This window comes from Ricinus communis, chromosome 6 (genome assembly GCF_019578655.1).
Source record: "Ricinus communis isolate WT05 ecotype wild-type chromosome 6, ASM1957865v1, whole genome shotgun sequence".
NCBI lineage: Eukaryota > Viridiplantae > Streptophyta > Magnoliopsida > Malpighiales > Euphorbiaceae > Ricinus > Ricinus communis.
The window spans coordinates 15,405,539-15,549,717 of NC_063261.1; the positions used below are offsets into that span (position 1 = coordinate 15,405,539).

Below are 144,179 nucleotides of genomic sequence, written 5' to 3' on the forward strand. Positions count from 1 at the left end.
TTCTCATAAGATTATGGTTGGTTGTGTGCGTATGGGGATCCATGAAAATAAATAAATAAATAAATATATATATATATTATGGAATTAAATATAATTCACAAGTTCATTGCTGTCCTAAAAAAAATACTATGACAAGGTTTATGTACACACTATAAAGTCATAATTAAATATCGAACGGTTTGATGTTTGATAATACTACATGTTTGATTGTGTTATTTTTCATAGGAAATTATGTTATTCTTTTGTTGAGTTGCAGGCTCACTCCTCTGCATTATTTCTTTTTCAGGATTAGAAGAATTATAATTGGTTTTGACGAAACATTTACATATGTCGCATTAGCATGTGTCAAGTAGGTCAGCAGGAGGTCGCCCTCAGTTTTTTTTTTCTTGGACGTGACATGTTTAGTGAATTTCATTATCATATATAAAACTGGAGCATTTTATGTGTATATATAAAAAAAAAGTTTACCATTTGATGTTGTGAGATTTTTGGTGTGTGATATGTATGACTCATATAAATAGTTTTTATTATACATATTAATTTGTGAGTTAAAAGTTAGTAGTTAAAAAATATGTTATGTATCAGTCTTTGCATACAATGTATGTTTGACATCATTTACAAGTGCCACATTATTCATCTTTAATAATATTTTTAAAAAAATATAACATTTGTATACAGTCTTCTGCTTTAAATTATTTTTTCCGTATTAAAAATATAAGTTATTATTTATTTTAAATTATAATTCATTTTCTTTTTTATATTGTTAATTAGGGGTAAACAATATCAGTTTGATTCAGTTTTAATAAAAATTAAATAATTGAATTTCTTAACTTTTTATTTACGGTAGAACTATCTTGAATAACCAAACAAAACCAGAAAAAATTAAGTTTGATCTGGTTTATCGTTTTGGACCTTTTAGCTTTTCTTGTTTATATTTGAACTACTACAATATTTATATGTAATAAATATATAAAGGAACTTTTGTTCAACAATGATAAAATAAATTTAATATATGAATAAATATTTTAATATTTTAGAATTAAGTAAAATGTTTTCTATACAATAAATATTTAAATATTTATGAACATTTTGATCGGTTGGGCTATAACTAAAATTCTTTAAGCACAAATTCAAATGAAAATGATATCCGTTTTGTCCTTTGTAAAACGGAATCAAACCAAAGTCTAAAAATAGTTGGAACTGAACCACTCTGTCTTTCAGTTTTGCTACTCTAGTAATTGTGAAAAACACTATATATTAATTAACACATAAATATATATATATATATATATATATATATATATATATATATATTTTTTTTTTTTTTTTTCATACATAATTAATTTTTTTATATTTTATACTTGAAATTTTGTAGCTTATTAGATTTGATTTTCACATTTTATACTTGAAGTGAAAGTCTAATAAGGTTATTTTAAAAAAATAGTAAATTAATAAAATTAACTAATTAAAAAAATCTATATTTTTGTAATCCAAGTGAATTATTTTTCTGGATGGAGGAGTATATAAATTAGTTTAAATAAAGTAGGAAGGTAATGTTTATTACAAACAGATTAAATCAAAGTTATTGAAGTACAACAAAATCAGCACACCACAAGCTATTTAACTAATTAAAATAGCAGATACACTTAGCCCACAGATCCTATATTCATAAACGTAGCCAGATATGATACAGTCGCAGGATCGCACTGCAAGCAGCATGCTATGCCATTTTACTGACCTAACGGCTGTTTATTGACTCCTCAGATGACACAACCTTTCACAAACTCAGAATGACAAATACATATGTATATATATTCTCAAGTGCAAATTATCACACCTCTTCCCAAATTATCCGACCCCAAAATTGCTGGTGATTTTTCCTTAGGCCTCTGACCTGTAACTGATTAGGGCTGTCGTTCTTTACAAAGAAGATCACCCCATACTCTTGTCCATCACTGTTAGAGAGACCATGTGCCTCCACGAACTCATGCCATTTTGGTGGCCGAAGAAATGGCTTACTGTACTCACCAGTCTGACGTGCGGCTAGCACAAATGCCCATTCCGGTTATTTTTGTCAAATGCAGTAAACTCCCTCTCATATCCTCCCTCAATTGGGTATCGCTGGAGGACACTGGTGGGTACAATCAATTGATGCTCTTTATCAGTCTTCTTCAGTGGCTTGCTGAAAATAATTGTTGCGTTTGGGATATCGAAGGGGATCCTCTCAATTCTTTTATGAACTTCAGGGCAGCTTTTTTCCATAGCTTAGCTATAGTGCCCACACAATTTGGAAAATAAATGAATGTTTGGAAATTGTTCATTAATTCTTCAGGTGAGCTTCTTGCTTTATAGAAGGGATTATTGTCAAAGGGTTGAACTTTCACTGACCGTCTTTGTCATGTACTTGTTCGCAAGAAGTCAGATTGGTTGTTGATATTGTACGACGACATATCCAGAAAACAAATTGGAATGTTTCAAACGACCAGACCTGTAAATCTCGAGTGTTTCTTTCAATCACGAAGCAGATGCATGGGAAGTGAAGACCCCTGAGTGTGACAGCCACGGCCCACTAGCTGGCTGTTGCCCAAAATTCTCCCACTAACAGAAAAATATGGCTTCTATTTACAGTTGATTTTGATAATATATACAGTACAGTACCATACATAATGTTCTAACTCTACACTCTCCTTTTCTCTTGTTGCCCTTCCAGAAACTCAAGGCTCTATGTTGATCTTCTTTTATGATTAATTTCAACCTAACTGAGTTCAAAATTTATAACCTCATAATTTGAGAATATCTCTGGAACCAATAAGTTTAAAAAAATTTATGAAGCTTATCCGGAATTCTTGCCTAATACCGTAACAAACAGAGATTAGAGACTAGTAGAGTGTATATGTACATGTGATTTATATTTATATTTAATTATTTAAAATTAATTAATATGCATATCTGTCTATTAATTTAGTGTACCTACGAAGACATATTTTTAATTAAAATTTCTTAAATATTGTTTGATCTATGTCTTTCTCATGACTAATGAATTTTTATTTAGTTCTAGGTTAACATTATTCATGTCATGGATAGCTTTATACTTAAATTTGTCTCTTAAAGATATTTTAATTTAAATTTTTTGTTTTTCTGAAAGTCCTTATTTTAACTTAGATTAAGATTTATCAAAAATTTATATGAAAGAAATAATATTATCTCAAAATGATTTATATTGTCTTTAACAATATTGTATCTTAATGATTTCTATTTTTCTTTAACATCGCATAAATCACATATATACTTTGTTATTATTTAAAAATTAATAACATATATTAATAATTTATTAATTTAAAATATAAGTAAAAATATAAAAATAGACTAATATTATTTTTCGTTGTCAAAGTACTTAAACTTAAGTGTGGATTCGATTATTAATCTCGCAAATGCTCTTAAGAATTTATCGCCTCTTAACTCTCTCGTGTCTTAGCGGAGGGTTGGCCTCACGCAGACAAATATGGACGCAAGACCTCTCACGTGCCTGCATGGGGTCAGTAGGATGTGGCGCAGACCCACATGTCGTTTAACATTTTCTTTCGCAAAAACCCTAATCACTTCCAATCAAGAGAAGATTTGGAAGTGAATTTATGTACTTTTATCAGAGCCTTTTCTATAAAAGAAAGTTCATGTTCTCATTTGTAGTAGGACCATGCATGAGTAGCCTATTTCTCAATGTCCATGCTTCTATTTTTCTGCTGGTCCATTTAATTAGCTTTTATTTATTTATTTTTTTGCAGAAAGAAAAAAGCCCATTTAATTATCTTGATTATATATATATATGGTAGGCCATACATCTCGTACGGAATAACTTGCTCTAGTTATATTGTCTTTTATAATTATATAATTCAGGAGTGAAAGGATATTCCTGAATTTTGAGGTTTGTAAAACTAAAGTTTTTAATTTGTAATTTGTAATACTAAATCATTTTTATTTTTATTTTAATATCACAAAAAAATTTTGTACTATTTTCCAATAAAAAAACCATATAACTTGTTATATATAAAAGATTTAACTTTTAATTTTATTAGATTTATGCGCATCATCAAATTGGTTAGAAATCAATAAAATAAAAATCGACCATTAAACTATTTATTTATTTCAAACGATTAACAAAACGTTGAAATTCGAAAAATCCTCTCTCCTTGCCAAAATTTATTTTCAGCCGAACAGAAGGCAACACTACCATGAAAATGAAGCTCATGCCGCTGTCAATCTATCCATAACAAATCTTGAAGATTACCGACGCTGGAGGAGAGAGACATCGGCGTTGACTACCGCTGCTTTCCTTTTCGAATGCCGTTGTCGTCGTCGATCAACCAGATTCTGAACATAAATGGTGACCAGTGTGGTACTTTCATTTTCATAAATTATGACATGAATTTTGGAAGACAACACTGTCAACCTGAGTTGAAACTTCTTATTATAACGTATCCTAGAGTACATCAATATTCTTTGATGAGTTAAACATATATATGATCTCCGTCCTTTCAAAATATCCAGGCTGCTATCATATACACACAACGTGATCTCCGTTACTTTTTTAAACTCACCTTTGGCTAAGATCATGTATTTATGTTATATAATTCCAGTCATTATCATCTGATGAGTCATATTATGCTCAAAGAAAATTTAAAATTATATATATATGTTACAAGTAGATGCTAAAAGAATATTGGTGGGAGCCTATCCTAATATATTACTCCCATATGGTATATAATTGCGATCCTTATTTTTTTTCATTGATTATTTTCTTTGAAATAATCTATCAAATTCTTCAGACCGCAAAAAAGAGAAGATGAAAGTTAAATCTAAGAGCACCATTTTAGGAATTACTGCTAATTAATATAAATGGTGGCTGTTATTACAATTGTAAAGACAGCAAAAAGTTGGAAGGTGAAAGACTAATTCTAGCTAATGCTCCAATACAGGAAGATCTCACTTCTGAAAAGCGATTTCATTAAGGTTAAGTCCTATTGGCCAGGTGTCATTCCAACTTGACTACAATGCTTGGGATAATCATATCAAATGTTGACAATATAATTAATTAATTAGATTTTGTTATGAGAGTTAACCCATGTTTTTGGCCTCACGTAAGGCAGATTACACCACCACCACCCCTTCAATCACGACAGTTTTCTATATAAAAAGAAGGGTTTCTCTCAAAAATCTCAGCCTATAGTTAGATAGGGGGCCATTATTCTGTACCTAACCTTGGTTGTTAATGAGATCTCCTTTTATCCACAGAGAAAAAAAGAATAAGAGAACCTTGGTTGTTCTGCAATTAGTGTTTTTGTATTTATAGATAATTATTAGTTATTTATTTATTTAAGGATAATTAAGAGTTATGATAAAGATAACTCTTAGAAATCTTATGCTAAGAGAATGACTCTATAAAAGGAATTCTACAGTTTTAGATAAAATGGAACTAGAGGCAGATGTCAACAACAACACACAAGAGACATATTCATTCCGCATATGTTCATTATTTTTCCCTCTGTAGTTTTCTCTCTCTAGTGTTCTTCATCAAACATTTAGTTTTAGATTTTTATTATTCTTTCAAAATCAAGAAAATTTTTGGAAAGTGAAGAGTGAGGATTAATCATTTTTCTATTTTAAAGAAATTCTAGATCTAAAAGGAGTTTTTATTTTTAATTTTACTTTTATGTCTAACTATTAATTATTATGATCATATGTGATTTAATATATTAGGCTAGTTTCCATTAAACATTTAATTTAGCTTATTTACTTAGTATGGACTTGGTTATCTTTTTTAATGAATGATTTCTTTATCAACATATTTTATTAGTTTCAGTTATTTTTTTTAGTTACCATCATATTAATTATGTAATAATAATTGTTACTTAAATATTTAAGTTGAATGTATTAGAGACACCGTCTTTGTTTCAATCTATGTTGATATAAGGAACTTTAATTGCATTATTAGTTTGAGTAATAAAAGAAAATAGAATATCACTATCTCATTTATTAGATCTTTGCTTAAAGTTAAAATATGGAGATTACTAAGTCATTGATTAGGTTAAATACTACTCTTATCATATAGTTTTTTATAATCATATCATTGCATATTTACTTTATTAGTTTATTTATTTATTTTATGAACTTTATTATTATCTCAAAATATAAATTTAGAATGTTTAGATTTAATTTTAGTATATTATAGTATAATTAGTTTTTATAATAAATAGTCTCATAATTTTTAGAGATTGATCTCAAAATATTTTACGGTTTTACTATAGAAGCGATTCATGGGGTTGTGATATCTAATTCATCGGTTATGCTAAAGTTAACACTTTTAAGACAGAGATTGGGATGGCCAATTCTTGACGTGTCTCAAAAATTGACAAGTACATATTACAAGACTTGTCAAGAGGTCTTCTGCCGCGCATAATGACTAAGATAGATCCATTTTCTTGGAGACTTTTTTAAAATTCAAGTAGAATGGCAAGAGGCCCCTTTTCTAGAATTAGTCACGTGCAACATTTGGGGTTAGGGTTGTACTTCTTCGTTAGGTTTTGACTTTAATTGTACAAAGGAGAATTATATTTAGGTAAGACTTAATTAAGTTATTGGGTTGTAGCAGTCATTAATTAAATTGATTTATATTTTTTTTTCTAAATTTGGTAAATTTGCTACTTAATTTTTTTTTTTTTCAAGAGGGATGAATTAGATTTTATGAACTCTATTCTTTTTTTAAGTTCTTTATAATCAATGACACTTTTAATTCCCCACTATATAGTCTAATGTATGTGAAATGTAATTCAGAAAACAAGTAAAAAACACATAATAATATCCAAGAAAAAAAAAATAAAACAACTAAACTGCCTTTTTTTTTTTGAATTTAGAGTTAATAAGTAATTAGTTGAAACTAGTTGTTTACTTGCGTTGTACGAATATTATTTAGTATTTATTTATAATATTTTAAAAATTAACAGCAAATTAAATATTCATATTTACTTTTTTATTCTTTAATATTTTAATATTTTATTAGTGAGATAATATAAAAATTATTTTAAAATTATTTATTAATTAATTTTTAGTATTACATAATATAAGATATTACTGTTTTTTAGGATTAGAAATTATTATATAATTAAAAATTAAATTATTAACAAATATAATATTAAAATTTTAGTTAAAATATTTTTTTCTAGAATTTCTTTGACAAAATATATTTTTTAGAATTAAAATTATTATCTAATTAGAAAATTAATCTATTAGTTAGTATAATATTAAATATAATTAGCATGCTATTTTTTAGGATTAAAATTATTATTTAATTAGAAATATAATTTATTCGTCAATAAATTTAAGAAAATTATAAAATTAATATATAAATTTGAATCTCTTTTATAAAAGAATAAATATAAATATTGAAATAAAAATTTCATATGTCAAGATATACTCAAACATATCAAAAAGAATTATATCTTATAACTTAATATATCAAGATATAGATTTTAACCTTATTTGCTTAGCAACTTACCAAAATTACTAATCCAACCCAACCAAAGGATTTAACTTATAAAAAATTGGCAAACCCAGTGGCCTAGATATTGGCCTTGTTCATAATTTAAATTGAAAATAATTTAGATTCTGTTCTTCTATTTTAAATATTTAATACATTCAATTAATAGTTATCAAAAATATAATTTATCTTATTTATAAAATTAATTAGCATTATACATATTATACAAATAATAATTTTAAAAATTAATTAAATTAACTAATTTTATAAATATTAAGTCATAGGTATATGTGACTCGTTAGTTGAATCGCTAACCCACAATTGACTCTTTGACCCAAGTGCTCTTACCAAATTAAAGATCCAAATGGTGTCCGATAAAACTGAAAAGTTTAAGTAATTATTTTTTATTAGAAATAAAATTATTTATTGCTAAGACTTAAAATTTTAGTCTAATTTTGTAAAAGCAGAATTTTATCTGAGTTGGCTAAGATGATTTAATTTAAATCTTTTAAATGGGATAAGGTACATGCAAGCCCCCAAACTATTATTCATAGTTCACTTAGGCCCTTGATGATTTTTTTTTCCATTAGAAGCTATATTTTTTAAAAAATTAATCATTTAGGCCTCCGGTTAGTGTGACATCTAATAGACATATAATTTTAGTGAGTTGGACATGTGGGCCTCGGTTTTAGTAAAAGAGTAAGATGACATGACACCTCTCATAACTATTGAGAATGTTGCCGTTGGAGATTTTCCCCAAATTAATAAGTAACAGAAGTCCCTAATTTACTAAAATCAACCCTCATTCAATTCTATGATATATAGTGTTTGGTTCTTCAATTGCAAACCATAAACAGACCGAAAAGGTGAAGGTTCTTTACTAACTTGTCAATTTCAAAGTTAATTTAAAAATTGGAGATGTAAACTACATCGTCATTGAGAGCATCTAGCAATATAAGGAGACGCGATTTAGTATTGAAGAAGGGAGGAGAAGCTGTAAGTATGGTGTTAAAAGAGGTATTGTGGACATTATGGATTGATCTCAATCGAGGCAGGAGGTTCTATGAATGTAGAAATTATATTATAAGTTAGTGAAAATTGATTTATTTATATCATTATTTCTTTCTTTTTTTGTTAGAGTGAGAGATATTGATATGAGATGTTAATTATAACCGCCCAAAGGAAGAATAATGAAGATCAAGCGTGACCGGTTTATTTGATTCAATGAAAAAATGTCAAATAGGCAAAAGAGGTCACTAATGAATTAAAGATGGACAAGAAACTATTGCTGAAGCAGAATAAAGATTAGTTAAAAAGAGTTGAGGAAGTTTGGCACAATAATATGACTAATGTGTTTGAGGAGACTAATGAAAGTGTAATTGGAAAACATAATGTAAATTTGGAATTAAGTAATGTGAGGATTCAATTGAGAAGATTGGGTTTTGCTATTGTATTTTCTTGGATGCTGATGTTCTTTATTGTTTTAGCAATCTTGCACTAGCAGTGGGTATAGAGTAGCTTATCCAGTGAACTTGTTAGGGTTATGTACTGAAATCTCTATTTTAATAATAAGGTCATTTGTGTTAATATTTGCAATTGTATGTGTTCTTTTTTACTGCTTGCAACATTGATATACACAAATGACAATAATATGAAATGGTATTGGAATTTAATAATATACTACATGAATGAAGAGTGAGATACACTTGCTCATTAAACATTGAGATGACCAAAAGATTGAAAATAATTTGCTCATTAAACATTAAGATGACTAAGAGATTGAGAATAACTTGCTCATTATACATTAAGATGACCAAAAGATAAATGCCAAAATAACTTGTCTTGATTTACAAATACCAAATAATAAATTAATTTTAGGCATGTAGTTCTTTAGAAACTTGAGTCATAGCAAAAAAAGTTCAAGTTCCTATAGGAACTATTTATTGTTAAAATTAAAGTATTTTAGTTGAAAATAAGAACAAAAGAATTAAAAGTTGTTATAGTTTAAATATCAGACTTGGATCTTTGTGTCTATCTACCAATCATTTGTGCCTTTGTTCTTCAAGTTGTCATGCATGGATTACCTTGCCATTGTAATCCTGGGGCTTTGAATGGCATATCAGTAGCAAAACTCACTTTAGTACCATCTCCAATAAAAACAATCTTTCTTGATCCTGTGATGTTAGATATCTTTGATGCTTGTTTCTCTTTTCTCAATTCTCGCTCATCAGGAATTGCATATCTCACTTCAAGATCAGGTTTAGTTGGAAGTGGCTGATTAGAAATCACATCAACTTGAGATATTACTCTCTCAGTATTAGTTTCAGGTTGCAAAAATAAAAGTGATTCAATTAAGAACCACAAACACATTTATGCATAAAAAATGAATTGAAGTTAAAAGGGAACTCACATTTAATGTCATATTCCTTCTCAATAGGTTCATATTCATCATAGTGCATGAATTGTTTTCCAGGCATTGGTTGCATTGGATACTCATATGCTGCAATATGGGTAGACTTGTGATATTAGTTAGAAATCTATGACATAATATCTATTTTGGCATGGTTAAGCGCATATATGGCTTAAGGGCAGGAGATTCCAATTAAATCCTATGCCCTATAGGTATAAAGCTGCCTATCTAAGAAAACTGTTTGTCCATCATCTCCATTGCCTATCTTATATCCCACAATCCCATTAAAGATAACATAACAATCAAAAGCATCTTCCTTATTCTCTTAAAATATTGTCATACATGTTGGACTCCATTCTCATTTTCATTTTTCCATAAGGACCTTATTTGTTGCCAACCTGTTCATTACACCTACTATGATTTCATCCAATATTGGAACAATGGGTTTCTGCCTTGCCTCCAATATGCTCGAATTGAAGATCTCACTCAAATTGTTATCCGCTATGTTAGATTTGCTCCACTCTATAGATTTTTTCTTTAACTCCCCATCACTCCATTTCTTGGACAAGTTTGCATAGATGTGCCATGCACACCATTTGTATTCAGCTTGTGGCAGAACTTCACACACAACTTGTAAGAGTCCCTAATACATCAATAGAACAACATTAATAGTTGATACTAAATGCCAATCAAATTAAATAATAGAGATCCATATGAGACTAATATTTTGCATATATGAGATTAGAGTAAGTCTTCTACCATCTTTAAGATCAACCTCCTTAACAAGCTATGGTAAAAACCACTTCCAATTGACTTTATTTTCTTTATCTACCACAGCTCAACAGATTGGATAAATTTGCTAAGCTCCATCTCTCCCTACAGCAACTAGGACTTGTCCTTTCACAAAACCCTTTAGAAAACTACCATCTAGACCTATAATTGGTCTAGATCCAGCCTTCCATCTCCTCTTTAGAGTATCAAAGCAAATAAAAATCCTATTAAATACCTTTTTCCATATTTCAGTGACTCATTGCATAGTTCAACTTCAGTTGTGCTACATGGATTAGTTCTTTTTATAGCAGCAACATATTGATTTAAATAATTGAACTCAGTTGTGTAGCTACACTTAACATGAGACACATTCAACCTCATTTCATCCTCTGCAAGTTTCACTAACTCTTTCACTTTTGGATTAGGATTTTTGTATAACTTATTTTTGAACTATTTTGCTAAAAAGCTAGTAGTAGCTAATGAGTTTTTATAAATTCTGTAGCAATTATGTTCAAGCTGTAGTTTTTTAATCATTAATCCCTTATTTTTACCCTATTTTGAAATGAATAACAGAAAAGGACAACCTTCAGACTTGCACTTTGCTCTAATTCTATATGGCTCATTCGAGTTCAATTTCAAATCACATCCTTTAGTTATAGAATACTTAGTAATAATATCTCTAGCCTTTATTGCATTACTAAATGTCATTCTTAATATGAAATATGGATTGTTGTCCTCTACATCATATCTAACCCTCTTCTTTGATTGCTTAATCAACACCTCTTCTTCATTAGATTAATCCTCTTTTCCACTGGATTCATACTCTTCATCATTATTATCATCATCATCTTCCTCTTTTGTTCTTTTTCTCCTCAGACTCATTTTTATTTTCATCCACTTCGCCAACACTATCTATATTACTCACTCCCTCTACTACATTCACAGCAGGTCCATCTATATCATTATCAACCTGGACAGTACTTTGTTTAGGCCCAACAATATCAATAGAATTCTCTCATTCACCTACACTTTTACTAAAACCTTCTGCCTCTTGTACACTAAATCTTATGCTCTCTGCCTCACTTGCATTACCCTTACCAGTATTATCCACTTTATATACTTCCTTAACCATAATTATTCATTTTTTCTACACCTTCACCCTCACTAAATAACTCACTCAAATGTGGCTCATGCACACTTTCTTCAAAACGCCCCCTCCACTTTTTAAATTGGATTGACTATGTTTACTAAGCCCCTTATCAACTTGGTTTACTAGTTTCACATAACTATATTGTACCTACATGGCTATTCTCATTAAGGTCCACATCTATTAACAAATGGGGCACATCAACATCATGATATGCATAAGTATGCAATTGAGGTTTCCCTTTTGATTTTATAACAAATTCTATCATTTTTCTAATTCTACCATCATCCTCAATTAAAAAGAGGCCAATATCTAGTGTTTTCCGAGGTTTAAGAACATATATCTTACTCACATTAGGCAAATCTAGTGGTATATGAAACTTTTTTATAATGTAAGGATATGATAGATAATCCATATCGAGTCATCAATTATGTCACACTCCCCATCCACATATGCTAATTTAGGTAAAAACACCCATTTACCCATATAATGAAACACCAACTCAACTGTAGCCATGCTACACATAATCCATAATCACAAAATAAAAAACAAAAAAACTATAAATGAGTCCTAACACTATAAAATGATATCAATTTAGCATTGTACAAGACACACACACGACAACATACCCAATACTATTTTTAAAACCCATATCGATAAATATTATCCTTGTTTAATAAAGGATGAATCTACCATAATACCACTTGCATTAAAGAAAGGAAAGAAACCCAAAGTGCATGTCAAGCAATAGAGTGACCACTTGCTCCCCACTTTTACATCTTGTATTATCGGTTCTTTTTATTGTAAAAGGTCAAAGAAAACTATTGTTTATGTTAGACATAGAAGAAGAGTTAACCACTTCAATCTAACCCCAAAAAACCCTAGATATTAGCGCACATTTTACCGCCAGTTCTCATTTATTAATAATGTGTTAAGTAGCTAATAGAGACCTTCAACCACGCAAATTATTTATTTATAGTTTGGGGCCCACATGTCCAACTCACCAAAAGTAAACATCTGTTAGATGCCACACTAACCTGAGGGCCTAAATGATTGATTTTTTAATAATAAAGCATCTAATTGGAATAAATAAATCATTAGGGGCCTAAGTGAACCACAGATAATAGTTTGGGGGCCTGTTTGTACCTTATCCCTTTTTAAATTAAAAAAAATATTATTTTAATTAGTTTTATTAGCTATTAGAATTAAATTATGTCTAATGTGAAATTTAAAGATTATAGTGATTTTTTTTATTACTAAGCCCTTTGACTGGACTTAATTTGTCATCTTTAATGAAATGCTAGAAAAATTTACTAAGAAATGATAACTCTTTTTGGGATGCGGTTGATGACTCTTTTTGGATTAACAAATATTGGCATAATAAAACTTTTCATATAGAGCGGGTGTATTCAGAACTGTTATTGAGTGCTGAAAAAAAATGTTAAATATTTATCTCAATTTTTTAACAAAGTTTCAAGTTCACATTGTTATCATTCATTTAATTAAAAAAATATAAGAACTAAAACTTTTTTAAATCTTAATGATGAAAAATTATTCTAGTACCAAATAAATTAATTTATTAACTTATGATGATATAGTGCTAATATGATATTGATCATGTTTATAAATAATTTTCATTAATAATATACCTTTTAATAAAATAACAATATATTGTATTAGATGGGTCATATGAAATGTATTTATCAGTTGGACAATAAAATATTGCAGATATTCAACTCGGTGGATTTGAACTATTTAAATATATATTTATTTAATATGCAATTTTTCCATTAGCTTGGTGAAGTGAAAATAAACTTTTCTATTATATAATTGTTGAATACGAGTATAATGTAATTGTAGTAATTTTATTTTTATTATATAATATTAGATTAAATTGAATCCAATTGAATTAAGTCAAAAAATATTTATAAATAATAAAATTTTTAAATTTTAATTGCACCGTACTGAACTGTACCGTCCCATTAGACCTGAATCTTCTTATGAACCGTTCTAAAAATTTAGTACGATTCGGGACGAAGAATTTTAAGCTCTAGCACGGTTCTGGAGATCCAATTTTAAAATCTTTGATATTTGGTATGATTTTAGAAATTCTTAAATTTTCGTATTCCCTTTGTTTATTATCTTTTAGCTCCTTGTAAGTTGTTCTTTGGGATTTTTTTAACTTACTTCGGGGAGGTAAGATCTCAACAGATGTATTAAGGAAGCCTATTAGCTTGGGTAAAGTTTTTCTCCTTTTATTAAAAATAATAAAGTTCATCCTATTATCCAAAAAAAGTTGAAGTCAAAAATAATTTATATGACATTTAGAAAGTTAGCATGGCGTGTGTCATCTGTTTAAATGGTGTAAATAATTTCTACCTCTATTAATTAAGGGCATAAATCACACTATATTTATTTATTATGAAAGAAAGAAAAGATATATGCTTAAGTGAAATAATATTAAAGAAAAAGAGTTCAAGAGTAAATTAGTTTCAAGGTTCAATATATTTTTATTACGGTAACATGTATGGATGACCATTTAAACTTTTGGCCAAATCTCAATTAAGCCCTTGAACCTTAAGTTGGAACAATTAAACCTTTAAACTAAATAAAAAAGAACAATTAAGTCCTTCTATTTCGGCAAAAGGTACGGTTAACCCTTAAATTTTGGCCAAACCTCAATTAAGTCATTAAACTTTAAATTAGAATAATTAAGCCCTTAAACTAAATAATACTAAGCAGTTAAGCCCCTCCATGCAACTTCTTTACTACTACCATTAACTATTTTTATTGATAATGATCCACATAAAATGATAACCAATAGCATAAAGACACCTAGATTATAAATTCTATTTCTTATATTTCTCAAAAATAACACAAAATAAAAAGAAAATACAAAAAATTAAAATAGTTATTTCAATAAAAAAAATAAAACCTAAATTTTCACACTTAGGTTTTATCTTAACCCTTCACACTTAGAGTCTATCTTTTTTTTTGTTCAAATAATTATTTTAGTTTTTGTATTATTTTTTTATTTTGTATTAGTTTTTAGAAATATAAAAAATATAATTTATAATATACGTGTCTTTATGCTATTGGTTGTCATTTTACGTGGGTCATTATCAATAAAAATAATTAACAGTAGTAGTATGGAGAGGGATTTAATTGTTCCATATTATTTAGTTTAAGGGTCTAATTGTTCTAACTTAAAGTTTAATCACTTAATTGAGATTTGGCCAAAATCTAGGGTTTATCCATACCTTTTGCAAAATAGTTAACGGTACTAGTAATAGAGTTGCATAAAGGAACTTAATTGTTCCGTATTATTTAGTTTAAGGGCTTAATTATTCCAACTTAAAATTTAAGGACTTAATTGAGATTCAATAAAAAGTTTAAGGGGTTATCCGTACCTTTTGTCTTTTATTACAAAGTATAAAATTCAATAATTGTCTGACCTATTGAAACTTCGAGCTGCAGTTGGTCGCACTTGAAAATTTTAAATTTAGGCTCGAGTTTAACCCGATCCAGCTATGCAGGTCTAAATTTTTGAAGAACGGGCCGGACAAATACCCAAGCCCATAAATTGATCTAGTGATCTCACATGTAATTTACTAAAAATTGGTAAAACTCAAGATAAGTTTATTGTAATTAATAAGGTCAATAATCATGTATCAATTACTTAGAGTAATATTTATTTTCAAAAACTTGTGATAGTAGTGCTGATCAGACTTCTTATGCAAATGTAATCTAAACAGCATAGGCATTGCTGATAGGTGACTCAATAATCCTGATACCAGTCAATTGAATTAGCAATCGTTTTTCAACCACAAAGTTACCTTCTTCCTTAATGCTACATAGTCAGCTGCAAGTGGATTTCCATTCATCTGCCAAAACTAAGAAACCAAAGTTGAGAATGTAAAATAATTATGTCAATTTATTTTTAATCTATCATCACGGATATTGGAATTGAAATACTGATATTCAATCTTATACCAGATAAATAATAGGGAGAAAATAACCCAAGGAGTAGAATAACAATAATTTAAAGAACAGATTATAGAAGATAATAAATTAAAACTTAAGAGGGACAATAATGTTAAATATCCATATACTAGTTCTGCCAATTGTAGATTAATTTACCTTGTTAATTTATAGCGTTGATTATTGTAATCTAGATTTTTATACGAATACGAATTAAGGTATTGATATATGGAATTTCAAAGTACCAATTGGCAACTATCAAGAGGGAGTGAATTAGCAATTTAAAAGATTAATCAACGAATCTAAATTTAACTGAATATTTTTCTTGAAAAAGAAAAGAAGAAAGGGCAAGTAAAAAAAAAAAAAAACACATAAGTTTACAGGAGCTCAACATTCAACTGTTTATAATTCATTTTCAAATTTAAATTTTATGTGTTTTGATTGAAATGAAAGTTAATCTAGAATTTAAATAAAATTTATAGAATTAATTATAGCTAAACTAAATTCTAATGAAATAATTGGTAAAATTTTTAAATGAATTTTGTATTAATGAGTCCATATATTTTTATTGGTGTATATATATAGAGTTAATCTAGAGAATATCGGGCAAAACCCTTATGGGTGGTAAAATACTACCTTGAGAGTTTTAATGCAGCTATATACTTAAGACTCGAACTCGAAACCTTAATTAAGTTAAAAAGACTTTTACTATCTCATTTACAAGTTCTTGAATACTAAAATATCTCTTTTAATTTTACTATTTTTATTTTATTTTTTTATCTCAAATAAAATAAATTTTTTAATAAATTTTAACTAAACACAGCGTAAGTCTCATATGAAATTTTCATTATCTATTGTTAGAGTTTAATATAAGAGATGTGTTTTTTTACTTAAAAGAGAAAAGTACAAAAAGTATCATGTAGTTTCTTTTTTAACAACATTAAATATATGTTTTCTTCTCACACAAACAAAACTTGTGATTACATAATATCGTTGCAGAAATAAGTATTCCATCATAAAAAATTCTAATTCACGGTAATTTAATTATCTTTACTGCAATCAACCACCAACCACCATTATCATATTGTTCGTATCTGTAATGTAGGTTTAGAGCTTAACAGTTTTGTTATTTGACCGTCAGACCATGATGGAAGAAGTCATTTATATGATAAGATCGATTTGACAATTAAACAATAATGTCATGAATTGTTAAGTTTTAAACTCATATTATTAAACACGAGAAATATAAGAATGATGATTGATTAGAGGGATGATGGTTGAATCTTTATAAATTAAAAATTTTTAATAGTGAGAAATTTATTTTTATTATAATTTGTAATCAAATACTTTTATGTGTCTGAGAAAAACGCATATATTTAAATTATTAAAAAGTATAAAATAATTTTTTTTTTTGTACTTACCTCTAAAATTTAATCAAAATATTTTTTTTTTTTCAAGGAACCAAGTCCTGTTTTTTAATGTCCTACATTATGGCCCTTTTACATGCAAACCCTAAGATTACAATATGAGCAGAAAACACCCCAAAACAATTTTCAAATTTACTAACCCCAATAAAGTGGTTAGCAAAAAATATGATGAATTCCCAACAACCCAATTTATGATCCCAAGAAAGTTCTGAATAAGATTGGAGTTGAAAATTTGATTAACAACCAGGGAAGCTTAATAGTTAGTAATGGTCCTCTTAATCTTATAAATATCTCAAAGGCCATTACATTTATATAAATTTAAGGGAAAATAGCAAATACTATTCTTTTTTATAACTACTCAACTAAATAATCTCTTCTATAGAAACAACCGCATATAAACTTGAACTCTGTCAAAACTTATAGTCTCTATCAGAAGAGGTTTTCAAAAAGAATGAAATGAAATGCACTACCATATTTCTGTACTTTTTTTATTTTAACTTGTGCAAGTTGGTTTTTGCATTTTCACATACACAATTGAATTGAGTTAGAATTAGTGAAGTGTTTGTAAATTGAGTTTCTGGGAGCTCATATACTTCTTATTTATCAAGTTGATGTCCAGGTTTTTTTTATAGCTTTGTTGATGATTTTCAATGCCAAGTAAATAGAATCTGTCATTTCTTTTTGGGATTTTATGGGAGTTGAGTGTTGAGTTGTGAAATTTGCTCATATCATAAGCCCGACGACTAGGGTTTTTGATTCATATTACTATTTGATCTATTAAATTCCACAAAACATATGTTCATTTTCTTATATATTTGAGCCTACCGATTAACTATAATCTAAAGCCTCGTAATTAAAACAAGCTAGATATTTATCCGTACATTTAGTGAGCTATTTTGTTACTTTAAATATAAATAACTTTTTAGTCTAAACAACAAAATTATACTTCTTTATTTGATTATAGATATTTTTCAGTCTGAAAAAATAGAATTGCAATTCTTTATATGTTTAAATATAAAATTACTTCCTTTTACTCGCATGTAAATATTAATTATTTAACTCGTTATAACTTAAAAAATAAAATGATATATATTTTTCTAAATTTATCATCACAATATTTTTAGTATTAAAATAATGGTAAAATCCCTTTTATATGGTAAATTCATTTTTAAATGAATCTATTTATAAAATTTATACTGATTATTTAATTAATTGTTAAGGAAAAATCAAGATTTTCATGTAAATATATATTAATATAATTAAATAATTATATTTAGTAAATATTTTATAGTATGAATTATTATTTTCTTTTTATACTTTAAAAATTATAAATTAAATCTTTTAATTCTAATATTATAAATATTTAACTAGTAATACATTACAAACTTAATTAATATTTGTCATTTTTGTGTTGAGCATTCAAAAAGATAACTTTTTAAGAGTATGAGGTAAACTCTTAAATAGATTAAACATAGGTGGTGGGTTATTATTTTGATTATAAAATTAATTTTATAGATATAAATTAATTAAATTTTAATAGTTACAAAATTATTTATAATATTTTAAAAAGTAACACCAAATTAAATATTTTAAATGTCCTTCTTAAATTTTTAATATTTCAAAATTTTTATTAGTGCAATAATACAAGATAATGTTAAAAATATTTATTAATTGATTTTAATATTATATAAATTAATACTATCAACATAATTGATATTACTATTTTTTAGGATTAAAAGTTATTATATAATTAGAAAATAATTCATTAGTAAATATAATATTCCAAATCTTATTTCTAGGATTAAAGTTATTATATAATTAAAAAATTAATTTATTAGTAAAAAATATTAAAAATACTATTTCAAGAACTAGAATCATTATCTAATTAAAAAAAATAACTTATTAGTTAATTTAATACTAAAATATAATTAATATGCTATTCATAGGATAAAGTTAGAAATTATTATCTAATTAGAACACTGATTCATTTCGTTAGTATAATATTAAAATATAATAAAAATATTTTTTTTAAGATTAGAATCAGTGTTTAATTGGAAACATAATTAATTAATTATTAAATTAATATAATAATCATAAACATTATACATAAATTTAAATTCATGTATCAAAAAATAAATATATATATCAAAATATAAACAAACATGTCAAAATAAATTTAGATCTCAAAAAATTAATATTATATATTCAACAATATAATAATTAGATAATAATTAGATAATTGACAACATCAAAATCAAGATATCACTTAATTTTAATACACCAAAATTATTACTAAATACTTTTAGTGCTGATCTTTATATATACTTTCAATTTCCGTATATATCAAGAAAATTAATTTTCTTTTATAATTGACATCATTAATTTTTACTATTTCTTACAAAAGTATCATTATTACACATTTTATATATAAACTATTCACATTAATTTTATTAGACTTGCCAACTCATTGATCATTATTATATGAATTTAACTATTAAAAATTCAAATAAAAAAAATCTAGCATTACATTGGAATTCAAAAAATATATTCAAAAATATTTAAAAGTTAAGTCTAACAGTGAGTGCATATTTCAATTTGAGTAAGGTTTCAACTTCCATCTCCTCATTTATAACTCAAAAACATTATAATCAATAAAAATTTAAAATTTAGGATAAGAAAATTGAAATTTAATTTTAAGTGATAATACTTATTTTAATAATGAATAAATTTTTTTATTATTAATTATTTAACTAGAAATTATATATATATAAAGCACGAGAAAAGAAGGGAGAATTTTTAAACTGAGTAAATACCCTTACTAAATTTATCATAATTCTATATATAATTAATTTAATTTTCTAATCCTAATATAATTAATTAGTGATTAATCTTTTTCTAGTCCTAAAAGAATTAATTAGTAATTAATCTAATCCAATCATTATTCTATCATAATTTTATATACATTCCTAATCTTATAAAACATTGATAAATTACTCACAGTGTATATATATTATCATGATAGAGTTCAAATAACTCAATATACATTTTCGCAAAAATTAAAGATAATAAGTTAAAAATAAAAAAGTATGATACTTTTGATTTTATTTTATCGATATATTAATTTATGTGTTCATTGTTATTGTAATATTTTATTAGTTTATTTGAAATCTAAGTATCTATTAAATTTATAAAGTATATAATAGCACATGAGTTCCTATTATATGACAAAAAAACTCATAAAATAGTTAAATATTTTTAATAAATATTAGTAATTTATCAAATATTTTTATATTGTGACTTTTATAATAATGATTTACGCATGTAACATGCGTGACAAGAAATATTGTTATGTGTATATATATTTATATAATCCTAATTTTGGTACTTTATAAAAAAGGCCTATATATATTTATATAATCCTAATTTTGGAAATTTATAAAAAAGGCTTATGGGTATGAAAAGAATTCAAATCTTATAGCATTTTGATTATTATGTCCAATTCTTCTAATTTTAATAAATTTATCTAAGAACACAAATATTTGGCAATTTTGCCAATTGACTCCCAGTGTAATGTGAGATAAAACACCCATTGATATTAACACTTAAATGTGTAGGCATACATCACATCTCATATATCATTTAATAAAGCCAAACCAAGTGGGGTTATTTTTTTAATATAAATTAAATGGTTGTATTGATATAATAAATTATTAAATCTAAAATCATTTTTTCCAAATAAATTAGGAATAGGTAATGTATATATTTTTATTGGTTATGGTTATAGATAATAATTATAGTTGTTAATGCGACAAATAAGATAGAATGTGGATCTCTCGCATTTTAAATACTAAGCGCACATTTTATATCATATTATATCAAATATCAATTTGAGTCGGCCTTCTTAATTGGATAAAATTGTCAAACCATTTACTTTTTCAGAATAAATTTTTCAAAATTATAAGAATTGAACATAATATTCAAAATACAGTAAGGTTGGAAATTTTCTTTGTACCAATAGCCCAAAAAATCCTAACTCTAATTCTCATTTAATGCTCAAAGTTGACTATCTTTTCTAATTCCTACTTGAATTGTTTTCACCAAGAATCTTGTATGTACTGGTAATTACTAATTACTCTATAGTTTTGTTGTATGACCCATCACGTTTAGAAAGTTAAAATAATCTCAGTGATTGATTTTTGACTACCTATTATATACTCACTACTTCACAAATAGACAGAAAAAGCGGGTATGATGAAACATTGAAGAAGGAGATCAGTATAGCATACCTGTATATGTACATGATAGCAGATTCTTTCATCACAAACCCCAATAGATGAAGCACTTGAAATAACCATGCCTTCTGCTTCTAAATTCTGCATCAGAATTGACAAGCCCTTGTCTTGATTTGTCTGCATGCATACTTGTATGATTAACTCTCCATGTTTAATTTCGTGTACCGAAACTGTGGGAGCTTGAAGTTCTACAGATGCATTATGTTGAATTGCTTGTCCGTTCTTAATCTTTGATACTATTGAATTCTTCTTGAGAATTAACTCCTCTATTTCACTTTGTACCTCTGGAATGTATTCAAGAACTTTGTCAATTATAACTGGCGCTGTCCATCTCTTCTGCAAGATGAGCCACAAATTGCACTTGAAAAATGCCTCAAAAGAAGAAGCTGCATAGTATAATATATTAGCGTATGTCCACCAGTCCATTCTCATTTGATTCCGAAGGGTAATCATATGTTAATAACTATTCCATAAGTTAAAAGCAGCATTTGCATGCAAGAAAAGAGATCATAATACCTTCCAATCTACAAAAGAAAAGGCTGTAACAATAAAGAAAAATGTCCATCCGTATATATATATATATAGACACACACACAGAGCTAACCTTTGATCTTCTAGAATTTGGGAGCAGTGAGCCAAGAGCCAAGTATGATGCATTGAGTTTCATCCTTCTTACTTTTTCCTTAGCATTATGCTCTTGTTTCTTTGATGTTGAACCTTCTTCTGCATTGGTTTGCACCTTCAATTTTTCAGTCAGTATACGTCTGAACCTATGCTTTATCTCCTTTTTCTTGATGACCCTTTTGCCTCTCAGTCCTTTTTCTTTGTTGGACTTATCCAATGAAGTATTTTCTTGCTCAACAGTAGCATTGGTATTTATCCCAGAAGCTCTTAGATTATTCTTATCAGAGGGTAGTGAAGTACTGTTATCATGGCAGGCATTCAGTACTGTGCTTCCAAATAGTTCTTCATCACTTCTGGTCTTGGCTAGTGAAAAACTTTCTTGCTCAAGAGGCATGTTTGGATCCAAATCACCCGTATTTCCTTCTCCGTAAGAAGGCCAGGGATCATTGGAAACTTGAACGTTTTTTAAGAAAGTTCTATCTTTATGATAGTGGAGTATGTTCTCTGGAATTCCTTCATTGATACTGGACATGGCCGATGCTGAAAATTCTTCCGCAAGAAGAAGATCAGGATCCCACTCACTGACATTTTTAGTAAATTCAGCAGCATGTGACGATATGCTGCTTTCTTGGACAAATGGCCACTGACAATTGAAGCTGCCAATTGAGTTATGATCCTCAATAGGTAATGATAACATGTTACTCTCTTGTTGGCATTGCCATAAAGTATCTGAAGTTTCAAGAGGGCTGAAGAAATTGTGATCTACAAGGTGGACAGGATTTTCAAAAGGTGGAGAAGACATGAATATAAATTTACTGCTTGTGGACTATTATCTCCTTAAAATTGTAAGAAGTGTATGACTTGTTCAATTGCATGATAATTAAGGAACCAACACAATGAATTCAATGCATTTATTTTACAGCAGAAGAAACCCTAAATGAACTTTTAGCACTTCTCACCAATTTGGATGAAACAGAAGGCACCCAAACTAATAGTTGAAATATGATCACTCTTCTCGATCGAGCAAAGACGAAAAATATTGCTTGTGGGAATCATCATGTGTGCTTGCTCAGCATGCATGAAGACATATTTTCACCAAATAAGCCTAATTCCAGGCATATTTTCACAGTATTTCAGGCTGAAAAATATATGTATAAACGCTAATTCCAGATATAGAAAACTCTGGCAAGTGAAGCTGCACCATATGTAGCTCATGCACTCAATTAAAAGTGGCTAGCCTCAAAAGAAAGGGGCTAAATGCTTGTAAATTACTGCAGAGATTAGAATCTGAAGGCTTCTATTAACCCAAAAGAGAATCTTAATATTCTTAGTGAGGCTAGCTGCACCAAATTGAATACACCATAACCATATCCATCCAATATCAAAGAAACAGGAAGAGAGCGAGAGAGAGACAGAGAGAGAGAGAGAGATGGGTCAAAGGAAAGAGAAAAGAAACAAGGCATCAATCATCTTCAAACTCTAATCTGTACAAAGTCAATGTTTAAATGTTGAAGTGAAGAGCTGAGTGACATACACATGATGCAATGGCTTTTCTCATTAAGGATACATAACTTGAAATATAAAACATATATATATAGGTAATTGCTAGTACATTCCTAAACAAGCACTAGTACACATTGCCTCCTAATTACCAACTTTCAAGCACATATTTTCTGGAGATCCATGCACATGGCAACATACTAACCGCATGATCATGTATTAAATAAATAACGTTTAATTAATAAATGCAAATATCAATAATAATGTACTCAGAAAAGATTTATACTTTGTTTTTCTAATGTTCTTTATCTTCCCATTTTTTTTTATCAAACCAATTGGAAAACATATGACTACCAGTAATCTGAAATCAAATTTCATGCATAACATCATACAGATTAGCTTTTTCTCAGAAAACTAAAGAATTTTTAGGAAGAGAAAACTGAAGGTCTTGCCCAACTAGACAAAGCTAGGGAGGTCTTGCCCAACTTGAAAGATTTATAGACTAAATAAAGGAGTTAATGATTTCTTGAAGGCTACAAACTCTTACCATGAAATTGAATCAATCCCATTGAGAAAACAATGATAGTATTTTCCAGTCCAAAAGAAAATCCAATATTTATTTTGCCATGAGAGTGCACACAAGAGAAAGCCTTGACAAGTATATCCAAGTAAATAACAAACAAAAATATATTCAATTACTTCAATAAAAAAAAAAAGAACATAAATCCAAGGAATTACATAAACAAAATTTTAGAATTTGAAAAATTAATTAACAGAAATTCATACGGAACGAAAAATCATAGGAAATCGAATAGGAAAGGAAAGCTTTATAGCCATGCCCTAAGGCATGAAGGTATGAAGGAGATTCAAATGTATGTTATTTTTAGATGGAGATTTAAATAGATCATAAAATGAAAAACCATGGAACTTACTAGACACATTCTTACTAGACCTGCAACTTCAACACAAAATGCTATTTGCTCGATCATTGAGAGAGAGAGATGAAAAGGAAAAGTGAGAAGAGATAAATGAATTTGCTTGAATAAGCTCTCTCCGAATCTCCATGTCATGATGAATAAAGAATGAAAAGGCTTAAAAAATGTTTGAATTAGGTATTTATAGTCATATTGAACAATACATGGAACAATGAATTCACTCACAGCTTAGCCAGTACTATTGTAGTACATATTCACAGTACATATTCACAGAGATACTGATGCATGTAATAGAAAGTTATATATATACTATTTTTTTTCTAAGTTGCGTATGAATTATAATAATTTTACTCATTATTATTTACATACTAATAAATTAAATTAATTTTAAATAAAAATTAATATGATAATTTATTTAATAAATTCATAAATCCATTTACATGGGCATGTCCCAAAATAAGAATCACTATCTTTTTGCCTTTTATAATAATGGCTACTGCCATTGAATGAAAATCGGTCATCAGGCCTTTTTTTTTTTTTTATATGCAACAGAAACTCAATCTTTCATAAATAAAGAAAAAAAAAAAGAAAAAAAATCGATCGTGCCATTAACAAAAATAATTCACTATTTTTTAAACCAAATTAATAGCAAACGGCACATATACACGTATTATAGCTATTAATTATCAATTCATATACAAATCTGAAAAATGTTATCATATCCACATAATATTAAAATAAAAAGTAATAGATTCAAGAACAATCAAACAATTATATATCCAAATTTAAATTGATTTTGAATGATTAACATGAAGATTGACTCTGATACCACTTGTTAGTTTGAAATTTTAGGGTGAGAAACATCACTAATAAATTCAAAGCCAATAATGTATAATTACTAAAAATTAATAAATAAATAAATAAATATATATATATATATTGCAGAAGCATACCTGAACCCATAGCGATTAATTGCTCTCTGGAGGTATGTGGTTAGCCTTCTAAATCAATATATATTCAGCAAGAGCCTTTTAATTTTATCTATATTTTTTAATTTTATCTATATTTTTTAATTGATGATGGGATGCCAGTTTAAAATAAAAACTCTACTTGTAACCTAAGGACTATAAGCACTATATATAGAGAGATAATAAAACTCTAATGTTATCTTTAGATATTTCTATTTTTAGCCTATCATAAAAATAGATATTGCTCTTAGGTCTTTACACATTAAAAGCCCACATCCTATCAGACACGTTAGAAACTAAATTACCTAAATCTTATTAAATCACTTTTAATTAGGTTTAACATCATATGATAACATACAATACATAATTAACGCCATTGTTAGATTAAGAATCTAACAATAATAACTTATTATCAATTAACAATTATATACCATCCATTGTATATTGTCAAATTTTAATCATAACCCATTCATTTACTTTTATTAGATTTAATACTCAACTAATTTGATTTTTATATGAATAATCAAATACTCTAGATAATTAATTTATCATATATATTTGTAAGCTACAAATTATATACTTAACCAAATCTTATCATAATATTAGTAATTTTCATAACACTCCAAAAGTCATTTAAATTCTTTCAAATAAGTTTAAAAATCAATGATTAAAATATCAACTTGTAATTACTGAAAAAGTGAAAAGATCAAATTATCCCTGCCATATTAATATCATAACAAAAAAGCCTTTACTAACATAACTAATTATAATTATACTTAAAATAGCATTTTACATATAAATCCCTATTTTAAATTACTGCATTTATTAGTTCTTTTTAAAATCTTATATAATAATTATAACACCCGACCCTACACTGATAGACAGGGGCTACAAAGACTGACACTGTAGCTTTATACTATAATTAGTTGGTCAACATATCTCTAAAACTTTTATCATGAATGTAAACTAGTGCATTAGGACTCTAATCTTCAATATTAAATTTGTAACGCTGAATAACCCTCAAAAATATTTCAGCCTAGTTATAAAATAAAGTAATAAAATAATTTGAAAAGCCAATCGGCTAACAACAAGATAATACATAGTTCCAGATTAATATAAATAATAACTAATAATATACAATGCTATAAATTTATCCATTCTCCTGGTATGTAGGATCCGAACCGACTATCCCTTTCACGTAATTGCTAACTTTTCTCTCCAAACAACTTTCAAGCACTTAATCTTATAAATCACGTATAAATGAAATCGAAAATTAATTTAATCCTATTTCCCGATAATTCTTATTGAATATCTAATATTTTTAAATTTATTTATTTTTATATAATTCTATTAATTCTCTAATTATTTAAATTAACTAATACTACTGAAATTACAACAACATTTTCAGATTAATTCCTCCTGTAAAACAGATTCAAGACCTGCAAAAAGAAATCATACAGTGCACAAAATGCCCATCCAAACTTCCTAACAATTCAGTTCAATTTCAATCTAACCAGTCCAACTAAATATCTAATACAATAATCTAAACAATTATCTCTATATCACTCTGAATTTTATCTTCTTGAGATAATTACTTTTAATCCTTAAACACTCATGTAACTTCAAAGTATTAATTGGTAACATTAATAGTAATAATAACTGATTGTCAATTAACAATTATTTGGTTAGATTTAATATTCTATGAATTTGATTTCTATATGAATAACCAAATACTCTAGATAACCATTATTAATTTACCATATATATTTGTAATCTACATATTGTATACCTAAGTAAATTTTTATTTTGTTATTGGTAATTATCATAACTCTTCAAAAGTAATTTAAATTCTTTCAAATAAGTCTAAAAATCAATGAGTGAAATATCAATTTGTAATTATTGAAAAAGTAAAATATCAAATTACCCCTACTATAATAGTATCATCACAAAAATGCACTTACTAACATAAATAATTACAATTATACTTAAAATAGTATTTTACATATAAATCCCTATTTTAAACTACTTCATTTATTATTTCTTTTAATATCTTACCCAATAATGTAAGTTCAATACTTGATTAACAATAATTAATTAAATTCTATGAGATTAGTTAGTCAATTTTTTTTTAATTTTTTATTTAATATTAAGAATACTCAAAATAAATCTGTAGTTGTACCATAATTATGAGTTCTTTTACTAAAATAATTAACTTTGTATAGATTACTTAAATTAATAATAAAAATAAATATTTTTTAATCAAAAGTATTATCATTTTGTTATATTACACTTTTAATATACATTGATAATCATATATGAAATAAATTGTCGAGGAAAGCAATAAATGTCGGTTTTGATGTATTTTCATATAAAAACGTCTAAATTTTTTTCACCATAAGAAAGTATTATATGAATTATTTCATTAGTAATTGAAGACAAAAGAAAAATTATATGACATTTAAATAGTTAGCAATGCATGGTACCTTCTGTAATATTGCAGGGACTTTTCTATTTTATCTAGGTCATATCATCTTTTTAAATGGTGTAAATAATTTTTACGTCTATTAGTTAAGGGTATAAATCAAACTATATTTATTTATTATTAAAAGACCATATCCGCTTAAGTGAAAATATATTAAAGCAAGAGTGAGTATTTTAAATTTTTCCTAAATTGCTTGTCCTTGTTATACTATATTTGTAGAAAATAAATTTATATATCCATATAATAGCCAGAAAATTTACAAATATTATTAAAATTAAAGTTAAATAGTTGCTTAGTTACAAATCTCAAGTTTAACATTTTTTTATTACAAAATATAAAATTCGGTAACCGCTTCAAGATAAAACTACTGTAACTAATAAGGTCAATAGTGAGGCACACCGATCTTCCTGTTATTAAAAAGTGATCATGCACCAAAACATCAGAGCTCCAAACTAAGCCAAAATTATAATGTGTTTTAACTTGTGATAGTAGTGCTGATCAGACTTCATATGCAAATGTAATCTAGACACCAAAGGCCATTGCTGATAGGTGATTTAATAATCCTGATACCAGTCGATTGGATTAGGAATCGTTTTTCAACCACGAAATTAGTTTCTTCCTTAATGCTACATAGTCAGCCGCAAGAGGATTTCCATTCATCTGCCAAAACTAAGAAATCAAAGTCAAGAATGTAAAATAATTATGTCAGTTTATTTTTACATTGAGTTTGGTAGAAACTTATAAAATTTATGAAATTCATTTACAAATTCAAAGTTTACATGCTTTGAATAAAGTGGAAATTAATTTAAAATTCTACATAATTAAATTTGCGTGGAATTAGTTATAATTAAACTAAATTCTAATAATGTATAACACTATAATATATACTTCATCTCTCATATCCTCTCTTTCCAAATAAAATAGATTTTTAATAGATTTCACCTAAACATAAACTTAATCTATCACATATATGGCATTTACATACTGATATTCAATCTTATAATAGATAAATAATGGTTGACATAGAAAATAACCCAAGGAGTAGAATAACAATAATGTAAAGAAAAAATTACAAAAGATAATAAATTAAAAATTAGAGGGAAATATTATAAAATATCCATATACTAGTTTTGCCATTGTAGATTAATACAGATTATCGTAAACTACATTTTTATCTACAACGAAAATGCAAGCACATATACGAATTAAGGTATTAACATATGTAATTTCATAGTAACAATTGGCAACTATCAAGAGGGAGTGAATTAACAATTTAAAAGACTAATCAACGAATCTATATCCAACTGAATTTTTTCTTAAAAAGACAAGAAAAAAGGGCCAGTAAAAAATCAAGAGCATATAAGATTTTACTGGAGCTCAACATTGAGCTATTTATAGAATTCATTTGCAAATTTAAAGTTTACGTGTTTTGATTGAAATGAAAGTTAATTTAGAATTCTACATAATTAAATTTGAAAATTTGGTTATAGTTAGATTAAATTCTAATAAAATAATAGATAAAATTTTTAAATGGATTCCGTATTAATAAGTCAATATATTTCATAACATTAAAATATCTCTTTCAACTTTATTATTTCCATCTTACTTTTTCTTTTATGTCTTTTCTCTTAAATGAAATTAATTTCTTAATGAATTTAAAACAAATATAACATAAGTCTAATATGAGATTTTCATTATCCATTGTTAGAGTTAAATATAATAGATATGTTTTTTAAGGCTTAAAATTTAGAGAAAAATACAAAAAGTACCATATGAATTTCCTCTTTAACGACAGTATGTATTTCTTTTTCTCACAGAAAGAAAAAGATACGTGATTACAAGTCATGGCAAAAATAAATATCTTATCATTAAAAGTTTCAATTCATAATGATTAAGCCATTTTCATTCCAATCAAGTATTGTTATCATGTTGTCTGTGTCTGATAATATGGGTTTAGAGCTTAATAACTTTATTATTTGATCATAAGACCGTGACTTAAGAAGTCACTCATCTGATGATATCAATTTAACGGTCAAACAATAATGTTATGAGTTGTTAAATTCTATACCCACATTACTAGACACGAGAAATATGTACAATACTGATGGTTTATTAGAGGTACGATGGTTGAATCCTTATGAATCATAAACTTTTAATGGTAAGATACTTATTTTTATCACGATTTGTAACCAAATATTTTTTGTGTCTAAAGAAAAAACATATATCTAAAATTGGCAAAGAATGACAACATTTTCCCTAAAATATAATCTAGGTGTTTTACTTTTCCAGGAACCAAGTACTGTTTTTAATATCCTACATTCTCACCCTTTTACATACAAACCCTAAGATTACAATACTAGTACAAAACACCCCAAAACCATTTTTCAAATTTACTAACCCTAACAAAATGTCTACCAAGAAATATGATGAACTTCTAACAACACAATTTATGATGCCAAAGAAAGTACTAAAGAGGATTGGAGTTGTAAAACTGATTAGCAGCCAAGGAAGCTTAATAGTTAATAATGGTTCTCTTAATCTTATAAATATCTCAAAGGGTATTACGTCTATATAAATTTAAGGGAAAATTTCATGTGCATCTAATACTATTTATTCTATTACTACTCAACTAAATAAATCTCTTCTATAGAAACAACCGTGTAAAAACTTGAACTCTGTCAAAACTTGTAGCCTCTATCAGAAGAGGTTTTCAAAAGAATGAAACGCACTATGAAATTATTTAGACACACAACTTTATCGTATCTTGCTTTAATGAAATGCAATATTTTAAAATTTTATTAGTGATATAATATAAAAAAATTATTTTAAAAATATTTATTAATTGATTAGTATTATATAAATGAATACTATCAATATAATTGATACTACTATTTTTAGGATTTGAAATTATTACATAATAAAGACACTAATTTTAAATATATTAAAAATATATATAGTCTAAAATGTCATTTTCTAGAATTAGCATTGTTATCTAATTAGAAAACTAATTTATTAGTTAATATAATATTAAAATATAATTAATATGCTATTTCTTAGAATTAGAATCATTTTTTAATTAGGAACGTAACTTATTAATCAATAAATTAATAAAAGAACTATAAAATTATACATAATCTTGAATTTCATGTGCCAAAAATAAAAATATATGTTAAAATAAAAATTATATTTATCAAAATATAAGTACATTTGTCAAAAAAAATTTATGTCTCATATATATATATATATATATATATATATATTAGTCATTTATCCCGCATTTCGTGAGCTAATTTTATTACTTTAGATATAAAGCTTTTTATGGTTGAAAATAATTAATTCGCACTTCTTTATTTGATTATAAGTATGGAATTGTGATTCTCTATGTATTTTTAAAAAATTTATGTATATTGTTATTAGTAATATATTGAATACATAAAATATATAATTTAACAATTAGATAATTGTCAATAACAGAATCAAGATATAATTTAATTTTAATATCCTCTTCTTAACGTAATAGAAATGTTTAACATCTTAAAATTCTTTTCCATGTTTTATAGGAAATAAAAAAAATTTAAGATATTAAAAGAATAATATTTTTAGCCCAATAGAATTTCAATACTTTTATTATTCGGATAAAATAAAATTAGTTTGCATACGAAAAGAGATTAATTTTTATGGCACACCAACTAAATTACTATATATAAATAAAATAAGTATACTTTAGTGCTTATCTTTTATATATATACTCCCTCGATCGTGGAAAATAGTTTATTTTCAACTTGTATATATATTAAGAAAATTAGTTTTTTTAAAAAAAATTAGTTGACACAATTAAATTTTACTATTTTTTTATAAGAATATCATTATTAGAAATTTTAAGTGTCAACTATTAACATTAATTTTGTTGGACTTGCTAACTCATCTATTGCTACTATATGATTTTTATCTACTAAAATTTAAATGAAAAATCTAGTATTACATTGGAATTTCAAAACCCTATAATTGATGAATATCTCAATTTAATTTGAGTTTCTCATTTATAACTTGAAAAATATATATTATCAATAAAAAATAATTATTTCAAAATAAGAAGATTTAATTTGATTTTAGGTGATAATACTTGTATTAATAAATACGAAACATTTTTGACCATTAGTTATTTAAGTAATAATTAAAATGAAATTTGATTATAATATGAGATAGATGAAAAGAAAAAAAGCTATCTGTTCACACGCAGTGATACACACACACACACACACACACACACATATATATATATATATATATATATATATATATATATATATTATTAATATTTCTAATTTTGAATTTTTTATTTATTTTTCAAATGAAAAGTTTCATAAAGTGCTATATTTTTATAGGAGATAATGATATAAGTAGTCACTCAACTTTGCATCCAGTTTTATTTTAGTACTAACATTTTAATTTATTTCGTCTCAGTCATGCAATTTTAGTTTTGTTTCAATTTAGTCATTTTAGAAATAAAAAATTGACACGTGTCAAGAACAACTAATTTGAAAAGTATGATTAAGTAAGAAAAATGTGACATGTCAATTTTTTATTAGCAAGATGACTAAATTGGAACTGAAACTAAAATTGAATGATTGAAATTAAACAAATTAATATCTTATGACCAAAATAAAACTAAAAGCAAAGTTTAGTGACCATTTATATTATTATTTCCATTTCTATAGCATGTTTCTTTCAAGTGAAAATAGAATTTATTCTTTACTTTTTTTCTTTTCATTCATTTCAATCTCTTCCATTTGGTCGATTTTGTTAACTTATTTTCTTTCGGAAAAAGAGAACTTACGTTCATTGCTAGAATTCACAATTGAAGGTATTGAAGCATTTGAGGCTGTATTAATCGATGGTATCCAATAGAAGATATTTTTTAGTTATAAACTTATAAACTTCATCTTCAATAACTGTAGAGTTATATATATATAACCCTTAAATTATTATATAAACTTGATTCGCCATATTATTAAAAAGCTTATTCAATAAAATAATAATAGTTTATTTTATTTTTTCTATGTTAGTTTTATCTTTAAGAATTAGTTGTATGGTTGATTTTTAAATATTTTTATTAATTTTAAATATAAGATTGATATGTAAAAATGAAATTAAATATTATTAATTTGTTGGATAAGTCTTTTAATGACTCAATGGATCTAGGTAATAACTTTTTCAATTTTGAAACTTCATTAGAAACATCCTAACCCTAATTCTTATTTAAAGCTCAATGCCGAGTATCTTTTGCAATTTCCTACTTGAATAATTTTCAACAAGAATCTTGTATGTATTAGTTACGAATTAATTACTTTAGAATTTTCTTTATAAGTGGTAGTGGCAGGCCCATCAGTCAGTAGCATACCTGTATATGTACATGATAGCAGATCCTGTCATCACAAACCCCAATAGATGAAGCACTTGAAATAACCATGCTTTCTGCTTCTAAATTCTGCATTAGAATTGACAAACCCTTGTCCTGATCAGTTTGCATGCATATTTGTATGATTAATTCTCCGTGTTTAACTTCATGTACTGAAACTGTGGGAGCTTGAAGTTCTACAGATGCATTGTGTTGAATAGCTTGCTCGTTCTTAATCTTTGATACCATTGAATTCTTCTTCAGAATTAACTCCTCTATTTCACTCTGTAGCTCTGGAATGTATTCAAGAACTTTGTCAACGATAACTGGAGCTGTCCATCTCTTCTGCAGGGATTTTCAAAACAAAGCTGCATAAGCCATACATTACACTTAAAAAAATGCCTCAGAAGAATAAGCTGCATAGTATAGTATATCAGCGTATGTCCACCTGCATTCCCAAGGGCAATCATTTTTCATTTTTCTTTATTTATTTTGGTTAATTATGTCTGGAATGTGGTTCCAACTCATAATATTTCATCTAAATTGACTCCAGTATCGTCGAGCCAAAATTCATTATCTTGTGAAATTCCTTAAATTTTAGAAGCTTGTGAGTCCTCTTGCTAATTGCAGAGTGAGAATCATAGGATCAAAATCCATAACTTTTGGAAGAAAAAGGCATGTGATAATAACTACTGCATAAGTTAAAAGCAGTATTTGCATGCATGAAAAGAGATCATGACACCTTCCAATCTACAAAAGGAAAGACTGTAACAATAAAGAAAAATGTCCGGTCCGTATATATATATGCATTGGTTACCTTTGATCTTCTAGAATTTGAGAGCAGTGAGCCAAGAGCCAAGTATGATGCATTTAGTTTCATCCTTCTTACTTTTTCCTTAGCATTATGCTGTTGCTTCTTTGATGTTGAACCTTCTTCTGCATTGGGTTGTACCATCAACTTCTCAGTCAGTATACGTCTGAATCTATGCTTTATCTCCTTTTTCTTGATGACCCTTTTGCCTCGTAGTCCTTTTTCTTTGTTGGATTTATCCAATGAAGTATTTTCTTGGTCACCAATAGCACTAGTATCCATCACAGTACCTCTTAGATTATCCTTATCCAAGGGTAGTGAAGTATTGTTATCTTGGCAGTCATTGAGTACTGTGCTTTCAATTAGTTCTTCATCACTTCTAGCCTTGGCTAGTGAAAACTTTTCTTGCTCAAGAGGCATGTTTGGATCCAAATCACCCACAGTTCCTTCTCCGAGAGAAGGCCAGGGATCATTGGGAACTTGAAGGTTGTTGAAGAAATTTCTATCTTTTTGATAGTGGAGTATGTTTCCTGGAATCCCTTCATTGATACTCGACATGGCCGAACCTGAAAATTCTTCCCCAAGTAGAAGATCAGTATCCCACTCACTAACATTTCTAGTAAATTCAGCAGCATGTGATGATATGCTGCTTTCCTGGGAAAATGGCCACCGACAATTGAAGCTGCCAATTGAGTTATGATCCTCAATAGGTAATGATAACATGTTATTCTCTTGTAGGCATTGCCATAAAGTATCTGAAGTTTCAAGAGGGTTGGAGAAATTGTGATTTACAAGGTGAAGATTGTCAGAAGGTGGAGACGACATGAACATATAAATTAATTGCTTGTGGACTATTGCCTCAAATAATTTGCAAAAAGTGTCTGGCCTATGAATTGAATTCCAAGTAATTATAAAATCAACACAAAGAATTCAGTGCACTTATATTTTACAGCACCAGGATGGTTATCCTATAAAAACCCTAATTGAACTTTCTAAGCACTTCTTACAAATTTGTGGTGAAAGAGAAGGCAAAGAAGTGAGGCTACCTGAATCATTTAAATTATTTGGGAGATTTAGAATTGTGAAGGGTTCTGTACAGCCAAGAAAAGAGAACATTATTATTCTGTAGTGAGGCTAGCAGCACTGCACCTAATACATTAATACACCATAGCCATATCCATCCATTATCAAAGAAACAAGAAAAAACAAGAAGGAGAAGCAGAGATGGGTCAAAGGAAAGAAAAAAAAAAAACATAGTACCTCACATCAATCATCTTCAAACTCTAATCTGCACAAAGTCAATGTCTGAATATTGAAGTGGGAAGAGTTGAGTGGCATACACATGATGTAATGGCTTTCCTCATTAATTTGAAAATAAAAAAAATATATATATTTATACGTTTATCCCTTTAAATTATTAAATTATGTATTTTAATTTAACTTAATTTGGATAAAATAAAATATGCATAATTAGTTTTCTAGGTTATCGCTTGTAGTACAGTGGCTAATTGCTAGTACATTGGCTAAACAAGCACCAGTACACATATTTTTGTGGAGACGCATGCACATGGCCACACATTAGCAGCACGATTGTGCATTAAATAAAATATTTTTCAACTATTAAAATGCAAATGTCGATAGTAATAAAAATAATTTATGTGTTATGAATTTCAGTGGAATGTAAATTTGGAATATATTAAATAATTGTTTTAAAATTTAATATGTATAAATGAAAATTAAGGAGAGGGGCAAAATTGTAAAAAAAAGAAATCATTTGTATTCAAATTAGCTTTTTTCTCAGAGAATTAAAGAAAATCTGGAAGGAGAAAGCTGAAGGTATAGTTAGGTTTATATCCATTTCCTTGGCCTAGCTAAGGTTGGTGGTGCCCAACTTTTTTGGAAAAGAAAAACAAACAAATTATCACTAAATTAAGGTGTGAATGGTTTCTGGAAGACTATAGACTTTTACCCTTGAAAATGAATTAATCCCAATTGATAAAATAGTAAAACAATAATTCCCAGTCTAAAACAAAAAACCAAGATCTATTTTTACTGAAAGAAGAAAGAAAGCCATGAAATTGCATACAAAATAAAGCCCAGGCCAATAATTCCAAGTACTTGACAAACAAAAATATTGCCAAGTACTTATGTAGGCCAACCAAGTTTTAGAAATTGAGAAATTAATTGATATAAATTCATACACAGAGAAAAAACCAAAAAGAAAAAGAGGAAAAGAAAGCTTTAGCCATGCCCTAAGGCAAGAAGTTCCAAAGAAGATTCAGATGTATCTTACTTTGAGATGGAGATTTAAAAATAGATCATAAAGATGCAAGTGATGTAAAGGTTATTTTCTTTCTTTTTCTTTTTTTCTCCATCAAATAGGAGCAAATGGAGGAGACTAAAAAGACCTTGAAACTTACAGTGGTAAGAGTAAATAAAGAGAGGCAAGAAGACAGAAGAAAGCATCACATATAAATATTGGCCAAGACAAAAACAAGAAACATTCTTACTAGGACTGCAACTTCAAACACAATATGCACTTTGTTCATTGAGAGAGTGAGAGGAGGAGGAAGAAGAAGAAGAAGAGAAAAAAAAAAAGAATTTGCTTCAATAAGCTCTCTCCAAGTCTCCATGGCATGAATAATAAAGAATGTAAAAAGGCTTGAAAAATTGTTTGAATTAGGTATTTATAGTCATATTAAACAATACATACACATAATGAATTCAGTAAGAGCTAGCCAGTACTATTGTTAGTACATTTTCACTCAGATGCTAATGATGTAGTACAATGTTATTTCCTCTATACATATTCATATATACACACATAAACATATACCCAATGTTTATATATTTAAAATTCTTCTGGGCTCAATATTAAATTTAGTATATTCTTAATAATAATTTAGTTATAAGCTTAAATATAGATAAGAATAAATTCATTTTTTTGTAATAATTATTCTTATAAGTAATTAATATAAAACTATTTATGCTTTATTTAAACAAACTACAAAGGACATGAGAAAATAACTACAATGCAGAAAGTCCTCTAGAGTTTAGATGCATTTTACCAAAAGGCTCCTCCATAATTTCTGAAAATCTCCAAAAAGGTCCTTTTATTATTTCAGAAATCAGTAAAATAAATTTATTTCTCTTTTGGTTATACATTTCTGAAGAGGAAGCAGAAAAGGCTGTAGGAAAAACAAAACTACTTTTAAGAACTTTAGAATAAAAATATAATTTCTACATTAAAAATTTGTTCTTTTATAATTCTAATTGTTACTATCTCTATGAATTATTTAAATTTAATCTAATAATATATTTGTATACATCAAAGTCTTTCTAAAACTCTATGTAAGTAGTAATATTGTTTTAAAACAATGATTTTATATCTATTTAGTATGTGAAATATTATTATTATCTAATAATTGTAAGAGCATCTATATATATATATATATTACCCTCAAAAGAAAAATGTTGATTTAACTATTTAATTTTTGCTTTTATTACTTATTCCTTTCTTTGCTAATGTTTTTTTTTTTCCTAGGTTTTTGTTTTATAGTTGTTCAATTTTATTTCAATCATAGATTCAATTAGATTAGTTTCATGGCAATCAAGGTAAATTTTGTTATGGCTACTAAAATAAATTCAAAATTTTTGAATTTGTGTTTATCTTAGGATTTTAATATTTATAAAGTAAGTTTTATGTTTATGTTTATGTATTATTCTTTTAATTTTAATTTATAATTTGATGTTCATTTTATTCACTATTACATTAAACGATGTTAAAGTATTATGAGAAAAATCAAAAGCTAAAATTATTTTAAAAAACAAATATAATTTTTATATTACAAAGGGTCTCCTTTTAAAATTTAAGTTACTCTATTGTCTCTAAGTAATATATAATTTAATTTAAAAGTTTATATGTTTAAACAATAATATTTTAGTAATGAGATTGTTACTTTTATAATCTTAATATATTTAAAAAAAATCATATTTTTAATTATTTTAGATAGACATGCCAATATTTTATTTATCTAATTAAATATTTAATTAAAGTAATATATTTGATATTAATACTTACCAAATTTACTCATTTCGAGTTCTATGATTTTACTTATTTTTTACTATAATACCGTTTCAACTAACATTAATATTTTCTATGTTATGATATTAATTAGTAAATATTAACTTTCGATAATAGAGTTATTTCCTAAGTAATTTATTATCAAATAGATAGATAAAGTATTTCTAAATATAAATTTATCTTAACAATTTTTTTTGTCTTGTTTCTCATATAATTATAAATATATATTAATTTTATTAATCACGTGATCACTATAATTAGTCCCAAAATGAATTACTTAATAAATAATTTTATATTAATTTTTGTATATTAATATAAATTTTATGGATATTTATTGAGAGATACTAAAATAAGAAGAAATTTTTTATATAAATTTAATTACTAAAAAATTATAGCATATAATTTTTTAATTTTAAAAAATAATAATATTAAATTTAAAAACAAATAAAAAATATAAAATTATAGTCAGATTACCAATTAAGCAAATTTAAAATGATAAAACAAATTATGACCTACCTTTAATTGAAAAAATGGATAACTATAAGTCACTTTCTTTTATATTTTATCTATTCAGAAATATCATACTATTATTGTATCTCACCTAATCCCTTGGTTTTACGTCAAACCAAATTTATTTGGTTTACTTTTGATATTCATAAAAGTAGTTTCTTATATTTGACTCACATTGAACCAAGGATATGAGCATAGATTGATATATTGAAAACAATTAATATTTTAATATTTATTAATCTTTTTAGCCTAATATGAGTTTAGTATATTTTAAAAATAATAAAAAAGTTTCTATTTTAATGTTAAATGTGAAAAGAGCTCAAATATAATATATTATAATTTTTATAAAATTTTTTACATAAAAATATATCTCAAAAAATTAAAAATAAAAATATTTTATTCTAAAAATAAAATTCTATCCAAAATTTAATTTTTTTTTCTTTTAGTATTTTTGAAAAGAAAAAGAAAAAGAAAGGAAGAAGAGAAGGTCAAAGTTGTTAATCGAGAATACGATTAATCATATCTGCACCTCGGATAAAACATCACGAATCTTGTACCCAAACACGACCCAACAGCAAACACTTTCCTCTTCAACAACAAGAACAAGAACAACAACAGCAACGACAGCGTCTTCTCTTCCATTGAGAAAATAACAAAAGATGAAACTAAAAGAAAATGCTCAAACTTTTGTATCTTCAAATGCACCTTTTCTTTTAAATAATTACAATTCCTGTAGCTATTTTAACAAACAAACCTAATATTTAATAGAACATCATATATATAAATATATATATAGAAATAGAATTACTGAAAGAGAATGGATCCGGAGCAGACGTTTATAAGGGTACAAGAAAGATTTTCTCAGATGTTAACTCCTAAAGTGAGAGCTGCTTTGGAGTATGTTTATTTGTTTATAGCAATCACTCTTTTTTGCATTCTTGTTGTTATGCACGCCAATTATGTTCAACAGGTGATTCTTCAATCTCAAGTCTTTTATCTTTCAAATGGGTTTTCGTGGATTTTTTTTTTATTGCAGTTCTTACTGTTTTCTTTTTTTAGTGATTCAATATAGTTTCTATTGAATTTAGTTTCAAACGAATAATTGCAAGATTGTTTGGAGTTAAAGGTGATGGGTTTTGTTTGTTGAAGTAAATTCTGTTCAGTTCTTTACATCTTCTAGCTTGAAATTTGTTTTCTTTTAGCTGGAAAAATGAAGTGAGAAGTGAGATGGAGAAAAATTATTAGATTGTTTGCAGTTGTAGAATTTGCAGATTTTTAAGGATGCCCAGTTTAAAATTTATCTAATTTAAATGTTAATTGGGCCATTTTTTGAGGGAATAAAACGTTGATATGTTTCTGATTCTGGGATTTCTTTTCTTTCTTCTTCTTGTTTGCTGATCTTGGAATTTATGACCCTTTAACTGAGAGACTGATTTATTTGCAACTGAAGCCTGGATGTTCAAGTGAGCTCTCTGGTGTTGAAACAAAGGAAGCTCAGCTTATTCAAATCAAGGTACATGGTCTTCAAGCTGCTGCATAATTTTAGTTGGTTAGAATATCTTATACTGTGAATGATTTTGTCAGCTTGTTTCTAGTTAATCAATTCAGAATTGGAGTAATTTCTTTTTGCTTAATCTATGGTATCATTCACATAATATTTCAGTTCACCTGCTTATTATTAACTTTAGACATTAATAATTTGTTACATAAAAAATTTACTTTACTCATTGGATAGTCTCCCCTGATTTAGTCTTGAAATTTTATTCTGCTTTTTATGTAGATAACTAGTGCTGGCTTGTGGTCAAACAGTGAAGTGGAATCTAGTGTAGCATATGTTCCTAGTGTGGAGACAGTATCAAATAATTTAGAATTGGAAAATGTGGATGGAGACTTATTGGAGATTTTGGCTCCAAAGTTTTGGTGGAATTGGATTGGATCAAGTGCTAGGAAAGGGAAACTTGCATTGAAATTCTGGAAGACTGATTCTGAATACATTGAACATCAGCCTGAAAGCTCTGCCAACAGCGAAAGCTCTAAGCCAATAGCTGATGATGTTGTTAAAACTGATAAAGTGGAGACGCGCAGTAGTTTCCCTGCATCAGCCAAGGAAACCTTTAAAGCAGCCATTATTCATTTTGGCAAAAAGTGGCACAGGCGTCTTTCCTTCATTTGGAGACATTTAATGCAAATAATTCGAAGTTTCCAGAAGTTATGGGTGAGTAAATGAAAAAAAAGAAAACTATTTTAATAAACAATATGTTTATAATTTACTACTAATGGAACACTATTGTAAAATCTTTTTCCTCCCGTTTCCGTCCTCCAATCAGAATAGTAGGGAATAAAGGATTACACCTCCATTATTTTTTTCCTCATTTTCCTTCTGTCGCTTTGGGAGAATTTAGCAAATTTAAGTTTAAAATTTTATAATCGGTCATGACGCATGCACATTAATTCTGTTCCTCCAACTTGCTACACTCTTCTTTACACTTCTCTAGCTTTGCACTTAGAAAAATTTCTAAGCTATTTGATATATTATTAGAAATATGCATAATGCTTACATTACCGATCTTAACTTGATCGTCATGGAGCAAAGGTATATTTGCTAAATTGGATGCTTTAAGTGCAGAATATCACAGGTTTACATTTAAATCTCGATGTTCCCAAGTGGATGAGAATACTTTACTTGGACAGCCTTAGTTCATACGCAGGTAAACTAGCTCCTTGTTTATTTTCTACCCATTAACATAATTTGACATGGAATAAGTATTTTGAGTTTATCTAAGACTGTAGCACAACTTGCAAATGAATTATGTTAGGTGTTTAGTGCTTTGAGGGAGTAATCCAAAAGTGCATCATTTTCAATTTTGTTTTTCATCAGGTTGGATATGGTGATTACATTTATTTATACATACAGGCTTATTAACATGGAGTAAAATTCTTCAAGAGACTGTCTTAGTTTCTTCAGGGATATTGATCCTATTTTATATATGGTGGTAAATTTATCAATGCTTCCATGTTTAGAAAGGCTCTGATAAAGTCGTTTGCATACAAAAATGCATGAGACTGGAGAGAATTTCTTTAAATTATTTTTCTTGCAATTGTTGTTCTGTCTGGAGAAAGAGGAAGAGTAGAACCTTTGAGCCAGAGGCGTTGCCTCTTTTCATGCTTGGAGATGAATGGCTATTGTAAGTCTTGCACTTCAGCATGGGTCATTACGCCATAACACCATAGAGAGACAGACTTTAAGATTTCTTTAGACTGTTTTATCCTGCATATTGTCAATCTTGGTTTATCTGCTTTTCCTGATAATTCTGTCAAATATGGATTGGTGCCTCCTTGTTCCCTCCCTTTTTCCTTTTGTTGTTTCTGTCTTGCTTTATAAATTACACAAATGCAAGTATTTGTAAAGTTTTTATTGGTTTTCTCTATTTAGTTTCCTTTTGTAATATGCTTGATACAATCAGTAAGGAGTTATTCTGTCTATTTCAGTCCAGTGGCTAGAGAACAAGAGTAAGGCATTTGAACCAACTTATCTATACACTATGGAAAAGGTACATTTTCATATTTTGTTATTTAATTTTTTATTTTGCAACTTCCATTATATCAGTTTTGTTGCGTTAAATGCACCATGTTTGATTTTGGACAGCTTTTATCCATAGATACTAGTTTTGAAGCTTATTTAGTTTTTGTGTATATAACAAATATTCTTTTTTCGTCACAGGGTTTTTTCTTGCTTCCCGAAGAAGCTAAGTCTCGGCATAATATAATTACTGTTAACATTAGCATATCAGCTCGGCATCCTTGCTTTGGAAACAGGTCAGATCTTGTGATGATTCTATATCATCTCACAGCACAGGCATGTATAAGATTGATAAAAATCTTGCTTAGGACTAATGTAATCTTCTTCATTAAATCTAGGTTATTGAACATTTGAGTCAGATGGAATTAGTAGTTGGCCAGCTATTCCAGGATTTGATAAATATTCGGGATTTTGTATTTGAAATCATAGAATCCTTTGAGGGTTTACAGTTGGTTAAAAATATTAAATGTGAAGCGACAAAGTTCAGATGCTTTTGTTTTTTTTTTTTTTTTTTTAATAAAACAAAGCAGATACTTAATTAGATAAAGTTGCTGGATTTTCGAGAGACGAACAAGAACCTGTAGGGGCAAATCCACCATGTATCAGCATTAATCAGCATAATAGATATAACTAATACTTTCTAAGCATCTAACAATCTGTCATCAAAACATTGTTTGTTTCATTTTGTTCCAGTTAATGCATAAAATAAAGTTAAGAGCTTCTTGCAAGTTGGGCATGAGACACTACTTAGTGAATACTTTCTTATTTCCAGGTGGCAGCAGCTTCTCATTAATAGAATTGTTGGATATGATACCATACTGATGAACAGTTTATTGAGTGCTCCTGGACAGGGTAATATGCTTTGTATGTAATTGTAGTTAATTTATGTTCCATTGCTTATAAATATGCTTTTTGGACTTTTTGCAGGCTATTTGTATAATTTTCAAACAAAGGAGTTCTACAATCTTAGCTATCCACAAGAACCACCTGAAGGTCCTGCAAAATTTGGAGGTCTGTCAATTTATCTTCCATCTACATTTATTTGGTACACTACATATGTAGGGGTTGCCGTAGCTTGCAGCTATGGATGGCTTCTATATTACTTCTATATAATCACAGATATCCTTGTGCTGATATTGCTACTTTTCTAATTTATCTGGATAACATTTTTTACTTCAATTGATGGATACAGTCAGTGCTATTATGAGTTATGTTTTTTGTTGCTTCCATGTAGACTATCTTGTGACCAAGTGTGGCGTTCTTATGATGTCACTGTTTGTTTTCTTCACTACCACAATGTCAGTGTCCTTCACATTGAGAGAGACGCAGACTCGGATGCTGAAATTCACAGGTGTGTTTTATTTCAGTTAGCTGTTAAAGGATGTTTAGAACTATTATCACAATTCAGTAAATGCTTCCTTGTAAAGTTGTAATCTTCCTAATTGATTAGTTTGGTTTTCTAGGAATTACGGCCTTTTTATTGATGTTTAACGCCAAGAGATCTCTATCCCTTGAATTGTCTCATTTAATGTACTAGTTGCTGCCATAGAGACCTGGTTTTGGATACCATGAGGTGTCATGCTTCTGTCTCCTTTCTTTAATTGGATATGATCTGCATCTTTACTCTTCTGAATTTTGCAGTGCAGCTTCAACACCATGCTCGACATCGATTGCCAACGTTTCAGTTGATCTTCGTGCATGTGATTGAGTCACTGGTCTTTGTTCCTGTAAGAGCAAATCTTTGAGTTACTATTACTGAGATATTTTTTTTTCAAATCAATTTTCCTTCTTATTTTTTGTAGTTTTGGTGCCACTAGTCCTCCGGGCTGGCGACTGATGAAGTTCTACATTGGCTTTGCAGATAATGATTGGAATCTTATTTTTTCTATTTGAGTTCTATGATGATCAGCTTTTGGCGTTCATGGTCTTAATTCTTGTTTGGTTGTGTGAACTATTCACACTGATCAGGTCTCTTTCTCTTTCAAATATTTTATGCATGAATAGCAATAATGTTGGGTCTGCTTATGTGTGTTGTCTTCGGTGTGTTTAGGTGGCCATCATTTGGGTTAAGCTAGCCTATGCAATTACTGTGGTTACAGCTAAATTCATTTCGCCCTGTTGTCATTTGGGCTCTTGGATTTAATTTGTATCCTCACATAATAGTGTTCATCAGGCTATAGCTAGTGTACTTGCAGGCATGCAAAGTACATGTGGGGTTTGTGTTATTGATTTCCATTCCTAACAGTGATATCGTGCTTACCATTGATTTGCAGTGTGCGCACGCCAATATCAATGAAGTTCTTTCCACGCTTCTTTTTGCTGTATTTTCTGGTTTTCCACATCTACTTCTTTTCCTATGCATATGGTACGAACCTACTCTTCTTTTTAAGTTATTTTTCTTATAGCTTGAGAATCAATTTTTATCTTGAGAATATTGCTCAAATTATTTTCCAGGTTTTTCATATTTGGCGCTTTCCACAACTGCAGCATTTATGCAGCACCTCATTTTGTACTTCTGGAACCGATTTGAGGTAAAAATTATAATCTTCTTTCTCATTATTGGAATTGTATAGTGAGTGGTTCATCAGTTTGTGCATACACCAGCCATATCTTAAGCTCGAAATTCCACATTGATGAATGTTGAGCATTCGTCCTTTATTGATTGTGCAAATTTGATTATGGGTCACAGTTTCACCTCCATTTAAGATTTCCATATCTTTTCCTGTGTTACATGGGTCTCAGGTACCAGCTCTACAGAGGTTTATGCAAAACCGACGGTCACAGCTTCAGCAACACCCTGACTTCCATATCACATCCTCTACGATCCTTGCTTCCACTGTACACATCACAAGATTGAACACTAGGAATGAGGGTCCAGTTAATACAGATGCAGCCTCTGGACTTGCATTTAGACCAGGATCTGACCAAGCAATGCCTGCAAATGGAATTGAACCTCCCGGTCCTCAACAACAACTGGGAAATGACAATCTGGGAAGAGTAAGCAACCCTATGCAGATTCCGGGTGAAGCTGATCTTCGGCAAACAGAAACTGGCCCCAGCCCTGGGTCGATGAACTCATTCAGTTCGCTGTTGTTATGGATCTTGGGAGGGGCATCTTCTGAAGGCCTCAACTCATTTTTTTCAATGTTTAGAGATGTGAGAGACCAAGGACAAGGTTTCGATGAATCCCCTAGACCTGAAAACGCCGCGGATCAGGATATGCAATGACAATGAGCATCAAGTCTAAATGGCATCCAGCGCGGTATCCATTACTTTAAGCTGAATCATCATGTATATAGCACAGTTTACACTCGGATGTATAGAAAATGCATGATGTATCATATATTAAAAGATTAACCCACTTTCATTCACCTGGAGAACTCCAAAGGGCTATTGAGTTGTGGAAAACTTGTAATTGTACAGAAAATGCACCATGTATCACATATTAAAGGCTAACACACTTTCATCCGCCCGGAGTCGGAGGAACTCTGTAAGGGGCTGTTCAGTTGTGGAGAACTTATCGTTGTCGATGTTTAATCTTAACAGGGGCAATTGGGAGTTGTCATTTTACTATTTTTGTTGAGCATGATCATAATCCTCTCCATTGGAGGTTAATTAAGAGGGACTTGGATGAACATGGAAGCTAACTGTTAGTCTCTTTGGTTGAATTGAGCACCTACCTTACACTCTGAAGATATAATATATCAATGGAAGTGTGCATTTCCCCAACATCTTGCAATCTGGGTCTCTTAAGAGTCATTTGCTGTCTGATTATGAATTATGGCAAGGGTTGCCTCAGGTTTAGTTTAAAACATTCTGTCCGTAGAGTTTAATTATTCTTGTTTTTAGAACACTCAATTTCTCTATATAATCATATAATGGGGTGTTCCATTTATCATTATATTCATTCAAGTTTAATGGACTGTATGTTCAATTATATGGGGTACTCATCTTTTCAACTATTAGTCGTTCCAACCAAACTAACTGGTAAATCGATTTTTTCAGTTGGTTATAATTTTTCTTTCTAATTATAAAAACCTGTTGATTCGATTAATCGGTTGACATTATCATCTTTTAATTTTTCAATTATATGTGTTATAATTTTTAAGAGGCTAACTGGTTAACCTTTCACTAATTCTGAATTCTATACCTACTTAGCACTTAAACACTTTAAAGACCTTAACCATTAGGCTAACGGCTGCCATTGGTATTAACATAATTATTTTATTCATATAATATTATTATTACTATTTTTTCTTTTGTTGATTTTCAGTTAAAATTACAATAAATTGATCAATTTTTTAATTGGCAAAATCAATAATTCCTTTATAACTAATTTAACTCTTAATTAAAATATCCGATTTTGATTAACAGAACCATTATTACAAGTTCCTGAGCTATGAAATCTTCCTCCTTTTCTTCCTGTTCTGGGAAAATAACAAAGTGAAAATCTAACGATTAAAACTTTGCTTTTCTGATATATATTTCAAATATGGATCAAAATGCGACACAGATTATTAATTCTGTTTTGGTTGGAATTGATAACCCAGTTCTCCTATTACATATACTATAAGAATTAATAATTATGTGAATCAACTTAGAATTATGACAACTTAAATTAAATTTCAGATTAGAGATTTTCTTTTTCTTAAAACAAACTCTTTTAAATTCAATAGAAATTAGACAATACAATTCCTTTAAATTGTAAAATTGTTAAAACTGTTTCACTTTCACTAGTAGGAGCCACATGTGTGCGGATATAATTTCTCATTTCCTGGCCAAGTCCCTGCCCATACCCTTCTTGGCATCAAGGTTGCTGTCCAAAGAAATGGCAGCAACATCATCATCAACCTTTATAGTTGGCTCTGCAACTGCCCAACTTCAACACCTCTTCAAGACCAGAACCATCCCCTTCAGTTCTCTCCCCTGCTTAAACAGTGTATTTTGCACTGAGAACAAGAACAAGAAACTCACTTTTACTTCTATCTCATTCAATTCTGTTGCTTGCACTCGAATTTCTGCCTCTTCCCCTTTTGACCTCTCTCCTCCACCTATTGATCATGACTTTCTTGTAAGCCTTCCCTTTCTGTTTCTATATATAACCACAAGATCTTTACCTGGGATTATCTAAATTTATATATGTATATTGATTGAAATTGGGAAGTTTAATACTTGCAGGAAACTGTGGCAGCAGATGGGGCAAAGGTTTCAGAAGATGGGATTATCGAAACATTTGATAATGATGATGAGGCTTTACTTGCTTTTCATAATTCGGTTGTGGTGGGTATTCATGTGCCAAAAGAAAAAGATATATATAAGAAAGTGGCTGCCTTTATCCTTTTTGATGCAACCCATGATTGTTTAGAATGGCAAAAGTTTGTTCTCATGTGTTTTAAACATCAAATGATACTCATTTGATCTAATTTCTTTTGTTTTTTCTTTTCCTTCTTAAATAAGTTAAACTGTGACTTGTATGTTTGTACAGTTGTGAACTTATTTAACTTCAGAGCAATTTGTTGTCAAATGATAATATTTAGGTGTTTTAGACGACTTCTGCACTATTGCAGTCTAAATTTTGAGTCTTTAGATGGCACCTTCTCAGTTTTTATTAGTGGTTAGCGTATGCATATAGACCTGTTATTTTCTATGGAATTACATTATAAGCATTGGATCCAGAAGCTTTGTTCTCTGATAATATTACCAACTGCAGAATGAATGCTATAATTTAAGAGCTGTCTTTTGTAGTTGAATTTAAACATTACTCCAATAGAAAGACAATAAGGGACTGCATGTTAACTAGGTATAATGAATTGTATAATTTACTTTGGTCTTGTAGCTATGGGTTGTTTAGCTAATTCATTTCTTTCTGTGGTTTCTGATCGCTTAGATTTTGGACCTTTCACATTTTGGACGGATAAGAGGTATTTCTTTTGGGTCCTTTTGCTTTTTCATTCACTCTGCAGTCTCGTTTGATCTCTATCTTTTAAATATATTGCCTAGAATGTCCTTAAACCAATTATTTAAATCTTTTATCTTTTTGTAAATTTTTTTTTAAGTTCTCTCCAAAATTGCAGCATAGATTACTTTTTCCAGTTTGTCAGAAATGCACACAATCCACTCCTTTTAGCTTTTAGTATCTACTCGCAGACTGTAGGGAAGTGTTCTAGATCCTTTCAACAGTTTCTGATAATAGAAAAGAAGCACCTCCATATAGAAGAAATAGCTCAGACATTAATTACATGACATCCAGATTAAAAGTGGGAAAGACAAAAGAAATAACATAAAGGGTGTTTAGAATTAGTACAAAAGGTATTAGGTCAGATCTGCAAAAATTTGGTGGTGCAAATATATAGTTACTATAATGTTCTTCTACTTGATGAAAATAATGGCATTTGTTTCTTGAAGTCAGCGGAGATGATCGTATTCAGTTTCTTCACAACCAAAGCACTGCAAATTTTCAATGTCTTCATGAAGGACAGGTGAATTCAAGAAGGAGATGCCACTGTTATATTCTATTCATCAAGTTAATATAGACTTGTTTCTCAACATATTCTTCCTTGATGTAATCGGATGGGGTAATTGATAGGTTTTGTTCGATTGAAATCCATAGGGATGCCATACTGTTTTTGTTACACCAACAGCTCGGACATTAGATATTGCACATGCATGGATAATGGTAGTCTCTTTTACCATGTTTATTGTCTTTTGGTTGACTTTCCAAAATGCAATGTAATTATCCTTTGATGACATATTAGGCTTATGTGCAATTTGCAGAAAAATTCAGTTATGTTGGTGGTCTCACCAGTAACCTGTGGAAGCATCACTCAAATGCTGAATAAGTATGTATTCCATGTTTTCTTGTTGTAAATTTGATTTTCTTCATTGCTGTTGTGTAATCTCTTATCAAAAGTACATGTTACTTAGCCTGATGATATATCTGCTATTAACTTGCTTGCACGTTATGCATGGCTGTACAGCTTTCCTAAAGTTCCTTTTATTGATCCATGTACTGAGGTATTGTTGTCTGTCTCCTTTCATCATTGCCATCCTCCAATTCTACAAAATGCCTTAAACTTTGATATCTTTAGGCTTTTGAAGACTTTGATATTTTTAGGCCTTTTATTATCCAGCATTTTCAAAAGAACTATAAACACAATAATCCTTGGAATTTTGGCCATGGACAATTATAAAGTACTTGTATAATGAAGATTATATAGTTGATGATAACATAGGTTTTCTATTACTTTGTCCTGGGTGTTAGATGCAGATTGGACTGCTTCCCTACTTTCACTTGGAACAGAATGCCCTTTTTGGCTTGTGCTCTAGTTATGTTTGCTCTAATGTTCAATCACCTGATTAGCAATTAATTCAAGGTCAGAAAATAGCAAACATGTAGCTGTTTAGGCTAAGCTAGAACCTTAAATTATTTAAGGAGTTTACAGAATCAGCCATGGGAAACTTCTTCTTTTTAATGTGATCCAAGAATGGCTTCTTTGAGGCTCTTATTTAGCAAATTCTTAAAAAATGTTTTACGAGATGGTAGTGTTATTGGGCAGTCAAGAAACAATTGTATCTGAGATAAGAATGCAGAGGGAGATGGGTATGGGTAGCCAGGGATACGAAAACAAATGAGAAGCAAGAAAGCAATATCATTGATGGGAGATGGAATTATTAGTGAAAGTGGTTTCAATAGATTGGCTATAATCATTAATCAAGCAGTTGCAAAGTTAAATGAGAAAGTGAGATAAATTGATTTAGTGACATGTAACAATGATTAATCTTTACATCATAAGGATGAGTTTCATTATGTTAAAGTTGATAAAAGGACAAGAGGAGCACTAAGAGAATATGGGTTATGGTTGTGGGCAAAAAAGTAACCACGGATAACTAGATATGATAGGATAGCTGAAAATTAGATTCTCTTCCAGTTGAATTTTCTTGTTCAGTTAGATTGAGTTGCTTAAGAGAAGCTGCAAAACTTGATTTTGACAATTGTATGTCAGCTAAAAGAATTAGCAATAATCATAGAGGTAGAAAGAAGGAATGAAATATCTCTTACATGTACTTGTATTTTCTAGGTATATATTCTTTGCTGATAATGTAGAGATTCAAGATATCACCAAGAAAACTTCCTTCTTCATTTTAGCAGGACCACAAAGTGACCAAGTAAGTTCCTTATAAATGTGAAAGTTTTCTTATTGTGTAGACATTCCTTGATTGGTTTTGGCATGGAAACAGGTAATGGCCAACTTGAATCTTGGTGACGTTGTTGGACAACCATATGGCACTCATCTTCATTATAGTGTAAGATTAAGCAAAGTTCTGGATAATTTTGGTTTTATCAGTTGCAGAAGGAATTTTTAGTTTATCCTTACAAAATATGTCTGCATGCTTGTCTAACACTGTAACAGCTCGTCAATATGGGAATGTTGCTTATGATGATTCCTGCCGTGGAAATGCATCTACAATTCCATCTTATTACTTAATCTTTTAGAACTACTGTAGAGCATGTATTCCATGCAACTTTTTTGACCTTTATCCATCAGGTGCCATGCTATTCTTTTATTGTGATAAATTGATAATTTTCATATCTCTTTATTCTGTTTGTCATAATCTAAAGATCTGACCATGCAAATCATGCCTGCGGTAAAGTCTTAATACTTCACTTTGATTCCTCTTTTTCCTTTAAAAACATTAAAAAAGAATTAAATCTGATAGCATATCTTTTAAAATAACAAGGGGACTTTAATTCATTAAATTTTATCATCTGCAAGCATTATATGAAACTTCATTCTACTTGTGTCATGGTGTCATGCTAAAATTTGGATGACTGACTTATTGAAATGGGTGATGGATAGGTTGGTTGCCTACATATAAAAGGCATTAAATGTAGGATGTTGTTCCCCTATAATAAAATAGAGAAGCTTCATGTTCGTTAATAATTCTCTTTCTTCTTCTCAGTCTTGCCATCTCTTTTTCTTGGTCTGTTATATGCTTATTTGCAATAAGATGAAACTTGGATCCGATTTCAGGTAAATGGAATGCCCATAACTGTGGGGGCGGGAAATATCATTTCTGAATATGGCTATTCCCTATTGATGTCATCAGCTGCTGCAGAATCTGTGTGGAAAACTCTTCTATCTCAGGGTGCAGTTCCAATGGGTTCTAATGCCTGGGAAAAACTAAGGATCATTCAAGGTGGCAAAATCTGAGTAATTGGTTTGTCTTTAAATTATTGCATCTCAATTTACTCTGTAGTAATACTAAAACATTACAAATATTGATAGTTCTTAATTTTGAATGAATTAGTACTTTAAAAACTACTATAACTAAAATAGTCAAAGTAGGACCTGACCTCAGCATAATTTTAGGTTGGAAATAGGCAAAGCATTAAAATCTCTGGATTCTTCAAGATTGCAGAAGCAGCAATAAGCAGCAATGAATTTAGAAAGGAAGGAAAATGAAGAAGTTGAACGATATCATTTTTGTTTTTGTTTGGGAATCTAGAATAGTGGTAGGAGAATGGCATGGGCATTTTACCTGGTGACATCATTGGTGGACATTTGTCATTTTCATTGCATTTTGCTTTGGCCTTTTTTTCTCCTGGTTCTATCTATGTCTTGAATGAGTGCCACTTATATAAACCTCAAACTTAATTCTCACAGGAATACCGGCACCTGGGAAGGAGCTTACTAATGAATTCAATGTTCTGGAGGCTGGTCTATGGAACTCTATTTCTTTGAACAAGGGTACCTTAATTCTTCACTGAAGTGCACCTAGATCTGTCTTAAAATGAAATTTTATCTGATCCAACTTCTACGTTCTCAGGATGTTATAAGGGACAAGAGACTATAGCTAGACTAATAACATATGATGGAGTGAAGCAAAGATTATGGGGAATTCATTTGTCAGCACCAGCAGAACCTGGCAGCCTGATTACAGTTGATGGGATAAAAGTACGAGTTATTTACTTGTTTAATATGCATCTAAATGACAATAATAATAAAAAAATTTATATCAAAAAGCAATTTCTAAGTTGTGGCATGTCTTAATGAACTCTTACAATTCATGAAGGTGGGAAAACTAACAAGCTATACATCTGGAAGAAACAAACCAGAACATTATGGCTTAGGCTATATCAAGAGGCAAACTGTTTCAGAAGGGAGCACTGTGATTGTTGGAGACAAAATTGTTGGAACAGTGGTGGATCCTCCTTTCCTTGCTCGACAGCGTCCGCCATCAAATAGCCCTAATTCTTGACCTCTCGTAAGAATTAAGCAAAGGCCAACACAAACTTTCGTTATTTGTGATTGTTCTTCACCCGTTCAAACGCAGACCTGCTTGTCCTTGCAGTAGTCAGTTCTCTGTTAGAGACAACCTGTAAATTCAACATGCATAGGGAGTAGAGGAAGTTCGTTTTTGGAGCTGGGTCATGTCTTACTGAGAAAGACTAGTCTCTCTTCTCTCTTTATCTTTCTTGATACCAACTTAAATGGCTTGCTTGTTTGCCCTTTTCTCTTTAATTTTTATATTTTTAATCTTTATAAATGGAGTGCATGACAGGCTCGCTTGATTCCTATCTCCTGTTTCTTCCTTGGGTTTTCTATAATTATTTCCTTCATTTTTGTTTATCTTGAAAATATGTAATGCCAAGGATCTGTCTGAACTTAACTGACAGTAATCCCCCTTTCCACTTCGTACTACCAAAAAGGAACAGGTTATTTGTTTCTCTTCTTTTCTCTTACCAGCTTCATATGCATCTTCAAACTTTAGAGTGCATTTGCTTTTAACACCATGCTCTTTCTATGCTGCTTGATGTCTGCTTGTTGCTCTTTCTAAAATGAAACTAAGAAAAGTTCTTGAAGGCATAAAACAGAGTCTTATCTTTTGGACCTTGCATCAGCCTGGCTTCTCTCTGCCTCCGTATCTCTGTTATGAGATGCAGAGAGGAATATAACTAGCTTATGAGATGCAAAATACATTCAATGAAGAAGATTTAGAACGAGGAACAGCCTTCACATAAATAATTTGATAAAGAAATGCACATCTTTGCATATTCAGCAGTTTTTATAAAAGATTTAAAACCAGTAAAATGAATTACAATGGAGGACAAAAACTATAAAAATGGCATCATTAACATGAACGGTGAAATGGCATCCAAAAGAGAAGAGGCTTAAACTTAGATATTAGTATCCAGAAAACAATAGCAGCAAGCTTATCATCGTATATCTGGAGCTGCAAATGAATCATGTCGCGCATGAGTAGCTCAAAGATTTGTTCAACTCAATTAGTGGAACAAAATATTTGAGTTATAACTATTTTTCTTACTAAAACTTGAGTATTATAAGAATTATAATCACATTTCACATTTTTATATTAGTATTTATGTATTTTATAAATATTTTATAAAGTATTGATAGAATAATAGTCATAATTTGTATTTTTATACTAGTAATTTAGAAGGAACTTAATAAAAAATTTGGCTTGGCAAGATTTTAATTTAACACTTTGAAACTCAATTCAAACTTTGTACATTTGTGAACCTATGTATATCTAATCAAGAAACATCACTTGGTACTTGTATATTTATTATATGTCATAATAGTCCAATTTTATTATATGTCATAATAGTCCAATTTTATACTGACCATGAGAATAATTGTCTCTATGGATTCCAACATAGCACAAGAATATAAAGCATTTACAAAAACTTGCAGTTTCATGATGAGCATAAGCTATTCAATATGACTTTTGTTTGCTCTTGGATCAATTGAGCTCGCATAAGTTTGACTTTAGTTTCAGCCACCTGCAACTTTCTCCATCTTTCTCCATTTCTCCTCTAATTCCTTTGCTTTTGAATTTCCAATACAACTCAAACTTTGCTTCATAGAACTTAACAGGGTATACTCAGAGAAATGTTCCAGCTTCAACGACTCATCAAGTCGCGGATACATAGACCAAAAGTCCTTTCCTTCAGCCTTCTTTTCCCCTATAGAATTAGAACTAATGTCATAGTCATTCTGTTAGGAATTTAGCTTATTAAAGCGGAAACCAATAATAGAGAATTGGGAATTACAGAGAAGTAAAAAACTAATACAAGGCATTAAAATGCAGAGCCTATTTATACAAGCAAACAAGGAGATAAAAATGAAATTACATGGCAAAGCAAAGAAATAGCAGTAATGGGTAGAGGCCATTACGGAAGTGCAGGTGAGTGGAGTTGAAAAAGTCCTAACTACTTTTGGGCCACTTATTATTTTAACAATCTCCACCTTGGACCAAAAACCACCATAAGATTAATAACTGGAACAACCAACTAAACTCAAGCATTGTTTGAACTTAGCAATAGGAATAGGCTTGGTGAGCATGTCTGCAGGATTCTCCAGTGTGTGAATCTTCTGAACAACTATATCTCCTGCAGCTACAATGTCACGAATGAAATGGTATTTGACATCGATGTGTTTGGTTTTGGCATGGTATGTATCATTCTTGGTGAGGTGGATAGCACTTTGACTATCTGAAAACATAATGGTCTGACCTTGTGTAGCACCAAGCTCCGTAGCCAAACCTCGTAGCCATGTAGCTTCTTTGACACCCTCTGTTGCTGCAATATATTCCGCCTCAGTCGTTGATAATGCAGCGATAGACTGGAGCGTAGCTTTCCAACTGATAGCACAGTTATAGAGAGTGAAAATATAACTGGATAGTGATCGACGTCTGTCAAGATCACCACCATAGTCAGAATCTACAAAGCCCACGATGTCAGTAGACACAGAAGAATTTCGATCAAAGACCAAGCCCAAAGAAGAAGTACCCTTTAAGTACCGTAGAATCCATTTTACCGCGTTCCAGTGTTCCTTGCCAGGGTTGTGCATATATCGGCTTACAACACTCACTGCATAAGCCAAATCAGGTCTAGTGCATACCATAGCATACATAAGACTTCCGACAGCATTAGAGTAAGGAACATTTTTCATATAAATCACATCAGCATTTGATTTAGGACATGAATTAGAGGACAGCTTGAAATGTGCGCCAAGTGGGGTAGAAACAGACTTACAGTTTGACATATTGAATCGATCAAGCATCTTTTCAATATACTTTTTCTGGGACAGATAAAGTTTACCGGCTTGATGATCCCTGTGTATCTCCATACCAAGAATCTTCTTGGCTGCACCTAGATCTTTCATCTCAAACTCATTGCTTAGTTGAGACTTCAACTTATTCACAAGAGACATGTCAGAAGAAGCAATGAGCATATCATCAACATAAAGCAATAAATAGATAAAAGACCCATTAGAATTTCTTTTGAAATAGACACAGCTGTCATATTTGCTTATTGAGAAGCCTTGTCTAGTCATAAAAGCATCAAAACGCTTGTACCATTGCCTAGGTGCCTGTTTCAACCCATATAGAGATTTTTTCAGACGGCAAACACGGTGCTCTTTCCCAGGAACTTCAAACCCCTCGGGTTGATACATGTAAAGCTCCTCTTCAAGATCTCCATATAGAAATGCAGTCTTTACATCAAGTTTCTCTAATTCCAGGTCATATAAAGCAACCAAAGCAAGCAACATACGTATAGAGGTATGATGTACTACTGGAGAGAAAATCTCATTAAAGTCAGTACCTTCGCATTGATCAAATCCTCGAACAACCAGTCTTGCCTTCCACCGTGCTTTCTCAACACCTGGGATGCCATCTTTCCTTTTATAGATCCACTTACAACTCAATGGGCGTTTACCTTTCGGTAAATCTACCAGTTCCCAAGTCTCATTTTTATGAAGGCTTTCCATTTCCTCTTGCATAGCAACCAGCCACTTGGATGAGTTAGTACAGGAAATAGCTTCTGAAAAACTAGATGGATCACTTTCAACTTCCTGTGCAACAAAGAGAGCATAAGCAACTAAATGAGATTCATCATTATCATCATACCTAGAAGGTTTCCTGATTATCCTCCTAGGACGATCCTGGGCAATAGAATACTCTTGTTGTGGCTGAGTAGGAGGTGCAATTGTAGTAGATGCATCATCAGTAACATCATCATTGATGTGAGTAGTATTCTCATTGGTCTCTAATACAAACTCCACCTTTTGCCCAATATTCTGCTCATCACCTGTACTGGAAGCAACAGTAGAATTTTTTTCCAGAAGAGAATAATATTTGCTCATCAAAAGTGATATCTCGACTCAGAATGATTTTTCTAGAATCAGAAGACCAAAGACGATACCCTTTTGACTCAGAAGCATAACCGAGAAAAATGCATTTAATAGCTCTAGGGTTTAATTTACCCGTACTAGAATGAGTATAAGCAGGACATCCAAAAACTCTCAAGATAGAGTAATCAACAGGATTACCTGACCAAACTTCTTCTGGAATTTTAAAATCAAGAGATGAATGCGGAGATCTATTCACCAAATAGCATGCAGTGGAAACAGCCTCGGCCCAGAAGTCACGCCGCTTCCACAACCCAGCATTAGAGAGCATACAACGTGCTCTCTCCAATAGAGTCCTGTTCATACATTCTGCGACACCATTTTGCTGAGGTTTTCCTGGCAAAGTCCTGTGTCTGGCAATTCCATTTGTTTCACAGAACTCGTTGAAGTCTGAATTGCAAAACTCCAAACCATTATCTGTTCTGAGCTTCTTGACCTTTTTTCCTGTCTGTGTTTCAACAAGAATTTTCCACCTTTTGAAAGTAGAAAATGCTTGATTTTTGTGCTTCAAGAAATAAACCCAGACTTTACGTGAAAAATCATCAATAATTGACATGAAGTATCTACAACCTCCCAGAGATTCAACCTTAGTTGGTCCCCATAAATCTGAATGTATATATTCCAATACATCTTTGGTACGATGTGTAGCAGTAGAGAAACTAACTCTCTTCTGTTTCCCAAAAACACAATGCTCACAGAAAGGTAATTTACCTGTACCTGAATCTCCTAGGAGGCCTTTCTTGCTCAGGATATGCATGCCTTTCTCACTCATATGCCCCAGACGCATATGCCATAGTTGAGTGAGATCAGTATCAACCACTGATGAGGATATTGCTACTGAACCTGTCACAGTACTGCCTTGCAACACGTACAAGCTTCCGGAGCGATAGGCTTTCATGAGAACAAGAGAAGCTTTGATGACTTTCAGAACTCCATCTTCAGCTGTGTATTTGCACCCTAGGGATTCCAGAGTGCCCAAGGATATCAAGTTTCGTTTCAAATCAGGAATGTATCGAACATTGGTAAGCGTCCTGATTACATTATCATGAGTTCTGATCTGCACACTTCCAATTCCATTAACCTTGCATTGAGTGTCATTACCCATCAAGACTGTTCCACCATCAACTGGTTCCAGAGAGATGAACCAATCTTTGTGAGGACACATATGGAATGTACAACCAAAGTCCAGGATCCACTCAGTTTTGCTCTGTTTATCATTGCAGCTAACAGATAACAAAACGTCATCCTGTGAATCACTTGCAACAACACTAGCTTCAGCGGATTTCTTTTCTCTCTCTTGTTTGTTCTTCAATTTGAAGCATTCTGACACTTCATGCCCGTGCTTCTTGCAGTACTTGCAGGTTTTGTTGGACTTGCGTCCTTTGGACTTAGACCTTGATTTTCTACCGGTATTCTCCGTTTCAAGTGGACGCCCCCGAACAGCCAAACCTTCACCTTTGTCTTCGGACTTAATTTCTAAGTCAAATTTCTCCTTGGACAAAAGATTAGACTTCACGTCTTCAAAGGTAAGGGTATCCACATTACCATATAACATTATTTCTTTGAAATGCTTATATGATACAGGAAGAGATACCAACAGAACAGCTCGGTTCTCATCATCAATTTTGATATCAATATTCTCCAAGTCCAAAAGAATCGCATTGAATTTATCTAAGTGAGACTTAATGGGAGTACCTTCTGCCATACGAATGGTGTAAAGTTGCTCCTTTAAGCGTAGCTTGTTTGCTAGAGATTTGGTCATATAAAGTGATTCCAGCTTTGACCACAACCCCGACGCCGTCGTCTCACCAACCACCTCGCATAGAACCTCACTAGATAAGCACAATTGAATGGTTGAGAGTGCTTTTTCATCCAAATCATCCCACTGCTCATCGGTCATTGTAGCAGGTTTCTTTGATTTCCCAGCCAATGCTTTGTTTGAACCATTCTGGGTGAGAACGGCTTTCATCTGGACCCTCCAGATAGAAAAGCTAATTTTCCCGTCAAACCTCTCGATGTCGAACTTGCTGAACGTCGACATATCTGGAAGTAATTCTCAATTAAGACAGCTCTGATACCAATTGTTAGGAATTTAGCTTATTAAAGCGGAAACCAATAACAGAGAATTGAGAATTACAGAGAAGTAAAAAACTAATACAAGGCATTAAAATGCAGAGCCTATTTATACAAGCAAACAAGGAGATAAAAATGAAATTACATGGAAAAGCAAAGAAATAGCAGTAATAGGTAGAGACCATTACGGAAGTGCAGGTGAGTGGAGTTGAAAAAGTCCTAACTACTTTTGGGCCACTTATTATTTTAACACATTCAAAGCTTCATCTTCATCTTCTTCTTTTCCAGCCTTCTCTTCCACTACAGGATCAAAACTAATGTTATAGTCATCCAAAGCTTCATCTTCATCTTCATTTTCTTTTTCAATCTTCTCTTCAACTATAGAATCAGAACTAATGTCATAGTCATCCAAAACTTCATCATCTCCGTCTCCATCCTCTTCTTCTTCTTCTTTGACACTCCATATCTTATCATCTTCATTCCATAGTCTCTTAATCCTTCTTTTCTGTCCACCTCTACGAACCATTCTAGATTTTACAAAAAAATGATTCTTCTCATTCTGCATCCCAACAGGCATGGATCGGACAACCATTGAAAACCGATTCTTCTTAATCTCCATCTCGACAGGCATGGTTCGGTCCGCTGTTTGCATCATGAGTGTGGAATAGATTTGTTTGGGTATTGAAATCATACTGTTACACTTTTTATCACTTACGTCAACTTGTTCTTTTTCTTCAGGATCCTCTTCGTGATCCTTGGTCATGGACTGATCAAGTAATTCATCAGGTTCCTTGTCCGTTACAGACTGATCAGGTGCTACTTCTTCTTCTTCAGGGTACTCATCGGTTATAGACTGACTGGATGCTACTTCTTCTTCAGGGTCCTCGTCCAGGTTTTCTTCTTCTTCTTCTTCTTCTTCTTCTTCTTCTTCTTCTTCTTCTTCTTCTTCTTCTTCTTCAGTATTGTATTCTCGATCTTCACATATGGATTTAAATACATATGATGAGTATCCTTGATCTTCATCGTCATAGTATTCGTCTTCCATGTTTTTTGCTCTCTTAACTCTTTCATCTAACGAGTCTTTAGAGACTGACACTCGCTTTAGAGCCATTCTGATGCTTGGAGAGGTTTTAGGATTTTGGAAATACACAATTGTAACTTGTACGCAATAATAATGTTGTTCTCTATGTGCATATATATATATATGGAATCCTTTTTCTCTTTGGATTTGAATTACAAAATCAGTGTTTTCTTCAGATTGGGCACAAAACACGTACGTTTCTAGGAATCCATTAAAGTCCTATATAAATTAGACAACTCTTCTACCAATATTTAAATAAAATTAAATGTACACGCAACTATTTATATATTTTAAAGGTCAAATAGTATATGAAAATTCTACTTATATATTTTAATGTTCTTCTCCTACTTATATACTTTTACAGGTCAAATAGTATATGAAAATTCTAGCTTCTTTGGTATATTACACCAGGCCAATACGTATGAGTGACAAAGATTTATTTAAATTATAGACTCATTTAAATCATTAAATGAACTAAGTGACTGAAACTCAATTCAAACTTTGTAAATTTGTGAATCTGTGTGTATGTAGTCAAGAAACATCACTTGGTACTTGTCAATTTATAACACTAGAATGCCAAAATATACTTGTATATTTATTATATGTCATAATAGTCCAATTTTATACTGACCATCAAAATAATTGTCTCTATGGATTCCCATATAGCACAAGAATATAAAGCATTTAAAAAAACTTGCAGTTTCATGATGAGCATAAGCTATTCAATATGATTTTTTTTTGCTCTTGGATCAATTGAGCTCGCATAAGTTTGACTTTAGTTTCAGCTGCCTGCAACTTTCTCCATTTCTCCTCTAATTCCTCTGCTTTTGAATTTCCAATACAACTCAAACTTTGCTTCACAGAACTTAACAGAGTATACGCAGAGAAATGTTCCAGTTTCAACGACTCATCAAGTCGTGGATACATAGACCAAAAGTCCTTTTCTTCAGTCTTCTTTTCCCCTACAGAATTAGAACTAATGTAATAGTCATTCAAAGCTTCATCTTCATCTTCTTCTTTTCCATCCTTCTCTTCCACTACAGGATTAGAACTAATGTCATAGTCGTCTAAAGCTTCATCTTCATCTTCATCATCTTCTTTTTCAGCCTTCTCTTCCACTATAGGATTAGAACTAATGTTATAGTCATCCAAAACTTCATCATATCCTTCTCCCTCCTCCTCTTCTTCTTCTTCTTCTTCTTCTTCTCCTTCTTCTTCTTCTTCTGCTTCTTCTTTTACACTCCATATCTTATCATCCTCATTCCACAGTCTCTTAATCTCTCTTTTTTATCCACCTCTACGAACCATTCTAGATTTTACAAAAAAATGATTCTTCTCATTCTCCGTCCCAACAGCCATTGAAAACAGATTCTTCTTAATCTCCATCCCGACAAGCATGGTTCAGACAGCTGTTCGCATCATGAGTGTGGAATGGATTCTTTTAGGTATTGAAATCATACTGTTACACCTTTTATTACTTACCTCAACATGTTCTTCTTCTTCAGGATCCTCTTCGTGATCTTTGGTTATGGACTGATCAAGGAATTCATCAAGTTCTTCATTCGTTACAGACTGATCAGGTGCTACTTCTTCTTCTTCAGGGTACTAGTCGGTTATAGACTGACTGGATGCTACTTTTTCTTCAGGGTCCTCGTCCAGGTCTTCTTCTTCTTCTTCAGCTTCAGTATTATATTCTCGATCTTCACGTACGGATTCAAATACATATGATGAGTATCCTTGATCTTCATCGTCATAGTATTCGTCTTTCATGTTTTTTGCTCTCTTGACTCTTTCATGTGATGAATCTTCAGAGACTGACACTCGCTTTAAAGCCATTTTGATGCTTGGAGAGGTTCTTAGGGTTTTGGAAATACACAATTATAACTTATACACAATTATAACTTATACACAATAACAATGTTGTTCTATATGTGCATATATATATATGCAATTTCTGGAATCCTTTTTTTTTTTTTTTTGGATTTGAATTACAAAATCAGTATTTTCTTCGGATTAGGCACAAAACATGTACGTTTCTAGAAATCATTTAAAGTCCTATATAAATTAGACAACTCTTCTAACAACATTTAAATAAAATTAAGTGTATACGCAACTAATGTTCTTCTCCTACTTGTATATTTTTTAGGAATCTTTCACCAGGTCAACTAGTATATGAAAATTCTAGCTTCTTTGTTATATTAAGGCCAATATAAATGAGTGATAAAGATTTATTTTATTTATTTTTGAAATGAGTGACAAAGATAAATAATTGTGAGTTACATTTGGTATTGGATGTTAAAGAAATGGATCTATGATTTCTTTGATTTAATATATTAAAAGAGTTGTAAGAAAAAAAAATATAATTAACAATTTTTTTAAATGCAAATTTAAATTTGTGACGCTATTTGAATATGTGAGGGAAAATTCATTAACTAAAACTGAAGGAAAAAAAAAGAATCAAATCCCCAGTAGGGGTTTCAGCCCCCACTCCCACTGATCCTCACATGGGTCCGCCCATGGCTGCACTTCAACTTCATCATAACTTACTGGCATTTTGGCGTAAAGCTGTTTTAATTATATATGAATCTTGTTTTCCTGATGACTTCTTGGGTTTCAGTTTTGGCTCTCTGGTGTTAACTTAAACTCAAACATATATTGTAGTTTGAAACGGGTTATGTAGGAACTTTTTTCATAAGTTATTCTTTTTGTTTTTGGTCAAAAGGAAAAGAGTTGATATTAATAGGGCCAAGGGGCCAAAATCAGTACAAGGATAAAACATCACATAATCAAGCCAAGCCTATAACAACAACACGTAACAGGGTCTAAGCCATAAGGTTACAAATCCCTAAAGGGTTAAAGGAAATAAGAAGTGATATATGAAATTTGGGTTTAAAAGCCCAACAATAACTGGCTTTTAGGCCTACACAGCAGCTAAAATTTAAAAAAAGCCTCTAGCAAATATCAAATTTTGCATAAGAGCCATTCATAGGTGGCACCATAACCAACCACATCTCCAGTCGGGGGGCGATCGAACCAGACTTGGATTTAGAGAATTTTTGTACTAATAAATTCACCTCATTTTCACCTGAAAAACACTAATATAACCATAAGAGTACAAATGACAAGGAACAAAAATAGATCGGCTCTCAGAGGTGAGGAACCATCGGCAGTTACACCATGTTTGCCCATCCCAGGTGAAAACAACTCCAATAATGGCACAGATATTTGATTGAAGACGCCATTGCCACATCAAGATCCATGTACCCAACTCCTTCTTCCCACCCCCCCACCAAGATTTCTCGCAAGACAATTTCCCAAAGGACTACAACCGGTGAGAGCTCTGGAAACCGCCGGATCGGGAGGAGACCGCAAAAGAACAACCACAAAATACTAACATAACCATACAACCAAACCACACAAAATCATAGATCCAAATATTTGAAAAAGAAAACACATAAATATGTACATAGCTACCACAACAAAAGGAAAAGAAGGAGTAAGGCCACCGTGGGGTAAGCTTTCGGTGACTACCCCAAACCAAACATCCAACGGCGGGCGACAAGAATGATCAGTCATTGCCCGCTCGCTTAGTTATTCTTTTTATTATTAATATTATTATTGAGAGGAAAAATCTCACATAATGAAAGTAATAATGCTGATGAGAAATTTCCCAGGAGTACAGAAAATAATAGGTAGAAAACAAGTATATAAATATGTTGTATTTGAAAGGTTTACTATTACTCTTTTAGCACAAACATGCAAGAAAGCGCGCTCTCTCCAAAAGATTTCCTATCTGTTATATATTTGGGGCATTACCAGCCAAATTAGCAGGCGATCCACCTCTCCATTGTTTGAAACTCTCCAGTGTTTTTTATATTTTTATATAAATTTTTTTTATCTAGATTTAATATATACAAAACAACTAATAAAAGAGTAGTATGTATGTATGAGTGTTTTATAATTTGGTATTGAATGATTGAGATATACTCTATTATCTAAAACTAATAAATATATATTAATCATTTATCGGTTTAATGTATAGATGATAAATTATATAAAACTTAAAAAAGATTTCTTAAAATTTCTATTTACTTTTATTGTTGTTAAATACATAATTTTCATTGGTCCACATTTTGTCAGAGATATTGTATAAATTGTATTTTCATATCCCAATTTGATAGTCCACTTTTGATTTATATGTAAATTAAAAAAAAAATACTTTTCCATTTAATATCTATAATTTTTATTATTTCTTAGATATATTTAAACTTTTCATTAAAGCTATAATCTCAAAATATAAAATATAAAAATTTATTTATTGTATATTGTCCTATTATGCATGTGAGTGAATGATGAGTCATCCTTATTGTCTTGTAAGTGGAGGATGAGTGGGATCCCCACTTAGCCTCCTTTTGTATTCTTGTTGTGATTCTCCTCTCTATATAAGGAGAAGTCATTTTTGAATAAAATCAAAGAAAGTTTTCATTAAGCTCCTTCTCTTCTCCTCGATCCAATGGCAGTGAACTAATAGTTCTTTCGATCATTTTAGTATGATCCAAAGGGCTAACTCGGCTATCGAAATCCAAAGAGCGGAAAGACCCCATGGCGAGGTGCCTCTTTGTGGTATTAAGCAGGGATACCACGCCTTGAGTTCTGACGTGAGGATTATACCATGAGCGACTCTCGGCTCCCTTCGGTATCGAGCCATGGTGGCGGAGAAGAAATCTAAACACAATGACTACGAAATTACTACCCTTCTACTCTACAACTTTCTCCTTCATGTAAGAAAACCATATCTAACAAGATAGACCATCTTGTAGAGATCTCCCGTATACCGGAAAATGTTCAAATAGAAATACCTAATACCTATTATGAACCCTTACAATATTTTCAAGAAACAAAACTTTGTCGGAAAAACCTTTAACTGACTTATCCATAAACAACCTCTTACAGGTAAAGAATATGTCCAATCTTCTTCCCTTTCTCGATGTTCTCTTACTGCTACCACGAGGCGATGCGTTACTCTCGAAATCCAACCTCTTTCATAAAGCGATTGGAGAAAACAGGGCTATACACACCTTCATCTTGGGCGGTTAGACTAGTCCTATCATGGAAGGATGGGACTCGATCCTGACAGTATATCGCTGGACACAGATACCTCAGTATGAGCATGCGATAATCAAAGCGATCGTCAACACTACGGGAAGTGTTGTCTTGACCTCTTCCCCAATTTCAATCTATCCCTCAATGATCCTTATATTTCCACTTTGAACTAAAAGTTCAAGCTCGGATAACGAGAGCGAATCAAGTCGATAACGCTCTCTCGCAACCATACACCATCGGATAGTCTATAGACTACGGGATCATGCATTCAATCTGCGGATCCCGGGCTTTCAAGTCTCCTCCGATGCGTTGTTCATTATGGCCGACTCGGCCGGATCCTACTATTGTCCAGACTCTGCAACTCGAAAGAAGATCTACAAAAGGTGATCCCAGCGAATGGGTCACTAACTATGAAGCTTCAGGCATCCCAAACTAAGCTGCTCAAGCCTACGGACCCTCTTGGAAGATCGCTTTAATAGTCCCGTCTCTTTGTTGGATAAAAAGAGGGTTTGTAGCTTGAACAGGGCTTAGTTTGGGATGCCTGAAGCTTCTCATAGTTAGTGACCCATTCTGTTGGGATCAGCTTTTGTAGATCTTCTTTTCGAGTTGCACGGGAGTCCGGACAATAGTAGGGATCGGCCATAATGAACAACGCATCGAGGAGACTTGAAAGCCTGGATCCGCAGATTGAATGCATGATCCCGTAGTCTATAAACTATCCGATGGTGTATGGTTGCGAGAGAGCGTTATCGACTTGATTCGCTATCCGAGCTTGAACTTTTAGTGCGGAAATATAAGGATCACTGAGGGATAGATTGAAATTAGGGAAGAAGGTCAAGACAACACTCGTGTTGAGTGTTGTGACGATCGCTTTGATTATCGCATGCTCATACTTGAGGTATCTTGTATGAGTCCCATCCTTCCATGATAGGATAGGACTAGTCTAACTGCCCAAGATGAAGGTGTGTATAGCCTTTTCTCCATGAAAGAGGTTGGGATTTCGAGAGTAACGCATCGCCCCGTGGTAGCAGAGAACATTGAAAGGGAAGAAGATTGGACATATTCTTTTATTGTAAGAGGTTGTTTATGGATAAGCTGGTTAAAGGTTTTTTTGACAAAGTTTTATTTTTTGAAAATATTGTAAGGGTTCATAATAGGTACTAGGGTATTTTCTATTTGAACATTTTCTGGTATATGGGAGATCTCTACAAGATGGTCTATCTTGTTAGATATGGTTTTCTTACATGAAGGAGAAAGTTGTAGAGTAGAAGTGTGGGTAGTAATTTCTATAGTCATGGTGTTTAGATTTCTCTTCTCTGTCACCATGGCTCTGATACCAAGGGGGAGCTGAGAGCTGTTCATGGTATAATCCTCATGCTGTAAACTCAAGGCAGGTGGTATCCTTAAGCTAATACCACAAAGAGGCACCTCGCCATGGGGGTCTTTCTGCTCTTTTGGATTTCGATAGCCGAGTTAGCCCTTTTGGATCATACCAAAAACAGATCGTAGCAACTATTAGTTTATTGCCATTGGATCGAGGAGAAGAGAAGGGAGGAGTTTAGAAGGCCATGAGAGAGTAAAAAGTTGCTTAATGGAAACTTTCCTTGATTTTATTCAAAAATGACTTCTCCTTATATAGGAAGGAGAATCACAACAAGAATACAAAAGGAGGCTAAGTGGGGATCCCACTCATCCTCCACTTACAAGACAATAAGTACGACTCATCATTCACTCACATGCCTAATAGGACAATATACAATAATTCACTCCACTCACATACCTAATAATTCACTCCACTCACATACAATAATACACTCAACTTTCAAGACAATAAGGACGACATCCATCAATTTGGACTGGATGGGGAGGGAGAATATTAATTTGGCTATAAAGTTAATTTTGTCCTAATTTGGGCTTATCTTTAAAGTTTATTGGCGCAAATAGTTGCGTACCATCTCCAAGATGAATTCTCTTTCTCTCTGGGTTTTCTATGTAAGATATTATGATATGTAAGATATTTTGATAAGTTTGCTATGCTTTAGTGATAGGGTAAAAAAGCCACATCTTTCCAGCAATGTGCGACAAGCTGTCCCGTGGGAGCTATGTTGTTCGGAAACAGAAATGGAAAAAGGGACACGTCATGAGAATACGAAATTTTTAAAAAAATTTAGAAGCGAGACTAAGACTTAAGAATATTTATATAATAGAAAAGAGTTAAAAATTATCTATAAATAGAAAAAAATAATATAAAAAATGAAAAAAATCTTTTTCAGATAGGAAATTCAATTAAATGAAAAGATTTTTTTTTTTAAAAATTCTTAAAGTTTTCAAAAATGAATAAAAATATAAAAAATAATTAAAAATAATTTTTAAAAGTTTTGAAATATTTTTGAAGAATTTCGGTGTCTGAAATGCATCCAACACAAAAATATAATCCCATTTAGAGTTTCCATGCAACCTAGAATAAGAGCGAAGCTTCAAACAGGGTTATTGTTGATTTCAACCTCATCACCACTAGATGTCATGACCCGGTCTGTGGGCCCATGACCGGCACTAGAAAATTGGTAGACTTAAGGCCACCAAATCCCGTAGTAAGCTTGACAATTCACTAACTCAATCAAGGTTAATCCAGATTCTGTCCATTAACACTGTTTCATAATTAATCTTTAACCATAAGATATTATATATTTCGATCTGCCAGCATAATTAGGCAAGACCTGAATTTACATGCAATTACAAAATGATAAGTTCTAAAACTTCTATTGCGGAGAATCTAGAATCTTAAAAGTCAAATATACCAATAAAATCAGTTACATTTAAACCCGAAGTTGAAGGAAGTCGGGTTGCTAGAGAAAAAGAACTGTAGGAAACTAACAAACACTTGAAAAAAAATAGTTAAATCTGAGACTGTCAGTCTCGAGAGTGAGTTAAAATTATATATCCAAAAACGAATACAAACACTTCAATATAATATTTGTTTAATTAAAATAAAATACTAAGTTATGCAAAAACACGTGTCATGCCATGTTTCTATAAAATAATTTTTTTCATGCTATGGGACGAGTACCCCAACAGAACCCTAATTTCCAATACTAACAATCTTAGTCTTTCGGCTCTTTCACTCCAATAAGACTGGCGCCTAGAAAGCGGAGCTCAATTAGGGTCCTTAAATCCAGTCTGATCACTTAATTTCTAATAAAGCCGGCGCCTAGAGAGCAACGCTTGACCATGGACCTTTACTCCGACAAACATACTCTACACAGCTTAGAGAGTTGAACTCAACCAGGACAAATCCTAAATCATTCTTTTACTATAAGTTTCATATTCATACCGGTGCACATGCAGTCCTGATGCAACCCATCAGGTGGCATGTTCTACTACCGTATCATCCCGATTAACATGCAATCACAATAGTAATAATGTAGAAAATGATACATATATGAATAGTAATTAAATAAATAATTAAAATTTTAAATTTTAATCAGAATTGCTATATAAAATTTTTAGCATATGACACATATACAGCAGATATATGACTTTAACTCACAGTTCTAGCGACCTCCTTGCTCTGCTCCTAAGCCTCGGGTGGAGCAGGCTGAAATGATGGATTATCTATTCATGGGAACAATTCAATTAATTAAAGTAAAATATTTAATAAATAGCCTTATAAACTCCTAAAACTGACTGTATAAGAATTTCGATTCGGAAATTCTACCGAAAACTCGGCATAACCTTCCCTAAATTACGGACGTATACCCTCCATATAACAGGTCCAGGACCTGCCATAAATACTTCTAATATTCAACAATTAATTAACGAGAGTAGGGCCACCAAGCCTTCATTATTTTTTCCGACTCCGTAACATATATCATAAATCATAATTTTTAGCAAATGGTCCGACCTACCATTATTTTAACAAATAATCCTCACATAATTTTTCTGGTGTTCAATACAATGATTAATTAAATAATTTTTTTATCAACAAACTCTAAAATCAACGGACTAGAGAATTACCGAGACGCTTGATCACCCAGTCAACTCGCCTCTAGCTGCCGGAGTCCGATCGACGATCCGAGAGCGCCTACGGACTCAAGACAATGCGCATATGATGATTCCAGCACCCGATCCTCCGATCCGACCCCCGATCATCCGGAGAAATTCATAGACGATCCCGACCGTCGATTTTCAAACGGAGTCCGGTCGCTGCAAAATTAGTGTTATTGGAAAGCTTGAGATGAAGGAAGTCCAGATATGCCCTCTGATCAACCATCCCTCATTGGAACTCGCCAAAAAAAGCCTAAAATCTCAACTGCCTACCCAAAAAAATCCTTCGCCGGACACGCCTTCCTCCGGCCACCGCTACTGCTCCCAAAAGGAAGCCCATAATCAGGCGAGTTGATTGCCACCCGACTCGGCCGCCATTACCGCCGAAGACGCCATGCACGGTGTCGAACAACCGCTGTCTCTCTTTCTTTTGCTTCACCGCTCATTGTCGTCGTTGCTGCTACTGATCTCCCCAGCGTCTGCTCTTCCGCCAGACATCGCCACCGCGCCCCGAGCTTAACTAGTCACGAATGGCAGTTCCTCTTCTTCCTCTTCCCCTTCTTCGTCGCCATGCCCGATCTCCCCTTTTATTTCTTTCCTTTCTCTTATCGTCATTTGGTCCCTAAAATTTTACTTAATAAAACCATTTAGTCCCTTATTCTTTTTAATTACTAATAATTTTTCCTGTAAACTTTCTGTTTAACCCTTCGACTTTTCAGTAGCATTTCAATTAAGCCCCTAACTACTTAATTTGGGCCAAATTACAATTATTAAAAAATAGAGAGTTACTTATTTACCCTTGCTTTTAAGGTGAAATTACTAAAATACCCTTATCAACCATGAAAAATTCTCATTTAAACCCCATATTAAAGTAATTATACTTTTAGCCCTTATTTCATAACTAATTGTCAATAATCCTAATACTTAATTAACTTAAATAATAAATTTATTAACTATTTTTCAATTTAAAACAACACCATTTGCTAATTAAAATTTGTCATTCCCTAATAAATTATTTTATAAAAATATTATCTACTATTTCTTTCATAACTTTCAAATATAATGTTTGATTCATATATTTATATCGGGAGAAAATTAAGTGTGACATATATATATATAAAAATATAATTTATCTCCCAAGGAATTCACTTAATTAATTTTTTTAAAAATCAAACTAATTAGATATAAAAAAATAAATTCCTTTATTTATATCTAGCATTGAAATTCTATTTTATATCATCTCAATTCAATTACTTAAAATAAAATTAATTAAAATTAAATAAAAATTTGTTATTAGTTATTACTAATATTATTATTATTATTATTAAAAAGAAAATTTTGGGTATTACAGTAGAGGCCTGGAAACTTCAATGGAATTTGCCTTGGGAATTGTCGAGAAGTTTCTTAGACGCCATAAGGCACTAGAGCTTGCCAAGGTAATGCTTTTCAGACACCCATAGAGTTTGTTTTTGTGCCCTTGCTGTTTTTCTGCTACTAGTGCTTCTGTGCGTGTGAGAGAGAAAGAGCTGAGCTAAATTCGTATATATAATATCAATTCAGGTTGCGGTTATATCATGTTTAACAGTTTGTTTATAAATAAATGAGTTTTGGAGGACTGATTACGAATTTAATTATTTGTTTAATTTAATTATAAATAGTTATTTACGATGAGTTTTGTTTCTGCATTTCAATATTTTCAGTTTATTTATTTGTTTATTGTTACTATTTTATTGGGAAATGACTTTCAAATACTATCACTATTTGCTTATAGCATCTCTTTTAATAGTACTTTTTTAATTTAAAGAATATTTTTGATACAATAAAGAATGTTTTAAACATCATTTAATTATAAAGAGAAAAAAGTTCTAGGAAAGTTCAATGAATTTTTCGTATTCTTTTCTATATATATATTAAAATCAAAAGAATGAATGGAGTTTAGAGGGTAGATTAATTTTTTTTTATATTTAAAAAATAAAATATTTATTAGAATTTTATTTTTTCAAATAACTCTTTACAATAATAAATTTAATATATATGAGGACATTGAAGATGTTCTTATATGATATCTAATGGTGATCAGTGGATTTAAGAGGATTTTACGTAAGTCAATATGCTCATTCAAACATTAGGTGAAAAGGCCGAATTTCATATGATTTCTCAAATCAAGATAATGATGCAGTGATATATCTATAATATATATAGCATAAGAAATATAAAACCAATAGCTAATAACTTTTCTGACAGTCGAATGCCAATAGATAGCTTTTCTGTAGTTCCTCAGTGCCTATAGTTTTCTCCATATTAATTGATTAGTCTTGAAAAAATATAAAACCCATAAACAAAGAAAAAATATATGCAAACACCCAATATATACGTTATGATCCTTTAAAATTAATGCAAGCTATATGCTAAATTGCACATCTATTCATCATATGTATATATATTAATTCACACAAACTAATTAACTCATAATGCTGGTCAAGAACAATCTTATAGAATCCTAAGAGCTTCACTTCGTTGTTCACTACTTAATTGCAATGGAAATTGAACAAAAAATCTGATTCGCAAATCGCCTTTGTGAACTTTTTTATTAGGCATGCCTTGGCCTGGAATGACCTATTCAAACTCTGAAAATATGATATTATCGAACGATAAATGCATCTTTTCTCTTCCAAGTAATGGAACTGAGATGGAACAACCAGTCAGAGCCTGCCCCACTAGGATCTCAAGTCTATACTCCAAGTCATCACCTTCCCTTGTGAACTAGGGGTTCCTTTTTCCATCTATCAAGAAACTTATGTCTGTCGGGAGATACTCTAGTCTCTCGTCACCTTTTCCTTCAAATGTAATTTATGTTCCTCTCATCCATCCTGGCTTTACTTTTATCTTCAGGATCTCCTCTACTTGTTTAATTATTCTGCACAATATAATAGAGATTTATATGTTAATGAGTGTATTTGCAAAGCTTGAAAATGTAAGAATATAGTTTGATTAATTCTTTTCAGCCCATTTTCATGCTCAGATGAAAACTGATAAATAATAACATTTTTTTTCGAAAAGAAAATCATTCTTAATTAATATGTATTTACAAGAATTCGATTCTTTTAAGAGAGTTAGTATTCAAAACTCTAGGCACTTCTACTTAACTTGAGCTCATGTTGTATAAATAACGGAAAGAAAGATGAAATTTAAAGAAATTCTGTTGCTCCAGAATCTGTACGTCCATCATAGATCCCTAGTCCATTTTTCTAACTAATTATTTTTATCAACTAAAGTGGACTTGATTGGTAAGCTTGAATGTATCATAATGTGCGAGTTATCAGTTTAAAGTCATAAATTAAAAGTAAGATATCTTTTCAATATTGTTGCTTGGTGTGATGTTAAGTTTGTTAACCTAATTGAGATATTTGTCTATGCTGCTTGATGCTTAATATATATATATGTATATAAGGACTATACTCTATTAAAATGAACATGGAATAGGGTTTAAACTCTCAAGATGACATTGAAAATTAATTAAGCTTAAGAGATGGGCTAGGAATTATTGTATAATGAAAATGCAGATGCAAATTTCTAGTTCCTAGTACTGGTTGTAAGTGGAGGAATCAACAACAACCATTTGAGATAATATCTCTAGTAATCTTTATTTTCTTAACACATCCATGACATAACTCCTTGAGTGTGCACGCCAACTTCCTCTCAATAGGTGAAAGTTGTAACACCCGGAATTTTTTTTTATATATTTAATAGTGAGTTTTTATTTAAGTTAATTTTAGCTTTATTTTTATTCAAGTAAACTATTTGAGAAATGATTATATTTTGATTATTCAAATTTTCCCAAATGCATATTTATATAAATAAAATTATATATTGGAAAATTATGATAGAAATTGTAAGAGATGTTTTTATAAAAGAATTTTGAGAAAATTGGTATTATAATTGATTAGTAGTATTAAATTTTGAGTTGGAAATTGATTATTTAATTTAATTGTGTGTAGGATTTAATTGGAGGATTATTTTGGAATAAGGATTAAAAGTATAATGTTATTTTTATGGGGTTTTAATGGAAATTTGTGAGTTTGGTATTTTCGTAAATAAATATGTCGGTCAGGGGTATTTTTGTAATTGTGTATTTTCAATAATTTGGTTTTGGCCCAAATTAAATAGTTAAGGGCTTAATTGAAAGGCTAAAAAGAAGTTTGGGGGTCAAATCGGAATTCTGCAGGATGGAATTGTAAGTAATTAAGGAAGTTGAGGGACCAAATTGTAATAAGGAAAAGTTCAGGGGTCAAATGTCGATATTGAAAGGAAAGAAATCGGGGAAGAAGAAAGGAGGAGAGAGAGAGAGAGTGCGGCGTCGGGGAAGAGAGAGAAGGGGACGTTGCAGGCATCGGCGGCCGGCGTGGGCGTTGGCCGCGGCGTCTTGTTGGCGTGTGGCAGCAAGGCCGGCTTCCGGCCGATCTTGGTGGCGATCGGCTCCCGAGAAGCAGTCGGTTTTGGTGGCCGGAGAGAGTTCCGAAGTGGAGGCAGCCGCGTTTTGGGCTTTTCCGGCGAGCTCCGGCGGAGGATGGACAATCGGAGGACATATCCCGACTCTCCTCATCTCAAGCTTCGCTGATGGCACTAGTTTCGTGGCGATCGGACTTCGTTTCGCGAATCGACGGTCAAGATCGTCCGCGAATCTCTCCGGACGATCGAGTGTCGGATCGGAAAATCGGGCGGGGATCGTCATCGGCCAGCGTCGTTGTGAGTCCGATGGTGTGTTCGGATCGTCGATCGGACTCCGGCGGCTGGAGGCGAGTCGACCGAGCGACCGAGCGTCTCGGTAATTTTCTTTGGCCTGTTAATTTTAGAAATTCTTGGTTTAATTGTGTCTATTGGATTATATTGTGTATTTGATGGTATTTGTGGGTCAAAATAATTGTCCGGTTACGCCTGTGTTTGTCTTTGTGTGGCGAGTCGGAAATAGTGAAGTTTGGGGACCCGACTCCCGTTGTTTAAATTGTTGGTTATTTGAAGTATTTTTCTGGCAGGTCCTGGACCCGTTTTTACGGGAGGTAATGTTCGTGTTGTAGGGGAGGTTCTGCCGAATTTTCGGTAGTTCCCGAGTCGAGTTTCTTAAATACCCTGTGAGTCTAGACCTAGGATTAATGATGGATTGTCTCGGCATATTGATAAATTGTTTTCCGTGATTAGATGATCATGCCCGGCTCGCTCTACCGAGGCACCTAAAGTCGAGCTAGGAGGTCGCTAATCCCTGTGAGTTAAAGTCATTTAATCATTGCGCTATTGCTAAGTTTGATTTTAATATGCTATTTTGAAAGTTCATGCTTAATATGGTTATTAGTTTCATAGCGTAAATAATTTCAACCGAATTACTAATTATTAAAGGTAATATAAGTATTATTATAGTAATGTTATAATAATTCCAAATATCATCAGCTTTCCACCACGATGTTTTACTCTTAATTGTTAATCATTAATTTGATATGGTTGAATGACTTCATTATACAATGATATTTATTAAATGGATGATTATGTCTTGGGAAACGTGGCTTGTAGAACATGCCGCCTGATGGGTTACATCAGGACCGCGTGCGCACCGGTAATGATCATGGATATAAGGTTATTATGGATTTGTCTGCCCTGATCGAGCTTGCTCTCTGGGCGCCAGACCTGTTGGATTAAGAGAGCCGAAAGGCTACTAGAATTTGGGGTTTAGGGTTCTACCGAGCCACTCATCCCGTAAAAGTAAATATATATTTTTATTTATTTATTTATTTATTATGGTATTTGATTATAATGTGATTTGTATTTACGTGCATGGTTGATATTTTGATTCGAATGATTAATATTTTATGTGAAGGAAATAGTAGGGTACGATTACAGTATGGTTTGATATCGATTTGAATAATCTATGTTTTCCGAGAAGAAGCAATAGTCTCTAGATTATTTGATTTTAACTCACTCTCGGGTAGCGATCTCATTTTTATTTTTGATTTGTATTTAGTTCTCCCGCGACTCTTATTCAGTAACCCGACTCCTTCATCATCGGGTGACGTATCTGATTTGGTATGTAAATTGGTAAATCTTAGATTCTCCGCAGTAGTAATAGTAGATGTATCAGTTGTAAATTTTTTCTGAGCTTCGGGTCTCGCCTAGTATTTTCTGGTAGACCGAAGTAATTTTGTAAAGTGTAACTATTAAGATAATTTATGGTTTTAATAATATAAATTTGAGTTGAGATTTGTTTAAATCAGTGAGTGTCAGGCTTACTACGGGTTTCGGTGGCCTTAAGCCTACCCATTCCCTAGTGCCGGTCACGGGCCCACGGGTGGGGTCGTGACAAAAGTATTCTCCAAGCAGTGGATTAAGAGTATACAATAGGCGTAGTGTTTCCCTTTTTAGTTAGACTTCTCATTAGTGAAGGTATTTCAGTCTTAAGAGGCACTTCTCCTACATGTGCTTTTCAACAAAGAAAAATCAGGCCATGCTGGAGAAGTGCGTCGAATAGTACTTTTCCATAAGTGATGAGGGTTTAGAGAAGGTGTTCGACTCATACTCGTGCATGTGCTTTTTGATCCAGACATATCTTGCATGGGAGAAGTTCGTCGGCTAGTACTTTTCGATAAGTGATTAGGGTTTAGAGAAGGTGTTCGACTCAAACTCCTACATGTGCTTTTTGATCGAGAGGCATCTTACGCCGGAGAAGTGCTCCTCCAGCTTGCATTTTTCGATAATTGAGTAGAACTTGGGGAAGATGTTTGGACCTTTTTACTTAGACTCTTTAAGAGAACAGAAGGTTGAGAGAAGAAGCTTTCGTCCATGCTTTTGTCATTGTGAGAGGAACCTCCTAGAGATGGCAAGTCTTTTTATTGATGGCTTTGTTGGCTCATAATCGATACTTGTTGGCCTTTCTTGAATCTTTTTCTCATTAAGGGCTTGAAATCAAATAAATGTAATTTACAAATGAAAGAACAACAGAACAAAAATGAAAAAGGAAAAACATTAATCATTATATTAAGACATGTATAGGAAAATTCTTAGATAGTCTATCACATTCATGTTTAGACACATCCAATAAAAATAAATAACCTTAATTAATAATACCACATCATTTAGAGTAATTGTTTATAATATAGAAATAACGTGATAAAAAAAGTATATTTAAAAATTTATCGATATGCATCTTACTAATTTCTTCTTGAGCTGTCTTTTTTAAAATTTTGGCACATAAAAAATTCTAGAAAAAGAGAAGAAAAGAAACAGCTTCTAAAATTATAAATATATTTCATGTATTATAAGACAGACGCTCGAGATATAAATATAAATATAGCTTCTAAATTTGTTACCATAAATAACCAAAAAGAAACAATGCATTTTCGTGCAAGTATCGACATTAATATGTTCATGATTTGAAAATAAAAAAGATTGTCATAAAATTTTCTTTGTGTCTAATATCTTTAGATTTTTATAATTTAATATTAGTATAATATTTATTTTCAATAATAAAATTATGTTATATATAATTTACCATCAAATCAACTATCATAATACTCTTAAACACATTATAATTTTATTTTATTCAATAACAAAACTAAAAAATATATATTAATTTCATTAAACATGAATTCAATGTCATTAGTTATATGCTAAATCACTTAATAAGTAATTTCTTATTGAAAATAAGTATTATACTAATATTAAATTATAAAAATATAAAGATATTAATTTGTAAGGTAGTAAAAATGTAAGAAAATTAAATCACACGGAATTTCTTTGTCACAAGAATCATAATCCCTGAAGTGCAAAAGCGCCAAATCACAAGGTATCTTTTTATAATTTTTTTAAATTTTATTTGATTTTGAATATATGAGTATAGAGAGGTGTTATCAAACTTAGTGTGTTTATTCTAGAACTTATTTGTGAATGCATATTGAGACCACATTTTTGGATTGATGCTTTAATATTGATAAGGGTAATTAGGATTAACCAATTCTTAGACTCTTAAAAGACCTATGCTTGTTGATTTTTCTTTTAGTTAGCCATTTTGAGCCTATTTTTTATTTTTTTCTTATTTTTAACACATATGTTTTAGCCCAAGACCTTTCATTTGTTACTCCTATTTTTTTACCTTTGTCAAGACAAGAGAGAAAGTGTTGCATGGTATAAGAAGAAACAGAAAAAAAGAAAAAAAGAAAAGAAAAAGTAGTGAGGAAAAGAATTTGAAAAAAATAAAAATAAATAAAAAAATAAGAAAATGTTGAAAAAAAGATATTGATATTTATTTCATTCATGAAAGAGGATAATTGGAAAAGCATTTATCAAATATGTTGAATTGAATTGAATTGTTACATGTTATTTCTCCAAAGTTTTTAGTGCTAATATAAGATGTGGAGATAAATTTCAAAGTTCTTATAGTGTGTTTTATGGTTACGTGGTATAGTTATTATGCAAATAAATAATTTTTTATCTTGATTGTGAAATACTTTAATTTTTTTCTTTTATCATACCCTCTGCTAAGCTCTATTATAACCCTTATAAAGTCTCTTTGATTTTTGCATCTAATACATGTGTAGTGGTAGAGGCTTGATTCATTAGCAAGCTTATGTTAATAACATGCTATATTTTAATTCTGAGAGCAAATGCACCCTAAACACTTTGAGATTATTGAGTGAAACCATGTTAGGGTGTTAACTCTTGTCGCATTTGATTTTGATGGATTAGTGATATACTTTTTTTTTGTTACAAAATCTATCCTATGAGTGCTATTCTCTTGATTGTCATTATGATTCAACTCATTGATGTATGTTTAACTTAATTGGTATTTGTGGATATTGAAAGAGATGAAAAGGAAGTAGAGAGGAGAATTGGTATGTTGAGTTGAGGTATGCTTGAGGACAAGCGTGGATTAGCTGTGGAGAAATTTGATAAATCATAAATAGTTATACTTATTGTGTTTAATTCCCTTATATTTTGATTGGATATTGTGTTTAATTGTGGAATCATGCTTGTTTTGATCTAGGTGGTGAAATATCAAGGATTGAGTGGAATTCAGCTTAAAAACATGTTTTAAAGCATCACTTGTCAAAAATTAAGTCTTTTAAAAAAGAGTGAAGATTTATGCAGAAAGTCATTTTCAACAAGGCGTGACCACGACCTACAATCTGTGAGCTGTTGAAAAGAATTTTGAATTTTTTAAGTTAAATTCGTGATGGACCCACTTTTATGTTATTTTCTTTATTTTAAAAATTTGGTGAGATTGATTTTTATTTATTTTAATATTCAGTTTTTATTATTTTCTTGTTTATTTATAATTTTAGTTCAATCATTCAAAATTCTATATTTTTGTTATTTAACTTTGAGAAGTTATTTATATTGGTTTTCTTGGGATTCGACCTGGTTTCACTATTTCTACAAATTAGTTTAGAAAAATTAATAATTTATTTTGAAAGACTTAGACAACCCGTTCACTGTGGGTATTACATACAAGACCCGCAATCAATTTACAATCAAACCAAAAAACTTTCAGATGCATAATATAAATATTGAAAAATAATTTAACGAAAAAATGAAAAACACATATACTTAGAAGCAAGCTCAGAATAATAACTGAAATAGAACCTAGAACAAAAAAAGCTTCTGATAATTTAACTCTTTCTGAAATTTATGGGGTAACTATGAATATAAATAGCTTTATCATTATATATAAAAAAAGTTGGTAAGCTGATCGTGGCTAAATGAAGTTTATGCGCTATGATTTTTCAAAAAAAAAAAACTTATTTTTTTAACACTTCTGATAATTAAAAATGTTATATTTTATAATTAATGTTGAAAACTCAATAGGATTAAATTTTTAGAGTTAGATCCGTATTTAATAAACTATTAAATATTACTATTATTAAATTAGATTTAAAATGGTCTAATTAATTTAATTAACTAAACAATCAATAAGATTTTTTTAATAAATCTTTCTGTCACTCTCTTTTTGTACTGTTATATATAAATTTTTTATTTCAATCAAACATAATATAAATTCACTTCCATTATATCCTTTAGGAGTATATGTCCTTGAAGTCTAAGTACCAAATGAGACTTCTTCAAAGTCTTTTGACTCTGTTTACTTTATTGACTTAACACAACCAACCTTTCTTCTTATAGTCTAAGTATTCGAGACCACTTCAAAGTCTTAAGCCCATATTATGAGAAGTAATGACATACACTATATTATCCAATGAATTGATGATATTTTTATTTTATTTTTATATATCAATCTTATTTTTAAAATTAATAAGGCAATTAAAATCAACTAAACAGTTAAATTTTTAATAAAAATAAAATAAAATATTATCATTTCATTAAATGAGTTTTTTTACTGACGTGGTAGATGAAGTTCATAAAATAATTTTTTATATATCATTTCATTAATTCAACATCACCTACCTTTTTCTTATGAAGACAACTTCAAGATGTTTAATTGATAAAAGTATAAAATTTATTTTTTCTTATGAAGACAAAAATATAAATTTTAGTTTTATAAATGACCGGATGTGGTCTCATTTTTTTTTTTTTTCGTTTTCATTTCTCGGTAACCTAGCAAGTACCCATCAATGTAAGAAGAACATGCAAGCTAAATTTTAAGATTAGGTATGATTTTCTTTTCTAAAGTGTGGGGAAGACTTTTCTTTTGGTAAAGGAAAAAAGAATAAGTATGAGAAAAATTTAAGTAAATTACATTGGCGGTCACCAAACTTTACACTTTATAACAAAAAAGTACTAAACCATTGATTTATAACTAAATAGTTACGAGACTTTGATTTTTTAATAATACTGATGAATTTTTCCAGTAAGTGTAAGAATAAATTACGTAAATGGTCACCAAATTATACACTTTGTAATAAAAATGTACTAAAATTTTGATTTTAAAAAATATATGGTACGGTAGCTTTTTATAACAAATTAAAAGCTCAGTACCTTTTTGTTACAAATTACAATTTTGGTGACTATCTATTTAACTTACCCTTTAAATTTGCTTTAAAAATTTACTAGTATTATTAAAATTGAAATTTAGCAACCATTTAGTTATAAATCAAAGGTTTCATATTTTTTTGTTACAAAATGTAAATTTTAGTGATTTACACAAATTGAACATTAATTAATCCCATACTTTCTTTTAGGTAAAAGTCATGCATGGATTTAATTATAAAAACAAACTAAAAGAATTAGGTCCAAGAAGCTTAAGAAGTTAGAAGGACATATGAATGAATTGGAACCCTCTACATCTTTGCATGAATTTCTAAGTTAGTATTGAATTATTTTCTGTTTTGATACGGCAATTAAGAATATAATTGCAAGATAATACATACATACATAGATTACAATGAGGAATCACTTGCATGTTCATCCTAGAGGAGTAAATAAGCCATAAGTACCTAAGGAAGGAGGCTTATTCAAAGTCTAAGGAAGGACACTTTGTGACTTTATTAATTGAACATAGCCAATTAACCTTGTCTTCTTATGGTACAATTGCCCGAGACGACTTCAAAGTCTTATGTCAATCATTTGCTCCATTCATTTAACATCACCTGCTCCTCCCATAGAGCATAAATGTGCCCCTACATAACTGCCGTCCTTATGGAGCATAAAGGTGTCCTTACATAGCTTTCTTTTATTTTTTTTGGTTAATTCTATTTTAGTGTATGAATTTATCAAAAAATGATTGACTTTACTAATAATTGAGTTTGGTAACCTGTAAAAAGATAATAAAGTGATGTTTTTAGTAGACGACTTTCAAGTTTTCCTTGAATTTTACAACTGTAGATGAGAGAGCAAAAATTATTGAACACATCAAAAACTAAAGTGGATTCATTAGTGATATAGTCTTAGAGTAAATTTTACCTTATAAACTCTTTATCTCTAACCTCTATTAATCTTCAATTTAATAGTCCTAATTCTCAATCTTCAATTCATGAATCCTAATATTTATTACATTATAAAACTCTAATGACTTGGTAAAAACACGTTTGTATATGATGGACAAGTTTATCAATTTATTATTTTTATAATACATATTTATCACATGTCTCTTATTTTTTTATCTCTTTTAATATATAAAAAATTCACAATGGTATTTGTAATATGTGACATGCTAAAAATACTATTTTTTGTTATTTTTTTTACCGATTGCTTTACTTGATTGTTAATTTTAAAAGTTCAACTACTTGATTATCATTTTTTGACAAGTTTAGACATCAAAAATATAATTATCCCTATCTTTTAAAGCCAAATGGGTAGTCATACTCTTTTATTTTTGAACAACAAGCCAAATGCTTCTTTTATTTTTGAACAACACATATGGCACAGCCTGGGCAGAACTTATATCGATCATAATTGGGGTAATAGCCTATTGCTACTAAAACTTTGACCTATGTTTCTAATTGATATTAATATTTTAATTTTTTTTATACTAAAACTTTAATTCCCATTACAGGCGATGGTTTCTATTGGGAATTTGATTAATTTTTTATGATATGAAGGGCAGAACTCTATATCAGTATTACACTCACTGTCCATATTACGCTTGACTTTGGACAAATTGTCTTATCAATCGGTACCAAAGCTTTGCCATTTATATCTAAATGGTACCAATCCTTTAATCGTTTCTTTTTAGCATCACACTCGTTATTTATGTTTTAATCGATGGTACCTAATAGAAACTCGCATAAAGGCAAATTTCTATACGAGTTAAGAACTCGCCAATTCTCAACAGCCCGCCTAGACCACTAACACACTCAATAGGTGAATTACCATTCTCCACATCCATAATTAAGTACATCAAACTAGGGGGTGGATTAACCATCCAATTACGAAAAAGCAAAAGAGTTGAGAAGGCTTTACTTATATTTTTAAACTTTGATTATTTAGTTAATTTAATATTTTAATTTTCACTGTTATATAAGAGATGTCTAAAATGAGTCCAATGTTTATTATAATTAATCCAAATCAATAAAGAAAAATTAAGGATTAAGATCCTCTCATGTACAAATTGAATACGGCAGATTACGTTTGTTTAATTTTGATCATTGTTTAAAATCAATAGTCGAGATTTCTTATCCAATAAAATAACTACTTAATTTTAAATTTTAAATTTAATATTTTAATAAAATCTCAATAGTTCAATTTCAAATTAAAAATGTAGATTACAACATGTTCTATCATGTTCAACTTAAACTTGAGAGGATCTCAATCCAAAAGTAAAGCCCAGCTTTAGAGTATTTTAGTTGTTTTTTCTTTTTTTTGTTATTTAAGGACTTGAATAAAAGGCAATATGTGTGTGAACACATGTATATTTCCGTTAATTAATAACCTAAGATTTATTAACTAATTATATGATTAACAACTTGTATTCTATTCCTCTACATATCCACTCTATCTCTTCTAAGGTGAAAATAGATCATTACTTAGAATTTTTTATATATCACCAAAAGATGTTGGTCAATTTAGTAGCCAAGTGCCTAAAAAACCTGCAAGAATCAACAGAATAAGAAGGAATTCCAAGTTGGCCAAACTCCCTTTGTAAATCTTCTTTTCAATTTTCTTGTTTGTGTTGTGATAATTTCTATAAGTGTACAATTGCCACGATAGTAGTACAGGAATGAAGCTTGATTATTACCGCACAAATATTTGTAGTATTTAGCACCAAAATATACTATAGTTTTATATTAGCTGGATTAAAGTAAATATGGTTGAATTTGGAATAATTAAAACTAAAATTAAAAGTTGTGAATAAGATATCAAATTAGTAAAATATTAAACTAGATTTCCACTACACTAACTTTTCTATAACTTGATTAACTATTCCTTGAATCTAGTTTAATTGATCTTGAAGATAATTTACCCCAAATTAGTAAATATAGTCTTTTGAATCATACCCATCATATTTAGATTAATTTTAATTTCTTGCCTATTGTCATGATTAATTCTACTAATATGAATTTCTTAAATTCTATGGTGAACAAAATCAAATCTTAAGAACCTAAGCTTTATATCTAAATCTTAATAGTTCTTACCTAATATTTGTAAATTAATGCCAAACTTCAATTTTAATTACTTTATTTAATATCTAGATCTATTGAAAATATTATTTCTTTATATTCATAATGAAGCATAGCAATAATAAGTCAAAACAATTAACCAAGAATCAAAGAAATATTGTTGAATCAATTCATAGAATAAGGCTAATGGGTTTCCACCTAATTTCAGAAAATAAACTTAGCTACTTATAATATAGTAGAAATTAACAAAAATAAATGAATTCATTGAGATTTAAAAATAAGAAAATAAAACTATCAATTTGGGATGGATGCGGAGGGAGAATATTAATTTGGCTATAAAGTTAATTTTGTCTTAACTAGAGCTTCGCTTCAAAGTTTAATGGCGCAAATTAGATTTGGTCTGACAGTCGAATGCCAATAGCTAGCTTTTTTTGTAGTTCCTTAATGCTAATAGCTTTCTCCATATTAATTAATTAGTCTTGGAAAAATGTAATACCCATAAAGAAGAAAAAATATATGCAAAAACCCAATATGTACGTTATTTATCCTTTAAAATTAATGCAAGTTGTATGCTAAATTGTTCATCTATTCATCATATATGTCTATATAATTCACACAAACTAATTAATTATAATGCTCGTCAAGAACAATCTTGTAGAATCCTAGAAGCTTCACTTCGTTGTTCATCACTTAATTGCAATGGGAATTCCACAAAAAATTTGATTCGCAAATCCCCTCTGTGTCCTTCTCTTTTAGTAGGCATGCCTTGGCCTGGAATGACCTTTTCAAACCTTGGAAATATGATTTCATCGAACGATAAACGCATCTTTTCTCCTCCAAGTAATGGAACTGAGATGGAACAACCAGTTAGAGCCTGCACTAGTGGGATCTCAAGTCCATACTCCAAGTCATCACCTTCCCTTGTGAACAAGGGGTGCCTTTTTTCATCTATCAGGAAAATTATGTCTGCTGGGAGATACCCTGGTCTCTCATCACCCTTTCCTTCAAATGTAATCTTTGTTCCTTTCTTCCATCCTGGCTTCACTTTTATCTTCAGGATCTCCTCTACTTGCTTAATTATTCTACATAATATAATAGAGTTTCATATGTTAATGAGTGTGTTTGCTGAGCCTGAAAATGTAAGAATATAGTTTGATTAATTCTTCCCATTGTCATGCTCGGAAAACTCAAATATACACTAACATTCTTTTTCAAAAAGAAAATCATTATTATTTGATATGTATTTACAAGAATCCGATTCTTTTAAGAGAGTTACTACTAAGAACTCTAGGTACTCCTACTTAACTTGAGTTCATGCTGAATTTTGTAATGAAAAGGAGGATGAAATAGCAAGTCAAATACTTCCTCACATTTCATTTCTTCTACACAATGAAATTTAAAGAAATTTTGTTGCTACAGAATCTGTTCCGATTTCATGACTTCCATCATAAAATCAAAAACATCCCTAGTCCATTTTTCTAACTAATCTTTTTTCCAACTAAAATGGACTTGATTAGTAAGCCTGAACATATCATAAGGTAAGAGTTATGAATTTAAAGTCATAAATTAAAAATAAGAATTCTCTTCAAGGTTGTTGCTTTTAATAAAACTTGTGCTTGGTATGATGTTATATTAACCTAATTGAGATGTCTGACTGTGCTGCTTGATTATATATATATATAAGGACTCTACTCTCTTAAAATGAACATGTGATTGGGCTTAACTCTCAAGATGACATTGCGAATTAATTAACTTTAAGAGATGGGCTAAGAAATGTATAATGAAAATGCAAATGCAAATTTCTAGTTCTTAGTTCTGGGTTGTAAGTGGAGGGATCAGCAACATACCCATTTGAGATAATATCTCTAGTGATCTTAATTTTCTTGACACATCCATGGCATAACTCCTCGAGTGTGCACGCCAACTTCCTTTCAATAGGTGAAGGTATTCTCCAAGCAGTGGATTGAGAGTATACAATAGGCGTAGTGTTTCCCTTTTTAGTTAGACTTCTCGTTAGTGAAGGTATTTCAGTCTCAGAGGCACTTCTTCTACATGTGCTTTTCGACCTGGAAGAATCATGCAGTGTTGGAGAAGTGCGCCGGCTAGTACTTTTTGATAAGGGATTAGGGTTTGAAGAAGGCGTTCGACTCATACTCTTGCATGTGCTTTTTGATCGAGAGGCATCTTGTAAAGGAGAAGTGCGTCGACTGGTACTTTTCGATAAGTGATTAGGGTTTGGAGAATGTGTTCGACTCATACTCCTGTATGCGCTTTTTGATCGAGAGGCATCTTGCATCGGAGAAGTGCTCCTCCAACTTGCATTTTCCAAAAATTGAGTAGGATTTGGAGAAGATGTTCGACTCTTTTTACTTAGACTCTTCAAGAGAATAGAAGGCCGAGAGAAGAAGCTCTCGTCCATGCTTTTGTCATGGTGAGAGGAACCTCCTGGAGATGGCAAATCTTTTGTTGATGGTGTTGTTGGCTCATAATCAATACTTATTGGCCTTTCTTGAATCTTTTTCTCATTAAGGGCCTGAAATCAAATAAATGTGATTTACAAAGGAAAGAATAATAAAACAAAAATGAAAAGGAAAAACATTAATTATTATATTAAGACATGTATCTAGAACTCTGTCTATTACATTATTTTTAGACACGTTCAATAAAAATAAATCGCATCAATTAATAATGTCACATCATTAAGAGTAATTAATTTTATAATATAGAAATAACATGATAAAAAATCCATCTAAAAATTTATTAATATGCATCTTACTTAAACTGTCTTTTTTTAAAAATTTGGCACATCAAAAGATTCTAGAAAAAAAAAAAAAAAGAAGATCTCCTAGGATTTTAAATATATTTCATGTATTACAAGACAAACACTCAAAAAGATTAATAAAGCTTTTAAATTTGTTACCATATGCATACCAAAAAGAAAGAATTCATTTCCGTGCAAGTATCGACATTGATATATGCATGATTTGAAAACAAAAAGGAATGTCACAAAATTTTCTGCGTTTAACAAACTGCTTTCACAAACAAATAAAAATAAAAAATCCATGGTTTTACCTTGAAGGCTTCATTAATTTGCTGGAGTTGGACTTGCGCTTCATCTTTGTTGGATGGGTTCTTATCAGGATGCCATTTTGTAACAAGAGACTTGTATGCTTTACTCACATCTTTAAGGCTTGCACTTTTAGGTATTCCAAGGATGCCATAAAAGTCTACAGTCTGCGAACGTGGAGGATCTCCCATGACAAAACAAGAAAGAAAGAAAAAGAAAACAGAGATTGAGAGAAATGGAAAAATAGCCAGAAAGAAAGTGTGTGGTGTAGAAGGGTAAGGAGCAAGATGCTAGGCTTGTGAAGAGGGAGCTTATATTAGGCAGAATTCTGTTTCTTTTTCCTTTTTATCCTTGTAGATGAGATAGGGCAGTAATACAGTTTCTTGCTATGGATGATTTTTATGCTTCTGTTGCTGCTATTTTTAGGGCATTTTAATTGAGCCTTATCTGTTTTTATTTATATGCATCATTTGTCATTAATCTAATCTTCTTTCTTATTAATTTTACAAAATTCTCATCTTCTCCAAGTGTATTTCGAATAAAAGCATATATTATTTTGAGCTAAGGGTATTATTGAAACCAAAAATAAAATAAAATAATTAATTAATATCTAACTATTAGCTATACTTAAATGATTGGTTGTTGTAGCTGAAACACCAAAGCCCGTCAGTTTTCTACTGACCTCTTTTCTCTCACAAGTAGATATGGTCGCGGTTAGATTCACGCTTATTTATAATATAATTAAAATTAATTATTAACTATATGGTTCAATTCTAATTTTATTCGCCTTTCTTTTATTAAAATAAAAAAAAATAAGAAATCAATAGACTGATAACTCTGCGAAGCTGACACTCTTGTAGCGTTCCATTATGCAACCAAACCTAATGCTAGATTAAAAAAAGAAAATAGTACAATAATTTCAAGAAAAACAATACTGAAAAAAGGGAACAACCCAAAACAAACAAAAAAATAATGCAAAAAGCCCCTAAGACGTAAAAGGGTAGTAGAGATCCCAGAAGCATCATTAGCTACAGAAGGCAAGCTAAAGGCATCCACCATTGTGCTGAATCAAGTTGAATTCCTTCGTAGAAAAAATGTCAACTGCCGTATTACCTTCATGGTATACATGAGTAGCAACAAACTTCATGTTAGACGTATATTGAAGACATTACGCCCAAGCAAGCTGCCATTTCCAAGGCACTAAAGAAGAGCGAGCACGAAAAAATTGAACAACATAAAGAGAATCACTCTCAAGCCATAAACGATTCCAACCATGCTCCCATGCTTTTCTGAATTGCATGAATGGCAGCAGCAAACTCAGCTTCAAATGCAAAATAAACCCAAAGAGGGATAGCAAAAACAAGACTTGACAAAACCCCTATTAGTTCAAAAACACACCACCTGCACCTACTCTCCAGGAGCACCACAAGAGGCTCCATCAGTGCTAACCATTAACCAACCCGGAGGAAGACACCAGAGAATCTCAATGATTTTAGTGACTTGAGGAAGGATTGGGTCAATACCCATCATTGAAAGAATGTGAGTTTCATGCACATTAGATAGGAGTAACCAATGCGAAATGTAGCTGCTTCCCTGAGGATTAAAGGAAGCTCTTTTAGCTGAAAGAAAGAACCATATTGTTGTAGAGTAACCATAAGAATTTTCCACCGAATTCTTTTAATAAAAATTAAAATTTAAGTCTTAAAAGAGTTTGAATTAAAACTGAACCAATGGTTTCGGCCTAATTTGGACTCAAGTTCTACAAGGAACCATAACCAAATTGATTTTATCTTTATGTTGGAACCGGGCTGAAATAGTACTTCTAGCTTTGGTTAGTTTTATAGCCAATTTGAACTGATGTATGAGGTTTTATATGTTGGTTTCGGACCACAGTATATTGTAGTCCAGCTCAGGTGCATGCGTCAGAATTTTGAGTATACTTTTTAAAATAATTTATGTTTATTAAATTTGTACTAAATATTTATTAAACATATATTGAGTATTTATTATTTACACTTTAAATGTTCATTGTCTGCTAATTTTATTTTATTGAAAAAATAGAAATACTATAATATAAATATTAATAATATAACTTTAGCATGACTTTTATTTTTACTAACTCTAAGGATAATTTATATTATGTTTATGTTATATATGTCTGTTTGAATCGATTAATGAATGTTGTGTTTATTAATAATAAATATTATGCCTATGGATAATGATTATTTATGTCAATCACAAAAATGTTTCGATATCTTTACAAAAATAATTAATCTAACTTTTATAGAATCCACATCATTTTTATTTGAAAATAATATTACATAGTTATATGAGAAACATATAAAGTCAAAGGAGATTCTTACCTAAACTTAGTGTATATATGTCAAACTAATAGGAGAGTGACACATATGTATGAGTATTTTATATTTTGATATTAGAGAATTGATACATCATCATTTAAAACTAAAGAATATGTGTTAATCATCTATCAATCGCATAGATGGGGACATACACCAAGTCTATGCATAAATTTTCCAACTACTTAATTTATAGAAATAAATTAATGAACATAAATATCATAAATTTTAAATATATTTCACTAAAAAAATAAATATTTAAAAGCTGATATAATAAAAATAAATTTTCTTACAATAAATAATAAATATTGTGTGTATAAATAATGATATTAATATCCATCATAAAAGTATAATACTTTTGGTTATGAATCTATATGAAATTCTGAATTTGTCACATGTACAAAAAACTAGTTCTATTTACTAATAATGAAAATTTTTAATATATAAAAACTTTCTAAAAACTAAATTATGTTAATTTTAATAAATAATTTATTTTATTATTTTTTAAAAATATATCAATCTTTAATTTTTGCAAAATATGATTAATTGAAAATTTAAGATTTTTTAATAATTATATTAGTTCTTAAATTTTATTTACTATGATATAATTTTTTATATTAAAATATTACTTAATAAAAATAGATAAACCGCAAACATAATGTTTTTTGGAAAAAGCAGAGACACCGTCCCTGCACGCTTTCACCTGGACCGTGGGACCACGATTATGAGCTTCTCTGTGGCTATTATGCAGTGTTTGTTTTAAAATTATTATTATTGAATATTAGGAAAAGATATTTTGATTTAATATTTTAATTCTTTATTTTTGTATAAATATTTTCTTCAAAATCTGTTTTTTTAGAGAAAATATTAATTTATATGTTTCTCTTCAAATATAATTTCTAAAACTTATAAAATAAATAAAAAAAATCTTTTCTCAATCTCAATCCTAGAGGATGATGCATTTGTACGTTTCAAAGTTTAATGTTCATTAGATTAGGCATCGAATTCACTTGCACAGAAAAAAACGCACGTGCTAAATAACCGATTTGACTTCCTGCATTTTGACAATTCGTAGCAAAATCAATTTGATGTAAACAATTTAAACAATGACTAGTTGAGACCATAAATAGGATATAGGTCTCCAATTTTACAGCCCTAAATCTATGACTTTATGTCAATTCTACTAAAGTAGTAGTTGATTGCAAATTATAAGATCGACTCCTGATATGTAGCGGATCCTTCCCGCTTGACTTTTTTTTTTTTTTTTTTTTCTGGTGTGATTTTTGCTTGTATAAGAATTAATATTTTAAATTTTATATGCGTACTAGATATTGGCATAAATTTTTTTTAAAAAAAAATTATATTTATTAAATTTATATTTATTAAATTTGTATTAAATATTTATTAATTTATATTCATTAAATATGTATTGAATGTTAAGTGTTTAAATGTTAAATGTTAATTATTGTTAACTTAATTTTATTGAAAAGATATGTGTACCACAATATAAATATTTGTACTATAATCTTAGGTTGATATTTTTTGTTTACCAACTTTATAAGGACGATTTATGTTCTGTCAATTTTATTTATGTTCATTTTGAATAAATTAATGGGTATATGCCTATAAATAATGAATATTATGCTTATAAATAATAAATATTTATATTAATCATAAAATTATACATCACAAAAACCAAAATCTTTTTTATAAAGAATTAATATTTTTATTTGAAAATATTAATAAATATTATATATACAGACAATTTAAATTGTAGTACATTAATATAATACTCATGAATAATACATGAAATAAAATGAATATAAACATTTATCGTAATGAATATTAAGGTCATAAATAATGAATATTTAAATATAAAAAATTAATTATTATAAAATATTACATCTAATGGACATCATACATATAAAAAATAAACATTTTAATACATGTAAATAAATAAAAATATATATTAATATGTATATGGTCTAATAAAAACGTTTTCACATATGTTACTATATACTGACATATATAATTTTTAATTTTGACACATGTTCTTATTATTTACACATAAAATTTAAGTTTATGTAAGATTTTAGAATTTTTTTTATCAATTTATTGATTATTTTTATTTATTTTATTAATAAAATCTTAAAATATAAAAAAACTAACAAAGACGTTAGAAATATTTAATTTATTTTTATTTTTAAATATTTTAAATAATTATAAAATATTAAAAGATCTGTTTAGTTTTATATATAAATTCAATTATATTATTATTCATAATTAAAATAATTACAATGATCGTACAACAAACAAATAAATAACTAGCTATCATAAATATTTAAAAATATTTATTCAAAAAAATATTTTTAATATAATATTAATTTTAAATTTATTTATTATAATTTTAGAAAAATTAAAATATCATGTGTCAAAAATAAATTCACGTGTCAAAATAATTTTTTTTAAAATAGTTGTAATAAAATAATTACAACGCTCGCATAACATACAAATAAACGACTAGTTTTTATAAAAATATAAAAATATATTTAATATATAATTTTTATATAATATTAATTTTATAAATTTATTTTATTATAATTTAAAACATTTAAAAGTGATACAATTTAAAAGAAAAAAGTAAAAAAGCTGAGATAAAAGTTCCTACGTTGTTGCAATTTGAAAAGTAATAAAGAGTTATTCTCTTTCCCACACAAGTTTATAGACTTCAGTTCATATCTATGTATTGAGATCCATGTTGTAAGCATTGGTAATTTATTTATTAATGTTTATCTAAACTCATGAAATCAAGTCTTCTTCTTCTAAAAATGCAAGCAAAATCAAGTGTGCTTAAATAAAATATTATTATAAATAAAAAAATACAACAAGGGGCATAATTACCTCATTGTGGATATGGATTGTTAATATATGGTTCAATAGCCTTATAGACACTTAATTTGTATTTTTTTAATAATATTTTTATATTTTTATATATATGAACTCATATAACATTGTCTACATGTATTGAGTAATAATAAGTGTTTTAATATTAAAAAGAATAGAATTTAAGTGTATATTAAGTTAAATTGAAAGTTAAACGTGTTTAAGAGATTATATAAATAAAATTTAGATATTATTAAAATAAAAATTAAAAGGTTTTAATTGATTAAATAATTACAATCTGGTGTCCAAGTATACATTTTCTCTATATTTTAATTTAATAAAACACATCAAGTTTAGGTGGGTAGGATAAGAAAATACATGATGTCTTAATTAATAATAAAAAAAAGGGAAAACAAAAACAAAATTCACCAACTAGCTAGTAAATTAGTCCATTAGTAATTTAGAAGTATAGTCTAAGGTTTGCCAAAGACCCTTAGTTTGGTCTCTTCCCAAGTTAATCAAAGTTTAATTATTATTATTAATACTACTTTTGGTCACGAGTCCCATTTGATGTCAAGTTACATTGTTGACTTGTTTGCTAATTGATAGAAAATAAAGTCATACATTTTGGCAATCAAACATACATCAACATGATCTAATGCTTTTGTGATCATACTATACATTGAAAAGTAATTTAACTTATTTTTTTAAATTAATATGATTCGTTTTACAATAATTTATTAATAATAGAGATTATTAATTTTTATAAGATATTCATTAAAAAGATATTTCATATATATAACTTTATTATATGATTTTAGATAATTAGAACATTTTCATTATGCTAATTTAGTTTTAGTATATTACCAATGAATTTGAAATACATATCCAATAAAAAAACTAGATAAAAAATAATGGATTTCTCCAACTAAAATCAAATGCAAAAAATATGAGAGATTATTAATTATTGAAATCTACAAATTTAATAAAAGATTGCACATTTTTGGTATTACATAGTAAAAATATTAAATTATATTTATAGAACGCTACCGGTTTTAAATATTTTATTAAATATTAACTTAGAGAGATATTATTGTAGTTGGTGCTAGCCAGTTATTTTGAATAAATTTTAATTTAGTCACTGTAATTTTTGGACATAAAAGTGGCTATGATTAGAGAGGTTAAAAATTAAAATATATATGATTAGAGAATTTAGAAATCAGAATCTAAAATTGATTAATAAAGTTCAAGTCTATGATGTATAACTAAGAAAATCAATTATTTTGACAAAATTATGAAGGATAAATGTGGATTATTTTAGAAACCAAGAAGTTATATATCTAAGTTTTATTTGAATGTATATAACTAAAATCATTTATGGTTCAAGAAGGGCAAAAAAAAAACAAGCATTCAGTTATGAGCAAGTATTTTGGATAACTACATTATCAAAATAGAGAAATATTAATGTATCTATTTTAAATATGTTTCTATTTATATATTATTTATTAAATTTAAAATTATATATCAATCATAAAACATTTCAAGTATAAAACACTAGAGAAAAGAAAGGCTCAAAGAAGAGAGGAAGGAAAAGAACAAGAAGAAGATCATGAAGAGGATACAAACAAATCCAAATTCCATTAGTTTAGTTTAGTTACTTAGTAAAAGAGAACAAAATTATAGACAAAGCATGGAACACACAGAGACACACTGTTGCAGTCCACAACAAGCAAGGAGTCATCTAGTGGGCCCATGTTGCATGTAGGACACTTTGTCCACCTATCTTATCCCTCTCGGAGTGGGTGTGTGTAATACACTCTTCAAATGCAAAGATTCCTGTAAACAGCAACAGAGACCAGAGCTCTGAATCTGATAGAAAAATACATGAACAGATAGATTTGACCATAAAAGGAAAAATACCCATTAGTTTCTTCATCATTGCACAAACTCCAACTGTTACAGCACCCAAACCCCCCAAAAAAAAAATAAAAATAAAAAACTAAAGAATTCCAAGCTTTCTCCAGATTATTCCCTTTTCTATCCTACATAATGAAGCCAGAATCCTTTTAAGTTTTGACCAGTGCGGAACATGCATAGCCTAATCAAAATCTTGAAGCCTGATGATTCCCTTTTCTTTCTTTTTTTCTTACATATTCTAAATCATAACCCAGTATCCAGAACTCTTTAATTAACCAGTACTTAGCATAAGCATACATCACCAAGCTAAATCTTGAGCCAAGTAAAGAAATGGGCTATCTTGATTCATTACTTTTCTTGATTCTTTCTCTCTTTGTTTTATTCCATACTCAAGAAGCAGCCACGGATTTTCCTCTTTCTAGCTTCAATAACATAACATCTCAATGTCCTATGGATCTTAATTATGTCTTAAGAATCCCCTGGAACAAAACTTCTTGCCAAAATTACCAACCATCTCAGGACAACACTAGCAATCCTCAAAACGACATCACCAGCACAGACCCATGTTGCAGGACTCTTCTTTCTCTTTTTGGAGTAGGTCTTGCTCAACATCTTAAAGAAACCTCTCTTTTTCAGCTTCCAAGCTTTAACACTTCTGTTTCTTGTCTTAAAGATTTTCAAGAAAAGCTTAGTTCTTTATTTTTTCCAGATGATATTGTTTCTCATTGTTTAGACCCTAATCAGTTTGTTTTAACTCCTAATATATGTGCTGAAGTTCAGACTTATCAGGATTGGGTTACTAAATTGGGCAAGTCAACTGCGCTTGATTCAGCCTGTAAGCCTGATCTTGTTGATCTTACATCTTGCAGTGCATGTGTTGCAGCTGGGTTTAAAGTCCAGTCGTCTTTGATATTGATTGATGGTGATAAAACTCATGCTACGGATTGTTTTTACTTTACAGTTTTATATGCTGCTGGTATTGTTAATGAGTTTGGTCCTGAAAGTGATGGTGCCGTTACTTGTATTTTTGGGCTAGATTTGGATTCTAAGGTGGGTTCAAGTAATAATGGTCATTCTGCTCTTGTTTTTGGTTTAACTGGTGCCAGTGTTGCTGTTTTGGTTATGTCTATTTTGTTAGGATTGTATTTCTGGTATGACAAGAAAAGGAGAAAAAGGAATCCTCCTTCTCCTTTTGATTTGGAGGAACGTGGGTCTAGGCCAAAATTGAGGCCTAACACTGGGTCAATTTGGTTCAAGATTCATGATCTTGAGAAAGCAACTGATAATTTTTCGCAGAAGAATTTTATTGGGAGAGGAGGGTTTGGTTTTGTTTACAAGGGGGTTTTGTCTGATGGAACTACTGTAGCTGTTAAGAGGATTATAGAATCTGATTTTCAAGGTGATACTGAATTTTGCAATGAAGTTGAGATTATCAGCAATTTGAAGCACCGGAATCTGGTGCCGCTTAGAGGGTGTTGTGTTGTTGATGAAGATGAGGATTATATTGAGAAAGGGAGTCAAAGATATCTTGTTTATGATTATATGCCTAATGGGAATCTTGATGACCATTTGTTTCCATCAACTGATAATCGAAATGAGAAGAAACTATTGACTTGGCCTCAGAGGAAGAGCATAATCTTGGATGTGGCAAAGGGGTTAGCTTATTTGCATTATGGAGTGAAGCCTGCAATTTATCATAGAGATATTAAGGCCACAAATATATTGTTAGATGCTGATATGAGAGGAAGAGTGGCTGATTTTGGGCTGGCAAAGCAGAGCAGGGAAGGTCAGTCTCATCTTACAACAAGAGTGGCTGGTACTCATGGATACTTGGCTCCTGAATATGCTCTTTATGGGCAATTGACAGAGAAGAGTGATGTTTATAGCTTTGGGATCGTTGTTCTTGAGATAATGTGTGGGAGAAAAGCTCTTGATTTGTCTTCTTCAGGGTCTCCACGAGCTTTTTTGATCACTGACTGGGTTTGGTCATTGGTTAAGGCTGGAAAAATAGAAGAGGCTTTGGATCCTTCTTTGTTGAAGGATGGGGATTCTTCAAACTCAAACCCAAAAGCTATAATGAAGAGCTTTGTGCTTGTTGGGATTTTGTGTGCTCATGTTATGGTGGCTCTAAGACCTACTATAATGGATGCTCTGAAAATGTTGGAAGGAGATATTGATGTTCCCCCAATTCCTGATCGGCCAATACCTCTTAGCCATCCTTCCTCTTTCGGTGATGGCAATACCTTCACCATCTCACCAGCACTGAGTTTTCCACAATTGAACAGTGGAGACATGCTCAGGTAAGCAAGAAAGTCTGGCATCCTCATGTTCTGAATTGCTGAAATGGATTAAGTCAGGCCATGCTTATCTCTGATCATTCTTTTAGTTGATTCAAGAACATGTTTGTTAGTAAATATGGATGTGATACAAGAAGTCTTCAATCATTGAATTCTATGTAAATTAAGATGTGAATGCATATTTTAGGACCTGATGTTAAGAAAGCAAGAGTCTGAGCCTGCCAATTATGGACAGAATGTAAATATATTAGATAATCACGAACACTTAATCTTCTGGTACATCAAAAGGGGATGTGACATTAGCATATTGGAACCTCTGGAGAGGGTATTCACTCTGTCAATCATGAATGCACTGACTGAAGCTTGAATATCTAGAAAAAAAATGAACGGAAAGGAAAATTTGGAAGCGGCTACTACCCTGTGACGGAGGAATTTATTTGTTTTTTTGGTCTTTACTGTTAGTCAACAATAGGACCACACATAGGATCTTTCTACAGATAGAAAAGTCACAGGAAAGGTATCTGTAATTCAATATAGTATACTTTTTTGTATTGAAATGTAAAGATCTTGTGTGTTGTTTTCCGTTCCAAACATAAGAAAGCTTGTTAGTATTGTCTGTATTCACTTGTCAGTTATCGAATAAATGGAGGGGCAAGGAGGGCGATCTAGATTACTGTTTTTCAATTGTATGTATTTGCAAGCAAGGATCTTCACAATTCTGCATTTTTGCAGGATTCTTGGAGAGCATTAAGCACTAAAACAGGGTTTTCCATTATTTGCTTCATGATCACTTAATGGAGCAGAGAGGCTTTCTGTAAAAATGAAATTGAGCAGAATTTTGTTTACTAGAATATGCTTGCGAGTTTATTGTATAATGTACACAACAGGCTTTTCTCTTGTAAGTTAGATTTTTAAAACTTATCACAGGATCAGGAATAGGTGCATAGCCTCATCTATCCATCATTCCATGGACTTGAATGATTGCCATTAATATGCATAAAACATGGTAAATTTATAACAAATTTTCTGGCATCTTAAGGCTTCCGGAACTAAAAATCAAGACACATATGCCGGCTTAGTATCAAATGAACGGACTACCGAGGGCAACCATAGTGTCAGGATTGATAACACAGACTGCAGGGACTGTAATTAGCTGATTTAGGCCAATTTAAGTGGAGGAAAGAGGTGTACGGGATTCTTGGAAACTGAGGCATGAGAAGGTGGCCAAGTGGACAATGCGTATTGACTGGAAGGAGATATTGCCATGGACGTCAAGTAAGGAGAGGTGCATGAATTCTCATAAGCTCTTGCATTGTTTTTTCTTTTTTCCTTTTCTGGCGTAAGCATTTACTTTAGTGGTAGTGGCTGGAAATTTTCAAGAATGCCGACTGATGAATGAATTAAATATAGTGTTAAGAGTGAGAGTGCTCTTTCTTTGCATCTTCCGAATTGAATCTTTCTTTCCTTTTTTTCCCCTCTAATTTCTCGACATAATGATGCGACTCTTTAGCATCAGAATTATTATTTTTGCAATTCTCTATACACTACAAATGTTTATCTCTAAACAGGAGATACCCTTATTTTCTTCATACATTTTCTTTTCTATAATATGCTTCTTTTTTCTTTTTGTTTTCTCTTTATTAACATAAGTTCTAAAATATGCTTCATGGATTCTTACACGTCCTCTATAATTATGTGCATACTTTATTTGCATAATTGTTTTGATATATATATATATATATATATATATATATATATACAAAAGTGGTTTGGCCCTTTTTTGATTTTAAAATATATGCATTTCTTTTAACAAATCAATATACCTGATTTACGTATATTTTACTAATTTTGATTTTAAACACACAAATCATCCCTTTTTTGATTTTAAACCGTAATTTTGAAAAAATATTAGAAAATCATATTTTTGAAATTTTAACACATTAAAAATAAAAAGAACCGTAAATTTGATAAGAAAAACTAAAAAAAAATGGATATTTTTATTATTTTTCCTAGAAAGATATAGACATAAAGAGAAAACAAAAAAAAGTGGTAGCGATCAACAGCAGTAAAAACACATCATTTCTAAGCTGTTATCGGTTCCTTGCATACATATAAGGTCTATATACTAATAATGGAACTTGGCATCATGGAGGCACATACAAAGGCGAGACAGATGATTTTCTGTGTCCATTTGGATAAATGAACATATTAATCTTCTTCAGGAACTTTAGCCTTCTGACGGGGTAGAGTAGCCCAGTTGCAGATCCAACAACAAATCCGAAAGAGAGTCCTGCAATGAGTCCAACGACAAGTGAACTGTTCAAATATTTGTCTGGATCAATAGAATGGGTGGTGGTTCCTGGTTGATAAGAACAAGGATGATTTACAGTTGAACCACATAATCCTGGGTTGCCTATAAAGCTGGATAGAGGAAAGGTGTCAAACTGTCCTCCTGAAGGTATAAGTCCTTGAAGATTGTTTTCTGCAACGCTGAAAGAAGACAGGAAATGCAGACCTCTCAGTGACTCTGGGATTTTACCAGTTAAACGATTTCCAGAGAGATCCAATTTCTCTAGGTTGGTCAGTTTGGACAGTTCTTCAGGAATGTTTCCAGAAAAGTTGTTGTTACTTAAATCCAGCTCTTGGAGGAACTTCAACTGCCCGAGCTCGACAGGAATGTTGCCACTAATGCTGTTGTTGCCAAGGTATATTGCTGGTGGTAGGTAGGAGACTTTATGGTACTGTAGATAATTAGTATTTTTGGTTTTGACAATGACTGGCATCACTAAATAGCTCCTGTCTATCTGGTAACTAGCCCCTTTTGCCAATGCTGGAAGTAAGTTAAGTTCCCTTGGAAATTCACCTGATATAAGGTTATTATCCAAGCCTATATAGAAAAGGCTTGGTAGAGTTACAAACCAATTCGGAATTGAACCTTTGATCTTGTTTTGTGATAGGTCCAAGACTTCTAGCTTCTGGAGATCGGTTAACCAACCTGGTATTTCCCCCCTGAGTTGGCAACCACCTAAACCTAAAATTTGGAGATTATGAAATCCATCTGATTGCCATATTTCATCATCATTTGGCACTGGTTCATTCCAAAAATTCTTTGAGAGGAGGAGGGTATGGAGATTCTTCAGTTTCATCAATATCTTGATTGCACCAGTGACATTGATTAAATTGTTATAAGAAAGCGAGAGGAAAGATAGGGATTTCAGTGCAATTATTTCAGGCAAAATTTGTCCCTCAAATTGGTTAAAGCTCAGTCTCACTGCCGTTAATGACTGGCATGAGTAAAGGGTTACTGGCAAGCTACCGGTAAAGTTGTTGTTGCCCAAGTCAAGGATCCGAAGATTGAGAAGTTTCGAGAAATTAAATGCTGCAAGATCACCTTCTAAGTAGTTAAATCTTAAATTCAAAGTGACAAGGTTGGTGCAGTTGGCAAGAGATGCAGGCAGAGAACCGGTCAGGTTGTTGACATGTAGCAGCAATTGTTCTAAGTTGGAAAGCTTACCGATATCTGGGGGGATCGAACCTGTCAATTCATTAGAATAGAGCTCAAGAACTTTGAGGTTGGTAAGATTGGTGATGTCATTGCTGATGGGTCCAGAAAGGCCATTAGAATGTAAAGAGATTTCTTGAAGTCCGATAGCTTTGAACATATCCTGAGGAAGTGATCCAAAGAGGTTGTTGTAACCTGCCCGAAAAACCTGAAGTTGATAACACTGACCAAGTCTGTTGGGTATTAGGCCACCAAAATCATTATAGGAGAAATCCAGGAGCTTGACCCAGAAAGAGGAATTGGAGCAGATGGAGGAAGGAATAGAGCCTGTAAAGCTATTGTTGCTGATATTAAAAGTTGCCAAGTTTTCAGCTTGCTGGAAGAGTCTAGAAGGGATTTCCCCATAAAAAAGGTTACTGGATAAATCTACCAATTTAATATTCCTGGATAGGAAGAAGGAAGGCAATTTACCATGGAGAAGATTGTAACTCAAATCTAGAATCTCAAGTGCAAGCAAAGGCGAAAAGAATTCAACAACAGAACCGGAGAAGCGATTGTGGGATAAGTTGAGTTGAGATAGATGTGTCAGGTTCCAGATAGATGGAGAGAACATGCCTGTTAGACCTCTTGAAGGCAGCCATAAACTGGTTACTTTACCATCAGGATCACAACTGATACCTTCCCATTTACAGCAGTCACTAGATGATGACCAATTCAAAGGTGGGGAACATGAGATGTTGAGAGAAAATGATATAAGAGATTCATGATCAAACTGGTCACAGGCATGGTGAAGAGAGGCAAGACAACAGAGAAATACTGAAAAAAGGGCTAAGACCAAGTTTAGCATGGCTTCAACTTTATGAATAGATTGTTAAGATTCTTTTACATGTAAAACAAGAAATAAGCAGGATACCAAGGAAATAACTTTGGGTTAATTGTGTTGAAGATTGCAAAACTGTTCAATCTTGACGTGCGAGAGAGTTGACAATTGACAAGATTAAAAAATCAGCAAGTTGGATCAATGCAATATTATGAAATTAGTCATTGAACCACATGTAGTTTCCAGGCATCGTTGACTTCCAGTTTTTGTCCAAGCACTTGCTTTGTTTACAGAAATAACAAATGTGAGTTACAGCCATCAATTACTAAGAAATATTAAAAATCTCATCTTTCTTGCCATCTCTTATTGCATATAATACTTGTACAAAACTATCTTTTAATACTAAAATCAAGAGACAGTTTTATAAAAACATTACACGCGCCACGTTAAATCAAGTGGGCAAAAAGTGAAACAATAAAAATAGAATGTGTAATATATTACTCTACTACCAGTTACCTCTTACAATCGTCGAATTCATGAATAAATGTGGAGGAAAATTTAACTTCAATTTTTACTTCTTTTCTTCATAATTTTTTCCTAGAAAATTCATTGTAGAAGAATAACACCATAAAACTGTTGATCTTGCGTCTTTGAAAAGCAAACCAACACCCGCTCGTATAAAATAAAATGACATAGTAGAAGTAATATTTTAGGAATTCATTTATATTTATTTTTTCACATATTTGAGTAAGAACCTCCTAAAATCACAACATACCTTGATCAGAGAAAGACCGATTTGCAGCAACTAAAATTTGTTTAGTCTTGCAAAAGGAGACGTTGTATTTGCAAAAAATGGCATAGTAAAAACTGAATCCGTCGTTTCTGCAGCAAAAATATATTACTAACAATAAAAAATAAGCAATTTGTATTACTCAATGATGATGGACTATGTTGTCAATATAAAGAGTTGGATTTGCTTTTTAAGCATCCCTGTAAGTTACGGTGATTCGTTTGAAGAATTTGAGATTGTTGGTTCTTGTAACGGGCTGATTTGTGTGTTTGAGAAAAAATCTCGTCGGTTTGTATTTATGCAACCCAGCTATTAAAGAATATGTTACAATCTTTTCAAGGAAGTTTTCCCGGAAGCCTGCCTTTGATTATGGGATTTGGGTTTGATGTTAAAAGCAATGATTACAAAGTGGTGACCATTTTTTATAATTATAAACTTATGGGTTCTTCCTTAAAGCTTATCCAGCCACTGATCCAAATTTGATAAAACTTAGCTCTAATGCTTGGAGGACCATTAGTGTCAAGAAATTAAGATATGTTGTTTACAGTTTGGGTCCTTGTGTCTATTTGAATGGTGTTTTTCATTGGTTTGCACATATTCCATGTGGGGACTTTTGTTATCGAAAGTTAACCATAGCATCATGTGATTTGAACAATGAGGCGTTCGAAGAACTAATGCTTCCTGATGTATTATCTGAGTTTAATGAAACTCATCTCTCTTTAATAGTGTGTGGCCAGTCACTTGCATTAATACATTATGGACCGTGGAAATGTGATAGTTCGTATCGTGGTCATTAGTGAATTGTTCCATTTGGGTGATGAAAGAGCATGGTAATGTCACAATCTTTGAGTAAGCAATTCACTCTTGATTTAGAAAATCAAGGAGGGTTGGTCATTAGTGAATTGTTCCATTTGGGTGATGAAAGAGCATGGTAATGTCACAATCTTTGAGTAAGCAATTCACTCTTGATTTAGAAAATCAAGGAGGGTTTTTGCATGTGCTGAGCTTTTTAAGTAATGGTGAAATTCTTCTTGAGAAATACTTTTAAGGAGACTATATACACTTAGGTACATGAATAACGTTTTCAATTTGTTACTCTAGGAGTGCTTGGATTTTGGAAAAGCTAGGGTTCCTGTCATTTATTTGTTAACTAAGATTCAGTTTTATGCTATGTTATGAATTGAAGTAATGACTACCTGACACATGTTCTTTGTGTTCCTCTTTCATACAACTTCCTTATAATGTCTAGACTCTGATGCTGCACACATTGTCTAGTTGATTCTATATAGTTGATTCATTTACATTGTCTAGTTGATTCTATATAGTTGATTCATTTACATGTATGATGGAGGCTTAATGACTTAACTTACTTAGCCTCCCACATACTAAACAAGTGGATCAACACTTTGATGGCATTCGGATTCTATCATTTCAAAGCCGTCTTCGTGACGTGGCGGAAGCTTTAATGAGAAAAATATCACAGAAAATTAAAGTTGAATTTTCTATTAGTCTCTTGATTTACACACGAATACGAAACAAATAGGCATCAAAATTTATTGATTTAAAAGAATACTGAAAATTGGAGAATAAAGAACTACGTATTTATAAAATTTATAAAGTAATCTTAATAAATAAAAGTAGAATTTATAAAATAAATAACATATTAACATCATAACTAAACAAAATTTAAAAGTCTTTTACTATTAAGATATAACCTTTGTCATTAATGCCTCCTAACCTATTGTTTCAAAAACTCTAAGACTTGTTGCTTTGCATCAATTCCTCCGAGATAGACAAAATTCGTCCTCAGATTGCCTACTGCATCATCATTTGAAGAATCACCATAGAAGGGAATTAAATGTTTTATGTTAAACACATCCGCAATCGAATATAGCTCGGCAGCTTAAGTCAATAAGCATTAAGGTTGATTTTCTTAATAATCTCCAGACGACCAATCTTATTTGCTAACAACTTTAATAATCTCTAGCTAAGAAGAGATTATTAGTCAGAATTGCCCATACAAATTCACCATCCTCAAATTCTGCATGCCTATGTAACTCTTCATCAAACTGAGCTAAAGATAATAGATCAGTGCTAGTTCCTACAGATGATGGATTTTCTATTGGTTTGCTAGGTTCTAACATAATTTTGACACCATTAGATATAAAACTGTAAATATTGGCTCACTCATTATGAGCTACCTTTTTGTCATACTACTAAGGTCTACCCAACAACAAATGACATGCATTCATAGCCATCACATTACATCAAACAATATCTATATATTTCATACCAATAGAAAATGAAATAAAAGCACGTTTTGAAATTGTTACCTCACCACTCTTCTTAAGCCAAGCTAGTTTATAAGGCTTAGAATTTTTTTGTCTTAATGTCAATTTTTACACCACCTCCTCTGAAACTATATTCTTGCAGCTATCTGCATCAATCACAAAACGACAGATCTTAATAGGATGGTACATGTCGATTGAAAAATATTACTCCTTAGCCAGTCATCTTCATCTATAATTTTTAGTGTCAAACATGATCTTCTAACAACTAATACAGTCTCAATATCTCCCCCACAACCTCATCATTGACTGCTTCTTCATCATCAAAAATTGGTTGACCAACAATTATTACATCCTCCTCATCACCATCATATGTATCAACGAATAAAGCTCTCTTGTCAGCCTTCTTGCATTCAGACTGTCTATGCCCAATCTCACAGCACCTAAAGCACTTTAAGGTGCTATTGCTACTACTAGTCCCTTTAACAAACTAAGTACTAGCAATTACTAGAACCACCAGCACTAGTATGGTGTGTCTATTTTTCAACCAGCAAAGCTCTATGATGAGTAGCTTAAATAGATACAGGATCAAATAGGTTGACAGTCTCTTAAATATGATCCCGAAGCCACTATGTATCGTGCCACCAGTTAATCTTCTATCTCATGAATCTCATTCCTTGTTATCAACTGATAGAATTCAGTTTCATCAATAAACGCTTGCCTTAAATTTTGCAAAAGTTGGTATATTATTCTTTAAAAATTATATGATAGGAATTCCGAATGCATGTATTTTTTCATCTTTTTCCATGTTGTAATCTTGGTCTTTCCCATCCTGTTTCTAGACAATTTCAGTTGTTACCAGCATACAGTTGCCCTTTCTCGCATCCTGGTCGCCACCAGAGGTACATGTTTGTCCTCTAACGCCCCCTGGAACTCTAAAAATCTCTTTAATTGTAGCTTACCAATCAAGAAAATCCTCAGCTTGAAGACTACCATGAAACTCTAGTGGTTCAGTTCTCATACTAGTTCTCGATGTCTCATATCATCTTCTATTAGAGCTCTCTATTATCTGCAACGAACTTGAGGAATTTCCTCATAGGCATCTTCATCTTCATCGCCATATTAAACTCATTATAATTATCCTAATGATAATTCCTTCTCCCATTAGGATTAGGATTATTACGATTATGATTTACAAGTAAATCAATCATCCTCTATCTCATCTCTTCCATGAGTTGTGTTCCATCTGTTGATCAAGTTATTGCTCCAATTACATCATGTTATTGCTTTCATAAACTTCTTCTACTGGTATGGCATTTCTTTTCCTAGGCGGCATGGCTGTTAGGAAAGAACACAGCTCTGATACCAACTCACGTAGTAGAAGCTTTAATGAAAAAGATATCATGAAAAATTGAAGTTGAACCTTTTATTAGTCTGTTGATTCACACATGAATACCAAATAAATAGGCATCAAGATTCATTGATTCAAAAGAATACTGAAATTTGGAGAATAAAGAGAAATCTATCTCTTAAATAACTTTTTATTAATCTCAATAATTTTTGAATGCCATTAGCTTTACTTACATAGGTATTTATAGGATTTATAAAGTGACTTTAACATCAAATCTTAATAAATAAAAATAAAACTTATAAAATAAATAACATATTAACATCAAAAGTTAACAAAATTTAAAAGTCTTTTACAATATTTTATCAAGTTTAATAATTTTCATCACTAATGAGCATTAAGATGTAACCTTTATTATCAATGTCTCCTATCCTATTGTTCCAAAAAACTCCAAGACTTATTGCTTTGCATCGCTTGGTCATGGAGAAAACAAGATATTATTATTAAAACTTTAAAACTTGGAATAAATAATTTTTATTTATTTTAATATACATATTTTGATGTAATAAAATTTTAAAATAATCAATAAAGTGGATGTCTTTAATTGAAATAATCTAATTAATTCCATGTAACAAAATTTAAAATAAGAATAGTAGATTATTTCAATTAGTAGATTATTTTAAATTTTATTACATAGAAATAGTTATCCATATGATCAATATCATTCCATATATTAATAGTGATAGTAGTCCTCCATTCATTAGCAGCATTTCTTTATTGGCTCAACAAATAGTTCAAAATTCTTTTCTTGATTAACTGGTATAGCTGGAGATAATAAAATTTTACTATCTGATTCAACTGAAAATTCATCTGAACAACACTTTTTTTGAAGAAAGTTGTGCAATCCTGCACATACCAACACTAGTTCTGCTTGTGTGCTATATGGAAATGGAGGAGCTGTTTTAAAAATTGAAACACTATTTAAAAGTATCAAATAATCTCTCAACTATATTTCTCAAAGAAGCATAAAGAAGATTGAATAACTCATTTACATTTTCAGGATGACAACGACCTTGACTCTGGAAATCTTAAATATGATAGCGAACACCTCTAAAAGGAGCTAAAAACTGAAGTCGATTTAGGAATCCAAAATCCACCAAAATAATATTGACCTTAACATAAATATAACAAAAAAAATAATAAAAATATATAAAAAAAAGTGAAAGAAATTGAAATTGCAATAAGTAGATTAAAAGTACCTTGTGGCACTTTAAGTCCATTACTCCTTCATTTTACACTTTTGAATCATTTGCAAATCCTTCCCACCATTAAGCACATATATGAATTCCAAATCAAAATAACAAACTGCTAAAATATTTTGTAAAGTTAATCCATGATGGTTGTGATAGCTACTAATGTCACATCTAGTAACCATTGCAGGAATGGAGTATCATTAATAGCTCCAATACAATCCTAATTTAATATAAAAAATCTTGAAATTTAAAAATAGAGGAATTTTAAAAATAAAAATAAAGTATTATTAAAATTTGATAAGATACTTAAAGTAAGGATTGAATCTTGTATGTTCTCGAATTGTTTTTGGAACCGAGGAACTCAACTTAGCCATCATATCTACTGCAATTTTGTTTAATGCTCTCAAAATTTTGTTGAAATTTTAGCTAGCAATGGAATGTGAACGTCCAATGTTTTGCAAACTAAGTAATACTAGAATTTTGACCAACAGTGAGCAGAAAGGTTGCAAACATTTCTTTATTGCAAATAAATCTTGTATCCTATAAGGGTATTTTTTTCTCTCTCTAATAATCCTGCATAATTTGAGAAACATGCTAAAATACATTTTATATAATTATTAAAATTCTAATGGATCTTCATTTAAGGTTTTATGTATGTAATCATATCCGTTTGAAGTTTTTGGCCACTTAGATAAAGGATATTGGACAAGATTTTGGGACATACTAGTTATAAGCTCATTCAAGACACATCACCAACAAATGCTTAAAAGTTTCATACATTTCTTCTTCCATTACATTTATCAGAAAACTTTTATGTATTAATTTATTTACTATATATAAAATTCATTTTAAAAATAATAATTAAAAATATTATATTTTAGGATTAGGAATCATTTTATTACTAGAAACTAAATTATTAGTTAATATAATATTAAAAATATTATTAAAGACTATTTCTTAGAATTAGTATCATTATTTAATTAGAAAAGTAACTTTTCAATGATTAACCCTAACTATTTTATGATAATCACCAAAGACATTGCTATTCATGTTTCAATTACTTAGATAAAGTTTTTTGAGTGGGTTGATAACTAATATCTCAAACATATATTGCGAAAAGAATAAACATATAATCTCAAACGGTAATGGAATACCATTATCAACCTGCAATTCCTTCACAATAGTGATTAGAGAAACTTTAGAACAAATAATGTTTTTATTACCAATAAATTCAACATGCTAAAAAGGCTCAATTTTATCAAGCAAAACTCTTTTATTCTTCACTAACTGAACCATTGCCTCTCCATCAATGACAAACTCTTCATTATTGAATTCATTCAAAGGTAGCAAATCATTCTTTCTTGCCATTTTCAATTATCAAGTCTTCAAAATCTACATTGATTTCAGTAGAGCAATTTACCTCATTTACATCATCGATGTTAATCTTTAATGATGGCTTATAATCGACTTTATCTTTAAGATACTTAAGAAAGCTATTAGTCAACATCTTGAACTCTTCAAACTCATGTTTAAATGCTTCAAGACTGATTCTTAAAGATTTATTCCTCTTGGATAATTCATCAACAAAAACTTGACTTGGTTGTTTATCTAACCTCTTAGGTTTAGATTTAGAAGAATAAAAGTCTTGTCTACAGTCTTCATAACGATCATTTCTTTGACCCCACATCTTATCATAAGATTGATAATGAAGATGTTGATATTGTCTAATGAACTCAGCTTCATTAAACATTTCTTTTTTTCTTTCTTTCTTTATGTCTAAGGATGAAATAAAGATGAAAATAAAGAACCACAAACAAGTTTGAAGGAAAGAACAAAAAATATAATTCAGAATTTGAAGGAAAAGAAAAAAAATAACATAAAGAGATTAACAAGAAGGGACAACAAAATTTATTTAATGAACACAAAGGTGTAAATTTTGAAAAGAAATAGTACTTTGATGGAAAAAAAATTGAAACAAAAATAATTTAGCACAAATAAAGAAAAAGTGAAGAAGATGAGAAACTTCAATAACACACAAAACATATAGATGAGCAAACCTCAACTTGAAGCAAGCTCTGCTACTAAATGATAGGAAATTATCATCTTTGTAACTATACATCTTAATAACTAATGAGTTATGATACATGTGGAATGCAAGAAAACACCCTCTAATGAAGATGATTCCAAAACAAAAGGATCTCCTCAAGTGAAGTTAGGAAAAACTAGTTTCAACAATGAAAGTAGCATTTGAATTCAACTTCAAATGCCACAAACCAAGTATCATTTGATAAATTAAGAATTAAATACAAGATTTTGGGTAGAGAACGCCACAAACTAAAAGAATAATTTGATAAGTTCTAAGTTCATGCAATAACTTAAGCAAAAACACTAACAAAGAGAAAATAAAGATTATTATTCATCAATTCATTTCTTACAAATGAATTTGTCTTTGTTATTTGTAGCCAAGACAAGACAAAAAAATTTAAATGGATGTCTTTTGAGCTTTCCCACATTTTCTCCTTTACATTGATGACACTCATTTTGTAATTCCCAAAAGACAACTAAACATGTGCACTCATTTGTAACTCCACACACCACACATATAACTCACAACTAATAAAATAATTCTTCATTAAATAAAGATAAACTAAAATAATTACTTAAGCTAAAACTCTAAAGGATAAGAATCCATATAAATATGAATTAAACCCAAAAGCCTAATCATGGCCGAATGACTTTTATTCTTCAAAAGGGGCTGAATGCTTTATTATAAAGTTGGACCCTTATTTTCATGCATGAGTTGCATTTCTATTTTGGAACTTTTGGTGCATGCCTTCGCAATGGAACCTCATGGCAGCCTTAATTCATATCACCTACAACCACACGAACAACAACCTCCACAATAGATTATAGTTTTGCCATTAAACTTCATCCCAAAATTATTTTGCTTTGAAGATACAATTTCTTCTACTCATCAATTATCATGACATCACTTTGATTTCTATTTCTTTCACTCGTGTTAAAAGGGAAAGGAGTTCGGTTGCACATCATTTGGCTATTTGGACCACTGTTATGGATGTTGAAATTGTACTTACGGAAGAAGTTTCTGAACATAATAAAACTAATAAATATGTGCCAATATATTGTCCAGAATGATGTTATTAACCTTTCTAATAAAAAAAATGCTTATCAGTTTTCTATCCAAGCACGCATTTAAAAAGAAAAGAAAAAAGAAAAACCAAACTGCAATGAGGTATGGCAAGAAGAGAACCATCTAATGTGAGTACTTTGTAGTCCCTTTATAAATCAGACATTAAGAAGACCTAGATTCTTACTTGAAGATATCAAGCCATCTATCAAATCTTCATGGTAGCAACACCATACTTATAAGGATTTTGTTCCTGAAATCTGCAAAATTGTAACTACAAAAAAAAAAAATTAAAAAGAAAAAACTCAATAGTTGGCCAACACATTGTTGTTTATAGAAAAATAGCAGTACAAGTATGTAATGGAATAATAATATAAATGTTGATTGAATTTTGCATGTAATTTTATTTTAATCATAGAATTTTAATTTGTTTTGTTGCAATTATTATTTTTAATCTTAACCACAATTTAGTCAAATTGTCAATAAGAAAATTGACATATCTTGTTTCTTGTTCTTTCTTGTTCTTTGTTCATTAGTTATTTTTATCATGTGTCAATCTTTTATTCGCAAAGTGATTAAATTAACACAATTAAAATTAAATGATTGAAATGAAATAAATTAAATTTTTATGATTAAAATGAAATTAAGAATAGAACAATTATATTATTATCTCCATGTATATTAAATTAAGACTTTTAAAGACATGTACATACTTTTTTAATGCTATATTTGGTTGAAATTCATAAAAGAATTCATTTCATTTGAGAAAAAGACATAAGAGAGAAAATAAAATGGATGGAATGTATTGGCTTATTAATATAGAATTTATTTAGAAATTCTACTTATTTTATAAGAATTTAGTTTAGCTATAAAATTTCACACAAATTTGATTAAGTTTAAATTAACTTTCATTCTATTTAAGCATACAAAAATCTTAAATTGGCAAATGAGTTCCATAAATTTTATAGGTTTCAACTAAACACTATGTAAATGAATGATTTTTGCAGAGTTTATATGCTTTTAAAGACTTTTTATAAAGTTTATTAATGATTTTTATAAATTTTATTTTAGAAATTACAAGTTGCTAAAATATTTTGCGAGATTATTCCATGACGGTTGCAATAGCTACTAAAGTCACATGCAGGAATATGAGTACCATCAATAGCTCCAATACAATCCTAAATTAATATAAAAAAACTTGAAATTTAAAAATGGAGGAAATTTAAAAATAATAATAAAGTACTATTAAAAATTGATAAGATACTTACTTTAAAGTAAGGATAGAATCTTATACTTTCTCGAATTTATTTTTGGAACTGAGAAACTCAACTTAGCCATCATATCCACTACAATTTTATTTAACGCTCTCAAAATTTTGTTGAAATTTTAGCTGGCAATGAAACTTTGACCAACAGTGAATAGAGAGGTTGTAAACATTTCTTCAATGCAAATAAATCTTGTATCCTATAAGGGTATTTTTTTTTCTCTCTCATAATCCTGCATGGTTTGAAAAACATGCTAGAATACATTCTATATACTTATTGAAATTTTAATGAATCTTCATTTAAGATTTTATGTATGTAATCATATCCGTTTGAAGTTTTTGGCCACCTAGATAAAGGATATTGGACAATATTTTAGGACATGCTAGATATAAGCTCATTCAAGACACATCACCAACAAATGTTTAATAGTTTCATACCTTCCTTCTTCCATTACATTTATCAAAAAACTTTTATGTATTAATTTATTTACTATATATAAAATTCATTTTAAAAATAATAATTAAAAACATTATATTTTAGGATTAGGAATCATTTTATATCTATAAACAACATTATTAGTTAATATAATATTAAAAATATTATTTAAAACTATTTATTAGAATTAATAACATTATTTAATTAGAAAAGTAACTTATCAATGATTAACCCTAACTATTTTATGATAATTACCAAAGACATTGCTATTCATGTTTTGATTACTTAGGTAGAGTTTTATGAGTGGGTTCATAACCAATATCCCAAACATATATGTATGACGATACTAATGCAGTTCTTAAGGCTATTAAAATCATATTTATCAAGAAGCTTATTCAAAACTCTACTTCTTTTTTAGCATTAAACAATTCCTTCCACGTTATTATTACCGTTAAAAATTGATTATTATAGATCCTTTTGTTTAGATTGCATAGACAACCATTTCTTTCTCCTTTTTCTCCTTTCAAAGATGAAGAATGGCACTAAAGGATTTGCCTAGTAAAATATTCTCAAGGGAATTTTCTCCTAAGTGGAGGTGCACGAGCCGTCCATTGAATCAAGCAATGCTCAGCTGGCAAATTGTAACTCACAAGAGGGCATGGAAAGTGGTGTAATGGGTCCAAACTTAGAAGCAAACTCAAGTATTTTTTAATTAAAATCTTGCTGAAGAAAAATTATGACAGAAAGTAATCATTTCAATGAAATCCCCCCATGAGAGAGGTATTCACGTGCAATATGTCTCGTCTTCATCAATGACCAACCCAAGAATTTTCTGCCTACTCCTTGGAAAGCTATGCAAGTTAGGCCAACTCTTTGTGGGGGGCATGATAAAGGAAAAGGTATTAGAGGTACATCCTCCTCTTTTTCTAGTTTAGACCAGGAAGCTGTTAACCTTAGAGTTAAAATTTGGGGTCCAGCTTTGGTAAAAAGCTCATCCCAGCTGAGTTGGACAATTCTAAATTAGATCTAGAGGCTAAAAAAGCGGATTCGAAGAGCTCAGTCTTAAAATCTAGGCTATAGCCAGTGTGCTCGAATAGATAGTGGGAGAGTCTTTAACTGTTAAGTTATTGACAGGCCAATTCAGCAGAAATTTTGACTAGAGGATCAACTGGATTTTCCTTATGTGTCCAAGTCAATGCGGGACAAGATTATTGGGATTATTAAAAGAAAGAAAGATCAAGCAAATGGCTCGTCAAAAGAAGTCCTTACAACTTAAGGAGCTTACTGATGATTCTACTCAAGTTAGGTTGGATATACGATGGTTAAAGGAAGTGGTGAGGTAGTAGCATCATGAAACTTATTGTCAATGCGTTGGTGGCTCGCCTAAAGCCACTTAGAAGCCATGAGTATCATTACTTGGAACTGTTAAGGGTTGGGGCCTCCCTTGACAAGTTTCTGAATGTGGATATTAAATTTGAAAAATGGAGGATCAAGTTTAAATTTGATAGCAGGTTCTACTATGAGGCTGAAGGTAGCAAAGACGCTTGCTTTATGGTAGACTTTGAGGTATCCAATAATTGTGGATTCTAGAAATCACTCTTCTTCATTACCTCTGTGTATGGTAGTCCTTATTATAGTAATAAAAGAGAAGTATGGGATAGTTTAACTAAATTAGCTCTTGTATTAGGGAGTTAATTACATTTTTCATAGTTTTGGAAAAAAAAGTGCTAGTGGTTCTAATGCAAGAGTAACGCTTTTAAGGATTAGGTTAACAACTTTTAGCTTATGGTTCTTGGTGTCAGCACTTATTTTCATATCAAAATTTTTATAAGCCCGATGATGAGACATTTTAGTTAGTGAAGGCTTCTGAAGAAGGAATTTGTATGAATATATGAGAAAATACCCTTTTAGAATTGACAGAGACAACCCCCAGACACAAAATATCGCATTTTGCCTGAGCTGTGAGGCTAAGCTCCCCCAAGCTTAGCCTATTCCTAAACCCTAAAACCTATCTAATGTCACGACTGCTACCGGCGCTAGGGAATGGGTAAACTTAAAAGGCTATCGAAACCCGTAGTAAGCCTAACAAATCACCAACTTAATAAAATTATAATTCCATTCAACATACCAAACACTATGTCTACTAATACTCATCCACAAATACAATAGAATTTATAATTGGTTCATTAGTAATTAAGTCTGATTGATCATCATGCTGAATAGAATATTAAGTCTAATTGTAAATACTGCAGAGTATCTACAAATTTAAATAGTTAAGAATACAAGAAAAATAATTACGTTTGAGCCAGAGGAAGAAAAGAGTCGGGCTGCTCAAAGAGAGGAACTGCGAAAGACCTAGCTGTCACTTGAAAAATTAATAAATTGAGACTGTTAGTCTCGAGAGTAAGTTAAAAATTATATATAGTTTAAACTAAAAGCAACTGTGTATATAAAATAATTATTTAAATAATATAGAAGATCACATAATGATAAATACGACTATCAGCCTTTCGACTCTTTATAAGACTGACGCCTAGAGAGAAAAGCTCGACCAGGATCCTTAAAATCTAGTCTGGTCACTTAATTACCAATACAGCTGGCGCTCAAAGAGCAACGCTCGACTAGAGAACTTTCTCCAGCAAATCAAAATCCTATAAGCCCAGAGAGTTGTGCTCGACCAGGGCACATCACTGAATAATTCTCTGTTACATGTCTCTAATTTTAACCGGTGGGCACACGGTCCTGATGTAACCCATCAGGTGGTAATATTCTATTATTATCTTATACCAAACCACGTTTCGATTTAGCATCAACGAAATTAAAGTAACATAACTAACATTTCTGGATTGACACGTACAATGTTTATAATAATAACAATAATGATAATAATAATAATAATAATAAATGTTATGACAAAAAAATCATAATAATAATGAAAATAAAATGTAATAATACTAATCCTGCTATATAATCAAATAAAATTTATATTTAATTTCGGATATGACACGTGCCGAGTTTCCTCTAACTCACAGTTCTGCCGAGTTTTCTTAGCTGCTCCTAGACCTTTGGTAGAGCTGGCTGAACCGACGGATTATCTATTCATAAAAATAATTAAATTAATAAATATTTCATAATTAATCCTAGGTCTAGACTCCTAGATTTAGATTGTCTAAAAATCTCGACTTGGAAATTATATCAAAAATTCGGCAAAACCTCTCCAAAAATACAAACGTTTACCCCCTTTATCATAGGTCTAAAACCTGCTAGAAACAATTCTAATAATCATCACTCATTTAACAGGAGTCGGGCCACCAAAGCTTCATTATTTTTTCCTACTCCGCAATACAACTCATATCACAAATATTAATTAACAGCATAAATATTTATTTCACAACCAACTTACAAATAATTTGTTGGTATCTAATTTAATTATTTATAACCATGATTATCTCCAAACTGAATAATAATTAATCTCAAAAATAAATTCATGATATATACAATTTAACTATCAACTAAATTAAATTAAATTAAATCAATTATTTATAATTATTAATGGAGGTAATATTTCTAAAAAATTTAAAATTTTTAAGGTCCAAATAAATTTTTATCGAGGCAAAAATCTAAAATTCTACCTATCTGAAAAACTTCTTGATCCGAAAGCCGGTACAACCAACAGTGTCAGAATTCTAATTTGGAAGCGCCTATGCGAGGTTTGAGACGTGTGAGCCCAAAAACCTAAATCACAGCCTAGCTCTAGCCGAAAAATGCTAGATTGTGACTGGAAAGGCATTGCTCCAATGAGGCTCCACCAAGGCTGCCAGCGGAGGAAAGAGAACGAGGAAGGACTGTCCTTGGATTCCAGAGGTCGGGGAATGCAAATTCATTGTCAGATTTGTAAAAAAATGGCGGTAGGAGGCTGCACTAGCAGTAGCAGCGAGGAGGAGCAACTCCCTCCTTAAGCTCGACGTCGACGGAGAAGAAGAAAAAGAAAAGAAGGAGGACACGAAGAATACCCACTTTAACAATTATTTTCTAAAACCTAATCCTATCCATATATATATTCATCTTTCTCTCCCATAAAACCCTAGAAATTAATATCGACACTCTCCTAAAAACTCTAGCCAAAACATACTTCATCTCTTCTCCTATCTCCGTGACCCAAAAACATAAAAGAAACAAAAGCTTCTTCATCTTTTCGACTCCTTATATCTTTTGCGGATTAAACGCAATTTTAATCAAGTATTTTAATTTAATTTTCATTAACTTTGATAGTACTACAATTGTATATGGCATTATAATAAAATTAGGATTGAGTTAAGATTAAAGATTATGTTTAATTAAATAATTAGATTAACTAAGGATATTTTAGTCCATTTAAGAATTTTCTTTCCCTTTTGTTGTATAAGAATTTGTGAGGGCAATAGCTTTTTAGGGTTTAGGGTTTTTAGGCCTCGCCCCAGTTGATTTACGACCTCATTATTGTGTCAAGGAACTGTTTTTCGTACTAGGTCCATTTTTAAATGAGCGGTTTGGTGGAGAGACTTAAAGGACCAGAATGATCATGTGACCATCAAAAAAGTAGAGTCGACACCCTAAAGGTCGGGACAAATTAGAGAGTAAGGATAACGGCTTTGTATCTCTTGCGGAGAGCCTAAAATTCTTCCTCCACAAAATCATATATTATAGGTCTAGGGTATGAATAAGGAATGTATGAGGCACATGCCTAGGCACGAACCTAACCTCCACTAGAATAAATGAATATTTGCTAGCCTAATTAAATTACCTTAATCTAGTCCCTTCTACTTATTCAAGCACTAACATTTTTATCTTATAAAATATATGAAGTCAACAAACAATTCTAATGTAGAAAAATGTACATTGGTACACATAACCAATCCTAGAATGAGTTACATTAGGTACTTTAGATACTTTCTAGGTGTGGGATTCATAATCTTAGCATTTTAAAGTGCATGAAGCTTACATTGGTGAGCTTTATTCTTTTTATGTGGGGCAATGTGGGGTGATCGAAAAATTTTAAGTTGAGTTTCTTAGACATGTGTGGTATAAATCTAAAAGCAATAAAATAAAAACATTCAAAAAAAGGGGAAGGAGAAAAGAGAATTTCTAGAAAGGAATTAAGAAGATTGGGACGATTAAGGGGGAATCAATTACAACCATGGCTTAAAAAGCCTTGAAACAATCAAATAAAAAATTACATAATTAATTAATTAAACTAATCCTATAAGTTCAAAGAAGAGGGCTATAGAAGAAGGTACATTAGCCCTCAAAACTAGTCCTGTCGGAAGGTACTTTTGTACCTTAAGTTTTATCTTCACATGCAAGGTGACCCAATTAGAGTCCAATTTTATTAACTAAATCTAAGTGTTAAATTCATTTTATCTTAGTATTTTAAAGTGAATGCAAATATGAGGTGCCAGAAGTTTACATCAGTAAGCTTTGTCATTTCATGTTAGGCATGTAGGACGATCACTCATAAATCCTAAGTTGATTTTAGTGCCTTAAACATGCACAGTGAAAACCTAAAAATAATAATAAAACATACATAGAAGAAGGGGAGAGGAGAAAAGAAAAATTTAGAATGGGATTAAGGATATCGGGGCAATTAAGGAAAAATTAATTACAACCATGGCTTAAAAGCCTCAAAAAATCAAATAAGGAATTAACTAATTAATTAACTAAACTAAAGTATTCCTAAAAGTCCAAAAAGGACCACTTAAGATCTCTGAATCGGGTAATTAGAACTTGTCGCTATAAAAAAATTTAGATTAGTAAAGGAAATTAACAAATAAAAGTGCAAATAAACAAATAAATTATAGAATAAACATAAATTAAAAGTAAATTAAGAATAATATTGAATATATAATAAAATAATACTAAAACTGCTGAAAATGAGATAGCAGAAAGTAAACTTGTCTTTGGAGGCAACACAACCTGTTAATTTAGTACTTGCGCTGGCATATAGAGTTACCAACACAGAGAAAAAGTGTTCACTCGGTTACCCTTTAGAAATACTTATGAGATGCCTCAAACAAGATCACAACGGCAAGTCAAACCAGGTTTAGTACTAAGAGTAGCTCAAACTTAATGGCTCAATAAGAAACACTAAAGTTTGCTTACAAATTGCATCACATGCCTTAAAGAATTTATAAAAGGAAACTACAAAATCAATGATATATTTTAATATCCCGATCATTATTAGATTAGTTGCGATCTATTCATTTTTCACACAATTTTTTTTTTTGAAAAAGTCTTTTTCTTGTCCGATTATCATAATAATTTACAGTTTTGATAAGCAGTAAGATATCCAGATTAAGCAATCGATAGACTCGTTCTCAAATAAAAAAATGTATATATGGTACATTCATTAGATGACTGTGTATTCAATTAAGCTGCTGAAACTCACCTGCTGAAATTTTCAAGTTTTTTCCTTTGAAGGATCAAGAGTCTGTGGTTCTACTTCTAGCTGGCGACTTCCTTTTATATAAATCAGCTGCTTGTCGGAAACAACCTGACAAAAAAGTTTGTACAAGAAATGAAAAATTGGAATTTGTATTGTTGAAGTCAGACGAATGCCAAAACAAACTAGTTAAGCAACAGGGTTCGATACCATGTTAACTTGGGCATTGTTGATGACTTCCTTTGCTCTTGTGGCAAAGAAGAGTGTTTCAGAATTGTTCGACATGGCTAAGTGCTAGAATATGCAATTGAGCTTGGAGTCCCGAGCATTCATTGGGATATTAACAACTGCAAGCAATGTGTCAGTTCGTGTAAGTTCGCAGGCTAAAAAGAGAGAAAAAACCTTGAGGATAGAGAAATTGTAGGCTCATCTCCAACATGAGGAGCATCGCCAATTTCTGCCAAATGCCGCTGTAACCAATTCAAGCGAATAAGCTCAACTTCCATGTATAATTTGATCAGTAGGGTCTCTTTTGAATAACAAATAAAACAGTGTCCTATGGATGACGGATACAAAGCATACATCCCACAGTTCAAATCTGCTGCCTTTTCTCTCTAAAAGTTATCTGCCAGGAAACTTATGGCTCTGGTTCAATAATGTCCTCCTCATCCTCAAGATTACATCCAGCTGAAAAATATGAAAATGAATTTCCTCATATTAAGTTACTACATAAATTAAAATGAAAATAACAGGCCAATATAGCAGCAGAGAACCAAATGAACTGCAAATATACATCCCACAGTTCAATAATCTGATGCTGCCACTGCTTTCAATAATGCCCTCCCCATCCTCAAGATTTTATATTCAGCCGAAGAAAATGAAAATCAAATTCCTAATATTAAGTTACTACATAAATTCAAATGAAAATAACAGGCCAATATTACAGAGAACCAAATGAAAACTGCAAATACTATATGGTAAAGAAACTGCTGATTCCCATGTAGGTGATGGATGACTGGCAGCCTAATAATTGGAGCACTGATATTTGTGGAGGTCTAATAAAGGAACCAGTGTAAACATGACCTACATTTTGATCCTATTTGATAATAGTACTATCTGAAGTATTGGGGTAGTGAAATGCCCATGAAGAAAGAGAATCCAAGTATGAACTTTGTCCTGAAACTATTCAGGTTACAGAACTGAAGGAAACCAAGGCCAGCATAAGCCGTGCTGAAATTGGCAGAGGCATGGATGCAAATACTGCTCCAAATTTTCCTGATTCAAAGCAAAAATTTCATCTACCCCAAAAACCATAAAAAGAAAGATGAAAGTTTGACCTCATCTATAACAAAATCATAAATCCAGCTGATCTTTGTGGAGGTTCTAGTGATATATTTGCTTTAAATCATAAAAGAAAGATAAAGGAAGCAAAGCCGCTCTATTCCTAAAATTCGACACTCCTGTTTTTGGAGCTTCTAGTGATATATTTGCTTTATTATTAACAAATGAATCAGTAGGTAACTTGTTCACAGCACTCATATCATGACCTGAACTTTTACCGATCACATCATTATCACAGTGGAGATGAGCGGTTGTTTCTCTTTTTCACTAGATATGGAACTCAAAAAAACACCAGAAGGAATCTCTAGAGGCAAGCACGATTGCTGTGGAAACATATACCACTTTTAAACTTCTTAATCACAGAAAATCATCCCAAGTGACAGTAATACCATAGCAAGAAACAAAGTAATAACAAGATCTAAGGTTGAAATTACACTAGCCATACCTCTTTAGAATGCTCAGGTTGAAATCATCTATTTAGAAGAGAAAGAAGTCTGTACAAGATATGTAACAGAAGGGATTATTCCTTCTACATTGGTGATGTAAAAATTCTCACTAAAGGAAACAATAAGTATTACAAAAATTGACACTTTGAAAAACTATCCCTGTTATGTTCTCTTACTAACCTGTAAATGACAACAATCAGAATTGCAATTAACCAAGAACATAAAATCAGGATAAAACCTCATAGAATACAACTCACAGAATTAATCACTCGAACAGCAGTGCATGACAATTGAATAAGATCATATTTATTGGAAATGCTATTTCCCAGAACAACTTCCTGCAAGCCCTCCAATGTTCAAACTGCATCAAATGATCTACAACAAACCAAAAAAATAATCACTTATAAAACAACTTATCTCAGAACCCAATACTTCATCAATAAGTTCAATATGAGCAAGTTTTGCTTACTTGTTAGCTTCAATCACAGTTATGCTCATCACAAATATAATTCATTTTCTTTTCCAAACCATTTTCTTTAGGCTCAACCTCTAAACCTTCAATGTTCATATTTAAGACATCCCCCATTATTAACATTCTCACATGGTTCCATATCCAAATCAATTTCATCTTCCTCTAACTCCCCTTCTTCCCTCTCAACAACATCAACAATCTTGTTTGAATAGATTGCATTTCCCTTGCAGCGAGAGAGGGAGGAGTGTTAAGAGAGAGAGAATGGTTTGGACTGATTTTGCAGGTATTTTTGAGAACCAAGAAGAGGAGATTTGTTTGTCTTCCCCTTTAATGAAAAAACAAACGGCAACTTAATGTTGTGCATTCGAATTTGTGAGCCGTAACGGCTAGTTACTTTTTGTTTTCTTATTTTTAATTACTTTTATAATCGTACGTAGATTCAGGTCGACGATCCCAGTGGAGTGGCTCCCTTGACACTTCTACGTACGCGTGTAGTCTCTGCTAAAGTTGCTCATGTTTGGTAGTTTTTGGGCTAAACTGCTTATTGAACTACCAAACTACTTTATTTATTGTATCTTTTTCTTTTACACAGAAAATATCCGAATTCAGAAAAATTAAGAAATTGTGTCTTTTTTCTTTACAAGCTAATCCTATAGCCTTTTCTTTTTAGTCGATAAACTTAGCAAGACAACCGGTAAAGTATCCGCTCTTAAAAATATTTAAGGCTGAACTCGATTAAATTATGCATTTTCGAAACTCTTTCAAATCTGTTTAAAAAATTAGTTTTATTATACGAACGCGTCCCAAGTTTGAAAAAGAAGTAACATATATATTATCCGAACTTCAATAAAATATTTAGCTATTAAATAAGTCATATTGATATTTAAATAGGAGCAGTTATCCTATTCGTTTATACAAATTTTTGGATAATTAAATGGATATTCATTTGTAATAATTAAATTTTAAAATATATTAATAAAAATACAAGAATCTAAGCTATATAATTTTAAACGAGTATCGACTACTGAATATGTGTACTTTATACCCGTATCCGTTTAAATAATCGAGTTAGGGTAGCGGGTATCCGAGGGTTTGTATCCGAAACCGACACAAGTATATTAGAATTCAATTTCAAATCTGTCCCAAATCTTTTTACAATTACTCAAAAATTTATTTTATTAGAGTTTAGTCAATTCGGATACTCGAAAATATCCACCAAACTACTATTCCTAAATAAAATTTGATATTGTATGCCGTTTTTAAAAATGATATTATCTTATCAATAGAGTAAGTTACAATTTTTATCATTTATTTTATTGGAACTTGGGTTGTATTTTCTTGCAATTACCTCTACAATGCATCCAAAAGAAAAACGCAAGATACCAATTGTTCTATATAATAGTTGACATGTAATTCCATTTAAGTTCTTACATCAATAATCAAAATCTAACAACATAGCATATATCAACTTGACTAAGATTTTAAGTTCGGGTTTTTTTCCCCTCATTTGTAACTCAAGAAAACCTAGCATTTTTAGCATTATAATATGAGCCTATTTTCTAAAATTTGGTGAAATGATTTATATTATTTTGGATACTCTAGTTTATTTTATATTTTTAAAATATATCTTCTGCTAATTAATACAATCGCATTGCTAAATTTTGCTAATTTTATATGAATTATTAATAACAAATTCTTCTATAAGAAAAATATCTAAACCTTAATATATTTATATATAAATATGAGTTAATTACTATTACGGAGATTAAGACAAATTTACAAGTCTGATATTGTTGTCTAAAAGTAAATTATTAGATAGAGTCATTTATCTCTTAGAGTTTTCTTATCTCTTGTTAATATTACCATCTTCATATATAGATAAGTCTTTCATATCTCTTAGCTTGTATTATATAGATATTGACTCTGTAAATACTATCATATGTAACTCAATATCAATGCAAATACAACTTTTTCTAAATCTTTATACGGTATTCAAGCCCTACAACTAAAGAAAATAACTGATCAAATTATTCTTGCATCTGCCACTACAAACCACACCAGCAATAGGAGGCACAACAAATTATAGCTTTGCTATTAAACTTTCATCCTGAAAATTACTTTACTTTGAAGACACAATTCCTTGACTAAAGTTTTAAGTTCGAGTATTCTTCCCTTCATTTGTAACTCAAAGATCTTAGTATTATAATATAAGCCTATTTTCTAAAATTTGATAAAATAATTTATATTATCTTTAATATTCTACTTTATCTTCTATTTTAAAATATATCTTCTATTAATTCATACAACTAGTCGTCTACTAATTCATACAACATATCTTCTTAAAATATTATAAATTTATTAAATTATATTTATAAATTTAATATAATTAAAATAATAATAATGATCGTGCAACGCACAGATAAACGATTAGTATATATATATATATATATATTGCATTGCTCAACTTTATTAATTTTATATGAATTATTAATAACAAATTCTTATATCAGAAGAACATCTAAATCTTAATACATTTACATTAAATATGAATTAATTACTACTATTGAGATTTCGAAAAATTTACAAGTCTAATATTGTTGTCTAAAAATAAACTAATTGTTAGATAGAGTCTATTATCTTTTAGTTTTTTCTTATCTCTTATCTCTAACCCTTGTAGTTGTATAGATATTGACTCTCTAATCCCATAAATACTATAACCTTTTCTAAATCTTTACATGCTATTAGAGCCCTACAACCACACTAACAGCAACCTCCATAATAGATTATAGCTTTGCCATTAAACTTTCATCCCAAAATTATTTTGCATTGAAGACACAATTTCTTCCACTCATCAATTATCATGATATGACTTTGATTTCTATTTCTTTCACTCGTGTTAAAAGGGAAGGGAATTCGGTTGCACATCATTTTGCTATTTGGACCATTGTTATGGATGCTGAAATTGTACTCATGGAAGAAGTTCCTGAACATAATAAAACTAATAAATATGTGTCAATATATTGTCTAGAATGATGTTATTAATCTTTCTAACCTTTCTGATAAAAAAAAAATGCTTATCAATTTTCTATCCAAGCACGCATTTAAAAAGAAAAGAAAAAAGAAAAACCAAGCTGCAATAGGGTATGGCAAGAAGAGAACCATCTGATGTGAGTACTTTGTAGTCCCCTTATGAATCACGCATTAAGCATACCTAGATTCTTGCTTGAAGATATCAAGCCATCTATCAAATCTTCACGGTGGCAACACCATACTAATAAGGATTTTGTCCCTTAAATCTATAAAATTGTAACTACAAAATAAAAATTAAAAAGAAAAAACTCAATAGTTAGTCAACACATTGTTCTTTACAGAAAAATGGCAGTACAAGTATGTAATGGAATAATAATATAAATGTTGATTGAATTTTGCATGTAATTTTATTCTAATCATTGAATTTTAATTTATTTTGTTGCAATTATTATTTTCAATTTTAACCACAATTTAGTCAAATTGTCAATAAGACAATTGACATATCATGTTTATTGTTCTTTATTATTCTTTGTTAATTTGTTATTTTTGTTACGTGTCAATCTTTAATTCGCAAAGTGATTAAATTAACACGGTTACAATTAAATAAATTAAATTTTTATGATTAAAACGAAATTAAGTATAGACTAATTATATTATTATCTCCATGAGTATTAAATTAAGACTTTTAAAGACATGTATAGACTTCTTTTAATGCTATATTTAGTTAAAATCCATAAAAGAATTCATTTCATTTGAAAAAAAGACATAAGAGAGAAAATAAAATAGAAATGATAAAATTAAAAGAGATATCTAGGTGTTATGGAATGTATTGGCTTATTAATATAGAATTCATTTAAAAATTTTACTTATTTTGTAAGAATTTAGTTTAGGTATAACAAATTCCACAGAAAATTGATTAAGTTTAAATTAACTTTCATTCCATTTAAGTACATACAAATTTTTAATTGGCAAACAAATTTTATGGATTTCAACGAAACACTATGTCAGTGAATGATTTTTGTAGAGTTTATAGGCTTTTAAAGACTTTTTATAGAGTTTATGAGTTTATTAATTATTTTTATAAATTTTATTTTGAAAAACTTTTATAGAGTTTATGAATTTATTAATGACTTTTACAGACTTTATTCAAAAGTTACCCTCGTAACTTTGATGACAAGTTTCATTTGGTATGAATAGCTTCATTTGATTTGGTAGATGGAAGGGTTAACAAAAATGAGGATTTCTGATGCATTGACAAAGGATAATGACAAACATATTTCTTTAATAAATTTTTTATGAAAATTTGATGATTTTTTCATGGAGTCTTAGGTATTATGAGAATTGTTGCATTTGGGTGTTAAAAGAATATGGTGCAGATATTCCAATCTTGGACTAAACAAAATGATTTTGGTAAGCAAAAAATATGGAGGATTGGTAAGGGCACTGAGCTTTCAAAGGAATAGTAAAGTTCTGCTTCAACTTTTTAGTAGTGAGTTGGCTTCATATGTGATCCTCGGACAAAAAGAGACATTTGTCATGGAGGATATCCTGATAGGACTATTACAAAGTGCATGCTTACATGGAGAGTCTTCTCTTACTCTCATTGGCATCATAGGCAACCCAAGTTATCTCACCATGTTGGTGAGAACTTATTAGGTACAGCGGAATTATGCTTTGATGCTCTCATAAACGAATAGACTCCACCATACTACACCGCAGGTATTCTATAATTTCTCCTTGAAAAGAAGAACAAAAGAAAATTGCGGAAGCAGAATGATGATCTATCAACTGCATTTAGGCACTGATAATTGTTATACAATGGATGAACTCCTTAGCTTTACATTTTCGTTCCCTTTGCATTTTAGAATTGTTTGTAGCAGAGGGTCCTGGAAATCTGCAAAATCTGGTTGTGACATTTCGGCAAAAACCAAAAAGTTAAGTTCTTCAAATGGACTCATAACCAGTAAAAGCATATCTTACTTGATTTGCAATTTCAAATTGATGAAACAGATTACATAACTAGCATTACATATTTGCATATTTTACAGAACTTAAAGATCATCAGGTCAATGTTGCAAACTACATAAACTGGCTAACTGAAGCTCCAAAAAAAATCAAAAGGACAGCATACGATCCAACAACAATGGCAAATCATTTTCCTGTAACCACAAAAAAGAAAAAAAGGTTATTTACAAAGTGAAGTCAGATTCAGAAAAGGCAAATTTCAAGAAAAATAAGCATTAGTAATGATATCTAATGAAACAAGAAAAAGCAAAAAGTAGCAGGAGTAGTTGGTACCCCGAGGTTTGTGGTAGATTTGTTTCTTGTCCTTGTCATTCTTGATACTCATCCTCTTCTTCTCCTTGCAGGAAACCTCTTTGACTTGATACATGACCTCCTTGGTTACAACTTCCTTTCTAATGACAATGTGTTGTCCCTTCTTAGACCCAAGTTGGTGTTTTTGCATCTTGGCCATGGCTTCCTTACTGACAATTTCTCTATTTTTAATGGCAAATAGCATATTGGTAGACGAAGAAGACAGATAATTTTTCCTGGTTTCCATGGTAAAAGTGCTTGAGCTGGCCTTCAAATCTTGTACCGTCAAGGCCTTCATCTTCTGTGTTATAGAAGCATGGGACGCTGTAAGCAACATTTTCTGGCCACGGGGGACGACAGTGTTCTTTTCATAATAATTTGAAGAAGCCATTGGGAAAATTTTGGATGAAATGGAAAATAAGAAAACATGGAAAAGAGACAAAAGTCAGGAGAGAGAATTTATAGAAAACTATTAGTTAGTGGTGGGGGAGATCTCCTTTTTCTCCAAGCAGACACCTTCCTGGAGAAGTTGTGCTGTCCCTACATTTTATTAAGTCTTTGTGTGCAGACACCTTCGTGGAGAAGTTGTCCCTACCATTTGGTTATTGTGAATGTTTTATTTTTTTCTTTTCAACACTGAAGACTTTAAATGCTCTTCCAGAATCTGTTTTTCAGCCTATAAACTTATAGATCTGAAAATAAATTTGAACAGAAACAATCAGCAAGTTTCTGATATGCAGGATCCTCTTACGAGGCAAGCACAGAGCATACGCTTGATGATGGGGAAAGAAGAAGAAGATAGATAAAGAAGATAAACTTTGAATTGCTTTATTAATGATAACAGACTTTGAACATAAACATATAAATAACTTTGACAGCTTTAAATAAACATACAACTTTGTAACACTTTGAAACAGAAGAAAATATAGACTTACAAGAGAAGTTACAAGATTCTATCTCTCTTACTCACTCTTTTCACTCTAATCTCTTCTGTGAGAATTAGACTCAGGAAGAGCTTTCTTTCTTTCTTCTCTCTTCTAAGTTCTAAGTTCTAAATTCTGAGGGATGAAGAAGGAGGACTCCTCTATATATAGAGGTCTTGGAGCTTTGGATATTTGTCACGGGCTTTAGATGCTTTGCTTAGTGGAGTAGAAATGATTCTACTTGTCTTTGGAGTCTTGTGGAGATGCTTCACATGCTTTGGAGACTTTTGATAATGCCAACCGCCTTTTGAGAAAGTTGTCAGCCATGCTTTGAAGGAATCTTTTGCTTTTTGACTTTTCTTTTTCTTTTGTCTTTTGTCTTTTTCTTTTCTTTTCTTTTCTTTTTCTTTTTCTTTTTTCTTTTCTTTTTCTTTTCTTTTTCTGGGCTTTAGTGTGCGCTTTTTGGCCCAACACAAATAACCTTGAGATATCATTTCTGGTTTTTAACCCATGGGCTTTTAAAGAAGGAGATAATATTTATGAGATTTTGAGTATCCCATAACAATCGTCTCCCGCTAGATCATCCAAATCGAACAGCGGAAGAGGATGATGATGAGGCTTTGGATTTGCCTTTAGAAGGTTTTACAATTGTTTTATAAGTTGTAGGAAATCTTCGGTTTGCCGAAGCTTTGGAAGGAGAAAAGACTTGTGCCAAGAACGTTGTTTGTTCTTTAGGAGGAGGCAAGAAGCTATGTTTGGTCAAGAAGTTTTGAACGGCTTTTAGGGACAGTTTGTCTTGGTGGTTGAATTTGTCCCACCATTTTACTTTGAATCGACGGATAAATGTAATCTCACCATCTGGAAGCAGATTGAAGTGAAAGTACCATACACATACCCAGGGTAAAAAGAAATTTGAACAGAAAAGGAGAAGCGGGGAACGTTTTTCCATGGAATTTGGTTTGTAATTTGCTTTAAAGAGGTTGAACAGGGGTAAGACTTTGGGAATAAGAGTCTCAGGAGCATTACCGTAGTAATTCCACCACTGTTTAAACCAGTAAGGGATTTTGGAGGTTTGGATATTGGTGTCGAAGTAAAATAGCCAGGAGTGGCTTCTTCCTTCGTTTTGGATAAGAAAGGTATTAAACCAGGCTTGCTGGTAATCCCAATAGGAGAAAGAGGTGTTAAGATTTGAAGGGTAGGTTCTTTTTAGAGAAGTAGGGAAGGAACGAGTAGAGTGTAAATCCATACCCCAATCAGACGGGTGAAGGATTCTTTGGATTGTGCATGTTGAATATGCAGGGTCTTTATGGGCTTTGTCTTTTTTGAAATGCTTAAATTTGGCTGAACCAATAACCTCAAGGATTGACTGGTAATAAGCCTGAGGCTTTGAAATATTCCAGGGTTTAAAAAACCAACCTGGAGGGAAAATCTTTGAAACCAATTTTGAGGGGCTTTCTGTGCAGAATCCTTCCTCAATGGTTAAAATATTTTAAAAAATAGGTTTTTCCAAATACTCATTTGATTTAAAACGTTTTGATTGCGTCAAAACAATCTCCTGAGAGTTTGGCTTTGAAAGACTATTTGAGTTTTGAGATAGATTTGGAGGAAAAATCTCTATCTCGGTATTTTGAAAAGGGATAGATAATATACCTTTACCCTTTGTAGAGGAAGAGGACGACTTTGGAGTCGCTTCTGGCTTTGGAATAATTTGCTTTGTAGATGGTTCGGTGGGATTGAACCATTTGTCTTTTGTATTCTTCCACCCTTTGAATGAATTCAGGGTCTTGCTGAGCAAGCCATTCCTGAATTTGTTTGGCTTGATCGGCTTTGAAAGGATCCATTTGTTGTTGAATTGGATCCGGTTGGTTAATTTCTTCTTGGATTATCTCAGTCCAAGTCCTGATGGGCTTTGAAGTTGAAGGGAGAACTTCCTTCACTTGGCTTTGAATTTGGGCCGGTTTTGAAGTGGCCGAGGACTTTTCTTCTTTGGACTTCGATTTTCTCGGCATTTTGTATCACTCCTGTTTTTGTAAGAACTCTCTGATTAGAAAGTCAGGAATAGAATTTGATTCTCCTCGAATAAATTCAATCTTAAAATCAAAAACAAATAAGATAGCTTGCCAACGGGCGAAAATCTGTTTTGAAGCTATATTTTGGACATCTTTTTGTAAAACTTCTTTTGCAGACTTGCAATCAATCCTTAAAAGAAATTTTTAATTTAAAAGATCGCTTTGAAATTTAGAAATACAGAGAACTATCGAAAGGATTTCCTTTTTGATAGTAGAATAATTCTTTTGGGTATCATTCCAGTGAGCAGAAGTAAACTGGACAATACATTCTTTGGAATTTTGGACTTGCTTAAGAATCCCACCATATCCTAACTCTGATGCATCCGTTTCTACAATCTTAAATGCAGAAGGATCAGCTAGATGCAGGCAAGGAATTTCTAAAACTTGTTTTTTAATGCTTTGGACTATCTTTGTATGCCGATCGGACCAAGGAGGGGGTTTTTCCTTAGCCTATCATGCAGGGCTTTATGAGACAGTTTAAATTAGGATAAAAATCCATGACATAATTTAAACTACCAAGAAATCTTCGTCGGGTTTTTCCAAAATTTTATCCGGAAACTTTGAAGTGAATGCAAGGGATCTCTCAATTGGAGTAATTGTACCCCGAGAGATGTAATGACCAAGAAATCTAATTTTCGTTTGAAAAAGAGATATCTTAGACTTTGAAATCACTAAACCATTTTTCTTAACAACATAGAAAAAAGTTTCTAGGTGTTTAAAATGCTGTTCAATAGAATTTGAAAAGATTAAAACATCATCTATATAGACAATGCAGAATTTTGAAAATGGATTAAAAATGTCATTCATGATTTTCTGAAATTCAGAAGGGGCATTTTTTAATCCAAAAGGCATCACATTCCACTCATATTGGCCGAATGGGACTGTAAATGCCGTTTTGTAACGATCTTTTGGATCAATCTGGATTTGCCAAAATCCTGATTTCATGTCAAACTTTGAAAAGATGAATGCGAATGCGCTTTTGTAAAAGATCTTTCTTATTTGGAATAGGATACATAATCCACTTAAGAGCTTTGTTCAAGGGTTTGTAGTTGATCACTAGCCTAGGAGTTCCTCTTTCTATCTCGCTATTCTTATTGACATAGAAAGCTGCACAAGACCAAGGTGATCTAGACTTTGAAATTAAACCTTTAGACTCAAGATCTTTAATCTCTAATCTGCAATGGCTTTCTAAAGACTCATTCATCTGAATGGGTCTGGCTTTAGTAGGGATTTGCTTATCTGAAAAATCATTTTCATATGGCAAATCTACCATATGTTGCTTTCGATTCCAAAAAGCATTTGGAAGATCGAATGTGAGTTCATTCTCAATCTTCATTTGAAAATCAGAAATTTTTCTTTGAATAAAATCATTTTGCAGCTGATCTAGGATTCTCTTCAAACCCACATCTTGTTGAAGATGAGAAAGATGGGTCTGTTTACCTTTGATCAAAGCATTGATTTTAAAATTGTAAATGGAATGTGCTTTGATAAGATTCAAATTTCTCTTTTTTTGGTTTTTCTAGAAAAGGAAAAACAATCTTTGAATCTTTAGCTTTGAAAATGATTCCAGCAGTTGTTACTTTAAAGGGAGTTATCAAATTGATAAACGGAGTCCCTAAGATAACAGTTTGCTGAAGATCCTTTGTAAGAATAAAAATATTTTTTAAAGCAATATTATTATTAAGAATTGCGGCTTCAGTTTTACCAACAATCTTAATCTTTGAAGAATTGGCTGAAGTCAGCCTTTCTTTGGTTTCTTGATGAAACCTTCTAGGAACCAATTCGCAGTTGATACAATTGAGGTCTGCTCCTGTATCAAACAACGCGATGGTTTCTATCTGGAAATCACCAGGGAAACAAGCTTTATTTGAATCAAATATTTTCTTGAAGTAATTTCCTTTAAAACATTGATAAAGTTTTCAGGAACATTTTCAGAAACTTTAAGGTTTTGAAAATCATTTTCCTCATCAGAATCAGAATCACTATTCTGTTTGAGGACCAGGCTTTGAAGCAAAACAGAATCATTTTGTTGTTTTTTTTTCAACTCTTTGAGTTCTGTTTTGATAGTTTTAATCTCCTTCTGGAGTTCCTGAACAGTAGGAAGAGGGTTTTTCAACTTCTTTCCTTTGTCCAAAATCATAGTAAGATTATAAGTATTCTTACTAGAAGAAGGAACCAGAGATTCAGTTTTTAAAATCTCTTTTAAAACTTGCTTTTGAATAAGAGGATCACTAATATGCTTTACAGCCTCAAGAAGAGCTTCTTGTTGCCTAGTGAGCATATTAATGTTCTTTTAAGAGCTCTCAACTGCCCCGAACAATCGATTGAGGTTTTGATTTCATCAATTTGAAATTCTTCCTCATTGTTTGAGAACTCTGATTCAGATGAATCAACTAGAAGAGCAGAAATTTTCTGCAAAACTTCTTCTTCTATTTGAAGCTCAAGAAGTCTTTTGGAAAACTTACAATACTTCGAAGTATGGCCTTTCTTACCACATTTAAAGCATGTAATTTTTGAAAAATCTTTTTTAGAATCTTTCTTTGGAAATTTAGAATGAAATTTGGAAGAACATGGTTTTTTATAGAAATTCTCCTTGCTTTTAGAAGGCTTTCTATATTTGGAAAATCGCTTCTTTTTGAAAGTCTTTGAATAAGAATCAACTTTGCATTTCCCTTTGCAACTAGACACGGGCTCTATTGGATTGTATTCAAACTAGTTACAGAAACTACCTAGTTCCTGCCTAGTCTTTTTCATCTCCCATTTGAGCTGTCTTTAAAGCTTAAGGTTATGACAAATCTTTAAACCTTCTTTCTGGGTTAGGCTAACTAACTCACCATAAGTGTAGAAATCATAAGGGATTTGACCGTTATGGGCTTCTCTTATGGTATTCCTAACTCTTTCACCTAAAATCTTAGGTAAACCAGCTAAGAACTTTTCTTTCCAGAAAGGTTAGCTAGAATCTACCCTAAGCATGACTCTGGTTAGGAAAGTGTCTTTGTAACTTTGGAAGTTGCTAAGCTTCTTACAGGTAAGGTTGCTAAGGAGCTCGGCATTTTTGTCTTTAAGCAGAGAAGGGTCTTTTATGAAATGTAGGGAAATAGTGAGGCATCCTCAATTGGATTTCCTATTTCATCTAGGATAGGAGTTCCTTCTACTGTTGTTTGGATAGCACCTAGGATTTGGAGTTGTTGTGCTTGAGTGAGATGATAATCCCACCATCCTTTTAACTGGCCAGAAAATCCAGCTATCAGGAGCTCAGCAATGGCTCTATCGGAGGTACCACTTTGGGTTTTGTAGGCATTGACTGCCATGGTCATCTGTTGTAAGAGACCAAGGATGTTGTATTCAGACATTCCAAAAGGCATCACATTCCACTCATATTGGCCGAATGGGACTGTAAATGCCGTTTTGTAACGATCTTTTGGATCAATCTGGATTTGCATGAAGATGAGATGAGAAACTATACTCTCTCTTTTCTCACTATATTTCTCTTTATGTGGCTTGAAGAATATAAGAGGTTCTTCGTATTTTTCAGTCTGCTCTCTTCTTTGGAAAACTCTTCTATTTATAGAGGTCTTGAAACTTTGGATGCTTTACTTAGTGGAATAAGGGGCTCCACTTCTCCTTGTAGTCTTGTGATAATGGAATAAGATGCTTCACTTCTTTTGTGGAAATTGTCGGCCATGCTTTGAAAAAAAATCTTTTGCTTTTTTAAAGAGTCTTTTGTCTTTTTTCTTTCTATTTAAATGACTTTTTTTTTACATTGGATTTTTGGCCCATTACATAAATATTTTGGGCTGCCATTTCTGGTTTTCAACTCAAGGGCTTTACGGAGGTGTCATTTGATGGGCTTGAATATCCCAAAACAGTCATCTTCGTTTGAGTCACCATCTAGGTCTATTGCTGCTGAGCTGGTGCTAGAAGAGGAAGATGAAGCTTTTGATTTTTCTTTGGAAGAGACGGTTTCCGACAATCGTTTGATCAACTGTAAGAAATCTTCTTCTGTTTGAGCCGCCGCTAGCTTTGGAATTATGAAGGACTTCTGTGCTAAGAAAGTGGTCTGTTCTTTCGGAGGTGGCAAGAAGCTATTTTTTGAAAGGAAATTTTGTACCAACTTTAGTGATAATTTTTCTTGGTGGTTAAATTTATCCCACCATTTGACTTTGAACCTTCGGGCCAGGATGATTTCTCCATCTGCTGCTTGATTGAAATGGAAATACCATACACATACCTAGGGGAGAAAAAAGTTTGAACAAAATAGAAGTAACGAGGGAAAACGTCTTTCTATTTTGTTTAGTTTGTAGTGGGCTTTGAAAAGGTTAAACATAGATAGAACTTCTGGAATTATGGTCTCAGGAACATTGCCATAAAAATTCCACCATTGTTTAAACCAATAGGGGATTTTTGAAGTTTGGATTGAGCTTGTATCGAAGTAGAAAAGCCAGGAATGGCTTTGTCCTTCGTTTTGAAGAAGAAAGGTATTAAACCAAGCTTGTTGGTAATCCCAATAGTTGAAAGAAATGTTTAAGCTTGATGGGTAGGTTCTTTGGAGGGAAGTTGGAAAAGATCTTGATGAGTGTAAATCCATTCCCCAATCTATAAGGTGGAGGATTCTTTGTATGGTGCATGTGGAATATGCGGGGTCTTTATGGTCTTTGTGTTTTTTAAAGTGTTTAAACTTTGCCGAACCAGTTACCTCAAGGATAGACTGGTAGTAGGATTGAGGTTTTGAAATATTCCAAGGCTTGAAATACCATCCTGGAGGGAAAATCTTTGAAATCAGTTTTGAGGGGCTTTCTGTACAGAATCCTTCCTTAATAGTCAAAATGTTTTGAAAATTTTGCTTTTCTATATATTCTTTGGATTTGAAAAGTTTTGTTTGTGATAAAACTATTTCTTGAGAGTTGGGCTTTGAAATACTTTTAGAGCTCTGAGATAGGTTTTGAGGGAAAGTTTCTATCTCAGGTTTTGAAAAAGGGATAGAAAGTATACATTTACCCTTGTTGGAGGAGGAGGATGACTTTGGAGAGGCTTCGAGTTGAAGTTGTATCATTTGCTTTGAATATTCTTCGACCCTTTTTAGGAATTCAGGATCTTGCTGTGCAAGCCACTCCTGAATTTGCAATTGTTGTTGGGCCGGATCGACCTTGCTTTGGTCAATTTCTTCTTGGATGATTTCGGTCCAGGTTCTGATGGGCTTTGAAAAAGAAGGCAAAATTTCCTTCTTTGGACTTTGGACAGGCTTTGAACTTGCTGTTGACTTTTCTTCTTTTACTTTTGATTTTCTTGGCATTTCCACTCCTGTTTTTGAAGAAACTCTCTAGTTAGAAAGTCTGGTATTGAATTCGAATCTCCTCTTATGTATTCGATTTCAAAGTCAAAAACAGAAAGAATGGCTTGCTATCTGGCAAAAATTTATTTTGAAGCTATGTTTTGAACATCTTTTTATAAAACTTCTTTAGCAAATTTACAATCAATCCTTAAAAGAAATTTTTGATTTAAAAGATCGCTTTGAAATTTTGAAATGCACAAAACTATCGAAATAATTTCTTTTTTGATAGTTGAATAGTTTTTTTATGTATCATTCCAGTGTGCAGAAGTAAACTAGACAATACATTCTTTGTTGTTTTGAACTTGCTAAAGAATCCCACCATATCCTAGATTTGATGCATCAGTTTCAACAATTTTGAATGCAGATGGATCAGCTAGGTGTAAACATGGTATTTCAGAAACTTGCTTTTTTATGCTTTGGACAATCTTTGTATGCTCATCGGTCCATGCAGGGGGGTTTTTCTTTAACCTATCATGTAGGGGCTTTGTTAAACAGTTCAAATTTGGATAAAAATCCATCACATAATTTAAACTACCAAGGAATCTTTATAATTGTGTTTTTTCTAAAATTTTGTCTGGAAACTTTGAAGTAAAGGCTAGAGACCTTTCAATTAGGGTGATAGTTCCCTGGGAGATATAGTGACCAAAAAACCTAATTTTTGTTTGGAATAAAGATATCTTGGATTTTGAAACCACTAAATCATTTTTCTTGACAACATAGAAAAATGTCTCCAAGTGTTTGAAATGTTGCTCTAGAGAATTTGAAAATATCAACACATCATCAATGTAGACAATGCAAAACTTTGAATAAGGATTGAAAATGTCATTCATGATTTTTTGAAATTCGGAAGGAGCATTTTTTTAATCCGAAGGGCATTACATTCCATTCATACTGGCCAAATAGAACTGTAAAAGCAGTTTTGTACCTGTCTTTTGGATGAATCTGGATTTGTCAAAATCCTGATTTCATATCAAACTTTGAAAAAATAAAAGCAGAATGAAGCTTTTGAAGAAGATCCTTTTTGTTTAGAATTGGGTATCTAATCCATTTTAGGGCTTTATTCAAAGGTTTGTAATTAATCACCAACCTAGGTGTTCCTCTTTCTATCTCACTATTTTTGTTCACATAGAAAGCTGCACAAGACCAGGGGGATCTGGATTTGGTAATCAAACATTTTTACTCTAAATCTTTTATTTCTATTCTACAATAGCTTTCTAGGGTTTCATTCATTTGGATGGGTCTTGCTTTGGTAGGGATTTGTTTATCAGAAAAATCTTTTTCATATGGTAAATCTACCATATATTGTTTTTGTCACCAAAAAGCATTAGAAATATCATAACAAACTTCATTTTCAATCTTATTTTGCAAATCAGAGATTTTTCTTTGGACAAAATCATTTTGCATTTGACTTTTGATCCTTTTCAAACTCATATCTTGTTTTAAGTGGAAAAGGTGGGTTTGTTTTCCTTTGATCAAAGCATTTATCTCAAAATTGTAAATTGAGTGGGCTTTAATAAGATTGAGATTTCTCTTTTTGGGTTTTTCTATAAAAGGAAAAATAATCTTTCAATCTTTAGCTTTAAAAATAATTCCAGCAGTAGTTACTTTGAAAGGAGTAATTAAATTGATAAAAGGAGTTCCCAAAATAACTGTTTGCTGAAGATCTTTTGTAAGAAAAAAATATTTTTTAAAGCAATATTATTATTTAGAATTGCAGCTTCAATTTTTCCCGCAATCCTAATCTTTGAACTATTGGCTGAAGTAAGCCTCTCTTTAATTTCTTGATGATACCTTTTAGGAACCAGCTCATAATTGATACAGTTGAGGTCTGCTCCTGTATCAAATAAAGCGATGGTTTCTATTTGGAAATCACCAGAAAAAATGAGTTTTATTTGAATCAAATATTTTCTCGAGGTAATTTCTTTTAAAACATTAATAAAGTTTTCTGGAACACTTTCAGAAACCTCAAGATTTTGGAAATCATTTTCTTCTTCAGAATCAGAATCGCTATTCTGTTTGAGAATCAGACTTTGGAGCAAAACAGAATCATTTTATTGTTTTTCTTTCAAATCTTTGAGCTCTGTTTTGATGGCTTTGATTTCTTTTTGAAGTTTTTGAATGGTAGGAAGAGGGTTTTTTAGCTTTTTTCCTTTATCCAAAATCATAGTAAGATCATAAGTATTCTTACTAGAAAAGGGGACAAGGGTTTCAGTTTTTAAGATTTCTTTCAAAACTTGTTTTTGGATTTGGGGGTTATTAATATGCTTAACGGCTTCAAGAAGAGCTTCTTGTTGCCTAGTGAGCATATTAATATTCTTTGAAATATCTTTAGAATCTGATTCAGAATAATTGGATGAGGTTTTGATTTCATCAATTTGAAACTCTTCCTCACTATTCGAAAATTTTGATTCAGAGGAATCAACAAGAAGAGCTGAAATTTTGCTTAAAATTTCATCTTCTATTTGGAGCTCATGGAGTTTTTTAAAAAACTTACAATACTTTAAAGTATGGCCCTTTCTGCCACACTTATAGCAAGTAATTTTGCTAAAATCTTTTTTGGAATTTTGTTTTGGTGTAATTTTGAAGAGGATGTCTTTTTGTAGATATTCTCTTTATTCTTGGGAGTTCTTCTATTTTTGAAAAATCATTTTTTCTTAAAAGATTTGGAAAAATCATCTTTGCATTTTCCTTTACAGGTAGGGGAAGGCTCTATGGGATTATACTCAAACTGGTTATAAAAACTACCTAGTTCTTACCTAGTCTTCTTCATTTTCCATTTGAGTTGCCTTTGAAGTTTAAGATCATGGCATATCTTTAATCCTTCTTTCTGGGTAAGGCTCACTAATTCACCATAAGTGTAGAAATCATAAGGGATCTGGCCATTATGGGCTTCTCTTATGGTATTCCTAACTCTTTCACCTAGTATTTTAGGTAAACCAGTTAAGAATTTCTCTTTCCAGAAAGGTTGGTTTGAATCTTCCCTAAGCATGATTCTGGTCAGGAAGGTATCTTTGTAGGCTTGGAAATTGCTAAGCTTTTTACAGGTTAGATTGCTAAGGAGCTCAGCATTCTTATCTTTCAGAAGAAAATGGTCTCCTATGAAGTGGAGGGAAATCGTTAGGATTAAGGTTGACACAACGTCCTCAATTGGATTTCCTAGTTCATCTAAGATGGGGGTCCCTTCTATTGTGGTTTGGATAGCACCTAGGATTTGGAGCTGTTGTGCTTGTGTAAGATGGTAATCCCACCATCCTTTAAGTTGGCCAGAAAATCCAGCTATAAGGAGCTCAACAATGGCTCTATCAGAGGTACCACTTTGGGTTTTGTAAGCATTGGCTGCCATGGTCATCTGTTGTAAGAGACCGAGAATGTTATATTCTGACATTCCATCTAGATTCCATTCATAGACGGAGGAGGCATTGAATCTAGATTGGGTTAGGATATTGTTCCTATTTTCTATTCCTAGATCTGGAGCAGTATTCCTAGGAGTATGCCAGGTCAATCTAGGGGCTTGCCATCCCAATCTGTTGATGTCAGAGGGTTTGTCAGTGACACTTTCAAGCTCTGAATCATCGAATTCATCGCATTGGGCTTGATCTATAGCACTGATATTCCTACTACTTTGAGGAGTATCTGGCACTAGGTTCTTGGAAGACTCAAAAGTTGCTAATTTGCTAAGTTGTTCTCTGACTGCTCTAGCAAACTCAGTTTGCTTTTGAAATTGATCTTGACTAGGCTTTGAGATTTGGTAGGGTTTGAAGACTGGATTTTTGAGTTTTTCTGATTGGCTTGTCTCTTTTGGATATTCAGTATTAGGGATTGGAGAGGTGAAGACTATAGGAGGTTTTTGGATCTGGCTTTCTATCCTAACAAGTTGCTTCCCTATTATGTTAAGATAGGTATTCGAGAAATTGTTCTGCTGAACAATATTCTTGACATTCTTCTCAAGATCTTCTCTTATCAATTTGTAAGGTGTAGCCTCTATTTCATTCTCTCCGTAAGAAATATTTATTTTCCTAAGGGGAGGATGTTCAGACTGGATAGTTTGATTTTCTCCGACCTTCCACTCTAGAGCTTTGTTTCTTACAGTGACAGGACTAATAAGCTTTTCTTTGAAAGGGTAAAAAATACTATTTTCTTTGCAATAAATATGAAACGAGCCAAAAAATTTGATTTAGACTTTGTTTTGAATACAAAATTGATATTATCTTTCTTGAATACTGTCCTTTCTTGTAAAAAATTCTTAAAAAACCAAAGTTTTTTAGAATGGTTTTTCTTTGAATAAAAATCTTCATGTAAAAGCTTTTTATCGATTTGAAAATCTTTTGAAATCATGTTGATTTCTGCTTCTAGATTTTGTGTTATTGCAGATGGTGATAGTGAAGAGGGGGTAGAGACGATCTCTATGTCCTCATCTTCTTTCTTTGGTTCATTGTAGACGGGTCTGGGGATATTGCTTTGGTAATCAACATTCTGTAGTATATTGTTTGAGCTTAGTATATCAGATGTTGAAAATCTGGGTTGTGTTTGAGATGGAGTTGGTTCTTTGTAAGGAGCATAAATAACATAAGATATTTTTGACACCCTTCCAATATCTATGGTCGATGTTGAAGAATCATCATCATAAAATCTAGAAGAGGTTGATTTTCTGTTGAATGTAAGCTTTACTTTTCCATCTGAAAACTGGGTTATATTTTTGAGATTTGTATTTGGCTCTGTTTGCTTTGGTGATTCAGGTTGGGTTGCACCTTCAAGGATCCATTCTTCTGGAAGAGTGATATCTTTCAATTGAATATTGTTTGGAATAGTTGCATTGGATTTGGAGAGGTCTGTTTGTAGGAATAAGGTTTCTCCTTTTGGTGAATGGAGCTTGTGTTTTGAACCAAAAGCAGAAATCATGGCTTTGTAATGTATTTTGAAAATTAATGCTATCGGAATAGATCCTTCAAGCATTTTGTAATTATGTGTCTTTATTTGAAGAACAATGCTTTTTAAAATATTTTTATCATTTAATGAAATTGTAATGTTTGGAAAACAATTGAAAGAAATTGGTCCTTTATTGAGGCTTGACTCAACAGTACCTAATAAAGAATCATAAAAATTTGTAAACCTAGCATCTCTAAGGACAACTGAGATGGACGTATCTAAACCTTCTCTGGTAAGGGGCTTTAGTAAATAGTGAAGAAATCACTATTGAAGATTTTACAAAGCATATTGATGATTGAGAAATACCCAAAGTCCAAAAGGCTTGACTCAACAGTACCTAATAAAGAATCATAAAAATTTGTAAACCTAGCATCTCTAAGGACAACTGAGATGGAAGTATCTAAACCTTCTCTGGTAAGGGGCTTTAGTAAATAGTGAAGAAATCACTATTCAAGATTTTACAAAGCATATTGATGATTAAGAAATACCCAAAGTCCAAAAGAAACAAATTTATGAGTTTTCAAAGTTTTCTCTCTTCAAAACTGATTTTACTATCAAAACTGAAGAAAGAGATATTCAGATTTCAAAGCCTTTTGAAAAAATTTATCTTTTAAATCCAAATACCCTCCAGAAGCATAAAGAAAAAGACTACAAGTATATCCATATAAGTCTTGTCCGGTGTATATATATATATATACATATATATATATATATATACATATATATATATATATATATACATATATATATATATATATATATATATATATATATATATATATATAAGATTTCCCATTTCTTAGCCCTGAAAGATATATTGCAATGAAATAGATATCAAGTGGAATAGAATTGACTGAGTGGTAGAATCATGGAAACATCTATTTTTCCATATTTTGGACATGGAACAATATGTTACTCACTGAAACATGGAATGACTGCAACATGCTATGGGGTGGTAGTCTTGCATATAGGGTTAAATCAATACGTTCTAAGAAGAAATTCTTGACTATCAATATCAAATTTCATTAATCGAATCACTTTTCAAAAAATACAAGACATCTAAGTCATACAAGATTCACTGATAAGAAATATATATATATATATATATATATATATATATATATATATATATATATATATATATATATATATATATATATATATATATATATATATATATAGAAATGTGTTTTAGATGGTTGTTGAGTAATTTAAAAATACTAAATTTATAAGCAACACTCTCTGTAACACTCTCATTTTATCTTACTTTTCAATCTAATAATATGATACTTATTTAATAAGTTAGACTTATTTTATATTTTATTTTTAATAAATAAAAATAAAAATAAATTTATTTATTAACCAATTTTAAAAATATTTGATCACATGAATAATAATATATTTTTATTTTAACAATTTTATATTTTTATAATTATTTATATTAATTTATTTTATTTTTTTTATTAAAAAGAATATAAAATTAATTTAACTTGTTAAATAAGTAAAAGATTACTAGATTAAAAATGTAGAATAAAGTAAATTAATATAAGAACAATCATTTAATAGAGTGTTCAAGAAAAAGTGCTGCCAGCATTCTCTAATTTTCTTTTTTTTTTAATAACATCATTTAGCTGCTGAAAAGCAATTTGTATCCCCCTAATTCCAAACAAGCTCTTATATATCCTTTGTTTTAATTATGAAATAAGTGAACTCATATTCTCATATTATGAAATAATGGAGGTTGAAGTGTTATGTTCAAAATTCTTTTTTTTTTTAAATATGTGGTGGTATATTTTTCATTTTATAAAAAAAAACTCTTTTTTTCTCTAATTTAAATAACTAATATGCTGATTATATTTATCGTTAAAAAGAAAAAAAAATGAAATAATAACTCAAAAAAATAAAATGAAATAATAACTCAACTGAACACGCACTAAACTTTTTGGTTTTTCCTTTTAGTGCGTTAATTTGGTGTCATTCAACAGTACAATGAAGCACGCACATCAGAATTATCTGTGGGGCTGTCACTATTAAAATGTCCACCTGAGATTCAAAGAGAACGTAGTGGCTGATATATTAGGACCACCATGAAGGACACAAATTCTAGTTCCAGGAGAAGCCTTATATTTGATGCTTAATTTTTGTTAGTTTCAAGAAAAATATAACAATATAGGTGCAGCAGAAATTTAACGGAAATGAGAGAAGAATTTCTAACATGATAATGCTCCAGCAACTGATAATTGATTGTCCAATTGCATTATGTTAAAATGTATAGCTGTCTTATACATGTACTATATCAAATAAGAATAGTATGCAGTACTTTTCTTCTTCAAATTCTTCTGAAAAAATTGTAAGGTAATACCCACATCTCAACAATTTCCAACCAAATCTCTAGAAGCCCTTTCCTTGCAATTGACAACATTTTTACCCGTGATGGTATAAACAATCAATCAGTATCAACAACCCACAAATTCTTTTTTTTTTTTTTGTTTTTGGATCATTTTCAGCTTTATAATTATTGAAGAATGAAAGCAGTAAAAAATATTTCCAGATGACAAGTTTGCAATCAAATCCCAAGAAATTTTCCATATTCTTACCTTTCTGAAAGTTCATTTTGAACAAGTGAATAAAGATAATGGGAGCAGAATACATGCATGGTTAATGGCTAATGCTAAGGCTAAGTCTATCGCTTTTCATTTCCCATTTCAGAAATGAAAAGAACAGGGTGCATCAAGTCTTTAGCAAGCATCATCCGCTTAAAACTTTCAGGAACTCAGCTGTGGATATTCAGTTGGAGGATAAGTCATCAAGCTCATCTGAAAACGAAATCACCAGCTTGTCAACAGCTAATCAAATATATCTGATAATTGGGATTAAAAAAAAAAGGTTCAATCTTAAGAGTTTGCTGTGAATGGACATACCCAACAAGCTATATTAATGCTTGCTTATTGAATTACACACGCTGGAGGGGCTTCCCCAAAAAGCATACGCCTTTCCGGAATCTGGGATATGATGGACCAATAGTTTCCTTTCTCTGCAAAGCAATGTTCCAAAGAAGGACAGTAAGATATGTCTAGTGTTTGAAGTGAAACTGGCAGGCCCTCCTCTGGCAAGGACGAAATATTTTTGCAGGAACGGATCTCTAATAATTTAAGCGAGGTGATATTTAGGATCCCCTTGGATATGGACCGCAGATTGTCAATTTCACTGATAGAAAGATGCTTCAAGGATGTGGGAAGTAAGCGGCCATCATCATCAGGAAACGAAAACATTTCTACCTCAGTAATATCAAGGCGTTGAAGAGAAGAGAGACTAGATAGTCCCCACTCAGACATTGTGGTAGGCATTTCCTTACGACGACAACCAGTTATAGTCAGTCCTGTGAGATGAAGGAGGTTGTGCTTGAAATTTGTAAAGCATTTGAGATTTTGACAGACTGGAATCAAAATGTGTTTGACATTGCTGCAAGCCAAGCTGTGCAAGAGTGACTCCAGTTGCGGTAAATCTGAAATATATATGAGCATCTTTCCTTCTTCTTGAGCCGGGTGGTATGTACCTATCCTAGAATTATAACAATATTGCTGAGGGTGATCATTTAGCTCAACTTCATGCATAAGATAATCATCCTGATGAGAATCTCCAAACTGAAGGTATGTTAATGTTCTTGGTAAGCCAGTTTCTGGGAATTTAAGTTTTGGGCAATTTCTGATTCTTAAATGTGCAAGAGGTGCAAGGCTGTATAGCTCATCTGTCAGTTTCTCCAGGTTCTCGCACTCATCCAGTACCAGAAACTCAAGATTGCAAGGCAAGCCTTGATCACCACTAGCGAGAACTTTAAGGTTTGGACATCTTGTAATTACAACACGCTTCAAACAATGCAGCCTCTTTGTCCGACATCTATCTTCCCACAGAACTAATAGGTCACAGCAATCTTCTACCTTTAGAACTTGGAGTGCTTCGGCTGCCCACATCAGCCTTTTCTTTAAGCAAGCCAGCCCTGAAATTCCACACAACTGCAAGGATGTGAGATACTGAAGATTAAAAACTTTTCCAAGAACAACCTGACTACATTTTTCTATTTCTAGTGTAGAAACAGATGGCAGACTTGTAAGTGAATCTTTCAACTGCGGGCAACCAACAATATGAAGCTTTGCAAGTGATGGGAGATGCTTAGGTAATTCTCCCAGTAACTTGGGACAATTCCAAAACTCAAGCTGATGGAGACGAGGGAAATTTATGTCACTGCAAGTCCAGTGCTCCCAATCTGTCATGTTCTTAAATTGCAGACTTTCAAGAGATTGAAAAGGCTTCCAAGAACATAAATCATCTCCATAAAACTCCACGCCAACAGTTCTAACACTTTCTGCATTTTTTATGGATAACCTTCTAAGTGAGGGTAGTCGACCAAGTGATGGCAATGACATGCTCTTCGTGCAACCGACAAGGTCCACCTGCACCAGTTTCACAAATGAGTGATCCCCCAGCCATATTGGGAAGCTTGTGCCACCAAAGAATGCAATTGTAAGCATTTCCAGATCTTTCGGAGGTTGCAGCAAGTCAAGAACTAGTGTTTCATCCCTCTCGTTTCGTGAATCATTGAAGTCATCACTCCAGTTCATCTCTAACGTAAGAAGGCCATGTTTATCCTTCAGATTAGCTACCTTGGCATCTTCAATATCGACCACATTGTGAAGCCTTTGTAAAGAAAGTTTCCCCTGGAGAGACAACAAGTCTTTTAACTCCCGTAGCCTCAGACCATCAGCTTTTCCCACAATAAACTTCGCCAATCCCTGAAGACAGGTCAGATTACCTATCCCTGCGGGCATTTCTTGTAACTTCCATGTCCCTGTAATTTCAAGATAGTGCAGATTAATTAAATACTTGATGCCTTGAGGTAATGTTGTCAGTTCTCCGCACCAATTCAATACCAGCATATGCAAGTTGAGAAGTGCACATACTGATTCAGGTAACCACTTGATGCCTGCATACGCCAAGTTCAGAAATCGCAAATGGTTCAATCTACCGATTGAGTTTGGCAATTGGGTAATGCTAGCATGTTCAAGAGATAATACTCTCAGGCATCTTAATTCAGGTAGCAAATTATTTATCTCCATATCTATTTTTTCACTGTATAGATCAAGTGCAACTAATGTTCTTAAGTGCTTCATTTTGCACAGCACTTCTAATCTCTGTGAGATCTCTGACCACTTAGTGTAAGTCAAATGGCGAACCTTATCAAAATCTGCATATAATTGGCTATCACCCAAATCATCCACCGACTCGATGAATGTTTCTCCTGCTACAAAATGAGCTAAATCACTTATGAGATCATGCATCCCAAACAATCCCCGACTATGCTCTTCAAATAATGATCTTGATAATAACTCATTGAAATACTCCAGCCCTATATCTTCCATTTTCTTCTTTGTTTTTGACTGCGGCAATAAGCCTTCAGCCATCCATAGAAGAACTAAGTCATGCCAATGAAATTTGTAATCTTTAGGAAATATTGCACAATGTGCAAAGCATCGTTTCAAGTGGGAAGGAAGCTGATGATAACTCAGCCTTAGGGCTGGAAGAATACCATTATCCTCAGGTAAATCCCAGATTTTACTTTCCAACACTTCTATCCAAGCAGTCAGATTTGGTTTACCCCGCAAGAGCCCACCTAGTGTCTTAGCTGCCAAAGGCAATCCTTGACACTTTTTGGCAATTTCTGCACCTATTTCTTCCAAGTCCCAGTATTCATCAAAATTTCTTGTTCCCAAAGCATGATATACAAATATAGACAAGCAGTCATCAAATGACAACTTCTGCAGATAATATGCTGGAATTGTACCTATCTTTGATGACACACGTTCACTGCGAGTTGTAATGATAATCTTGCTTCCTGGTGCCCCTGCTTCAAAAGGACCGCGAAACAGTGTCCAGTCATCATAATTTTCTGTCCAAACATCATCCAGGACGATTAGAAACTTGTTTCTAGACAGCTTCTCCTTCAGTTTCACTTGGAGTGAATTTAGATCTTCACCGTCACAATCCTTTGATTGAAGGATTGTTTTGGTTATCTTGGAAATGTTGAAATCTTCACCAACCGAAACCCAAGCTTTGAAGTCAAACTCCAGCATGGTATCATTGAAGACGAGCTGAGCAAGGGTGGTTTTACCAATGCCCCCCATGCCAACTATTGGAATGACAGAGATTTCTGAGCTTCTAGTTTTTGCTTTCAGCAGTCTAAGTACTGCCTTTTTGTTTTCCTCCCTACCATAAACCTGAGCTTCATTCACCAAACAGGTTGTGGCAGATCTTTCTCTTACTCGGCTGATCCTTCCTCGAGTGCCCTCTTCCAAATGCATGATATCCTTTTCTTTTATGATATCCTCTAACCTGACAGTTATTTTCTCCATCATTGAAATCACCTCAGCGTTGAACTTAACAGTTCTTGGATTCATCCCAACACAACAAGCAGGAATAAATTTCCTCAAATTACTTGTACTGGGTGTGGCTTCCGCCA

At 31.2% G+C, this 144,179-nt stretch overlaps 8 protein-coding genes, 1 long non-coding RNA gene and 2 pseudogenes across 17 annotated transcripts in view; 3 read left to right on the top strand and 8 right to left on the bottom strand.

Moving 5' to 3' along the window:
- Nucleotides 1–28,312: 28,312 nt before the first annotated feature.
- Nucleotides 28,313–37,094, bottom strand: LOC8260082. 2 transcript variants are annotated; one of them, XM_015725609.3, is made up of 3 exons: nucleotides 34,284–37,094; nucleotides 33,470–33,811; nucleotides 28,313–28,728 (listed from the first exon to the last, which is right to left on the bottom strand). In XM_015725609.3, the coding sequence occupies exons 1-3, from the start codon at nucleotides 35,106–35,108 to the stop codon at nucleotides 28,651–28,653; spliced, it is 1,245 nt and encodes a 414-aa protein (XP_015581095.2). In that variant the 5' UTR covers nucleotides 35,109–37,094; the 3' UTR covers nucleotides 28,313–28,650. The 2 variants fall into 2 exon arrangements, with proteins under 2 accessions (XP_015581095.2, XP_048231458.1); XM_048375501.1 differs by having other exon boundaries at nucleotides 28,313–28,737.
- A 2,368-nt stretch (nucleotides 37,095–39,462) lies between these two features.
- Nucleotides 39,463–46,024, top strand: LOC8260081 (membralin-like protein At1g60995). The gene is made up of 14 exons (XM_002529501.4): nucleotides 39,463–39,841; nucleotides 40,322–40,384; nucleotides 40,652–41,086; nucleotides 41,498–41,579; nucleotides 42,361–42,422; nucleotides 42,593–42,687; nucleotides 43,224–43,303; nucleotides 43,379–43,462; nucleotides 43,686–43,802; nucleotides 44,093–44,178; nucleotides 44,313–44,419; nucleotides 44,725–44,816; nucleotides 44,906–44,982; nucleotides 45,194–46,024. Exons 1-14 carry the CDS (start codon nucleotides 39,689–39,691, stop codon nucleotides 45,677–45,679), a joined length of 2,019 nt encoding a protein of 672 aa, XP_002529547.1. The 5' UTR covers nucleotides 39,463–39,688; the 3' UTR covers nucleotides 45,680–46,024.
- A 1,150-nt stretch (nucleotides 46,025–47,174) lies between these two features.
- LOC8260080 (putative transferase At1g60990, chloroplastic) lies at nucleotides 47,175–53,030 on the top strand. Its single transcript, XM_002529500.4, has 12 exons — nucleotides 47,175–47,522; nucleotides 47,630–47,731; nucleotides 48,339–48,372; nucleotides 48,857–48,930; nucleotides 49,062–49,127; nucleotides 49,226–49,290; nucleotides 50,530–50,617; nucleotides 50,690–50,755; nucleotides 51,484–51,649; nucleotides 52,117–52,200; nucleotides 52,280–52,407; nucleotides 52,526–53,030. Exons 1-12 carry the CDS (start codon nucleotides 47,199–47,201, stop codon nucleotides 52,709–52,711), a joined length of 1,383 nt encoding a protein of 460 aa, XP_002529546.2. The 5' UTR covers nucleotides 47,175–47,198; the 3' UTR covers nucleotides 52,712–53,030.
- An 18,428-nt stretch (nucleotides 53,031–71,458) lies between these two features.
- Nucleotides 71,459–75,698, bottom strand: LOC107262076 (annotated as a pseudogene).
- A 7,892-nt stretch (nucleotides 75,699–83,590) lies between these two features.
- LOC8278563 (chaperone protein DnaJ 1) lies at nucleotides 83,591–86,535 on the bottom strand. The gene is made up of 3 exons (XM_015725610.2): nucleotides 86,095–86,535; nucleotides 84,870–85,555; nucleotides 83,591–84,104 (listed from the first exon to the last, which is right to left on the bottom strand). The coding sequence occupies exons 1-3, from the start codon at nucleotides 86,278–86,280 to the stop codon at nucleotides 83,663–83,665; spliced, it is 1,314 nt and encodes a 437-aa protein (XP_015581096.1). The 5' UTR covers nucleotides 86,281–86,535; the 3' UTR covers nucleotides 83,591–83,662.
- Nucleotides 86,536–92,972: 6,437 nt separating this feature from the next.
- Nucleotides 92,973–97,144, top strand: LOC8278562 (probable receptor-like protein kinase At1g11050). 2 transcript variants are annotated; one of them, XM_048376049.1, is made up of 2 exons: nucleotides 92,973–95,546; nucleotides 96,583–97,144. In XM_048376049.1, the coding sequence occupies exons 1-2, from the start codon at nucleotides 93,577–93,579 to the stop codon at nucleotides 96,620–96,622; spliced, it is 2,010 nt and encodes a 669-aa protein (XP_048232006.1). In that variant the 5' UTR covers nucleotides 92,973–93,576; the 3' UTR covers nucleotides 96,623–97,144. The 2 variants fall into 2 exon arrangements, with proteins under 2 accessions (XP_048232006.1, XP_015581090.3); XM_015725604.3 differs by lacking the exon at nucleotides 96,583–97,144 and adding an exon at nucleotides 96,276–96,568 and having other exon boundaries at nucleotides 92,975–95,546.
- Nucleotides 97,145–97,521: 377 nt separating this feature from the next.
- On the bottom strand, nucleotides 97,522–100,144 carry LOC8278561 (receptor-like protein 3). The gene has a single exon (XM_025159182.2). It carries the CDS (start codon nucleotides 99,890–99,892, stop codon nucleotides 97,688–97,690), a length of 2,205 nt encoding a protein of 734 aa, XP_025014950.2. The 5' UTR covers nucleotides 99,893–100,144; the 3' UTR covers nucleotides 97,522–97,687.
- A 4,907-nt stretch (nucleotides 100,145–105,051) lies between these two features.
- On the bottom strand, nucleotides 105,052–106,266 carry LOC125370286 (annotated as a pseudogene).
- A 9,711-nt stretch (nucleotides 106,267–115,977) lies between these two features.
- Nucleotides 115,978–119,386, bottom strand: LOC107262077. 3 transcript variants are annotated; one of them, XR_007216270.1, is made up of 6 exons: nucleotides 119,067–119,386; nucleotides 118,855–118,972; nucleotides 118,597–118,645; nucleotides 117,393–117,497; nucleotides 117,021–117,157; nucleotides 115,978–116,921 (listed from the first exon to the last, which is right to left on the bottom strand). It is a non-coding gene; the product is annotated as an uncharacterized LOC107262077 (long non-coding RNA). The 3 variants fall into 3 exon arrangements; XR_001535984.2 differs by having other exon boundaries at nucleotides 117,021–117,497; XR_007216269.1 differs by lacking the exon at nucleotides 118,597–118,645 and having other exon boundaries at nucleotides 117,021–117,497.
- Nucleotides 119,387–124,063: 4,677 nt separating this feature from the next.
- On the bottom strand, nucleotides 124,064–124,893 carry LOC8278559. Its single transcript, XM_002529492.4, has 2 exons — nucleotides 124,398–124,893; nucleotides 124,064–124,258 (listed from the first exon to the last, which is right to left on the bottom strand). Exons 1-2 carry the CDS (start codon nucleotides 124,804–124,806, stop codon nucleotides 124,251–124,253), a joined length of 417 nt encoding a protein of 138 aa, XP_002529538.1. The 5' UTR covers nucleotides 124,807–124,893; the 3' UTR covers nucleotides 124,064–124,250.
- Nucleotides 124,894–139,899: 15,006 nt separating this feature from the next.
- Nucleotides 139,900–144,179, bottom strand: part of LOC8262167 (putative disease resistance RPP13-like protein 1) — a 5,498-nt gene continuing 1,218 nt past the window's right edge. For 4 of the 5 annotated variants that reach the window (XM_048375847.1, XM_048375846.1, XM_048375845.1 and 1 more), the window contains 2 exons: nucleotides 140,587–144,179; nucleotides 139,900–140,481 (listed from right to left, as the gene is read on the bottom strand). The exon at nucleotides 140,587–144,179 is cut by the window's right edge. In XM_048375847.1, the coding sequence (XP_048231804.1) occupies nucleotides 140,611–144,179 (3,569 nt within the window). In that variant the 3' untranslated portion in view covers nucleotides 139,900–140,481; nucleotides 140,587–140,610. Of the gene's footprint in view, nucleotides 140,482–140,586 lie in introns of those variants that run through there. The other variant, XM_048375848.1, reaches the window with a different exon arrangement.

Excerpts from the sequence above, each read along its gene's own strand:
- LOC8278562 (XM_048376049.1), top strand. The coding sequence starts at position 93,577 with ATGGGCTATCTTGATTCATTACTTTTCTTGATTCTTTCTCTCTTTGTT. Across the intron at positions 95,547-96,582 it reads AACAGTGGAGACATGCTCAG|GCTTCCGGAACTAAAAATCA; the intron begins GTAAGCAAGAAA and ends TGGCATCTTAAG.
- LOC8278561 (XM_025159182.2), bottom strand. The coding sequence starts at position 99,892 with ATGCTAAACTTGGTCTTAGCCCTTTTTTCAGTATTTCTCTGTTGTCTT.
- LOC8278563 (XM_015725610.2), bottom strand. The coding sequence starts at position 86,280 with ATGGGAGATCCTCCACGTTCGCAGACTGTAGACTTTTATGGCATCCTT. Across the intron at positions 85,556-86,094 it reads AAATTAATGAAGCCTTCAAG|GCCCTTAATGAGAAAAAGAT; the intron begins GTAAAACCATGG and ends ATTTGATTTCAG. Across the intron at positions 84,105-84,869 it reads AGAGATATTATCTCAAATGG|AATAATTAAGCAAGTAGAGG; the intron begins GTATGTTGCTGA and ends TATATTATGTAG.
- LOC8260081 (XM_002529501.4), top strand. The coding sequence starts at position 39,689 with ATGGATCCGGAGCAGACGTTTATAAGGGTACAAGAAAGATTTTCTCAG. Across the intron at positions 41,580-42,360 it reads CAGCCTTAGTTCATACGCAG|TCCAGTGGCTAGAGAACAAG; the intron begins GTAAACTAGCTC and ends TGTCTATTTCAG. Across the intron at positions 42,688-43,223 it reads CATCCTTGCTTTGGAAACAG|GTGGCAGCAGCTTCTCATTA; the intron begins GTCAGATCTTGT and ends TCTTATTTCCAG.
- LOC8260082 (XM_048375501.1), bottom strand. The coding sequence starts at position 35,108 with ATGTTCATGTCGTCTCCACCTTCTGACAATCTTCACCTTGTAAATCAC. Across the intron at positions 33,812-34,283 it reads CAAATTCTAGAAGATCAAAG|AAGAGATGGACAGCTCCAGT; the intron begins GTAACCAATGCA and ends AAATCCCTGCAG. Across the intron at positions 28,738-33,469 it reads GCTATCATGTACATATACAG|TTTTGGCAGATGAATGGAAA; the intron begins GTATGCTACTGA and ends TTGATTTCTTAG.
- LOC8278559 (XM_002529492.4), bottom strand. The coding sequence starts at position 124,806 with ATGGCTTCTTCAAATTATTATGAAAAGAACACTGTCGTCCCCCGTGGC.
- LOC8260080 (XM_002529500.4), top strand. The coding sequence starts at position 47,199 with ATGTGTGCGGATATAATTTCTCATTTCCTGGCCAAGTCCCTGCCCATA. Across the intron at positions 47,523-47,629 it reads CTATTGATCATGACTTTCTT|GAAACTGTGGCAGCAGATGG; the intron begins GTAAGCCTTCCC and ends TAATACTTGCAG. Across the intron at positions 50,756-51,483 it reads GCACTCATCTTCATTATAGT|GTAAATGGAATGCCCATAAC; the intron begins GTAAGATTAAGC and ends ATCCGATTTCAG.